Genomic DNA, 144179 nt, shown 5'->3' with positions numbered 1-144179 from the left:
AAAGCATCAGTATGTTCTATTATTTGTGTTCTTAGATCTCTTAGTGTTCATTTTTGTGTTCATATTTGTTTATGTAAGCTTTGTAGCACCATGCATCAGATATTGATAAAACACACCTGTCATATCTGGGAAAATGAATGTGAATCTCTTCTGTTATTGGTTGCCTAACCATTTGCTCACTTACGTGAATACATACATATTTTACTTAATTACAGATTTTAAATGGAAGAGAAAGGACTAATAATTTAATGTTACCATGAGAATTCAGTTTATTTTATTATTCTGAAATTTATGGTTAACTATAGTTTTGCTTATACATGTAGTGGTTAACACATTTTAGGGGTATACCTACAACGGAAAAAAGCCATCCACCACTGAGAACTTCTCGTTAAAACTAAATTGCATAAGCTCAGAGCAGTGTGTTACATAAGAAGACAATTTACAATCATCATGATAACATAGGCCGTTTTCTGGAAAGAAAAGATAGCAATATCTGTAAAACTGCACCTGCAAGGAGGCTATAATTTCTGTGTGGCTGTGACAGACAATGTGAATCATGGATTATTACCATTTTTTTTAAAGGGCTCCATGCATTTCCCATTATTTATTATAGCTCCTATAGGATTTGCCCCAGTATACTCACATGGATTGAGATAGATATATATTCAGACACACAGATGTGTATATAGTTATACACTTATACACATATATTATACATACACAGATTATGCTTGTAATTTATGGCAAAGAAAATAAATAAGCTCAATGGCTAAAGCCTTGCAAAACACCCAAACTCAGACAAAAGGAACCTTTACATCTGCCTGTTAAACTTGGGACTAAATCCCTGGAAGGATTCTCAAAGCTGCTGCCCAGATTTTCAAGGAGAAACCTCAATCTCGTTAATGAACCATAGCCAAGGGCCAGGTTTCCCTCCGGTGTACATGCACCCAGTGGCCTCATTTGTCATTTTGCTCTGGGCTCTGCTGAGCTGCATCCAGCCCCAAGTGCCCATGGATGTGACTGATTCCAGCAAAACCAAATGGAGCTCTTTCTTTGCACTTTCCTGTTGTCATCACAAGCTGTTTATAAGCCCGGTTCTCTTGGTGCCAAATGATTCCCTGCTGCAAATGAATCACTTCTGCAAAATATTTATAGTTCAATCTATTAGATATTTAGTAATTGTACATGGCAACAGTCAGGGCAGAAATTGAAAGTGTGTCAAGTTTGATCTCTGTCTCCTTTTTTCTTTCCTGATAACCTTGACTACTTTCAGACATCTCTAGTCTCAGCATTCTTTCTGCATCAGCTACCTATTGCTACAATAATGCTGAGTAACAAACAAGTGTACAACCTCAGGGACATATTTAGCATTTATTGTTCATTCTGGAGTCAGCTGGGGGTAAGCTGGCGGGTTCTGTTCATCTTGGCTGAGCTTGTTCACCTGTCTTGGGTGAGGTCAGCTAGCTCTTCAGTGATCTAAGATGGCCTCAGTGGGGGCAATTGGCTTTGCTAGGTGCCTCATCTTCAACAGGTGAATCCAGGCATGTTCTTACGATGTCAGCAGAGGCGCAAGAGGGAGGGTAAGCTCAATTGTGCAGCACCTTTCAAATCTTCTTACATCACATTCCTAACATCTCATTGGTACAGTAGATCACTTGGATGAGCCCAGAGTGGAGGGCATTGTCAAATTACATGGCAAAAAGTATGGATATAGAAAGGGGTGAAGAACTGGACTGTGCTTTTGGTGTATTATCCCATTCCTCCCATGGAACAGCCTCTCAGGAAAGGATTTAAGCTACATTTACATTAAGCTGAAATCATGGTTTTGTGCAAAGCTAACATGGCAACTGCCATGGCTATCTGCTTTATAGATATGACAAAAACACAGGAGTAAAGGAATGAGGCTTTGTGGTCGAGTCACAATGGCCACAAATTCTGCACCATTTTACCAACTGATTCTTCAGTTGGTTCTGTTCCTCCATCCCTTTGAATCTGGTTGGGGCCGGTAGCTGCATGATTCCTAGAACACAGTGGAAGTGACCTATTGTCCGTCCTGGGTCCAGCCTTTCAGAGGATTGGAAGCTCCTGTGTGCGCCTTCTTGGAAAGTTCATTCTAAGGAGGTTCTCTCTCAGAACATAGTTGCCATGAGATAAGAAGCCAAGACTGCATGGAGAAGCCACAAAAGGTAGCCTCAATTGCCATCCACATGCGCAGATGGTTGAGCCTAACTGGGCTCCAGAAGCTTGCAGCCTTGCCAGCGTCTTGTGGGTGTGACGATCTGTCTCTCTCGGCCCAGAGTTGTGAGAGACAATAAAATGGCTATAGTTTATTTAAGTCACTAATATATGGGATGGTTTGCTATGTAGCCATGGATAATGGAAATGCACTACACCACAAATGACATTCTAGGCATTCGACCAAGGGGAAAGAGGGAAGTATTTTTGATCTGTAGATTTTTCTAGAGCCTTTGTAAAAGGTAGTGACCCATTTTACCTAAACTCATAGCCAACTTTGCAAATAATTCTATGACAGGGTAAATGTAGTTTATCAAGTGTGCTGACTTCCAAGTAGAGAATCATGTGAATCTCAGAGGCATCTCAGCCATTGTAGGCTTTGCCACATCAGCGCCTAGAGTTCCATTCTCTATTTTTGACTCCAGAGAGCACAGCAGAGGGTTCCTCAGAGCAGAAAAGAGGGGCTGCCTTCTCTCTTGTCCCTTCCTATGACATGCAGGTGCGATTGTGGGGGTGAAAACACAGACACACACACATACTTTATTATTATTACTTTAAAAACTTAGATGTTTTTAACTTTTCCTGTTGCCAATTTTATCCTTCAGTAACACCCAGCATAGTTCAGAGCCCTGCGTCCCTCTCCCCTCCCTGCCCCCCAGCCCCCACATCTGCTGATGAAGACCAATCTCTGCCCATGACATTGAGTTTCGTTTTGAAAGAGAGTTGCTGTCATGGCTGACAAGTCATACTGTGCCTTACCAGAACAAATAGCATTTCTGTTTGAATTGCCACCTGCTGTGAGTTGTCCAGATTTTTTATCTCTTCCTTGTGGCTTCCCCGGTGGCTCAGACAGTAAAGAATCTGCCTGTAATGCAGGAGACCTGGGTTCGATCCGTGGGTTGGGAAGATCCCCGGGAGAAGGGAATGGCCACCCACTCCAGTATTCCTGCCTGGAGAATTCCATGGACAGATGGTCCTGGCAGGCTGTAGTTCTTGGGGTCACAAAGAGTCAGACATGACTGAGAGACTAACTCTTGCTGCAGATGATCAGAAGCTGACTGTATCACTGTTCAACTCAGATAGTTGTCCTATCTAGCTAAAAATTTCTATACTGTCATTCCCTCTCCCCCTCAGCTTTATCTAGGTATAGCTGACAAATAAAATCGCACATATTTTAAGTGTAAACATTATATTTGATATACATATACACAATTTTATATACATTGCCAGAATCAAGTTAACACATCCATCACTTCACAAAGATACATTTTGTGTGTATTGAGAACAATGAAGACCTATTCTTTTTTTTTTTTTTTTTGAGGCAAGGAATATGGCTTTATTTGGAAAGTCAGTTGACTGAGAAGATGGCAGATTAATGTCTAAAAATAACCACCCTGAAGATCTGTTCTTTCAGAAAACTTCAAGAATGCAATATAGTATTAAGCATGATCACAGTACTGTACATTAGATCCTCAGAATTTATTCATCTTATAAGTGAAAGTTTGTACCCTTTAGTTAACGTCTTCCCATTTGTCCTCCGCCCCAGCCCCTGGTAACTACCATGCTACTATTTCTGTGATTGAACATTTTTTTTAAGAGTCCACCTATAAGTGATACCACTCAATACTTTTCTTTCTCTGTCTGTCTTATTGTACTTAGCGTAATGCCCCCCAGCTTCATTCTTGTTTTAAAAAATGGTGGGATTTCTTTCTTTTTTTTTTTTTTCATGGCTGAATACTAATCCATTGTATGTGTGTATCTATCTGTCTATCATCTATCTTTCTATCATCAATTCCATTTTCTTTATCCATTCACTCATTGATGGACACTTAGGTTGTTTCCATGTCTTTAGCTATTGTAAATAATGCTGCAATGAACATGTGGGGTACAGATATGAAACTGATTTCATTTCCTTTGGGTGTACACCCAGAGAAGGGAATGGCAACCCACTCCAGTATTCTTGCGTGGAGAATCCCATGGACAGAGGAGCCTGGCGGGCTACAGTCCGTGGAATTGCAGAGTCAGACACGACTGAGCGACTGACACATACATCCAGAAGCGGGATCGCGGGGTTATATGGTATTGGGTTGGCCAAGAAGTTTGCTCGGGCTTTTCTGTAAGTTGTTACGGAAAAACCAGAATGAACTGTTTGGCGAACCCAACAGTTCTATTTTTAATTTTCTCCCCCTGTTTTTAGCCCCGCACACCCCTCTGCTTTCCTTTGTGTTTGGTGCCCCTGAGTCTGGAGCCTCTGTAACTTGCTTCCTGCGGAGAACAAGGCTGTGGTGTCTGGCAAGAGCCACGGCCAAGTCAACCCCTGTCTGGGCAGAATAGGAGAAAAGACCTACTTGGAGAGAGATGTCTTGTTTCCTTGTCTGCCCAGACAGGGGCTGTGGAGGCAGACTTTCACATCTACCTCCTGGGGGACTGTCCCTCCAAATGTGACCCTGTCAGAGGTTCTATGCAGCAAACTGGCATAACTCTCCTTGGTACTGTGACTTCTGTAGACTTTCAGGTTACACATTTTATAATTTCTCTGGCTTCACTAAGTTGCACATCATTCCTTCAACTCTGTCTTTTCAAAATTAATGTAAATGCATTGTGTGCTGAAATCTCCTCATTGTCTTTATGGGTTAAACTATTGAAAAAATACCCTTGCTGTATTTTATATGGATTTAAGTACGAACAGATGATAAGCTCATGTTGTCAATACTCCATGTTTAGCCAGAACTCTTTCTTGAATTTGAACTGATTTAGAATCTAGCAGTGTTATGATGCTAATTTAGTTCTCTCCCGAGAGAGACTTCTAATTTCTTGAGGAACCACCACACTGGTTCCCACAGTGGTTGTACTGTTTTACAGTCCCACCGACAGTATACAGGATCCCCTTTTCTCCACATCCTTGCTAAAATTTATCTCTTATCTTTTGGATACTAGCCATCCTAACAGGTGTGAGATGATATCCCACTGTGACTCTTAAACAGATCAGTCACCAAAGGATCAGGGGCTAGAGACACACTGCCAGCCTGGCACAGTGAAGGTGGTTCTGGGCCCAGGCTTATGAGAATATTAGGTGGTAATAATATCTGCGATGTCTGTGGGTCTCTTCAGCGTCAATGGGCCTCAGTTTCCTCATCTGTAGAGTGGGGGTAGATTAGAGATGACAGCCCTGTAAGGCCTCTCCTAGTTTTACAGTTCTCAGATTTTTGCAGAGCACCTGGAGATTACTGACATTGATATTTGGAGACTCCTTTGAGAGTTCTTTCCATGATGTAGGCAGTGTGGAGTGTCATAAGGAACATGTGCCTTAGGAAAATGAACACACCTATCATGCTTCAGAGCCTTACCCCGGCTTTTTTTTTGCTTACTTTCCATGTTTAGTTTGAAAGTGAGATCCATGGTCTTACAGTACTTCTTTGATTCACTGCCAATATTTGCTGAAGCAAACCAAAGGGACAATTCAGGCTTGTGTACAGTAAAGAGGGACAGATGACAAAAATAATCCTTTCACTTCAACTAGTGCATTGAGAACCCAGTTTTTTCTTCATGGTGGAGAGGGGTCTTCCAGGATATCTCCTCCGATGTCGAGGGCTAAGGGCCCTGTCTCTTTGCCCACCCCTTTTGCTCCATTTTCTGAGCTGTTGGGAATAGTCTGTATCTCCTAGGATGGCTCTGGGATTAGCACATCCTGGCCTGGACCCATTTCCTCAGGAGGGGCTGGGAGGCCTAGACTCCAAGGTGCAAGCTGGGTGGAACATACCAGATGGCCGGATAAAGTCATGCTGGCACTTGTTCCTGTGGCAAAGCTCTGGGGTGATGAATGGTGCACTAAACCGATGAGCATTACATTAGAAACTTGGAAAGGTGTGTTCACTTACTGGTGGCAAATTCAGCACTGATTGAACACACCCAGCCACTTTTCAAGTGCTATGGGGTTAGCAAAAGCATAAAGCCTGTTTTGCCCAGAAATTTTTCCTCATAATTTTTAAACTTGTGTGCATCTTAATGGAAATCTAATCATATGTTTCAGATTTATTTACACTTAACTCATCAAAATGTTGTTTTGTAAGAGGGAATTAAGGTCCAGGAAGCCTTTTGAGTTTTTTTTTTAAATAAGGACTTTTCTTTTTTCTTATAAACAGGAAACCATGTATCACTGAGAGAAAACAAGCTTGAACCCCAAAAGATTCAAGTTTGATTTGAAACTCAGGAGTCATGAACACCAGGAATACTCTGAGGTGAAATGGACTTCTCCTGTTTTATTCTTAGAAATTCACAGGGAGACAGCTGAAGATTTCAGCAGAACATGATTTTCCTAAAGTTAGTGAATGTCCTGCAAGGTAGCATACAAATTAAAAATGCTATAGCTTTTTTTTTTTTTCATATCACTTGCTTTTGACACATTTATCAATACTTTTCTCCTGCATAAAAATTGGGTGAAGTATAAAATCACATCATAAGCAGAGATTTCATTTCATATCAAGTTTCTTAGGTAGCATTATAATTATTATTGAACAAAAAAGAAAATTTTGTGCAAACAAAAAATAACCATTTGCAAGGAAAACCATGGCCTGATTTTCTAATTATTTTGTCTGTACTGGCTGTGTCTGTACAGATAAAATGGAAAGGTGATTGGTTCATTTGTAGATGTCTGTAACAGACTTTTTTCCCCTGCTCAAAGAGTTGAACAGTTACCACAAAGCATCTAAATATTAAGGAATTCATTGTCTTGATAGCCTGAATTAGTATTTGTATACTTTTATATACTTATATTTTTAGCCTTATATGCTTTGCTTTAATACTCTATTTAATTTATGCTTTTTTACTTTACTTATAAGTGTATGTACTTATATAATTTTAAGCTCTAAATATTTTACTTATATGCTCTTTATTCACTTTATACTTACTATTTTATTTATATTTGTGTACTTATATATTACAGAATCTGGATTAGTAGTTATATTAGAGTTCATTTTTACTCTGTGTACATTGTATCTATAGATACTTCATCATCCTTTTGGTATCAACCTGTTTATTTCCCCTTGGAAATACAGATCAATTGATTTAGTTGTTAGAAAAGTTGAAATGAGCAAAGTGGACTGACCATTCAATCAACACTTAGTCCTTGTATGTAGGGGCTGGAAAAACCCTAAGAGCATTCACTTCATGCTTGCCAGGGAGGTGCCTCTAACAGACTGAGGCTTTGTCAATAGAGCCAAATGCTGAACGGGAAGTTTCTCCAGGTCCAGTTTTCTGGAGTACATGATATGAATCCATCTTTCGTGAACCTGTCATTTTCTCAGTTAAATCTTGTTTGTGTGTGCGTGTGTGTTTTAGTAGGAGGAGTAGCTCCTCTAGTTCAACACCACCTGACTAAACTTTATGTTCCTGCTACTATGAATCTACCACTGTGACTTTAAATATGGCTCAAGGTAAGACTAGTTTTATAGCTACGTGTAACAAGTTGGATGGGTCTGAAAAGTATTTTCAACAATATCTTACACATTAAGAATTCTTGTTTTATTACTAATATTTTACTGCAGGTTAAAAAAAAATGTATAACTGGCAGAAACAACTTTTGGAAAAATGAGTAGATTTGAAAAAATGAACCACAGAATAAAGTTTATCAATGCCATGATCACAGCCAATGAAGTCACTGACTAGAAACTTCCCAGGTTCACATCCTTTCCAGCTGTGCAGAGGAACTCTATCAGATCTGCCCAGGAGAGCAATAAAGAGACGTGGTGGCAAAACACAAGATAAATAAGTGCTCATCCTGTGTGAGATGCCTTCCATCCGCTTTGGGAAAACCTCCTTGTGGCAGGAAGAAGCCAGGTAGCCTGGAATAAAAGAGTAAGTGGTGTCTGCCAAGCAGGTACCCAAGAGCCAGCTGGCAACCAGGGACTCAGATTTGAATGGCAAAATTTTTGTCAAAGGAAAAACAAGGATTGCACCAGCTTCGAACCCAACACTTAATGGCTTCATCAAAGAGACTGTGGGGGAATTCGGCACATAAATAAAGATAAACAAACTTAAAACCAGGCTTTATAGGCCTGGAGTAGCATGTTAGCTATTATGGGGCTGCTGCTGATGCCCAAGGATGCGTCACTGTGGGTGATTATGGCTCTTGGAAGAGTGCAGAGCTAGGCTGGGCTTAGCTGGGGTGGTGCAAGTTAAGTTACTGGACTTTTATGTGGAGGTTGAGCTCTTTTGACAATTCATTCGTCAGACTATCTCCAGTGTATGCTAGTCACATTCGCGTGCATTCTGAATTTGACCAAATCAGTCTGCATCAGCTGCTCAATGATTATATAATTCTATGCTCCTCTGTGAAAAAATTCAGAGAACATATATTGCATCGTTAAACTCTATGTCACAGTAGATATCCTCAAAAAGTGTGATTCACTTTCAATGCGTGTGTATGTGAAATTTACCTTTGAGTGCACATTGTTATCTTTCCTTCTTTTTCAGATTTAAAATTAAAATATGTATTTTTTAATTGTGAAAAATGACATGAGTTCCATGTGAGAAGAGGGCTTCTAGGCAGTGAGAGTCTCCCTGGAAAGTTTTCCTTTTTTATTTAGTTTAGGTTCATGATTGCAATAAAAAAAAATCATATTTTTTTTGAAAATTTGAAACATAGAAATACACAAGCTTCTCCTCTCCTCTCCCTGTAATCTAAACAAAATTAAAATACCCATCACAATTGGTTTCACCTTTAAAGGGCCTTTACTGGAAGGAGCCAAAGAACTTGGTTCCCTTTCTCCTTCCCTGGAATGTATTCGGCTTTGTTCTTTGCAGCTGAGGCAATTGCTGTTAAAGAGAGTTTCAATTTAATATGTAATTAATAGTTTGGCATTTCCCAAGGGCTTTCCTTGGGACTCTTTGTGTATCTGTTTTGTATTACAGGGCTCCCTTGCTAAGTATTTCCAGATCATATAGATTTAGATAAGACAAGTTCCAGAACTTAGAGTATTTTTTATTTTGACATTTACAGTATTTATTAGTGTAATGAAAGTAATACTTTGACAAGTCCCCAAGTAATAAATGGCAATATTCTCAACCCCTGAGTAGGTTAGAGTAACTTTCAGTGGCTAGTGACCACCTGTTATCCAACTGTTCTCCTTTCAGAGGTGTTAGCAAATTTGAAATACCTCAGGATCAGCCCTTTTAGACTGCTTTCTCCCGATGGTAATTGTATTTCCCCTCAGTCCCTCTGGGTGGTCGGTGAGTCTGTCATATCTTGTTCCTTCATCTGTAAGAATTAAAGAGTTAGGAAAGGATGAACTACAACCCCAGGCAAATCACATCCTCTGTGCCTGGGCTGAGCATGGGGCGTGCTGGGACCCTTGGTGTGTTAGGGGGAGCAGCTATCACCCCCAAACCATGTCTGTAATTGCAGCATGGGTCACCCCATATGTCAGGAGACAGGACTTTTCTGAAGCATAATTTCAACTGAATCTGGGAACTAATAATTGTTCACTTGGACGTTTTGCAGAACAGTCTTTAGTGAAGTGGGTTGGGTGGGCTTAATTCATTCTCCCTTTCTCCCTTCTCTGTAGATCTTTGCTGTTCTTATGGAATTTATCTCATTTTGCAACATATAGTAATATGTTCTACTAGGAACATGTGTCTCTATGCTCTACTGGGTCTGAGCCTGGGAAGGGACTCTTTTTCTCACTGTTCAATCTTCCCAGCTCTCAGCAAAGCACTTTTCATAAATATTTTTCAAATTGTATCAAAGGTCTAAATCTTAACAGAACTCTGTGTTTTTCGTGGTAGTTAGGAAAATGCTAGCTGCTCATAACAAATAAACCACCAAACTGAAGTGGCTTTACCCAAGAAAAGTTCAATTCTCGTTCATGGAACAGTCCAGCATGAGTATGCCCGCTTAGTGCAGCTTCCTTTAAGCGGTGACTCAAGGACCGAGGCTCCTTCTGTCTTGCGGCTCTGCCTCCCCTAAGCCCTCAGAATTTTCTGCGTCTGGCCAGAGACAGAGGAAGAGAGTGTGGAAGGGCGACAGCTGTGTCTTACTCACCTTGCCTGGAAGTGACATGCCTCACTTTCACTCATATTCTATTGGGAAGATCGAGTCACGTGGTCTTACCCATGGGGGTCGGGCAGATAGAGATGACCCTGGCAGGTTTCTGCTTCTCAGTGGGGAGAAGGGGGAGCTATGGGAAGAGGAGCACATGTTTTTTGGAGGCCAGTTATCTCTCCCATTGTTCCATAAGGTAAACACCTTGAAGAATGACAGAACCGTACAAAAGTATATATTGAGGGACTTTAGAGCCATGATAGTCCCACTCTCCATTTTACAACTGAGGATACGTGGGTTTAAAGAGGGAATGAGAATTTTCCAAGTCCTCACAGCAAGTTAATGGCCGAGCTGGGACTAGAACCTGGGTCTTCTGACTGCCAGTCACTGGTGCAGCCCTGTGTACAATCAAAGTGCTTGTGATTTCGGTGCTGCTCAGGTACAGCTATACATCAGGTCCTTGAGAACCGTGGATGGGGAGCTTTTTGTGGCAAGTTCAGTTGGTGTGTCAGGTTTCCTTTCGGTATATTCACTTCAGTTTTCATATTCCCCTTCTAGTCTTTCACTTCTGACTTAACAGAAGTCTGCTCTCCTTGTGTTAACCAACAACAGTGTAAGTTGACTGAATTTGGAGGTGAGTGAGAAATGGGACCATGATGTGGGTCAAGTGAGGTGAAGTGAAGTGAAGTCGCTCAGTCATGTCCAACTCTTTGCGACCCCATGGACTGTAGCCTACTGGGCTCCTCCATCTATGGGATTTTCCAGGCAAGAATACTGGAGTGGGTTGCCATTTCCTTCTCCAGAGGATCTTCCTGACCCAGGGATCGAACCTGGGTCTCCCGCATTGTAGGCAGACGCTTTACTGTCTGAGCCACAAGGGAAGCCCTGTATGGATCATAGGTGTAGCCAAAGTGACTGGTGCTAGTGGGAGAGGAGTCCTAGCGTTGTAAGCTGAGGCTTGATGTGATCTGAAGGAGTATATGTCTAAAACCTCCCAGTGGTCAACATGAATCTCTTCTTAAAATTTTTCATCTTTAAAGGGTTGCTAGAAAGTTCTTGTTAAAATACACTTATAGAAATTATTTGGGTAATGAACAAGCATTCAAAGCTGTCTCTTTACTGATTGATTTGTCATCATGTAGATTGGTAATGAACAGGAGCCTGAGGGAACAGGACTGAAAGCGGATAAGTTTTGAGAATGAAGAAGAAACTGAAAAGGTGTGGAGGATGGGATACTTTGGGGAGGGCATATGGAGTGGAGGGCTGTGTTAGTGATGGAGGGTCAATTTTTTTCTTTTTTACTTATTATTTTAAAGTGAAGTCCAGTTGACTTACAATGTCATGTTGGCAAATATTTGAATGAAGGCACCGGTTGACTGGGAGATGATGGGGAAAGAGAGTATGATCTAGGAAGGTTAGAGAGCACCAAAGACAAATTTATCAGTTCTTCTATTGATAATGATGGACTGATTATCAGGTGGCAAGGAGTTTTATTTGGACCTGGCTTTATACTCAATCCATGAGTACCTCTGGGGCAGTGACTTAAACTTTCTGGGCTTCAGTTTCCCAGAAGTTTTATAAGCTTTCCTACTTATAAAACAGGAGGGTGTACAGACCATTAGTCTTCTCACTGTATTATCTGGGGACTTGGGGTTCTTGTGGATATGCTTCTGGGGATCACTGCAGGGATGTCTGTGAAGGTCAGGTAAGTGGTTGCTGCCGTACCCTGTCACTCCCACTCCAATCAAATTCACTTTGCTCTGTTTTGTACTGAATTTCTGCAGAAACTTTTTGTTTGAAGGACAAGTTATGGGTCTAAAGGAAAATTTTGGAAAGCACTCAGCCTAGACAATTTATCAAGTTTTTTTTTTTTTTTTTTTTTTTTTAGTTCTGACATTTTTGGTATCTGTGATGAGTATTCAAAACCTTCAAATCTAGGAGGCTGTATACAGACTGGATCATAAATGGCCATGTTCCCTGTCCTCAAGAGACTGTAACTGAAGACTCACAACCGGTAGGAATTTGGACACTATTGAATGCATAATAACACTCATTTATTGAGGTTTACAGATAGTCTGGCTCCATTCTAGACATTTAACATAACTGAATACTTATATCCCCAATAATTTAATTAGATAGATACTATTACTCTTACCATTTTAAAAATGAGGAGACTAAGGCTCAGATAGATAAATCAACCCAGCTCAAAACAAACAAAAAACCAACCAAACGAACAAAGGGAAAACAAGGCTAGGATCAAATCTCAGCTCTGACTGCAAAGTCCACTCTTCTTGGTTCTCATTCTCTGACCTGTGGATTCCCTTTCAGGACTCTTGACTCTTTCGCAGGCTTCCTCCACCCTCTTGGTCCCCAGCTGGCTCTTCCATGGTAGGAAGACTTCCTTTCCAGGGTGGCTGTCAAGGTGACTTCAGTTCTCACCTGGGGCACAGATTCCTCACTAACGGTGCTCAGACCAGGGCAGTCTGCCTGGTGAGGGACCCATAACTTACAAGCTCACTGAGATTGTAGAACTCCCGAGGGACAGAGAACGCATTTCACATAGCACAGGGCAAGGAGTTGGATTGTCCTTAGAACACCACCCTCGTTCCTCCCGGGTAAAATGTGGTTAAGATTCCTGTTGTAGATAATGAGAAACCATTTAAAAAACCAAGCCAAACATTTAAGTTCTAAAATAAGCCATATATCGAGAAGCACCTGGATTTTTCTCAAAGATTTTTTGCTTCTAACTCAATGTGTTTTTAGCGCTGTTGTCAACCTTAGTTCTTTTAGTAAATGCCACTCGACCTGCAAACTAGTTGTCCAGGAGCAAAATTAAGTTGAAGCTGGATTTGTAATCTACCCTGCCTCAGCCCACTTCAGTGTTTGTAAAAGTTTTAAGGCTTATCCTATCTCCCCGATGCAGGCTCTTTGAATAGCAAATGGTGATGAATTCCAGATGTTAAACTACAGAGAGCTTCAGGGTCTTATTCTCTGTGGTTCTGAGTGAACAAATGTATTTTTTTTTTCTTTCTTTCTGACTAAAAGCCTAAATAGCAGGTCATGTGTACCTATGCATGCAAAAAGGTATTCATATTTTTGAACAGGTGGAATGCACCTGAGGACTGTAAATATCACTGATTAATATAGTGTGACTGGCTCTAAATGTCTGAGTGGCTCAAAAGACCAGCTCTGGGGTTGAGTGGCCCAGTTTGGTCAGCTTTCTCTCTGCGAATTGTTGGGTATACCTGTTACCTGTGGTGATGGTATCCTGGCTGCTTGTATATGTCCAAACTCATCAAATTGTACACATTAAGTATGTGCAATTCTTTGCTTTAAAAACAAACTGAGTAAAGGAGAAAACTGTTGGGAAAAAATCCTGCCAGGGGACACAGTCATCTTTGCCTATGTTTGTTCAAATTATCAACCCCATGCCTTATTCCTTTCCTTTTTGAATTAGTTTTTATTTTTTTAAATTGGAGTATAGTTATTTTACAATGTTGTATTAGTTTCTTGCTGTACAGCAGAGTGTATGTTATACATATACATATATCTACTCTTGTTTTTGGTTCCCAGAAGTTGCATTTTTTGATCATCCCATTTCATTCATGTATTCATTCTTTCACTTAGAAACCTTCAGTACTGTGCTGAATGAATACATTGGGAAACAGCACAAATGATACATGGACAGGTTCTCTTCTCATGTCTAGTAGAGAAGAAAGATGCATGAGTTAAGAATTGCCTTAGAGTGTGTTAAGCATTCTGGTAGGGGGATGCCATATGCAGCATGGCAGAGCAAAGGAGAAGACAGGACATGTGGATTGGAGGACTGTGCAAGTATGACTCAGCTGGATGATGGGGGAGGAGGAGGAAACACCACACACCTGTTAACAGCGTGAGTAAAGCGTTATGGGAAGAAATGGCATCCATAGCAGGCAAAGTGAGAGAACCATGATTAGTCAGGCAGGACTGGACTTGAGTAGAATAATGTGTTAGCAGGGGGAGGAACACTCTTGGCATTCTCTGCTTGCCCCTTATAGCCTCGAGACACACATCATAGATTCTTACTTACTTGTCCAGCTCCCCCACTAGACAGCATTCCTTTGGGGACAGACACTATGTCTCTTTCATCACAGTATGAACCCAGTCTCTAGCACGGTGACTGGCGCAGAGTGGGGATTCTTGGTAACGACTGATTGAGTGACGGGATGAAGGAGGAAGGTGAGACCAGCACGTGGCAGGTGTAGTTAGCAGGTAGTTTCCACAGCAGGCCAATCATCCCTTAACTGCTTTTACTCAGTCGTGGAGGTTAAGTGGCCCTTTCAGACTGAGACCTAGTCTGCCTTCCTGGTGGCCGCCCCGTTCCTTCCATCGGTCACTGCTGGGCCACCCTGCTGCCTTCTCCAGGGTCAGCTTCTTTAGTTGAGTTGGTTCCTGACAGGGTCACTCCAGCTCTTGAGGGTCTCTGACTGGTTATGGGCTCCTTTCCCCTGTAATCCTCCTCCCTGGTGTCCACCTGAATTAGGACAACACTGACTTGCTTATCTTTTAAGCCCCAGATTGTTTTTGCTCAAATATCATTGCTCTCATTCTGCTTCATTTCTTTACCAAATGTTCATTATGTAATTACATCATCAGAAGTTTCATGTCTGATAGAATATGAGCTTCATAAGATCAGGGATATACCTGACTTTTCCCCTCCTGGATTTGTAGCATCTGACATAGATCCTAATGCTCTGTAATGCTCAACAAACACTTGTAGCAGAAATGAATGTCACAACCTCCTAGAGAACTTGTTTATTGCCCTTGGCTATTGGTAGCTAATTGTACATCATACTGTGCTCTTTTTGTTTGTTTCTATGGCTAGATTTTGGGCTCCCTGAGGATGAGACTTTCCCATGCACCCCCAGAATGCAGAGTAATACTGGGTTCTCTTGGACTTGAGATTTGAAGGACTACTGGTTTTATTTTTATGACCTGTGTGGTGTCTCTGAGTCTCTCTCTAAGAAATCCTCATGTTCCCCAAGCACAAGATTGTTATGCTGTGATCTTGAAGCTCCCGAGGCTGACAGTCCTTTGGGCTACACCCCTTTATTGGAGGTGGCCGAAGTCAGTCACAACATGAGGCAATCTCTGTAATTCCAACCTCTGACCGCTGAGTTTTCCCTTGGCTATGCATGCCAGCTCGCCTGCCTGAGTGCCCTCTAATATATAATTAATGATGGCTCTCAGCAGTTTGCATTTTCAGAAGTCTTTCTAGGCATGATCTCACCACCAAGCTGTGATACCTCACTGTCGAGAGGCTCCATGTGGCCCCGGGGGATGTCTCTCAGTCCAACCAGACTGTCGATCCGGTGTTTAGTAATGTTATGAGCTTGGGGAGTGGGCCTGGATCCAGTCACTCATTTCCATCCTGCCCCTTTTTCCTGATGTTTGGACCCACAAGAATATTCATGTTGATTTCAAATGGAGCCTGGAATATACACTAGCTAGGCAAGCTTCCAAGACTGAACCCCTTCAAATGGTGAATCTTAATTAGTGGAGCCACTGTCTAGCTTATCCGGGACTTAAATTGTTAAACCCAGGATAGTCCTGGGAAAACTAGGATGGTTGGTTACCCCAATCTCAACAGAGATTTGGATGAGAGAATGCAGTGGGTCCTTGAATGGAAAAAAAGCTGCATAAAGAGGGCAGGTCTAGTCTGATTTATCCAGTCAGCTGAAGCTGAGGGTGATTTTGATAACCCCTTGAACCTGCAATTGCTCTTAGATGTGAGAGTGGTATTGTAGGTTGACTGTGATCATTCTAAAACTGTATAGTTGGCTAACTCTCACTATTGGCATAAATCGTTGGCGTCTCAGGTAGCACTGGAATCAGGAACTGAAGACATGTCAGAAACTCAGTATCTTAGTTTTGTGTTCACCCAAGGGCATATCCTGAGTTAAGGATTCAAGTGCAGGTAGTTTGGGAGGTCAAGGAAAACACTGTAATAGAGGAGGGAAGGAAGATGGGGCAGCTAGTCAGAGTACTTTAGCAAGCTAGGTACTGGTGCTGGGTGACTGGAGCTCTGTGTTAAGTCTTTTCCTCTTGACCGATTTCTCACTATTGACATTTTGGGCTGGATAATTGTTTGTTGTGGGGGCTATCCTGAACCTTATAGGATGTTTAGCACATCCCTGGTCTCTATCCATAGATGTCTGTAGCCCTTCCTTTCCCCAGATTGGGACAACAAAATTGTCTTCAGACATGCCAAATTGGGGGGAAAATTGGCCAACTTAAAAATTAGTGCTCTAGAACGCACAGAGTTGTCACACCTAAAGGTGAGGAAGTTGGGCTATTTATGTACATCTGAATCTAAAAAGAAATGACACAAATGAACTTACAAAACAGAAAGAGACTCAGAGAAGGAAGTGATGGTTCTTGGCAGAAGGATAGGTGAAGGGATAGTTAGGGAGTTGGGGATGGACATGGACACATTGCTATATTTAAAATGGATAACCAGTAAAGACCTAACGTACAGCTATTGGAACTCTGCTCAGTGTCATGTGGCAGCCTGGGTGGGAGAGGAGTTTGGGGGAGGATGGATACATGTGTGTGTATGGCTGAGTCCTTTACTGGTCACCTGAAACTGTCGGCTGTACCCCAATGCAAAATAAAAGGTTTAAAAAACAAAAAATAAAAAAAAAAGTCACTTGCCAACATGTGATGACACTTCTGCCCCATTGTAGCTCTTAACTTCTGGTCACTTTCCAGGCCTGGTTGCGGTAGGAGAGGGTGAATCATAGCTTGACTTAGCTTGGGTGCTTCTGACCACCTGGAAGACGGTTGCTTTGTTTGTAATGGTGTTTCAAAGCTTGGGACTTCATCTGGCTGAGGGGAGGGCAAGAAGCACGGCTGCAGCTTCTTAATGTGAAGATGATCAGGGTTCCTTTTCCCAAGTAGAGTGATGGGGCCGCCTTGTGAATGTGCCTGCTTCATAGATCACCAGTCACAGGAGGGTAATTGACCAAGGACTTTAGCTCTGAAGTCCATCTCTACATTTGTGTCAAGGTCATGATTTCATAGGCTGTTTCCAGCCTTAGGCTGAATGTGCTAAGAAGACCATGGCAGGCCCCTTCTGGAGAGGCCTGCGTATCCTCTGATGGCCAACTTTGGTTCCAGAGTTTCTGACTGTCTTGCCAAACCCTCCTTAGATTGCCGGCAACCTTGGAGGCTTCTACCCTTCCCTCCCTCTCGGGACTTGCCTGGCAATCTACAGCTCCCCCAGCTTTCCCTAACTCCCTCCCCATTTCATCTTTTAGAAACTATTTCCCCTAATTCAATCCTTGCTCATGTAATCTCATCTTGGTGTCTGCTTCCCAGTGGGCCAAACTGACACAGATGACCGTGTAATTTGTTAAACTGAGACACTTTGGAAATGAAAGAAAAAAAATGCGAGATGTTAAAAATAACAGTAGTAAACCAGGGCTGGCTTAGAGAAACCTAGACAATTTTTTGGAGAAAAAATTTTTTGGAGAAATCCCGAATGGTTTGATTGAGATTCCTAAAGGCATGAGAGAAGATGATAGCAAGGACTTTGCTTGGTGAATAGAAAAAATGAGAATGCAACCTATTTAGTTCCAGAAAATAACCAATGTGTTTCAAGTAATACTTACAGAGTGACTCTTATGTACCAAGAAAGAGGCTGAGCAGAGAAGATGAATAAGACACAGTCTCTGCCCTCATGTAGCTTGCAGTCTAGAGGGGGAGGCTCACATGATGTGATAATTTTACTGAACTGCTATTCTCATAAGGTTGAGAGTTGGCATTGGGACTGACTCAGCTGTAAAGACAGGAACCAGCTCCACCTAACAATTTCTAGGACCTTCCTAGGAGGCACTGTTGGCTCAGGAAAGGGGGCCTGGACAAGTTTCAGAGGCCTGGTTTGTGCCAGTGGAAGAATGAGCGCAACAGTGATGAAAGCAAGGCAAATGCACCTTTCATTCTAGTTCTAGGATGAAGTGCTGTGTATCCTCAGCACTTTTTTTCCTTTTTAATTCTTCTTAGTAAGAAAGCAGGATCCCTGCCACATCCGACATACATGGGTGGGAAAACAGCTCTGTAATGTACACAGTGATGAGACTCAAGATGTGTTTTCTGGGGAATTCCCGTCATATGTACCTGTGAGCCATGTGTGCCCTCCAAGGCAGCTTGCATTTAGCAAACACTGTCCGAATGAAGCCTACTCAGACATGCAGGCAGGTGACTGGCCTCTTCTGGGCTCTGTTTAAGATGCCTGTCCTCTGAAGCAGCTGGTGCTACCAGCTTTGCTGGCAGAGCGGCTCTTTCTACAAGGAGAGCTGGGAAAGAACACAGTGCAAAGAAGAAAAAAAAAAAAAAAAAAACCTGAACAAAAAACACTTGAATAAACAGATGCCTGATTTACTCCTCCAGCCTTTTCCTTAGCCTCATGATGCCTGACAAGAACTGAGTCAAAAGTGATGGCTGGGCTAAGAGGAGGCCAGCAATATGTCACCCGATCAAGCCGAGACCTCAGGAGATGGAAAAGGCATTTAGCTGTGAGCTCAGCCATGCTGCTGCCGCGAGACAGGAGCCCGCCTAGCTCCTCCCTCCTCCTCCTTTCCACATGATTCAATTTCATGCCATTTACAATCGTGAGACCAAAGAACGTTCCAAATTCCAGGCCCCCATCTTGAAGCACCCTTCCTCAGCCCAGGGAAGGAAGCCCAGCTGCCTCGTGCATTCTTCTGGCCATAGGCAGACAGTGGTGATTTTGAGGGATAGAACCAGGTTCTGGGTTTTTAACTTTTAGCTCCAATGGGTAGGAAATCTCTGGAACTTGGGAAAAAAAAAAAAACAAAAACATTTCATGCTTTTAGAAAGAATATAAAAAGAATGGCAAAACTTCTTGAAGCCCAGGGTTTATTTTTCTGTCCTGCAGAGGAGATCATAGCATTGGTATCCATGACTTCGGTCAGGTGAGAAAGTGCTGGAAATCATCTCCCCAGAACATACTTACCTTACCTGTGGAGTGAAAAGCAGCAAGTATCTCAGAAAACCTCAAAGTCATTTGTCTGTTTGCTCATCATTACCGCTGCTGGCCACCACAGTTTGTACTTTCCAATCATTTTGGTGTTGGTTTCCACCTACAAGAGTCCTGGGTGGATGTGACCCTAGTCAAGCCTGAGCCAGTATTGTCACCATTGGGCAGAGTGTCTTACAGGGATGCAGGGACTCTGGAGAGTGTGTGTGCCTTGGGGATAATGGGAGATTAAAAGTCTTTCAGTTTGTGGGCTTTTAATTTGAACTATGGCCCAAAGATTTCTTATGAAGCCAGCTTGTAATAGAAACTACATCAAAATGAAAGAGGACCACCCTGTCATGATGGCACTTTAATTTTATTTGGATGGGTCATCTGGGCATCAAAGTTTGTGGACTCTACCTAAGCAGCTCTAGTGCCATGATGGGAGGCTGAAACCATGGGTCAGACGCGGATGTGGATGAGAAGGAAGAAAAGGGAGATGAGGAGTATAGGTTGTTCTTTAAAATTTTTTTTTTTCAGTTAATGGAAGGAGATCCAAAAAGCAGAAAGTTGAAGAGGGAATAGAAGGAATTGTTTTTTTTTTTTTTTTCTGGGGATGGGGTGGAGAGGTGGAAGAGGGGGTTAATGGTAGAAAAGGAAGTAATGAGGGAAGGTAAAGGAAGCTTTACCTTTATTTCTTTCTGTTTCCTTCTCTTCACCCCTTTCTCTTCTTTTCTTTTCCCTTCTTCCTTCTCAGTTAGCCAGTCAAACTCTGGCAGTGGAAGAGAGTGTTTTGTAGATTACTTGTTATTTGCTATCCACAGACCGTGTCCACCAAAGAGGACAGAGCCTACTAAGTAGTGTCTTTTGCTTACCAAGTAGAGTTACAGGTGTAAGAACTCACGACTGGAAAATCCAGGAGTGAGCTAAATTGCCAGAGATGAAGAAAAAGTGTTGAGAATTGGGAATTTCCAATCTGAGGATAGAAAGACTGTGAAATCTGCATGGGATAAATGTCCAGAGGAACTAAGGCAACTGGGTGCAAAGTGGGACTTGGAAGGGAAACCAATTGATTGATTCTGGATTTACATTAAACTGCACTGGGTAGCATGTGAATGGAACCTCTTCTTCAGATTTCCTTACGATTTTCAGCAAAAATCTGCACTGATGCTTGGCAGAATAGGATTTGCTTTTAGGGGCTGCCTTGAAGTACCAAATCCTGCTTGGAGTGAGAACGCTGTATGCTCATTGTAGTCTGTTGGATGCTTTTGGCTGCAAATAACATGAAAGCCCACAAGTGGTGACCTAACCAAAAGAATGTTTCATTGTTTATTTACTAAGAGGTTTGTAGGCAACTGGTTCTAGGTCTGGCTAAACAATTCTAGGATTCTAATGCTGACACAGAATTCTTCTGATCTGCCCCTTATGGTTGCAAGATGACTGAACCCTCAACTTGAGAGCAAAATGAGCCCCCTTCTTACCATTAGGGCAAAACATTTTTCTCACATGCCTCCCAGCAGATGTTCCTATGCTTCGCACTAGTCAGAAGTGATCACATGACCACTCTAGCTGCAAGAGAGGCTTGAAAAGCAAGTGTCTGTTTTTCCTCAGCTTCTACAGTGGGAATGAGTGAGAGAGAAAGTTGATTGGGGATGACAGTTGGGCAACCACTGGCAATGTGCTGTGTGTTCATATATCTGCAGGCACCGTAAGTCCTCAGAGGAGAGGGTTACACCAAAGGAGCTCTGCAAGAAGACTTCCTCGACATTTTCATAAGAATAGAGTTTTGTTTCCTCCTCTTCCAATGTCTGCTTCCTTTACAGGATCACCTCTGAAGGTTTAGGAGACATCTATTGGTATCCTGATCCTTGCAAAATGATTGAACTTTAGAAAAATTCCTCAGTCGTTTTCACTTTTCCCTGTATGGGATATGCATCACCTAACCGTAAGAGACACAGGATACGTTCCAGGGCACAGATCACCTGCCGGACACGGAATGAGCAGGAGTCTGTGGGCAACATGGCCCAGTTATAAGGAACTTGGTTTTGTGATTGTATGTTGCTAAAGCACCAGTGTCCTGGCTTTCAAATAAGAATTTCCTTTAGTTGGCTTTGTTTGTTTTTAAATAAGTGGCTTCAGTACAACTTAAAAAAAAAAAAGTGACTTCAGTATAAAGGGGAAAAAATTCACTTTCCCTGAGTCTGTCTTGCCAGTGGAAGGCTACTAGTTGCCCAGATCTTTTAAGGAAGGCCAGTTGCTAATAATGAAAAGGTATTTAATGGGACACTCTGAAGAATAGCTTCCAGACCCAAGAAGATGAATGCTGTGTTTAATGGTCACCTTCATGGTTTTATGTTTTTGTGATGTATCAGTTAACCTTGAACTTCAGTGAGTCACATAACTCTTGCAGCCTTTCTGCCCCTGCTGGGTAAGTGTAAATCTTGATGACAATGACCTCTTTATCTGCTGGGCTGTTCCCAGCCTCTGTGTGGGCCAGCCACATGGAAGCACACATTCATTCTTGTCTTCAAGTATTTTCTTGAGTTTGGTAAGAGTATCTTTCTAGTTCAGAGAGCCAATAATTTACCTTGAATCACAGTGTTCACTATTACTTGTGGGGCCTTCTGGTAAATGGCTCTTAGAAGTGTTGGGGAGAACTGTGTTGAGAGGGGTTGGGAGGACAGAGGTGGGAAGAATCACCTCTGTGGATGGGTCCCCACAGCCCCCGCCAGGCTCTGCTTCATCTTGCTCTGGCCACTGCTCACGCTCTGTGTCTGCCTGGGGCTCCCACTAGCTGGTGCAAGAGAGAGGATAACCATTCTGTCTTCAAGCGAAACACTGTTCATCAGAGGAGCCACTAAGATGTACACCATGGGGTCGTGTTTATTAGGGCTGGTTCCAGGAAAAGCAGGTGTGGAGGTATGTATTTGGCACCAACTATTTAGATCCTGGTTATTTCATCTACTAATCAGTCCTTAGTGAGTTGTGTCTACTAAAGGGTGCTGTGCCTTAATAATTTCCACTGTGCCTGGGCCTGGAGCACTTCCAATTTTTGTTGACTGAGTTGACCTCATGAAAAGTCACTTAACCCCATTGGAACCAGTTTTCTCCTTTGAAAATGGAATTAATAATATGTATCTGGGAGGGAAGGGGCTAAATGAAATGTTTGCATGAAATTATTTACCATAGCACCTGGCACTCAGCAGGTGTTTGAAGGGACAGTAGATCTTATTTCTCCTTTGATGTCTCCTATTCACCTCCTTTCTTCTCCTGGGTGACCTCAAGGCTCTCTCAGGGACTCATAGCCCCTCTTCTTTATGCCTCATTTTGTTGGGGCTGTACTAGGGAAACTACATTCTTACACACTAAGGTGCAGATGCTGGAAAATGATGGAAACTGTTGAGGATGGGGTATATGAGGTTAGCTTAGGGTATGTGGCAGAAAGAGGAGATGAAATGGGATTGGGAGGGAGTAAAATTCACTTTGCAGAGATGTGTGGGTGGGGAGAGACAGGCTGCTGGCATTTTTTCTCAAAAACTTTGTCTTGATGTTCCAGGAAGAGCCAGCAACCTCTCTTCTTACCTGGAGAAGAACAGTGGAACCACCCAGGGCCGGCAGAAGCGTGACTGTGAAGACTAAGACTCTTTAGTGTGCAAGGTCAAGGTTGAAGGAGCAGAGGAGTAAACTTTTATAAAATCAAGTAAGACCAAGGGCTGTGCTGGGAGCTTCAGCGTGACACCTTAGCTAGACCTAAGAGACATGCTACAGTTCCAAGGTGGTTTAGACTGTGTGTCTTTGGGACCATAAAGAGATGATAGCCCAGAAATCCAGGCCTTCTTGAAAGCCTAATTAATTGTTCCTATTAATTAGGTCCAAGAAGCATGTAGTTGAACTCATGGAAAATGAGTTCTTAAGGGAAGGCACAGGTGGTAAGACTGACATCACAGAGGAAGGTCGTTTCCTCCTACCTGTTAGATTTGCTGCTCTGTCAGGGACAAAATGAAGATGTAGAGAACACTGGTCAGATTTAACACGTAGAAGGGGAAGGCTCAAATTGTGTTTGTGTACCTCTGAATGAGTTGCATTGTTTATGGTCTTCTACATTTGGGAAGACTTTCCTCTATTGAGAAAAATGTTTTATTTATATTTGTTTTCTTTAAAAAATTTGTTTGTTGGAGTATAGTTGATTTACAGAGTTGTATTAGTTTCAGGTGTACAACAAAGTAAACCAGTTATCCATATATGTACCTCCATTCTTTTTTTTTGTTGTTGTTGTTTTTTTAGATTCTTTTCCCATATGGGCTATTGCAGAGTACTGAGTAGAGTTCGCTGTGCTCTACACCGGATTCTCATTATCTATTTTTATATATAGTAGTGTGTATATGTCAATCCCAGTCTGTCAATTTATCCCTCCCTCTCATGTTTGTCTTCTTAATAAACACTCACTGAGTGCCGACTCAGGGCTAACCGTCAGAGCTTACTCATCTTATGGTTGGAAGTTTGTACACTTTGACCAGCATTTCCCCACGTCCCCAACCCTTCCAGCCCCTGGAAACCATCGTTCTACTCTCTGTTTCTATGAGTTCAGCTTTTTTAGGTTCCATATAGAAGTGAGGATATACAGTATTAGTCTTTGTCTGACTTGTTTCATTTTTCATAACACCCTCAAGGTCCATTCACATTGTTGCAAAAGGCAGGGTTTCTTTGTTTTTAATAGCTGAAAAATATTTTTAAAAGTATTTATGTTTAATGTTTATAAACCTATACATATATTTTCATGTGTACAGACATGATGCATAAGGGAGGCTAAGAAATGTGTTTTCCTCTGGGCAGCCTTGTGCCCAGGTACAATTCTCTAACACTAGTAGTGGAACAGATTTTGGGAGGCAGTGAGCTGTACCCTTACGGATCAGCCTGTCACCTTCCCTGCACCCCTCTTATGACAGTCTGAATGTCCCATAACAGATGTCCCAGAGAGAGAAAGGAATGGCCTTTAGGAAAGGCCTAAAACAGACAAGTGACTGTGTGTCTGTATTTGGGACCATAAAGAGATGATAGTCCAGAAATCCTGGCTTTCTTGAAAGACAAAAAGGAGTTCTGAATTCTATTACGACTAAAGCTTATTGGGTTAGGACCGAAGGCATACACAGAGAGAAAACAAGAAAGGATGTAAACAAAGTCCCTCCACCTGTGATGGGGAGGAGAGGGGATGGTGAACAGAGAGGGAACAGAGATGCTGGATAGGTTGAAGGAGAAGCCAAAACAGAGGAGATCTTGGGTTTCCAAAGCACCTCTGAAATTTCAAAGCATTCTGCCCTACAATGGGGGGGTGGGTGTCTGCAGTGGGAATGGTAGCCTAACAGACCATATCAACAGGTAAAGGGCCTGAGGTCTCTCCTCCAGCTGTGTGGATGGAAAGGATCTGGAAGATTTCCTTGCTCATCAAAAAATCATGGTTCGCTGGCATCACCGACTCAATGGACATGAGTTTGAGTAAACTCTGGGAATTGGTGATGGGCAGGGAGGCCTGGCGTGCTGCAGTCCATGGGATCACAAAGAGTCAGACATGACTGAGCGACTGAACTGAACTAAACTGAACTGAACTATGTGTCAGGCCTTATTCTAAGCACTTGAGATGCCCTGGTGAACAAAACAAGGATCCTTGTTCTGGAGGAATGAGGCGGGGTGAGGGAATGAGGAAGACAGATGCACAAACAGACAAATACGTAGGTAGTTTAAAGACTCTGCTAGGTAATAAGTGCTGTGGAAAAATGGAAATGCAGAACAGGATGTGGGGCCTCATGAGGCTGGAGGTGGCAGGAAGCAGACTGTAGCATCAAGTGGGCAGAGGAGACCACGTGGAGGGGGAGGGTGAACCCAGGCATGAAGGACACAGGCATTTGGACAGGTGGACGCGGGACAGAGTGCCTGGTGCAGAGTGGTCAGCTCCGTGCCGTCCTCTCTCCCCGTGTCTGCCAGCCATGGGGCCGCCTGCAGACACGCTTGCTTTCCCCCAGCTTCTGACCCTTCCGTCCATACCCTTTTCCTGTCTGATTCTCCTTTCTGCTCCTTCTCCATCCTCTCTCTCTCAGCCCTAAGTTGGACTCCACGAGGAGGCCAGCGTGATGAATGACCTGAGAGGGATGTGAGTGTGCCGGTGGGGAGGGGTGAAGTCGGAGGGAGTGGGTGTCCCTCACATTTTGGCTTTTACTCCGAGTGAAATGAAAGCAGCTGGAGGTTTTTGAGCACAGGATGGATGGGACCTGAATTCTGTTTTAAGAAGGTCACTCTGCCGTTGTGTTGAAAACAGCCTGTGGGTGGCCAGGGTGGAGGCCTGGAGACTGCTGAGTAGCCGCTGCAAGTATTCCAGGCAGCAGACCATGTGGCTTGGATCTGTGAGAGATGTGGCTGGATTCCGTGCCTTTGACGGGTGCTCAGAAAAGAACTGACGGTGGCACTCTGGGACACCCAAGAGCAAGGTGGGGCTGATTCAGCAAGTGGGGGTCCTGGGGCCTGCCCTATTAAGGAAAAAGAGCACATATATCACCAGTTGCTGGTGCTTCAGAAGAGTTTTCAGTAGACAGGCTGGTGCTTCAGAAGAGTTTTTAATAGACAGTCTGGTCCTTCAGAAGAGTTTTCAGTAGACTGGTGCTTCAGAAGAGTTTTCAGTAGACAGTCTGGTGCATCAGAAGAGTTTTCAGTAGACAGGCTGGTACTTCAGAAGAGTTTTCAGTAGACAAGCTGATGCCCAGGAACTGGGAGGCATCTCAGAGCTCAGCAGAGGGTCACAGGCACCGCTCCTCTTGGCACCTTGAGGATACAGCTACATCACCTCGCACTCACATGCCATGTTAGGATGGAGAAGGGGCAGGGGAGATCCTTGGAGGAAAGAAACAGTCCCGAAAGTGACCTTGCACTCTGAGAAAATATTTACCGCCAATGAAACTGCCTTAAATGGGTAGAGACTGGATAAACTTAACTAGCAGATGTATTAATAATATTTTTTCTACTCAGCCTGGGAATGGGAGCTTTTGAGCAGGCTCAGTTCAGACATAGGAAAATAGAAGAATCAACAATTTTCACACTGGAACAGTAGTGTGTGAACTTCAGACCCTCGACACAAGCTATAACAAATGATCAGTTAGAAAAAAAATAATCAAGACCCTTTTTGATAATGGTGACAAGTTCTGGCTCCTAAATTTGTTCTGGTTGGCTTCCCTGCCTAAAAGAGCGACTGAATGGTGAGGATTTCCTGCAGGAGGAAAGATTTGTGTCAGCTGGACCTTTCCAGGCCCTTCTTACGAATCCAGGTGGGTCCTGACTGCACTTGGCATGGACAGAGCTGACCATCCATAGCAGAAGATGCTTTGGGGTCTGTGGGACAGGTCTTTAGAAATAACATAACAGAAAGGAATATGGAAGTAACTTCAATATCCATCAGCAGAGGAATGGATAAAGAAGATGTGATACATATATATAATGGAATATTACTCAGCCATAAAAAGAATAAAAGCATGCCATTGGCAGCAACATGGATGAACCTAGAGACTGTAATACTGAGTAAAATGAGTCAGATGCAGAAAGACAGATACCATATGATATCAGTTATATGTGAAATCTAAAAAAAGGGCGGAAGTGAAGTTACTTACAAAACACAAGTAGAGTCACAGATGTAGAAAATAAACTTATGGTTACCAGGGGACAAGGGACGGAGAGATAAACTGGGGTATTGGGGTCGACATATATGCACTACTGTACATAGAATGGATTACTAATAAGAACCCGCTGCATGCCACAGGGAACTCCTCTCAGTGCTCTGTAATGGCCTATACAGGAAAAGAATGTGAAACGAAGAGTGGGTGTGTGTATATGTATAACTGATTCACTTTGCTATACACCTGAAACCAACACAACATTGCAAATCAACTATACGCCAATAAAAATTCTTTTAAAAAGGAGAAGGGAACAGCAGCAGTGTTACTTTACACAAATCAAGAAAACCCCCGTGGATAAGGTTGGGGTAACAAGTTCTGAAACAGGAAGTGTCCTCTTTTCTAAAAAAATCCACACACTCTCCCAGCCCCCATTCCCGGCAGCCACAGCATCGAGGGTGGAGCTGCCGTTGGGAGCAGCCATCTTACCCTGCCGGGTTCCCCAGTGGGAGATCTGGGAGGTGGCAGGAAATGGTGTGCTCAGCGTCACAAAACCTCTCTTAGAGGGTACGTAGACGCTTCAGGGGGTCCGGTGGGGAAGAAAGACATTTTCTTGGCTCATGGCCCAGTTACTACTTCATGCTTTGGGCATGCTGTGATGTCAGACTCTACCCCGAAGCCTTGCAAAAAGATGCAGCCACCCCAGGAAGCCTGGACATCTAGGGGAGATGCGGTCTGTTCTAGGAGCTTTGGGAGAGAGTCAGCCTTGAAGGCAGGGCTTCCTTTTCTGACCCCTAGTGAAAAAGGATCCAGCACCTCTGTTAATATCCTGGAGGAGGCCGGGAAGGTGGATAGTGGTGCACTGGTCCACATGTACCTTCAGCGGAACCAAGAAGAGAAGCGTGGCGCTGGCTGCTGGTTCAGGCTGCTAGAGCTGTGAGGAGGGCAGGGTGGGGGCTGCCGCTTTGCCAGCAAAGCGGGCTTGGACCTCTTCCTTGGCATGTGCCTGGATGTGATTTGCTTCCCCCAGTCCCAGGCTGTGGGCTGCGTGTGAACAGACAGAAAACAAGAAACTACCAGCAGAAGGCATCTTGTCTGGCTCTTTTCCAGATGTGGTCCTCGTGAACTAGTGGGGCTCCAACATCTTGTCGTTTAGTGGATTAGAAGAAGAAAAGTCAGGGCACACCCTGCCCTGTCCCAGAAAGAATTAAAGGGCATTTGGAGAGTCACACCAACCCAACAAAATGGCACGTGACTCACCGTAAATGTTTGGTGAAGGTGGCTACAAGGAGAAAGGAGGGAGAAAGCAGAAGACTGGTAGAAGTGAGAGATGAGGGGAGTCCAGGGGTCCCTGGCTTCCTTATTAGGTACTACTTATTAAAAGACGCTTACTCCTTGGAAGGAAAGTTATGACCAACCTAGACAGTGTATTAAAAAGCAGAGACATTGCTTTACCAACAAATGTCCGTCTAGTCAAGGCTATGGTTTTTCCCGTAGTCATGTATGGATGTGAGAATTGGAGTATAAAGAAAGCTGAGCACCGAAGAATTGACGCTTTTGAACTGTGGTGTTGGAGAAGGCTTTTGAGAGTCCCTTGGACTGCAAGAAGATCCAACCAGTCCATCCTAAAGGAGATCAGTCCTGGGTGTTCATTGGAAGGACTGATGTTGAAGCTGAAATTCTAATACTTTGGCCACCTGATGTGGAGAGCTGACTCATTTGAAAAGACCCTGATGCTGGGAAAGATTGAGGGCAGGAGGAGAAGGGGACGACAGGGGATGAGATGGTTGGATGGCATCACTGACTCAATGGACATGGGTTTGGGTAGACTCTGGGAGTTGGTGATGGACAGGGAGGCCTGGCGTGCTGTGGTTCATGGGGCTGCAAAGAGCTGGACACAACTGAGCAGCTGAACTGGAACTGGAATTTAGCACATGTCTATATCTGCCTCAAACTGTTGTTACAAGAATGAAGTGAGTTTAAATGAGAAGTGCATAGTGGTACCTCAGCATGTAAGGACTCTGTGTACATTAGCTATTGTCACTGTGTCAGTGAGGATGATGATTTCTATTGTGAGGCACTTCTAGAAGGCAGTCTAGCCTAGTGTTTAAGAATGTGGGCTTTGCTGTCTGTTGGTGACTTGAGCCTATGCTGGATTTACTGTCTCTGAGACACAGACAAATGAGGTGGCCTCTCTAAGCCTTGATTTTCATACATTTTACACGGAGATGACGACATCTCATAGGGTGTTTGCGAGGATGAAAAAATGAGCATGTCATATCGTATTGTTATCTTGGGCTGCCATGACAGAGTACCACAAACTGGTGGCCTGAATGGAAGAAAGTCATTTTTCATAGTTCTAGAGGCTAAAAGGTCAAGATCAAGGTGTTGGAAAAGGTAGGTTTCATCACAAGGCTTTTTCTTTTTCTTACAGGTGTCTGCATCTTATTGGGTGTTCATGTGGTGTGTGTGTGTGTGTGTGTGTGTGTGTGTGTGTGTGTGTGTGTGTGTGTGAAGCAGAGCAGAGACGGAGATCAAGCTCTTTTTGGTGTCTCTTCTTATAAGGACACTAATCTTGTCTGATCAGGGCCCCACCCTTATGACCTCATTTAAACTCATTTAAACTAAGTTAATTCCTTAGAAGTCTCATCTTCACATATTGCTACACTGAGGGTTAGGTCTTCAGCATATGAATTTTGTGAGCACATGAACATTCAATCCACAACACATGTCTATATGGCAGTGATGTCCTGATCACCTGGGTGGCTTCAGAAGCTCAGGATAGGTTTTACTTGTTGTTTCTTGGTGTCCCATTATGTGTAAAAGCACAGGATTGAGCCTCGTGGGCAGTGGATGAAACAGTGGGGTGGAGTTCTCAAAGGAGTTTACTATGTTGTATAACAGGCAGATAACATCCAAGAAAGACAAGGGAGAAATGTGATGAACTGCTGCTGAGGGAACTGAGTGCTGAATTGGAGTCTCTGAACCTGAGTACGAATCCTAGGGAAGAACTTTTCAATTGTAAGCTTGTGCCCCAGCTGGCCAAGATGTGTGGCTGTCCTGGTTGCTTAAATGTGGGGAAGCTTCAGTTCTGGTTGGTGAATGGCCTGGACACAGGAGGGGTCTCCAGGACCCCACTCAGTCCTTTGCTGAGTGCTATCTGGATGGATGGTTGGTTGGTAAGTGTTTCGATATCATGTCTATGCATGAGAGCACATTCTGGACAGAGATTCAGACTAAGGAGCCCCTTGGGCAGAAACAGGATATGGGAGAGGCCCATCAGGCTTTTTGTACCTTTATTTTTATTAAAAAAATTTTTATTTGGCTATGTCGAGTCTTAGTTGTGGTATGCAGGCTTCTCTCTAGTACTGGCACCTGGGCTCCAGAGTGTGCAGGCTCAGTAGTTGTAACACTAGGGCTTAGTTGCCCCAGAGCACATAGGATCTTAGTTCCTTGACCAGGGATCAAACCCTGCATTGCAAGGTGGATTCTTAACCACTGGACCACCAGGGACATTCCTTTTTGTACCTTTAGTTTTATATTTTTTTGTTTAACTTAGTATTTTGATATTTGTGTAAAAACAAACTATGTGTGATATTATGCTTATGTTTGCACACAATATTTTATAATCTATCAACATCTAAGACTATAAAATCAATGAAGGAATAAGGCTGAGGGCAGGGGCTCAGGACCCAGATTTGGGGTCCACCACTCTTGAGTCACTTAAAGATTTGGAAGCCAATGGAATTGCAGGTTGTAGGCTATCATCTTTGGGGAAGTAACAGAGGTGGGACTTGCTGATTTTTGTAGTGTGGAGAATTGCTCTGGACATTCTTTGGGGCCCTGTTGTAGACTGAATGCTTGGGTCTCCTCCAAATTAATGTTGAAGTTCTAACCCACTTCAGCATTGTTTGATGGGGTATTAGATATGGGGCCTTTGGTAGGTTTAGGTAAGGTTGTGAGGATGGGGCTCTTGTGGTTGGATCAGTGCCCTTATGAGAAGTGACACCAAAAAGCTTGGTTCTCCTTTTCTTCAATCCCAGCAGAGCGCTCTCACTCTCTCAGCTAGCCTGCCCCTTTGACCTTGTATTTCCAACTTCCAGAAGTATGGGAAAAGAAATTTCTGTTAAGTCACCCAGCCTGTGGTATTTTGTAATGGCAGCCTGAGACGGCCAAGACCAGCCTCTAGTTGTTGTTTTCATGCAGTGATGGGGCAGGGAAAGGTCTTGTTATGTTTTCTGTACCTCTTGTCCACGTCTCATGTGCTTCTGTGATCATCTGTGCCCCTGTCTATAAGAAAGACCTGATTCAATCAGCAGCATGAACTAGTGGGGATGGATTGATATCAAAGAACCTCTGTTAAGGGGAACTGCACTGGAGCAAGCACAAAGGTTTTGGCCAAAGTGTTTTCTAACTGTAGTATGCCAAACATCAGGCCCTTCCAGAAACCTAAAGCTTGGTTGTGCGTATGACCCTGTTGGACACACAGTGAGCACTCAGATGTCTGAGGGTAACTTAGGTGAGCCTGCTGGGGCCTACTCATCAGTGCTATAATCAGAGATCCTGGAGAGGAGAAAGAACTTTTCTTTGGGGCATTCTCATCTATTAGAGAAAACAATCTCTTAGTAGAAGCAGCAGCTACCCGGGATTCTAGAGAGGTGACTTTCTCTAGTCTCCTCTGTGCCTGCCAGTTGATGGATGCTGTGTAATCAGCCCACCTGCCCATGGCCCGTGGAGCTGGAGGAATCTGGAGGGACTGAGGTTTCCCAAGCCTACCTGACCTTCTGTTCTCCACTGTCTTGCATGTTTAAGTAATCCATGTTGTTTTTTCAGTGCTATTCTCTGAAGCATTTGAAAAAAAAAGAAGCACCTTTCAGCATGTATTAACTCAGAATTAGGCCATAGAGGAAAAGGAACACAATCCAATGAACTCTTAAGATACCTTCCTGCCCAAGTATTTCTCTCTGAGCCAGTTTCTGTCTAATGCTTTAGTCTTTCTCTGATTAAAACAAAAGCAAAACTAACTTCTAAGAAAAGGGGGGAATTCTTTCAAGGGGTTAAGTTACCAAGGTACCAAGCTAACTGATGTCCTAGAGGCCTAAATTGGTTTCTTAAAACTCTTCTCGGTTCACAGAGCTTTAGAATTTTCAGAGCATTTTGTGTTCTATTGTCTCATTTATCTTAATGACAACCCTATGTTGGAAGCACAGACATTTACAGAGGCCCAGGGATGTTAAATGATTTTTAGAAGATCCCTATTACTGGCTGACTTTTGGGGTCCTTTAATGGACTGGAACCTGGTGGTACAGAGTCGACGATAAGAAAGTAAAAGAGAGAAAGGGACTGATATTCCCTGGTTTATGCAGAGGACCAATAAAGCCCTTGACACAAGACCTGCATCGCTCATGAAGGCACCAGGCACGCTCTCGAGGGGGTGAAGGCACAAAATGCCTTCTCAAGAGGGTCTTAGAAGCCCGGGCAGGAAAGTGAGCATGACAGGTCTCCACGCCCCAGAGAATCAGCCAGAATGAGAGAGAGAGAGAGAGACAAAGAAAAAAAGACACGGGGACCTAAGCTCTGATGGAGCAAAGGTGCTTTAATGATTTTTCTATGAATATATATAGGCTGTGGTATAAGAAACTTCTTTTGGGAATGATAGAGATGAGAAAACCAAACATACAGTAACAATTACCAAGGGAACAAGGGGTAATGTTAGTCACAAGGTCAGGAGACAATCCATATCTCAAGAAAGGGGGTTCCGGTCCATTAAAGGACCCCAACAGTTGACAAGCAGAAGCAGGTCTAAAGAGATGGTTACTGGGGATATGAAAGTCCATGAGCCTCTGACAGTCTGGAGATTCCCAACCAGTCTGAGACAAATAACAAGTGTTTCCCTTTGTTCCTGCTTACTCAGGGCACAGGGTGGAACCAGTGGAAACTGCTGGTGGAAGAGACATTGTTTACTTACAGTGGAAGCAATGACATTAGCGTGTGGGCGGATTGGGCATGCCAGATGCTTCAGAATTACCAAAGCAGCATTTGTTTTTCATCGTTAACAGCACCAACAAACATTTATTAAGTGCTAACTCTGTGCAAGGTCCGAGGTAGGATGCAGCGATGAATAAGATGTGATGTTTGTGGTTCATCTGGGGAGGTAAGACACAGTCATTTGAAAAAACATAAATGTCAACACATAGTGGTATTTGGTGAATGCTGAATGAATGGTAGAGAAACAAGAGCTCAGAGAGTTTGAAAGTGGGAGATGGAAAGTTCTCCTGAGATGGTCAAGGGAGGTTTCTAGAGATAGGATCTTGGAAGGTATGGAGAAGCAGAGGGAGCAATTATGGTTGAGACAAATAATGTAGGGAAACACGGAGTCAAGAGAATATAAGGCTACTTGGTTGGGGGCACAAGTAGATCAGTTTGGCAGGAGTAGAGATTTGACTTAGGAAAAAAAAAAAAAAAGAATGGAAAACCAAACTGGAAAGGAAAATAGAATGAGGCTGGAGTATCAGGCCAAGAGGGACTTGGACCTTCAGAGTATGGGTCACGGAGAACTGGGGAACATTTTCAAATGACAGGTCAGAGCAGAGCACAGGGAAATCCCTTGTGAAAGCTGTCATCAGAGTCCTGGCTTCCCAGAGTGTGTCCAGTGGGGCTTTCTTGTTCTGAATTGGTACTTTGTGCTCAGCATGGCACTGGATCCCAGAGATGCTCAGGTGAATAGGAACAGTTCCCGTCTTCAAGGAGTTCTTGGTCCGTGTACTTGGACCACAGCAATTTCTTCTTAATAAGGAAGAGTTACTGCCCATTGTTCCTGTTTATTCTGTCTTATTTCTTATCAACCTCCCCTGTATGTTCTTCCTTTAGTTCTGTAAATATCTTCCATTAGATTCCAGGAGCATCTATTGGAACATTTGGGCCAGTTTATCTCTTCGAGGTTGCTTTGAATACTTCTGATCTCAACTCCAGCATTATATGTTGATTTTATTGGTTAACCCTCAGAGGGAAGCCTTGTTTGTTTTATCTGTAAATTATGGAGAAATGCTTCATCGTGGTGACCAAGTATGGGACTTGTACAGGTCCAACCATAAGCTTAAAAGTCTAGAATTTCTGGAATATATATTTATTTCAGTTTTGAAAATTAGGATCAGAAGTTGTTCACTTCCGTTCTTCAGATACCTCTCCATTTTCCACATCCACTGTTGGTTAACCCATAGCAACAGGTTCTTTTTGTATTGGATGCAGGCTTGATTCAAACCTGGATATCTGAAACTTATTAAAGCTGTTAGATGTATTCTTTCTAGCTCCTCAACTACTGGGGTCTCTGCCAAATCACTGCTGCCACCTTCACTTTTGTACACCTATGACTTGCTAGGAGATGCACTAAAATATGCTAGTTCTAGTGTAAAAATATCTAAAGTTTTGATGTAAAAATTAGAAATTCTAATGTGAAAATCCATATTACTTCTAATACCTCTGGAAGGTAGATATTAATATCCCCATTATACAGATAAATAAATTGGGATCAGATTATGTGGTCTGCCCAAGACCACATAGCTCCTTAGTGGAGAAGCACAGATCTGATGCAGATCTATCTCGTCTCAAACCTGAAGCCTGAGCCTCTATACACACTCCCCTCCCTCTTATTCTGTGCTTTACCTCTTTCTAGCCATAGGCTGCTGTTTGTGGCGTCCCTCAATTCCTCTTCCTTTGGGTTTCGTTTTTAGAGAAAGGGAATAGGAAAGCAGACGGGGTGGGGGATAAGAGTGGAGCTTGGGGGTCAGACAAGACATGAATTTGAATCCTAAAGCCAGCACTTACTAGCTTCTGTGGCAGTATTATTTCATCTTGCTGTGCCTTTGTTTCTATATCTGAAAAAGAGATGATGCCTACCTCGAGGATGTTGTAAGGTTTGAGAGAGACATGTATAGCCCCTAGGACAGAGACTGGAATAATAGTAATTGCTCTATAAATGGGGCTGTTACAAGGTATGGATCCACAGCCTGGGGGAGTGCCAATTCCTTGGCACTGTTTCAGGGGTGCAATTTCTCCTCTCGACTTCTCCCTTTCTTGTCAAGTTCTTCTCCTCACCACCCTTTTGACTCTGGTTCTGCTTCTTCTCTATTTCAGGAGCTTTTTTTGGAGGCAGCGGGGAGGGTGGTTTCCACATTAGGCTGTTTCCTACATTGTGTCCCATTAACTGGAATGACTACTTAATTCTTTCATCTTCTCCTTTGGTTCAAGAGCTACTCAGATGGACAGCATAGGTAATTGGTGATTGGCTCAAGGAACTTTTAAAAGGCAAACATAGTACATGCCCTGCAGGTCATTGATACTGTTTCCTTATGTCTGTATGTGTTGGGATCTGTGTTCTGGGCTTCCTCTAAACTAAGGGTTCCTGGACCAGTAGCCCCAGCATCACCGGGAAATGTGTTAGAAATGTTAACCCTCAGGGTCTACCCCAGAAACTTTGAGGGTGGCCAGCTACGTAGGCTTTTACAAGCCCTCCAGGGGCTTCTGGTCTACATTAATATTTGAAAAGCACTGTTAAGACCTGCTGGAGAGTCCCTCATGAGTTGGGACTTTGGCTGTGCACTTCTAGCCTGCCCAGCTGCTCCTGTCCTGGGGCTGGCCTCAGCCTGTGACCAGGTGTTAGTTCTTGGCCTTTGTTTGCATATTCTGGTTCATAAACTTTCACTGAAACCTTTGCTCTTCTAAGTCACGTGCTATCCAACTTTGGTATAGATCAAGTAGATTCTCAGAATGTAATTCTTTTGAGAGGTTCATTTTATCTGATTTGAATTAAATTTAGGTTAGTTTCCTCTGGCTTCTTTAAGAAAACTATGTAGTCTTTTAATTATTTAACCTGTGCTACATAGCTTTCTTTTGCTCTATAGCCCAATGGTGCATTATGTTTTGGGGCTATTATTTATGACAAATCTTGGATAAAATCCTGCTTGAGGGTTATTCTTGGATTATTAGAAATTTGGATTATATTGTGAAGAGGTAAATGCATGGGCTCAATGACATACAGGGGAGATGTGGGCTGAAAACTGAAATGGGTTCAAGAAGGATTAGCCTCATCAGACTGTGAAACTCTGAAGGAGAGCTATCATGCCTTATTTGCTTTTGGGTTCCCACCATCTGGACTTCTCTGATGGCTCAGTGGTAAAGAACCCACCTGCCAATGCAGGAGATGCAGGTTTGATCCCTGGATTAGAAAGATCTCCTGGAGGAGAAAATGGCAACCCACTCCAGTGTTCTTGCCTGGGAAATCCCGTCGACAGAGGAGCCTAGTAGGCTACAGTCCATGAAGTGCCAGAAGAGTCAGACATGACTTAGCAACTCAACAGTAACAGCGACAACCCCAACATCTGACGTCAGAACTATTAAGTATTTATTGAGCACCTACTATGCACAGAGTTTGAGGCTACAATGATGGAAAAGTAGAGGCGCGTCCTGCCTTGATAAAATTTAGTCTGTTGGTACTCAATGAATAGATCATGATTTAGTGGGAAACAATGTTATGCTTATTAAGGGAACCTGAGAGTGTATGGGGTTTCTTGGACCCAGGAGCTAACACTGGGGAGGATCATCTAATGAGGGACACTGAGCTAATATAACATGTTAAAGGCAAGTGTACTGGAGTAGGTTGCCATTGCCTTCTCCAAAATAGTAGATAGTAGATGTGAAACTACTACTATTGATAGTAGTTATGAAACTAATCCTACTTTGGGCTTCTCAAGTCATGACTGTTGGTCAAGAGATAAAAATAAGCTGTATAACTTAGCAGGTCAGGGTGGCAGAAATAATGATAGTGGTAACAGTGACAGTCACAGCCAACCTTTGTCAAATGTCCCCAATGTCAGGCAGGCTGCTGAGTGCCGTGCAGCCCTGATCCTGTTAGCCTTACGAACAGTGGGCAGAGAGAAACATGCTTTCTTAGCTCTGCTCCTGTCCTGCAGACTGTGACTCTGGAAAATCGCTTCACTCCTGTGGGTCTCAGGTTGCTTGTTTATGAAACAGAAGGATTAGACTAAAAGTTGTCTTTGACTTAGAGATATCACTTACTTTGTGTGTCTTGTTAATGGTTAACAGAAATAGTCTATCAGAGGTTTAGGTTTAAACTTCACCTGTTCCCCTCGTGTACAATACTCTCTAACATCATGTTTGAAGCATGGATAATACGTGAAGCTATAGCCAGTTTTGGCCACATAGTCAGGCACGGGTCAGCGTCTACAGAGGAGATTTCCTTTAACAGGTCCCTGAGTGAGGAAGGCATATGCCTGACTATCTCTAGAATTATCTTGTTCTTTCAGACTGAATTTACCCTACCAACTATACTTTTGCTTCTTATAAATAACAAAGTAATGCATATTTCAGTAAAAAAATGTATGTCTGTGATATCACCTTATTTTGCTTATTAACAGACTATAGAACTTCTGCTAAATTTATGAGACGTGCAACAGAATGTTACAGCGTTCTCGAGCCACCACTGTTTTACAAATTTGGCATCGGCAGGCCTCAAAAGGCTGAAATGTTTTAAATTTATTTACACCCCGCAGTTTCCTTAGGGAACTGTTTTCCATAAGCTAATGAGGCACTGGTGCAAGGCCTCTCTGTTATTCCTGGCAGGCGCACTGAGACACACCGGCCTGCTGCCCTGCTTTTTTCCTCAGTAGTCCAGTGCAAATAATAAATATGGGAAAATACATCATCCCTTTGAATGTGGGAGCCAAGCTGCAGGGCTGCCAAGGTTAAAACAAAGCAATCGCGAGCTTGGAGTCTGTTCGTATCCCGCACCACGTGTGCCCACGTTTTAGGGACACTCTGAACGTGGCCTTTATCATGTCAGATTGCTTACTCTGAGAACGTAGGCCGTCTTTTGAAATCCAATCTATAAAATAGGCCTTTTGGAAAAAGTTTCCTTTAGTGGATTAAATGTTATCCTGAAGTCAGGAACTTGCCTTCTAGTGTGTGTGTGTTTGTGTGTGTGTTTGCTCAGTCTCTCATCATGTCTGACTCTTTGCTGACCCCATAGACTGTAACCTGCCAGGCTCCTCTGTCCATGGGATTTCCCAGGCAAGAGTACTGAAGTGGATTGCCATTTCCTTCTCTGGAGGATCTTCCTGACTTCAGGGATCGAACCCGCGTCTCCTGCATTGCAGATGGATTCTTTGCCTCTGAGCTGCCTGGGAAGCCCAAGCCTCCTAGATTATGGGTCAGATAGAATTTATCGAGCACCTCCAGCTGCCCAGCCCGTGTTGCTGGCAGCAGTGAAAAGAGATGAAGCAGACTCTGAATCCTGAGGTTGCAAGCACTCACAGTCAGGCTGAAGGGAGTGTTTCAGACCACGGGGGTTGCTCTTAGAAAGGGCCATAATCCTCAGATGTCCTGCTGACTTACTGAGGAGTTCAACATGATGAAGGCCTGGCTATACCCTCAGCACACAGTAGGTGCCCAGTTTGTTTCTGGTCTCCCATGAGAGCAATCTAGCTGGTTTTTAACAAGGGAGTTAAACTGGTATTAATATTCGCAAAGCCCAAGGATTAAACAAATGGGTTAAATGGCCGCAGGGCATTCCCAGCCCCCAGACTCAGCCCCCAAGGCATCAGATATTCCCACCTCCAGCTGTCCTCTGATATCACCCTTGTCCCGCTTAACTCCACATGGGCAATTAAATCTTACTGGTTTAATTGGACACATTTCCTCCCCTTCTCCTTTCTGCTTTGTTTTCTCTGCTTGTCACTCAGAGCTGGTTGAGGTCAATCTGCATGTGTTGCCCGAGTTGGGGAAGCAGTAAAGAGAATTAAAAAATCCGTTTGGTGGCTCATAAGAGATGAAGGCCTTTTAAATAACTAGACATATTTCTTTCTTTAGTACTTAGGTAGTCTTGGGTCTGGGGGCAAAGGATACACCTGATGCCTTTGAAAGTCTTTTTGCAGTCCTGGGACTTGGCTAGGACAGCGCTGTCTTCCAAGTCTGCAAGGACCCTGGAGCAACAGTCAGAGCTGATCCCCAGGAGGGGTGTGGAGGCAGCAAAGCCTGTGTTGTTCCCCCGCATCCCAGCTGTGTGTATGATACATCCTTGGATTTTGCCTTTAGCTGGTTGTCCCTCAACATGTTAACTGGAGAAACAGGTTGGTAGCTGATAAAGGCTCTAGGAATTGGTGACAGAAAAGTGTTGGAAGACTAGCAAGAGGATGGATATAGGTGCTGAAGTCCAGGTTGAGGATCATAATAAATTAGTAAAAAAAAAAAAAAAAGTGCCTGGGTCCTTTGAATAGATTTAGGGCATACATGTCTGTCCTCTCAAAAATGACATCCCCTTGTGTCCACTTTTCCACGGTTTCTCTGAGTTCTCAGACCTGAATGCTGTGACTGGGAGCAGTCGTTTCTACTTAGATTCTCCAGATAGATAAGACTGGAGAGGAGATCAAGAAAGAAGGGGGCTGCTGTGAGACTGTTTCTTTGGGTGCCAAGTGCTTGACGTTTCCTACCACTGTAATTGCATATTTAAGGCAACTTTATGAGACACCTACTTTCTCACCACTTTACAGATAAGGAAACTGAGGTCCTGAGAATTTAAATAAACTGTATCAAATAACAGAGCTAACAGTGGAAGAGCCAATGCGCAAACTCAGGCCAGTTTTTTGCTCCTGACTGTAGTATAGTACCTCATTCAATTTGTCAGTTGTCTTACATTTGGCTTAATTCTTCACTGACCTCTACAGGGCAGATCATCTGGCCATGTTCCTAGGGCCACATTTCCAAGTGTAGGAAAATCAGGAGCACATCTGCAGATAAGGGCTGGGTACCCTCCACTTAGAACGCCTGGCCCTGACCTCTCACCCTCCAAGCATCTGCACGTATTTTGCCCTCTGCACCCATCACTGGGAGGATATTAGTCTTCTGTAAATCTGCTCCCAGAGGTCCCTTGTGTGTGACTCTTGTAAGAAGAGCATCTCCTTTTTCTAGAATTTAAATTCATTTTTAATTGGAGGATAATTGCTTTATATTATTCTATTGGTTTCTATCATACATCAACATGAATCAGCCATAGGTATATGTATGTACCTTCCCTCTTGAACCTCCTTCCCACCTCCCACTCCATCCCACCCTGCTAGGTTGTCACAGAGCACTGGATTTGAGCTCGTGCATCATGTAGTGGATTCCCACTGGCTGTCTACTTTTACATCTGGTAATGTATATGTTTCTGTGCTACTAGGAGGGCATCTTTCATGCTGCACTGTCCTTATTTATATCTTTTAATCTAGAATACAAAGTAACGCATTTCATGGAGGCCCCCTTGGCTTGACATGAGAAATGTTCAGTGAAGGTTGAATAAACGAATGTTGTAGTAACAAAATTCTCATCACTCCTGTTTCCAGGATGACACACAGTTAAGTCTTGCGTAAGCATGGGAGAAAATTGACCTCTGTGGATGTCACTGTCAATGTTGAGGCAAAGGCCAGGGGTGGACCATATTGCTGGTGTCGGTGTGGACTGACAGTGACTCCAGTTTCTCCTGGAGTTTTGACACAGTAAAGGAGTGGATGATGGACACCCTGCTCAATTATATCTCCCCAGGTAGCAATTCCTTTAGCTGATGAGGTCTTCCTTAAAATAGAAGCACCTTCTAGATGGGTTATATCTACTGACATTTCAATGACATTTGTTTTATTAGTTACTGCGATTTTAATCATTTTCAAACATTAGAGGCAAATTGATTTCAGCCTTCTCGAGGTGACCTCCTCGAGGAAAATAGAACAGGGAATGAGATGCGAACTAACTTGGAGGGCCTAGAAGTCTTACAGAGAAGGCAGCACTTTATGGAGATCTCTTCGCCCCACGGTGAACACCCTGATAAAGAGGTTATGGGCAACTGGAAGCAGTATGAGGTCCTGGGAATATGAGGAGGAAAGGCTGACAAGGTGGGGGAAGACAGAGGAAGCCAGAGAACCATGTCACCGCTCTGCTGGTGTAGACAACCTTGCAATGGAGGATTCCCTCGCAGAGCCCACACCCAGCTCGGAATGAGGCTTATCAGAGAAATGACGGTGTTGGTCTGTGACTGTGAGCAGTTGCTTTAAAGAGGATATTATCCATAGGACACAGTGGTATCCAGCACCTCAGAGGTCTCACTGAACAGAAAATGACCTCAGTCACTTGGCAGATAACTCACCAGAAATCCCAGTTAGCTGATATGTTTGCTATAATCTCCAGCAAATAAAGGCAGCACGAGAGAGCAACATAGCATCTAGGATGGTATAGGGACCAGATTTTAGGCGTAGCCAGCTGCCTATTAATACCTACGTCTCACTAATGAAAACTGATTTTCAGAATGAGAGCTCTGGAGTTTTGTAAGATCTTCCTTTATCAAAGCTGAATTTTCTGGTGAAGGTACAGCTGGCAGATGATGAGACTGTTCTTTGAATAAATGCATTGGAATTTGCTCAGCCAGATGATGGGTTTGCCCACTAAGTCCAAGTAGCCCATGTAGGAATCTGCACTAAAGTTTTATCCTTGTGATCCCCATGGTCTTATCATGACCCATCAGGGCCCGTAGTACTTTCTTCTGAATATCTCTAATGGATTCAAGTCCTCTTCTATTGACAGTGGAAAGGACTTGTGAAAACATTCCAGTGTTTCTGGGTATCAAATTTGGGGAATAAGTCAGCTGACCAAGCTGTATAAAATCGATTTTGATACCAAAGGATATATGGCTTTGAAAAACAGAGGCATGGAGATACTCCTGGGTGGATCATGACCACAGTGTACTCCAGGGCTCCCCCTGGTTCAGGACGGGCACATGCTGAACGGAGCCTCCCCAGATCCTGCCCCGGCTCTGCTCCAGCATCCTTGCTGTAGTGCCTTACACAGCAGCCCAAATAGCAGCTGGCACCAAACCCTTTCTTGCAAGTCTCTAAGGAGATGAACTGTGCATAGCGGGAGATCTTGGACGAGTACTGGTTCATATTCCTGGGTTCCTCTAGGGCTGCGGGAAGGTGTTCTGCTTGCAGAGCAGTGAAAAATTAATGAAACATGGGCTTGGGGTTTGCAGAGCTAGATTTGAATTCTAAGATTAGCTGTCCCTTATTAATCATGATATCCCTTGGAGCCTGAGTTCCCCATATATCAGATAGAGATAACAACTTTAGAATAATTAATACCAGAACATGCTCAGCACGTAGTAGGCTCTTCCTTTGGCTGACTGCCCCACCCTTAATAGTTTTATTTAAACATCCCTTCCTTCTTTTAGGAAACCTCTGACCTCCTAAATCTATGTTAGGCATCCCGTCTATAGACACCATTCTTCCCTACCATACCCCTTAACACACATCAAAACATTTGTTATCTAAACTCCACCCTCTGTGTAACTCTGCCTTATTTTCCGATATCTGTCACAGTGCCTGATACATAGTTGATTTTTCCCAACTCAATATTTGTTGAATGAATGAAGTAAATGAATAAACAGTAGGTAGTGTTTAACAGTAGCCTTTAATGACTGAGGGTAGAGGCTCTATGGTGTGGCAGGACAAGTCTGGGCATAAGAGTTTTGTGGGTCTAATTTGGTGCTGTCAAACACTGGGGTGCTGGGAATGGTCCCCCAGGTGAGGTGTCTTTGGAGTGGCAACCTGACCCTATACCTACTGCTTCCATTAGTTCTTGCTGCAGCTAGTTGTGAAGGTAAGTCAGGCAAGTCACGAGGGGAAAGGATGCTTAAAAGAATTACAAAGTGTTAAAATACCTGGTGCCTGTTGTCAGTGATTAATAAAAGGAAATCTAGATATTTTCATTTGTATCTTCTTTAGAGATATATATGTGGAGTTGTTTATTTCAGGCTTAATTCTACTCATTGGGTGGGAAAAGGTCCAGCTATCAGACTAACATGGGGTTTGAGGAGTTTTGGTTTATCCCTGGGCATAATATCAGGGATTTCAGACATTTTGATCTGTGCTAATCACATAGCAACGTGTGGGGAATGGACCTAGAGTCAAATGAGCCAAGTTTATGTGACATCTTACCTCTCTAATAAGCCTTCCGACCACCTGATCTTTCAGAGTCTCAGTTTCCTTATCTGTAAAGTGGGCACAGTGGTACTGATTTCACAGACTTGTTGCCAAGATGAACTTAGTGCTGTAACAAGGTAAGAACTCATGTGAAATAGCCATCTCCAGTAGTTGCTTAGGCTGAACCCTATGAACATGGATGAGAACAGCTTCGACTGTACAGGTGCTGGGAAACTGTCTCTCCTCTACTGCTCATTCCCATGATGATATCGGCTATCAAACTCTGGTTGCTTGTATGTAAATAGAAAAATGATATGACCAAAGTAAATAAAAGTGGGAAATTGCATTTGTGTAATTTAAAAATGGTTTATTTAAAAAAAAATTCAAGTCATTTGTTTTCATTCAAGCCATTTCCTCTTGGTTTGAGGGGATTATTGCTTTGTCGTTAATTGCACTTTGCTTAGAGTTTTCCCCCTTCTATTTCAAGACCAGATACTGTTCTCTTGTTGATGTAACCACTGACCTTAGTAAAAGTTTTTCCAGATAAACCATGATTTTTAAGATAAGAAGGACACTAACACAAACATAGAAAGCTAGTTACCCCATGGAGGCTTGGATAAGTACATGCACTACAAATTGGTTAATGGGGCACGTTTTAGCTTATGTTCTGATTTGCCTTTTGCATCCATTTGCAGCCTCATGGGGAAATGGGGGAGGGGCTGAGAGTTTACTTGCAGATTTGCACGGAGTGTTACATTTTTAAGGAATTTTCAATGCATTTTGATTCAGACAAGCTTTTGTTGGCTGAGAAATTATATGATGCGCCCAAAATACTTCTACAGAGTGTGGTGTTGAGTGCCATTTTATTCCCATGGTCTTTTAAGTTCAGTACAAAAGGCCAGGAGTGAGAAATGCAGTTTGACATTTTATATATATACATATATCTCACTTAAGACTGAACCACTCCTGAAAATTAAAGTTTAAAATTTCTAAGTGTATTTGTTGCAGGGTGGGGGACCCTCAAAGCCTATGAGATGTGGAGCCATCTCATCTGAGGGACTGATCAGACTTTCCATTCATTTATTATGTGTGTGTAATGGAAAGCTCTTTAATGTTAAAAGTAAATAATGGCCTTTAAGGTAAAAGCACTCAAATTAGTGAGTTTAAATATTTTTATGTATTTGTAACTGCAGCCAGATTATCTGATAGTGCCTGTCTTTGCTTATTATCAGAGAATACTTGGAATGTCTTTTTTTCCCCTATTTTATCAAGTTTTGCTTCATAAAAGGAGGTAAATGTTTTAAAATATGATAAATTTATGTTAAAAATTTAGGGTCAGATGTAAAGAATGGTTGTCTGTTGATGAGAACAGAGCATGTGCAAAGCAGAAAGGCTTTTGTTACTACCATTTAGGTTGACTTTCTTTAAGCAGTAACAGATGAGTTGTTTTTTTTTTTCCAAGTATTTCTTTTTTAAAAAAATTATTTTATTCTTCATATTGTTATTTTATTTGTTTTTATTTTTTGGCCATGCCATGTGGCGTGTGGGATCTTAGTTCCCTGATCCAGGGATCAAACCCATGCCCCCTGCATTGGAAGTGAGGAGTCTTAACCACTGGATCACCAGGGAAGTCCCAGATGATTTTTTTTTTTTTGATACTAGATAGGGAGAGTGAGTGTCTTATGTTGAAATGTAATTGTTTTATTTATCTACCCTTGTCTTAATTTATCTGCGTATTTGCTTATTGAAGATGTAATTGTCTTATTTGTTTGCATTTGTCAGGGATTTGAGCACCCTTCCTACAATCCTCTTCTCCTTTCAAGCCCCTGCTCTCTCATTGGTATTTGACCACATCATAGGCGTCTAGTACACAGCCATCAGCTGCTAGTTATCAGAATAAAACTGACCCATTTCCAACTAGTCAATAGGTTGAGTTACCAGGTCCTGCAGATTTTTACTTTGCAGCGTCTCTTAATTCTGACCCCTCATTTATTTCTATTTCCAACATCACTCTGCCAGTCTAGGCTCTAGTCTGCAACATGACTGAACTCCTTCTCTCCTATGTACTGCTGTTCCCTGACCACAGTGCTGTCAGATTAATTTCCTAATGTGGCACTTTACTCTCACCGTTTCCCTGCTTAAAGCACAGCTATGGTTTCTTATTACCTACTGAGTAGGTGCCAGCTTCTCAATCTGGCATTTAAGCTGCTCATAATATAGCTCTAAACCATCAGCTATTCATTGAAAAAACACTTCTGAGCCTTCCTCCCGCACTCAGATGGGTTCTGGGGACATAGTGACAAACAGGACAGCAAGTGCCTTTGCATGATGGATCTTATGTTCTAATGAGAGAGGACAAGGACAACAGATGTTAAAGAGCTTATGACAAAATAAGCTATTTATTGACAATTGTGCAACGAGGTACAAAGCAGAAACACCGAGTGCTTGGGAAGGCGTGTTACAGGCGTGTGAAAAGTCAGAGAAGGCGGGCTGATCTCTGAAAGATGTTCCCAAGCATGAGCAAGAGTTTCTCAGATCAAGCGAGGTTAGGGAGCGTGGGGATGGGTAAGTGAACGGTGAGACTCAGGCAGAAGGAACAGCCTTGGGGAGGAATAGGGTCCACATGAGAGGGGTTAAGAGCATGCCTTGTATGAATGAGGAGGTGAGGGGCAGGAGACAGCTGGAGGGGAAGACAGGGTGCTCCTGCAAGGAGCGGGCCTGGGAAAGAGTTTGGACCCTGGGAAACTTTGAGTAAGGTGAAACACGACCAGATCTGAGTTTTAGTAAGTCACTTCCTGCAGTGGGAGAAAGGTCTGGAGTCAGTCCTGGGTACACGCAGGTAGATCAATTAGGAAACTCTTGCAAAAGCCCAGGCTTTACATGACTGTTGCTTGGTCTCAATAGTACAGAAGAGGAGAAGTCAGATTTGAGAAATAGCTTTGAGGTAAACTGGGTGGAATTTGGAGGTTGGACATTCCACCCAACACTGGACATTCCATTCAGACCCATTCAGTTGGGTCTGAATTTGGACATTCAGATAAGGGAGCAGCAGAATGGCTGCTGGGGTGGTGGTGACATTCTCCAAAACAGGGAATACTCGAGAAAGACCAGATTTGCAATGAAATATATATGAGTTTAGTTTTTATAAGGCATTCGAATAGTGACTTTTTAGTAAGCAAATAAATTGAAAGGCGGTATTGTGTAGCGATTAAAAGCATGGTCTCTGAACCCTGACTACCTCTTAGCAGACACGTGACCTCGAGAAAAACTTTTTTTTAACATTTTGTGCCCTTGGTTTCTTCATCTGGAGATCGTAACAATGGTACTTAACCTTATAAGTTTTCTGTGAGGCCCAAATGAGTTTAGCATAGGTAAAGCACTTGGATTGGTACCTTTTGCAGAGGTGAATTACCGTATTAGAGTTAGTCACCACTATAAATACAAGTCCAAGGCTCAGAGAAGTTGGGGCTGCTTCTATAATTTGGGGACTTCCTCATGATGTGGTCAGTGAAGATGCAGGTGGTGCTGAAGCTGTTTGGGAGTGGTACCGAAGAAAGAGGGAAAAGAGCCTACCTCCAGGTCTCCAGGAGACCAAGCGCGAACTGAACAATGGGAGAGCCGAAGTGCCTGAGGCTGAGTGGAAAAGAGACAGACGAAAGTGCAGATGCAGAGAGAAGAGCGTGCTTTGTGGAGGAGGAGGGAGTCTTTGGCGAGTTGGGTGCTGCTCAGAGTACTTGACTGCTAAGACTGAAACGTTCCTGGCTGATGGAGCAAGCCACTGAAAGCTTTTGAAGTATTAGGTGGTGTGGTGGCTTAGTCACTAAGTCGTGTCTGACTCCTGCGACCCCATGGACTATAGCCCACCAGGCTCCCCTGTCCATGGGATTTCTCAGGCAAGAATACTGGAGTCGGTTGCCATTTTCTTCTCCAAGGTGGTGTAGTTGAGGTTGAAACCAGCTTGAAGAGTGAGGAAAGAGGGAGACAGTAAGTGGGAACAAATCGTTTGAGAAGTTTGGCTCTTCAGAGAAGGAAACTTCAACCAATAACACACGGCTTCCCACTGGCTAAGTGTGGCCCAGTTGCTAGGGGCCCTAAAGAGTCAAAATTCTGCTTTGGGTCAATGGAGAGCACTGTCAGACCCTTGGTCATGGCTTTCATGGATGGAGGAGTTAACCTCAGAGTTCTCCTGCACTGGCTGAGTCCAGCATTGGTGGACACTGCCTGTGTTGGCTGGGTTGCTGTAGGGTTCGGTGGTCCTAACTTTAGCCGTGGCTAATGAGATCTCACCACATGAAGAAGACGATGATACACCCTGGGTTGGGGAACATGTGGACAGGCTCTTTGTAGCCAGTAAGCTGGACCACTGACTCAGAAGGAAACTGGCCTCCCAGGCTGTGAAGACTTTGGGCTCAAATGCTTGGGTTTAGCAATAGCATCCCGCTTGTCTGTCATGGGTATGGTGGAGACCCCAGATCAAAGTGACACCTTAACAGGGGTGTTTTTATCACCTTAGGTAAGGAAACATGGAAGAACAATCAAGTCCAGTTTGTAAATAATATTTTGTGAGAACATTCTGTGATTGGGAAAGCTTTCCTGTAGTAGCCTTGTTGACTGCAAAGTGTGAGCCTTTCCCTGTAGCATGCTGTATTTGCTGGTGATTGTTGGAATGTGGAGTGAACTATCTCAGGTCATCTGGTCACAGTGACTGGCCACTGTGGATCTTCAGGCAACCTGGATTCATAACCGAGACGTCGTTGGATCTTGTGAGGGAGGGATTCACTGAGAGTGTACACACTTCCTATAGTTTCACTCCCTGAAGCCACAAATAGGAAATAAACATATAGTCACAGTAGTTGTGTTCTATAAAGTTTGTATACATACTGAACGGGCAAATACTGAACCATTGCTTCTAGGGAAATATAGGCTTAGGTCTCTATGAACCTCTGCTCATGATATTTTTTTCAGTGATCAATACATAATCTCATTTTATGTATGTTTCTGTTTAAAGACACCTTATTTAATCTATATTGTTGATTCATTAACATTGAATTTCCTGGCCAACAGTACTAGAATTCATCCCTGAGTGAAGCTTATCTAACACAAGTACCTTCCTTGTGAGGCTCATCACAGCTTTCCTGAACTTAGGAACACTAGCCAGCACTTCAGCACTATACCTCGGGCATTTTAACAGTGAAATCACCAGCAAAAAGCACAGTGTGACACTAAATACACTATGAAAAGGACACTTGTTTACAGGATGAGAGCTGAGATGAGAAGGCAGGTATTATCTGTTCAACCTCAGCTGGGAATGTGCATGTCAAGCTGCTCAAAATCCCTCACCACCCCCACCCCCCCCACTCTGTGCATGTGCATAGATGACTGTGAAAGCTGGGTGAATATTGATACTGGGGTTGCAAGTAATTTTCAGTGAGTAGATGAATTCACAAATATGGAATCCGTGAATAATGAGAATCTACTGTGTATTAACATTTTGAACTTTCATGGATGTCTATAATTTGGATTGGTTGAAGTTGATTATTCTAACTATTTAACACACCTTCTCACACTGAGATTCCATCTTTGTCCTGGTTATTGTTGTTTAGTTTCTATGTTGTGTCTGACTCTTTTGCGACCCCATGGATAGTAGTCTGCCAGGCTCCTCTGTGAGTGGGATTTCCCAGGCAAGAATACTGGAGTACATTGCCATTTCCTTCTCCAGGGATTGAACCCATATCTCCTGCACTGGCAGGCAGATTCTTTATCACTAAGCCACCATGAAAGCCACAGTCATCTCACTAGTTGCTTTTAATATATAACACAGATTGTCCTGGGACCAAAACCAAATCAGTGCAAATGCCTATACCTTTTTCATATATGGAATATGGTGGGGAGATAGTCAGAAAGATGGAAAGACACTGGAAGTTCCATCCACAGCCTTGTTCTTCTGATGGCTGCAAGTTGGTTGTGGCGGTTCTTGTGTCCTATTCAGACACAAAAGAGAGACTGTTTCTTCCTGTGTCTCGTAAAAGATTCTTTGAAACAATTTGAGAGATTTCCTTTTGCATCTCATAGGCTAGGAGTATGTCACATGTCTAGCTGTTTACTGGCAAGGGCAATGAGCAGATGATACAAGACTTAAACTGCTGCTAATTCACCCCTGTTTTGGGGATGCACACACTTTTCTGAAGCACATGGCTTTGCAGGAAAGTTGATTTTGAACAATGCTGGGGCTCTCTCAGAAGAGGAAAGGGAAATGAATTTCTAATAATCAGACAATAATTTCCACCATACTCAATAATGAAAGAGTATGCACTAATGTGGATTTCCCCGGTAGCTTGGATGATGAAGAATCTGCCTGCAGTGCAGGAGACCAGGGTTTGATCCCTGGGTTGGGAAGATACCCTGGAGAAGGGAATGGTGACCCACTCCAGTATTCTTGCCTGGAGAATCCCATGGACAGGAACCTGGCAGGCTACAGTTCATGGGGTCAAAAAGAGTCAGACACGACTAAGTGACTAACACTACCACTACTCCTCTGCACTAATATGGGCTTCCCAGGTGGCGCTAGTGGTAAAGAACTCGCCTGCCAATGCTGGAGACCTAAGAGACCTGCGTTCAATCCCTGGGTCTGGAAGATCCCGTGGAGGAGGGCATGGCAACCCACTCCAGTATTCTTGTTTGGAGAATCCCCATGGACAGAGGAGCCTGCTGGGCTACAGTCCATAGGGTTGTAAAGAGTCAGACACAAATGAAACAACTTAAAACACACACACACATGCACTAATATATGGGAAGTATTTTAATCTCAAATTGAGTCTATGCTTTACTTTTTGTTAGAGTTTCTACCACCCTCAGCAGACTGTTGGGCCAGTTCCATAGTGCCCTCCTGGATACTTTATTTATTCTCAGAGGATGTCTTCAGAGGTTCATTCTTTCTTCAGACACACATAAAAGAAGCTCTTTTTCAAACCATGGGGAAAAAAAACTGAGCAAGAATTTGTTGGACAAATTTTGCTATAGTAGAATAAAGAGGAGTCCAGATTCTTTGCTACTGCTCCCTTTGAGAGAAGGAGTCTAATTGTCCACCCCTTGAATTGAACTGGTCTTTTGTGGATTTACCTGATTAATAGAAGTGAAGTTCTGGAACTTCTGAGATTAGATCATAAGAAATCTTGCAGCTTTCTCCTAGACCTGTTGGAATAGTCACTCTTGAAATAGGGCCGCTTTGTTTTGAAGAAGTCCCAGTATCCCACGGAGACGTCTAAGAAGAGAAAACTCAGACTCCTAGACCACAGTCCTGGCTAAGCTCCCAATTGATAACCAGCATCAGCTTGCCAGTGGAGTGCACTGTCTCAACGTAGATCGGCCAGCCCTAGCTGAAGACATTTGGAGCAGAGATGAACCATCTCCACTGAGTTCTACCCTAATTATAGATTCCTGAACAAAATAAATGATTATTTTTGTTTTAAGCCACTGTAGTTTTGGATGGTCTGTTATTAAGCAATATATAACCAAGACACTTATAAGAAAAAGTAAGATAGACTCAAGAATGCCGTAATACTAGATGGAGGCTTTAAGAGCCAATAGACCTTCAGTTAAACTCATATGAATCACTCTATCCCCATTATGGTGCTCAAAAATGCTTAACAAATGAATGAATGAATGACCAGTTCATTTCTTCTCCCTTTAGAATACTCAGGGAATAAGAAGAAATGTTTAAGCTGTTCTTTTCTAGGAATATGATTTCAAGCTTTGGGCCTGTTTCTTTGGAACATCCAGAAAAATCCTAGAATCAAAGGGTTGAAAGGTAACATGTGTAATTTGTCACCCTGCCCTGGGGTTACATGGCACTTCATTCCAACACTTTCCAAGTTGGTTTTATTGCCTCTTTGACTTTTCTCTTGAAAATCTCCAGAGAAGGAAAGCATCAGCTTCAGTTTTGTGACAAGTGAGTCATTGATGTTAGTCAAGAAAATGGAGAAAAGAAACTTTTTCCCCTTGAGAACAAAAAAGAATTTTAATCAATATTTTTCTTGAATGTACTTATTTATGCAGATGGTGACTGCAGCCATGAAATTAAAAGACGCTTACTCCTTGGAAGGAAAGTTATGACCAACCTAGACAGCATATTAAGGAGCAGAGACATTACTTTGCCAACAAAGGTCTGTCTAGTCAAGGCTATGGTTTTTCCAGTAGTCATGTATGGATGTGAGAGTTGGACTATAAAGAAAGCTGAACACTGAAGAATTGATGCTTTTGAACTGTGGTGTTGGAGAAGACTCTTAAGAGTCCCTTGGACTGCAAGGAGATCCAACCAGTCCATCCTAAAGGAGATCAGTCCTGGGTGTTCATTGGAAGGACTGATGCTGAAGCTGAAACTCCAATACTTTGGCCACCTGATGTGAAGAGCTGACTCATTTGAAAAGACCCTGATGCCAGGAAAGATTGAAGGCAGGAGGAGAAGGGGATGACAGAGGATGAGATGGTTGGATGGCATCACCAACTCAATGGACATGGGTTTGGGTGGACTCCCGGAGTTGGTGGTGGGCAGGGAGGCCTGGCATGCTGTGGTCCATGGGGTCACAAAGAGTCGGACACGACTGAGCGGCTGAACCGAACTGATACATTTTATGTAATGAAGCCCACTGAATTTTTGAATGACTTCCCAACAGATGATAGAATTCCCATTTCTTCCACGGGGTTATTTATGACAGTCTGCAGAACAGAGCCGCACCTTGTGGAGCCTGGTGGCCCATTTCTGTGGCCTGCAGAGGCCAGGTTGCTGTGACGGGGACATTGCTTCAGTGGCTGGGTTCAGGAAGAACCACAGAAGCAAAAGTTAGGGTTAAGTTTGCTACCTTGCTGGGCATCACCATTAAGTGCTTAAGCATATAGTGATCACTACGGAGATGCCTAGGCCCTTCACATGGATTTTTTATCTGGAGGGCATTTTTCTTTGAGGGGGAAGTTATGACCCATTGCAATCTTGGCTTCAGAGATGACTTCAGTCTATTGAATTATGTCTTTAGTTTCCATATCTACTTCAAGGAGGCAGATAGAAACTATTGTGAATGACTGAGAACTAGAGTTGAGGAAGAACTGACAGTTCATAGAGATTGGCTTCATAAATCTTTCTGGTTGTGCATCCCATGTTCTCTAGTTAATGTGAAAAATCACATTAGGGTATGTGTTTTGCTCAAATGTATTTCTATGTCTCTTATTGTGTTTCTCTCCCTCTCTTTGTCTCTGTTTTTGTCTCTTAATTTTCTGTCTTTCTAGACATTTGCTCTGTGTATCTTATTTAGCCTTAAAATCAAACTACAGTACATATTTTACTAATGATATTTATTACAAACCACTTGTACTTTTTTGTTCTTAATCTAAAAATCAAATAAATCCATTATATATCTTTCTTAAAACAAGCCAAATTATGAGGAAGTTTTTCTTATATAACTTATGTCAATTGATTATTTTTCTGTAGCTATTGGCCCTCAATATTAAGGAGACCCTGGATGTGATGCTTTTAAGGGCCTGTTTCGTTTTTCTGGTCCTCTTTTACTTAAGTATTTCAGAAAAAGAACTGAAATTATCTGCTCATAAGTCCTTATAGGACTTTCTTCCCTCCGTTCAGGCCAGGATGCCAGCTAGGATGGAAGGCCCTGTGTTATTCAGTCTTGTCCTCAGTGGTCTTTCCTGCAAACAAGGATGCTTCCCAACCTCCTCTCAAGTCAGTGCATGTATGGAGCAACATCTGACTACCCCTGCCTGGCCCCACCTCCACCTGGGAAATATAAAGTGTGAGATACTGTGGTCCCTCTCACCCATGATGGAACTGCCTGATGTTCTAACCTTTCTCCTTTGAGAACAACCCTGAATCCCTGGTTCTGTTGTAGAGCCGTAACCCTAAGGTCATATCTAAACCCTACATGCCACCCAGATATAACAGAGACTGATGCAGTCCCCTAAGAGTCATTCTTTCTTTCAGTTCCCAGACTCACTCACAGTTAAGTATGTCCAGGCAGCTGAATTCCAGTCAATAGAGAGTGAGGGAATCAGATGCAGGCCACTTCTGGCTGGATCTGTGTTTGCTCCTTTATTCTTCCCCCTTCTGCCCAGACAGAACAGCAGTGCCCAGGATGACCTGGGAGCATCACGTGGGAGATGACAGAGCAGCCATCAGCTTGGGTCCCTGAATAAGTGCATGGAGCAGACCTTCCTCTTCTAAATCTAGAATGACCCAGTGTTCAGGGAACAGTTTCAACCTAACACATTAACTCTTTGTTAAGCGACTTAGTGGTGAGAACTTTCGGTGAGCATTCCAAAGCACAGCTTGTATTTGTGTGCACACTGCCCTGGGAAAACCAACCCTTTCCTGACATACTGGAGTCTGTTCATTAGCTTATGCTGTTCAACAGACCACTGCCATATGTAATGACTTAAGATGATAACATTTGAATTAATGAATAATGAATAATACTATTAGTTTATGGTGCCATGGGGTGGCAGTCAGCTGGGCAGTCTGCTCTTGCTTGGGCAACTCAGCAGGCAGCTTGCCTGGGGCTGAAAGGTCTAGGATGTTCTCATGGCCAGGATTGTTCAGTTTGATCATCTCTAATCCCACTCAATACTCTAATTTTGTCTTTCTTTCCCAGCAGAGGAGTCAGGTCCGAAGTGCACGTTATGGGAACTAAAAGCATAGCTTGTGCGTTGTTGCCTGTGGTGCAGGGTCACCCCCTGCCCAGCCCAACGCTGAGCAAGACTCAGAGGAAACTCAGAGGTAGGTGCCAGAGCCAAGGGCAGAGTCAGGGCAGCACTGTGCCAGCCCAGCTGTGGCTACTTGCATCTCCTTTCAAGTTCAGCTCGGGCGAGTGGGAGGCGGGAACCCATTTTTATTTCTGGTCTGCTTCCTGCCGATTGTGATTCTTCCGTTCATGCCCTGTGCAAGTTGAATCTCACCTCCACTGTCCTCCTCAGGGCCAGCTTCTCCTTTTTTTTTTTTATAGTTGTTTTCTTTTGTGGGGGTGATGGATCAATGCAGCAACATTTTCCAAACACAAATAAACCAGAGTGGAAGGTGCCCTTGAAAGTGCCAGTGCTTGGAGCGAAGTCCTGGACCTCTGCAGAGCTGTCAGCCTCCTGGGGGTCTGGTTTGTTGCTTCGGGAGGGACAGGTGGCATTGGATTTCTTAAATCCTCTACTTTAAGACGGCAGCAATCAAAAACCTTGAAACCTGCTTGAAATCACCCTCTCTTAACGCCTGGAAAAAAAGCCCCTGTGTCCTCGGGTGGTGGAGTCAGAATTGTGAGTTTTGTCTTCCACCCAAACACACAGTGGTAATGCCGAGAGATCTTGGGGCTTCGATGTTCCCCACACCTTCCCTCCTCCAGGGACCTGTTCCAGGGGGTTCAGCAGGAAGAGTGCCCCTTGTGCAGCCTCTTTCCCTCTAGCTCTTACATGTTTTCTTCCAAATAGAAAATTGGGTTAAAAAAGGCAGAGAAAATCCGTGAAGGGAAAAGGAGCCACAGGAGAGCACCCCCCCGCCTAAGGAGGGGAGAGGCGTCACTGTGGACGGCGTGGAGGAGCGGGTGGACAGTGGGCGTCAGCGCCTCTGGGCTCTTTGGGTCTCACGGCAGTGACTCCCCTCATTCTTCCACCGCTCCTCCTCAGTTCAGTTCAGTCACTCAGTCGTGTCTGACTCTTTGTGACCCTATGGACTGCAGCACGCCAGGCTTTCCTGTCCATTACCTCCTCCCGGAGCTTGCTTAAACTCATGTCCATTGAGTCGGTGATGCCAACCAACAGTCTCATCCTCTGTTGTCCCCTTCTCCTCCTGCCTTCCATCTTTCCCAGCATCAGGGTCTTTTCCAAGGAGTTAGTTCTTTGCATCAGATGGCCAAAGTATTGGAGTTTCTGCTTCAGCATCAGTCCTTCCAAAGAATATTCACGACTGATTTCTGCTCCTCCTGCCATCCCATAAATTGCCACCCTGAGGGCCTGCTGGGCTGGTGCCAGCAGAGAAGCTCAGGAGGGTCCAGCTCAGGGCTCAAAGAACACTTGACTGAGGCAGAAGAGCTCAGAGGTGCACAACCTGGGGCTCCAGAGTGGGACTTAATTCTCTGAAAATAACAATGAAGATGCAAATGGTGATGGTGGCCCTGGGGGAAAAGGAGGATGAAAAGGAAGCAAAGGGGAAAGAAAGGAGGATTAAAATGGATCGTCCCAATCTTGTCCTGCAAATGGGGAACTTTTTATTCCTCTATTGCTTCTTCTGGAGATTACAATTGAGAATCAGGAAGAAAGCACCATCCCGAAGCAATGGGCAGCCCTTTCCTATGCTATGAAACTGTTAGCATCATTTCTGCCCTGGAGGAGATTTTCAACAAGGGCAAGTTTCTTTGAGAATAAAAAATTAAACAGAGTTATCAGATTTCCAGTTAAGCTTAGTATTTTCAACTCTGGTCAACTGTTTAATGACTGTGCTGAGTCATTAAAAAGGAGAGCCTATTCAAAGATAGGTTCTAATTATGAGCAACAATGACCATTATTGATAGCAATCGGAGATAGGTGAGTGTGTGTTAAGAGATCAACAAAGAGCTTGGATGCAGAGTAAAAAGGAGAGGAAGTTGGTGAATGTTGGTAAATATGAATTATTGAGAAAAGGAAAGGGAGATGATACACAACGCAATCGAGTTTGCCAGGGATTTTTTGTGACGCTCTCAGCAAAGAAAGGAAAGAAGTGACATGATCCCTTTTTGGCATAAAATTAATACCATGGAAGGGCTGGGAGAGAAAAAAATGACTGAGAGGCTGATCAGAGAAGGCAGGGAACCTTGTGCAAGAGTTTAATAAGAGCCATTAAACAAAACTTCTTAGAGGCATTTCATCCAACTACTGCTTACGATGTTTGCTGGTCCATTTTGGCCATGATGAAAGTTTAGAAGTAACTAGTGTAACTAATAAATCCTCAGTCTTATTAGTTTGTGTCCTGCATGTAAGAGTGCACTTTCTTTTAACATCCCAATTAATTTACTCCAGTACCCATTGGCCTAATTGCAGGAAATTAGTTTCTCTCAAAAGTTCCCCAGCTAATTCTAAGATAACTTCCTTACTGCATAATTAAAAGGGCTCAACTGAGTTACTGCTCTGAGAACAAAGGGATAGACTGCTTCAAAGGCAAGTTCTGGGCTGCATCCAGAAAGCAGAGACTCTTTTGTTACTTTCAAAAGGAAGTTATTTTTTTCAGCTTTCAAGCAAGCACCCTTGATCTCTGCTGGTACCTGAAATGCCTGCTGGGTACCAGACACTTTGTTGGGCATGACCTTAGATGAAATACAGGTTTAGTTGTACAGCCAAGTCCCCAGGTAACAGGGGCATAAAGAGCATACCAGTTTGTGTCTCTTTCTGCAAGTCTGGCTGGCTTGTTGGCCCTGCTCTGCAGAGTCATTTGAGGGGTCAAGTGTCTTTGACCTTGCTGCTCTGCTGTCCTCAGGGTGTTGTCCTTGCCCATGTATCCCAGGGTGGCTCCCCATCCCATCCCATGCCAGCCCCAGAAAAGGAGAAAGGGGAGAAGAGGGCAAGTGCAGAACTCACACACAATTCTTTTCAAATTCGAGAACTTAGGCATATGATCATATCTAGCTGCAAGGGAAGTTGAAAATACAGATTTTTACTCTGAATCAGTTCAGTACCACATCAGTTCAATTGCTCAGTTGTGTCTGATTCTTTGCGACCCCATGGACTGCAGCATGACAGGCCTCCCTGTCCATCACCAACTCCTGGAGTTTACTCAAACTCATGTCCATTGACTCAGTGATGCCATCCAATCATCTCATCCTCTGTTGTCCCCTTTTCCTCCTCCTTCAATCTTTCCCAGCATCAGGGTCTTCTCCAATGAGTCAGCTCTTCACATCAGGTGTCCAAAGTATTGAAGTTTCAGCTTCATCATCAGTTCTTCCAATGAATATTCAGGACTGATGTTCTGTAGGATTGACTAGTTGGATCTCCTTGCTGTTCAAGGGACTCTCAAGAGTCTTCTCCAACACCACAGTTCAAAAGCATCAATTCTTCGGTGCTCAGCTTTCCTTATGGTCCAACTCTCACATCCATACATGACTACTGGAAAAACCATAGCTTTGACTAGATGGACCTTTGTCGGCAAAGTAATGTCTCTGCTTTTTATTTTATTTTATTTATTTATTTATTTTTTTTATGTCTTTGCTTTTTAATATGCTGTCTAGGTTGATCATAGCTTTTCTTCCAAAGAGCAAGCGTCTTTTAATTTCATGGCTGTACTCACCATCTGCAGTGATTTTGGAGTCTAAAAAAGTAAAGTCTGAGACTGTTTCCCCATCTATTTGCCATGAAGTGATGGGACCAGATGCCATGATCTTAGTTTTCTGAATGTTGAGTTTTAAGCCTACTTTTTCACTCTTCTCTATCACTTTCATCAAGAGGCTCTTTAGTTCTTCTTCACTTTCTGCCATAGGGGTGGTGTCATCTGTGTATTTGAGGTTATTGATATTTCTCTCAGCAACCTTGATTCCAGCTTGTGCTTTATCAGCCTGGCATTTCACATGATGTACTTTGCATATAAGTTAAATAAGCAGGGTGACAATATACAGCCTCGACGTACTCCTTTCCCGATTTGGAACCAGTTTGCTGTTCTATGTCCAGTTCTAGCTGTTGCTTCTTGACCTGCATGCAGATTTCTCAGGAGGCAGGTCAGGTGGTCTGATATTCCTATCTGTTTCAGAATTTCCCACAGTTTGTTGTGATCCACACAGTCAAAGGCTTTGGCGTAGTCAATAAAGCAGAAGTAGATGTTTTTCTGAAACTTTATTGCTTTTTTGATGATCCAACACATGTTGGCAATTTAATGTCTGGTTCCTCTGCCTTTTCTAAACCCAGCTTGAACATCTGGAAGTTCATGGTTCATGTACTGTTGAAGCCTGGTTTGGAGAATTTTGAGCATTACTTTGTTAGTGTGTGAGATGAGTGCAGTTGTGTGTTAGTTTGAATAATCTTTGGCATTGCCTTTCTTTGGGATCAGATTGAAAACTGACCTTTTCTGGTCCTGTGGCCACCGCTGAGTTTTCCAGATTTGCTGGCATGTTGAGTGCAACACTTTCACAGCATCATCTTTTAGGATTTGAAATAGCTCAACTGGAATTCCATCACCTCCACTAGCTTTGTTTGTAGCGATGCTTCCTAAAGCCCACTTGACTTTGCATTCCAGGGTGTCTGGCTCTAGGTGAGTGATCACAACATCATGAATGACCACATGCACAACTGTAAATGTGATTTCAGTGGAAGAAAGACAATGTATATAATGAGTGAAAAGCAATAGTTGCTGCCAGAGGAACCCAACATACGTTTTCATCATTTAGTATTTACAGAAACTCTGAAAGGTATAATACCCCGGGAAAATTTAAGCTTAAGGAGGCATCTTCCATTGGTCAAACTTACCAGGAAGTGAGAGGGCAAGGAAGCCCAAGGATTATGGAGAGAAGGAGAGGGAAAGGGTAGAGCTGAATTTAAGAGCAAGCAGGTCAATGACATGCATGTCATTTAGAAGTGCCCATGGTCTTGGCATGGGAAGTAATCTTACAGCCCAACAAAATGAAAGCACCTTTATAACTGGTAATTGCCCGAGAGATGTGTGCTTAAGTACAACAGCTTAAGGAGAAAGAATTAGGGTAGTTCTGAGTTTGGGATTATAGCACAAGGTCGAAAGGAAAATAGTTTGTCAATTGTGCTTTCCGAAAACTCCTGTCCCACTCACCCAATGAAGAGATGGAGAGCGTTTTGTGAATATTTGATAGGACGTCAGATTGAGAGTAAATACAAAATAACACCAAATCCAACTTCCCTATTGTTCCCACACAAATGTGAAATGATACTGGCCCATCACAGAAATAAAGCTGCTCCTATGAGGGGCTTCCCCGGTGGCTCAGACGGTAAAGCGTCTGCCTGCAATGCGGGAGACCCAGGTTCGATCCCTGGGTCAGGAAGATCCCCTGGAGAAGGAAATGGCAACCCATTCCAGTACTCTTGCCTGGAAAATTCCACAGATGGAGGAGCCTGGTGGGCTACAGTCCATGGAATCCCAAAGAGTCTGACACGACTGAGCGACTTCACTTTCACTTTCACATGCCCTCCAACATTGGCTAGAATCGCTTTCAACTTCCCAAATGTCACCTGTTCCCCCTTACCCCCGGCCTCCGGATATGCTATTCTTTCTAATTCCACCGCCCTGTCTCTCTTCCAGTCCATCCCAGTCCTCTCACCCTCTCCTTTGTTCAGCTAATGCCTTCTCATCCATTGTCTCAGCTCAAGGCCACTTTCTCAAGAGACCTCCCGCTAAACCCAGTTAGACCTGCCTTCTCTGTATGGTGCTACAACTGCTGGTAATGAAGTCAAATGACTAGTTAACCCTTATTGAACATGTACCACCTGCTAGGTCCTGGGCTAAGTGCTCTCTGTACATGATCTCACTTAAACAGCCCAGTGAGGTGTGTACTATTATTCTCCATACTTTAGGGATGAGAAAACTGAAGATCATAGAGGTGAAGAGTGCTGGTTTCCTATGGCTGCCGTAACGGATTACCAAGGACTTGGTGACTTGAAACAACAGAAATTTATTCTCTTTTAGTTCTGGAGGCCAGGAATCAAAAATCAAAGCATGGGCAGGCTGTGCTCCCCTCCGAAGGCTCCAGTGGGAGAATACCTTCTTAGCTCGTCAAGCTTCTGGAGGTTGCATGTGTACGATGGGAGGTATGGCCATAATTCGAGGAGGAAGTGATGAGCTCTAGCTGGGTTGGTCTTAGAGGTGGCTGATGACTTGGGCCTGGAGGGTAAGTGGAGGAAGGAAGGAAGGAGGGGAGAGGCCATCCAGAGGAGAAGGAAATGGCATGGGCCAGCCTTGGGGGCTGGGCTCACGTCATCATGTTTCTTCTTCCAAATGCTTCTTGCATGGACTCCATAAGAGTCCTTGAAGAATTGAGGTAAAATTCACATAACCCAAAATGTTCATAAAACATAAAATTGTTTATTTCAAAGTGGCATTTAGTGCATTCTCAATGTGCTGCAGTCGTCATCTCTATCTAGTTCCGAAATGTTTTCACCACCCCAGAGAAAAACCCTATGCCCATCTGGCAGGCACTCCCCATCTACCTTCTTCTCCCAGCCCATGGCCACCATGGCTCTGCCTTCTGTCTCCATGGATTCTCCTATTCTAGATATTTTACATACATTGGAATCATGTGACCCCTGACCTTTTGTATCTGCGCACCCGTAAGTCTTTTCAACATGGTTTCCATCTTGCCTCTTTGTCTTTTCCAATCTGTCTTTCCTAAGTAGTCGTGATGCTCTTTCTAACCAATGGAGCTGAGCCCGCCATTCCCTTTCTTTAAACTCTTCAAATGCTTCCAAACACCCTTGAGATGAACTGTGTGATTGTGCCTGCCTGCTTCTCCAGCCTCAGCCTTCAGACTCCTTGGTCCCCACGCACCACTCCCACTGCCCATGGAGTCCAGACCCAGCTCTTTTCCATTCTTCGCTCAGCTCTGGGCCTTGCTATAGTCGTGACCCCTCCCTGGGCACTGTCTCCGACCTTGTATTAGATGTGACTCCCCCCCTAGAAAGCTCTGGACTGGGTTAGTGCCCGCATTCTGAACCCTTCCTTTCTGCTTTCCTGCCAGCCCTGTAGCAGCTGTCACTCTTCATTGAAACTTCTGGTTTAAATACCCGGTCTCCCCAGGGAATATTGGCCTCCTGGAGGCAGACACTGTGTGGGTCTTGCTCATGCCTTAGCACATGGCAGCAGCTGGTAATGTTTCTTTAATGAAGGGAGGTGGGAAAGAGATATTTTAAAGGGATATCAGAGAAGTTTTTAAAATGAGAGCTCAAAAAAAAAAAAAATTAAATGAGAGCTCAGATAATTGAGATGTAGTGTTATGACCACACTGAGGAGATCCTCGAATGCTAGGACTTTAGAGTTCATCTTGTAGGTCAAGGGTTAACAAATTCTAAACCTCCTGGAGGCCAGCAGGAACCTTAGTAGGTGGAGGGCCGGGAAAGGTGCAAAGGCGCTGGTGGGGGTGTGGTGAGCAGCGGAGAGCAGATGCCAGGGCCGGGGCAGCTGTTCTCAGCACCAGCTGATTATTGCCAGGTGGGAACGTGGGCCTGGAGTTGCCAAACATTCTGAGTTTTTAAGAGAAGCCAGAAATCTGAATGTGTGTATGTGTGTGTGTGTGTGTGTGTGTGCACGGAGACACACACAAGAAATCTCTATTTTAAAGTGTATCTGAATCAAGTTTTTGAAAAACACACTGTGAGCCAAACAAAAGCCATCTGGGGCTGGATTCAGCTCAGAGGCTTCTAGTTTTCAGCCTCTGCTAGAGGCCTGAAAGATTCTTGAGCTGGGAAGGAACAGATTCAAAGTGGCATTGTGGGGTGATAACCACAAGGGTGATATACTATATCGCCATAGAAGGATTGCCTGGAGGCAAGAAGACCAGCTAGAAAGCTGGCACACCAGTTTACAGTTCATTCAGTGTACTCTGGGCACCAGGTATGTGCCATCCTCTGTGATAAAGGTGTTCTGGAAAAGAACTAAGATGGTAGCTGCAGGAATAAAACCAAGACCTCCTTTTCTATTGCTCTGGAGTCTCATTTTTCACTTCAAGGCTGACGCCTTGCTTTCCTAGCTCAGAGACCTTGTCTTGGTGACTCATCCAGTAGCTCCTCCCCTCTGAGACTGGTTCCCTGGCTTAGATATTTTTTAGGGATTTATTGAGATATTATTGAGATACAAAGTTGTATAAGTTTAAGGAGTATAAAGTGATAATTTGATATATTTGCAAAATCATTACCCCCGTATCATTAGCTATTGCTTCTATCATTTCACATAATTATCATTTATTTTCTGTGGTGAGAACAGTTAAGATTTACTGTCTTAGCTACTTCCAAGTGTATAATACAGAATTATTAACTCTAATCACGATACTTGTCTTATAATTGCAAATTTTCGACCGACATCTCCCTGTTTCCCTTACACCTCATTCCCTGGTAAACACCAGTCTACTTTATAGTTCTATGAGTTTGGTTTTTTTAGATTCTACATATAAGTGATGTCATAAAGTGTTCATCTTTCTCTGTCTGACTTATTTCACCCATAAGCATAGTGGCGGGATTTCCTTCTTTCTCGTGACTGGTATGATATTCCATTGAGCATATCTCCATCCTGGGAGCTTCCATCTACAGCCAGGAGAAATGTCTATACTCAGGTGCCTTCCTAAAATTAGGAGGGAAAGAAAGACCTCTTGAGAGGGAATAAACTGCCCTAACATGGAGTTCAAGCTTTGAATATTCTTAATGGGCTACTTTATGTATTTTTGTTTCTCTGCCATCAAATCAACAGTGCTTGAGGAACAAAGCAATTATTATAACAAAATAAAATCTTTAAAAAACACCTGAATCATAGTGTATTTATTTCCATTCCCATCCCTCCAACACACACTCTATAGCAAGCTTTTGTGCAGAAAATGGAGCGATGAGATCTTGAGAATGAAGACTATACCCATCCCATACAGTACTTCATGTTTGCATGTTGGGAACAAGGGAGAAGAAAGAATCCAAGATGGGCAGAGTCTAAATGATCAGACTGGAAGAATGTAAACCATTAACAACAAAAAAAGGAAAATAGGGTGTTGTGGGATAAGGCTGGTTGGTCACAGTTTGACTGCAGTTAACTGTATCCTGGAGGTGATCATTGCCCCAACCTTGCCCTGGCCTGCCGAGCATCTTGGGGGTCTGTCCTGTTACACTTTTAGCAGAGGCTGGTTGAGGGGAAGGAGAAGAGACAGTATAATCTGGCTGCACCTCCAAAGCCTAACCTCCTCCTTTAATGGACAAAAATTAAGTCAAATAAATTTGCCTTTTTTCTAGTGGTGACTTCTAACACCAGCTGCAAAGGATCTTGGGAACTTTTCATATTAATTTTGAATGCCACTAGTATAATTGAGCATTGATGATATATGTGTGAGATAATTTGAGAAAATAAATTCTGTATTTTTAGTATTAGTGTTAATTTAATCTTAAACTTTATTGTAGAATTAAATAAGCTCAGAATCATAGAGTTTGAAGAAATCTTAGAGCTAATTTAACTTAACTTCACCCAACACAAAAATCCACAGTAATAATACTTTGATGTTTTATCTATAAGGCAAGCTTTTTGTGGAAAGGGCCTGTGTCATTTATTTTTGAATTCCAAGAGCCTTGTATAATAAGTGCTGGTTTCTGTAGCTATTCAATATATTGATTAGTTGGTAAGAAGCAAGCCAACATATTTAAAAATAAGAAGTCTAAGTAAGTACCCAAATCTAGAGTTTTGTTCAGTTTTGCAGGGCTAAACCACAGATTTTAGATTAAGAGAAACATCTGAATCAATGACTGTAATGGAAATGTTAAGACTATACAAAGATTTACATCCTGATTTTCCAGACTGACCTACCAGAGTTGGAAATTAAAACACTTTGTTCAGGAAAATTTCAAATGGTGTTAGACCTAAACCTTGACTAGTTAAAAAGTAGATCAAAAACTCTTCAAGACTTTGAAGAGATCTACCCCTTTAAAAAAAACAACCAGATGAACTACAGAATTCTGACTTTAAAATATGCTTTTAATAATAATATTTTGAAGATTGAAAATAAAGATTTCACATCTGGGAATAAGAAAAAAAACATAATGGATTTTCTCTCCCATCTAAAAAGACAAATCAAGAATGCTAGTTGGTCAGCATAATTACGGCAGCAGGGACTGGAGACTTTCTGATAGGAATATTCACAGCAGGGAGTGAGCCCAAATAATAAAATTAAAAAACTTTCCAAAAATGACGAGGGCCCAAATTGTTGCGTCTCCATAGTAACAGGAAATGCAGTATTTATACCTTTATTTACCCTTCTTTTCAACCGAAAAAAATGCTTGGCATTTGCCATGGTAACACCCACATCATATATGCATGTATCTCTTCAGATATGGGGCCTGCTGGTCTAAAAACAACAAACACATACCAAGACATGAGCGTCATGTGAAACCTCTACTCACTTTACAGTGTTTTGATGGAAAAATATGTCCCACTGGACCCTGACATCTTTTTCTCAAGGACTGTTTTCCAGTCTCAGTGGCAGAAAAGCCAGGTGTCTCTCTGCTGCTTTCTCTGCTTCCGAAGTCACAGTGAGAATCACACAGTCCTGCAGACATGTCTTTCCAGGTGCAGGTGGAAGTGGGAGAAGGTTCAGGGTGGGAGTGTCGGTGACAGGATGGGCTGGAGGGGGTCTGCGGCTCTGGCAGGAAGGGGGCAGACGGTGCTGTGACCACAGTGCCTGATCTGAGGTTTAGGCGAGTAAAGGAAATAGTCACCTGTGTCCCTTGAGTGACTTGAGAAGCCTGGGAAGACCTCTTTTCTCCAGAAGACGTCTTCCTTACATTTACCTTGAGGGCTGAAATTCAGGCAACCATATTGTCCAGTCGCAGCAGCAACGTGGAGCCTTGCAGTGTGATCATCTAGGTGCATTCAGCAGTAATCCCAAAGTAGTCTGTACCACCTTGGCCGTATAAGTTGATGCATTCATCGGCTTGTCTGAGTCCAAGGAGAATTGGACTTAGGACTGACACTCATACAGGGTAGAGGAGAAGGAAGGTGTTGGAGGTGGGGTGCTCCTGAGTGGCTTCAGAATTTGGGGGCTTCAGCAGAACTAGACACAGGGTGGGGCTCAGTGTACTGAACTGGGAAAGGAGAATGAATAAATAATTGGAGAAATATTGATCGTGTCAGCTGTGTGGCAGATACCAGGCTCCGAAAATAAACTCTGCAATTTTGTCTGTGGCTGCCCAGGTTTTCAGCTTTCTAATTTACCCTGCTGTTGGCCTGACATAAAAGCCTGGGGTCTGGCTGAGAATCAAAGGTTCCGTGCTGTATTGTATGGCCTCCATCCCCATCCTCTCCGGAGCCCTTCTCGATAACATCTTTCCCAGCTTCGCATCTTTGGGATGACCAGTGTATCCACAGGAGAGAGCAAACTTCCGTTGCTCACTGACATTTCCTGTCCTTATTTTATTTGGCGCTTCCCTTCTCTACTCTTCTTTTATTTCCAGTTCTATGGCCACTATTTTTGGTAGCTCCTGACCCAGATAATGTTGAGGAAAAGTAAGAGTGCTCTGAGCTGGGAGTAGGGCTGTGATGTTCTGTTCTCAGCTTTGAGTCCCATTGAGCAGGAGGTACTTCTGGCTGCCTAGTCACATTAGTCAGGCTAGGCTCTGTTGCAGTGATGAACACTCCAAAATCTCAGTGGCTTAGTATGTAAAGGCTTATTTCTTATACAAGAAAAGCCTGGCAGTTCCCAAGGGCATTTTCCTTCCTCGCCTTGACTCAGAGGTACAGGCCGCTCAACATCCTGTTAATGCTTTTAGAAGCAGGAGACAGACTCAGAGGGTCATGCACGGGCTCTTCAGTATTTCTGTCCAGAAAGTGAGGTGTATCACACTCACTTATGGCCCATTGACCAGATCTAGCCATATGGTCTGCCCCCAACCACTGGGCGTGTGGGAAGCATGGTGATGTCTAAGAAGATATTCAACCTTCTCAGACTTGTGATTCCAACAATCAAGGTAGTGAGGGTGAAGTCAAGATAAAGTGATCAGTTGTTCAGTGATCCAAATGAAATCTGAAGATATCACATGACATCACATGAAGTAGGAAAAAAAATATATGTGCCCCTTTTGCTAGGAATGGCCCTTCTGGTAACTGTCCTCACACAGGTCAGACAAGTTGCAGAGCCCCCTCCCTGGTACTACACGTTGCGTATTACACTCTCAGTATAAGCTGGGAACAGCTCCTGGTGTGAAAACATTCATGGCTGGAGCTTCTTGACTGTTCCAAGTACCAATGCCCCACTGCTGGGGATTTATCACTTAACATTTTTTTAAAATTTATTTTTGATTGTGTTGGGTCTTTGTTACTGTGTGGGCTTTTCTCTAGTTCTGGTGCTTGGGCTTCTCATTGCAGTGGCTTCTCTAGCTGAGGACCACGGGCTCTAGGGCAGGTAGGCTTCAGTAGTTGTGGTGCCTAGGTTCAGTAGTAGCAGCTCCCAGACTCTAGCACACAGGCTCAATAATTGTGGTGCACGGGCTTAGCTGTTTGGCCGCATGTGGGATCTTCCCAGATCATGGATCAAACCCGTGTCTCCTGAATTGGCAGGTGGTTTCTTTACCACAGAGACACCAGGGAAGCCCAGTTTGTTGCCTTTATATCTCCGTAGTTCCACTTGGGTTTCTGGCACCACAAACCCCTGTCTGTAAACAATTTGTTCTTTTACCAAAGACAAGCTGGTATATCAGAGCAACTGTGTCTCTGCTTTAGAGACATGATTGTTCCAGAAAATTATCGACTTTATCCGAATTACAAAAACAAGCCTCTCAAATTCCAACAACTGCCGACCAGGGATACTGTGAAGATTAATCAAAAGAGGTGGAATGATACCAGTAGCATGGTGAGTGTCTCAATTCCGAGGGGCTCCATGAAGTGTCAGTTAGGAAGCTGACAAGATCTCGATGACTAAGTTTACCCTCCGCAGTGACAGAGACGAGGCCAAACTGGACCCTGGGTCTTGCTGAGGGGAGAAGTGGCGTGTGATCCACTGAGTCTCACATCCAGTGGGAAGCTGCCTGGTTCTGCTGGAGGCACTGACGTCTCAGTTCAGTTCAGTTCAGTTGCTCAGTCGTGTCCGACTCTTCACGACCCCATGAATCGCAGCACGCCAGGTCTCCCTGTCCATCACCAACTCCCGGAGTTTACTCAAACTCGTGCCCATTGAGTCGGTGATGCCATCCAGCCATCTCATCCTCTGTCATCCCCTTCTCCTCCTGCCCCCAATCCCTCCCAGCATCAAGGTCTTTTGCAATGAATCAACTCTTTGCATGAGGTGGCCAGAGTCTAGCAGAGCATTAAAGCAAGGCTGGCTCTTCTAAGTGTGAGGCCTGTGCACTTGCCCAGGTTGCACACCCAGGAAGCTGGCCCTGGTAAGCACAGGAGGTCAAGGTCATTGCTGAACTCCGTCCGCCATGGATCCTGGAGTTTGAGTCTAGTTTTTCCTGAGTGGGGCTCGATCGGTCACCTCGAGCAGGAGGACATGGTGACAGACCCTTCAGAGAGCTGAGTTGCAGTGAGTAGCCCCTGATCAGCACAGCGGAGCCCCCATACAGGACTTTTCCTCCCCTGCCCTGAAACCTCATCACTGGGGACAGAGGGGTAGCGGGAGTAAGATGGGGATGTGCAGGTGTGTGCCCTTTCCTCCTCCAGGCCCAGGTCTTGACTATCCACTTTGTTTTCACTTTGCATCCCAAATAATCCACTTGCACAAAAACATCAGTGAGCGCTGAGACTCTTTGTAGCTTTCATTAGAGGAAATCTAGGGGTGCACACCCTCATCATCTGGATAGAACTTAAAATCTCAAGTATCTGTTTTGTCCCTGGTCCCCTGTGTCACCTCCCTCCTCTTTACTCTGCTGCTTTCCTTTCCTACCCTCAGCTCCCTTGGTTGGCCTCCTCCCCTTTATTTCAGGAGTTCCAGACTCCTGACTTTTTAACCCTTCATGCAGTTCAGCTCTACCACAGCATCTAACTCCCAGTGGAGCAGAGAGACAAAGAGCCCTTCAGCCAACTTACCTTCTCCACAGAAGGTGATTTAGTGACTATCTTGGTGACTCAGCATGCCCCGTGGTGTCTCTCTCTTCACCTCAAGTTATAAATCAATGCTAATTAATGCATTCTCAGTGAATGAATCCTACATTCTCTATATTTGTTACTTTCTCATGACACTTCTATCCCAGATTTCACGTGGAAGGTCCCCACTACTGTCCAGCCATGGGGGGTGGGGGAGGGGGAGGGCTGTGGCAGTGTGTTCTTCCTAAGCGAGATGGGTCTTCCCCCTGAATTCTGGCTGGAGGGGGTTTGTCTTCCTGGGGTTCTGGGGGCAGATAGCAGTACTGAGTCCCAGTTCTGCATTGCTGCTACTCTCTGTTCAGAGACTACTTCATTTTCTGCCATGAGCCTGCTTTTATTTTGTCTTATTTATCATCTTGGTCTAGACAAGTATCACCACCAGAAAGAAACAGTAAAGAATTTAAGTATAGAGTTCTGCGGCCTTTGGTATTGTCACGAGAGAATGCTTCACAACTGGCCGGCTTTTGTCTCAATTAAGAGAAATGCTTTTCAACCAGCCCAAGAGGTGAACTTGAAGGGAAAAGAACACAGGAAAGAAATATCAGCCATCTGAAGAAAGAGACAGATGCTGTCTGCTCTTCCCTCACGGGAAACATAACACCAGGATTAGTGTTGCTAGGTGTGGTCTAATGAAGTCAGTCCGCTCAAAGTTGGATGGAACCCTGCTCCTCTGGAGAGCAGTATTCATGTGCTAATCTAGCATGGCAGTCAGTTTCTTTTTAGTGGAAGAAAAACTCCAATAAAAACACAAAAACTTAGCATCTTTCCTGACCAAACTCAGGAATATAGAGCAACCTGGACTGGATTTGCATTCTCTCTTCAGGAAGGGCGCCAGCATCACCCTCCCCTGTGTAGATGGGCATGTGATACTTACGGAGGCTCTGTCTCTCCTTATTTCAATTCCAACCCTGACCCTTCTCTCTCCTCTTGGTTGAATCAACCTAGGAGCAACCCTGGGCCAATGCACAGATCTATAGAGAGGAGTTTTGTATGATGTTATTAGAATTCTTAGCCTCTTGGGGACTGGTCTCATTTATGGTAGTGTCACAGAATTTAGCTTAACACCTGGTATGAGGTGCCTGGCAATAAATACTTCTGGAATAAATGAAGAAACAGAAGAAAAATTGAATAGCTTTTTTTCAAAGCAATTTTCATGGAAAGTGTGGGGCATCCATTCTGGAGCAATTTAGAGGACTAAGGATAGTAAGAAAAAAAGTCACAGCAAAGACAAGACCTGGAGTTGACTATGGCTCAGATCATGAGCTCCTTATTGCAAAATTCAGACTTAAATTGATGAAAGTAGGGAAAACCACTAAGCCATTCAGGTATAACCTAAATCAAATCCCTAATGATTATACAGTAGAAGTGACAAATAGACTCAAGGGATTAGATCTGATAGAGTGCCTGAAGAACTATGGACAGAGGTTTATAACATCATACAGGAGATAGTAACAAAAACCACCCAAAGAAAAAGAAATGCAAGAAGACAAAATGGTTGTCTGAGGAGACCTTACAAATAGCTGAGAAAAGAAGAGAAATAGAAGGCAAAGGAGAAAGAGAAAGATACACCCAACTGAATGCAGAGTTCCAGAGAAGAGCAAGGAGAGATAAGAAAGCCTTTGTAAATGAACAATGCAAAGAAATAGAGGAAAATATTAGAATGGGAAAGACTAGAGATTTTTTGAAGAAAACTGGAGATACCAAAGGAACATTTCATGCAAAGATGGGCACAATAAGGGACACAGAAACAGCAAGGACCTAACAGAAGCAGAAGAGATTAAGAAGAGGTGGCAAGAATACACAGAAGAACTATATCCAGATAACCATGATTGTGTGGTCACTAACCTAGAGCCAGACATCCTGGAGTGTGAAGTCAAGTGGGCCTTAGGAAGCATCACTGTGAACAAAGCTACTAGAGGTGATGGAATTCCAGCTGAGTTATTTCCTTTAGGATTGACTGGTTTGATGGGGGAGTAGTACAAAAGCTATAACTGCAAAAGGAGATGAAAGAAGAAAAGTCACAAAAGGACTAGTGAGATTGAAACCCAGGGGAAAATCTTTCTGAGTATAAGAACTGTGAGAATGTGATGTTGTTACCTATGGTAGAGACAGCAGGCTTGCTTTTTAAAGTTTTGCAAATTTGCCTGGGTGCAGTCAGAGCTCACAGACTTTGGGGAACAATGTCTGACTGGTAGGGGACAAGTACAAGATGATTCAATAAATCTTTTCCATTTCTAATATCCATGAGTCTGTGAAATGAAAACACTAGTCATGGACCCCCTAAAAAGCAAGACATTTCAGTGCTGGCCCAATCACAAAGACCAGAATTAATGTTCATATCTAGAGTTTTAATTTTCACAATCTGTCATTCACAGGAAGACAGTAGGAGGGATGTTCTGCAGTCTACTGGTTTCATATTGTTGCTTTCCAGCACTGGGCATTTCAGAAGGTGTCAGAAAACAATGGAACCAGTTAGGTTAAAAACTTGAGGGCCATCTGACATTCCTGTTCTACCACATGGGGCTGGAACCACGCGTGGCATCCAAGAGAATTTGTTGCTGCTTCTGCCTCATCACATTCTGGTAAATATCACCAGGATGAGTGGGGGCCCATCCAAGCTGATTTCTGTGTTCTTTTGACAAGTCTGTATCATTCTTTGAGCATTTTCTTGTTTCCACGCATGACAAAATGTTATAGGCTCATCTTCTACTTTCCTTACCCTAGTCTTGGAATCAATTTTTCTATGGAAGTCTGTTTTTGCAGTGAAGAAGAGTACTTAAAGCCAAGATTTGGGCACTTAGTGTGATTTTTTGTTCTTGTGGTGTCCCTGACCCAAGGCCTTCTCAGTGGATAGAAAGAAATATATGAGTGTATAGATATATACATAAATAATAGATATAAATGAATGTGTATACACGTGTATGCATACCCACAGGCTTGCCCCATGCAGGCTGCTTGATTTCTGACTCCTCAGGCCAGCTTTCCCCCCATCATGAACATTCTTCTTATCCTGCTTGATCTGCCCTATTTTTCTTTGTACTAATTATTTATTTGTTTCTATAGTTTGTTACATCTTTTGACTCTTTAAATGCTTTCAATGACTGTATTTTCATTTCCAAGGTTTCAAATAAGCTTTTAAAATCTTATAGATTATTTTTTATGTTTAGTTATAAATTTTTGTTCATTTTAAATGTCACCTTTTCCTCGTTTATCTCCCTGAGCATCCAAAGCATATTTTCTTTATTTTTCCGTGAAATTCTTCTAGAGTTAATTTCATTTGGAGTAAACTTATGTTTAGGTTTGTTGGCTAACTTTTGTGATATTAGATTGCTTGTGTTTTAGAATTTTGGTTTAAAGATTTATTTTTTATTTATTTTCCTTAAAAAATTTTTATTTTGTATTGGAATATAATTGATTGACAATGTTGTGATAGTTTCAGGAGAACAGTGGGGGGACTCAGACACTCACATATATGTATCCATTCTCCCCCAAACTCCCCTCCCATCCAGGATGCCACATAACATTGAGCAGAGTTCCATGTACTATACAGCAGGTCCGTGGTTATTCATTTTAAATGTAACAGAGTGTGTATGTCCATCCCAAATTCCCTAACTATCCCTTCCCCCTAATCCCTCCTACCAACAACCATAAGTTCATTCTCTAAGTCTGTGAGTTTCTTACTGTTTTGTAAGTAAGTTCACCTATATCATTACTTTTTGGATTCTACATATAAGGGACATCATATGACATTTCTCCTTCTCTGACTGACTTATTTCACTTAGTATGACAGTCCCTAGATACATCCATATTGCTACAAATGGCATTATTTCATTATATTTAACGACAGAGTAATATTCCATTGTATATATGCACCACGTCTTCTTTATCCATTCCTCTGTCGATGGATATTTAGGTTGCTTCCTTGTCTTGGCTATTGTAAACAGTGCTGCAGTGAACATTGGGGTGCATATATCCTTCCAGATCATGCTTTTCTCTGGATATATACCCAGGAGTGGGATTGCAGGGTCATATGGTAGCTCCGTTTTAGTTTTTTAAGGAACCTCCATACTGTTCTCTATAGTGGCTGTATCAATTTATATTCCCACTAACAGAGTAGGAGGGCTCCTTCTCTCTACACACTCTCTAGCATTTATTGCTTGTGCATTTTTTGATGATATGCTGGTTGGTGATATTGTAGATTAGATTTGCATTTCTCTAGTAATTAGTGATGTTGAACCTCTTTTCATGTGCCTCTTGGCCATCTGTATATCTTCTTTAGAGAAATGTATATTTAGGTCTTCTGTCCATTTGTTGACAGGGTTGTTTGTTTTGATGCTATTAATGCATCAAACGTTAATGCATTAGTGTTTGTTTTAATGCTATTTGATGCTATTATTAGTGTCATGAGCTATTTATAGATTTTGAAGATTAACCCCTTTTCTGCCACATCTTTTGCAAATATTTTCTCTCAATTTGTGGGTTATCTTTTCAGTTTGCTAATTGTTTTCTTTGCTGTGCAAAAGCTTTTGAGTTTAAGTAGGTCCCATTTGTTTATTTTTATTTTCATTATTCTGGGAGACAGATCAAAATAGATATTGCTGTGGTTTATGTCAGAGAGTGCTCTGCCCTATGTTTTCCTCTAGGAGTTTCATAGTGTCCAGTCTCACATTTAGGACTTTAATCCATTTTGACCTTATTTTTGTGTATGATATTAAAGAATGGTCTAATTTCATTTTTTGACATGTAGCTGCCCAATTTCCCCAGTACCATTTGTTGAAGAGATTGTCATTCCAACATTATGCAATCTAGTCTCCTCTGTCATAGATTAATTGACCATAGGTGCATGGATTTATTTCTGGATTTTCTACCCTGTTCCATTGATCTATATTTCTATTTTTGTGCCAGTACCATACTGTTTTGATGATTGTAGCTTTGTAGTACAGTCTGAAGTCAGGGAGCCTGATTCCTCACCTCTTTTTTTCTTTCTCTGGATTGCTTTGCTATTTGGGGTCTTCTGTGTCTCCATAGAAGTTTTAGGGTTTTCTGTTCTGTGAAAAATGCCATTGGTAATTTGATAGGAGTTGTGTTGAATCTGTAGATTGCCTTGGGTAGTATAGACATTTTGACAATATCGATTTTTTTCAATCCATGAATATGGTGTGTCTTTCCAAATGTTTGTGTCTTCTTTGATTTCTTTCATCAACATCTTATAGTTTTCTGAGTACAGATCTTTTGTCACTTTATTCATAGGTATTTTATTCTTTCTGTGCAATGGTAAGTGGAATTATTTCTTGAATCCCTCTTTCTGATCTTTCACTGTTAGTGTATAGAGATGCAACAGATTTCTGCGTATTAATTTTGTAACCTGCAACTTTACCAAATTTATTGATGAATTCTAGTAGTTTTCTGGTAGCATCTTTAGGATTTTCTATGTACAGCATCATGTCATCTGCAAACAGTGACAGTTAAAATTCTTTATTTCAAATTTGTATTCCCTTTACTTTTTAACTCTCTGATTGACTGTGTTGAATAAAAATGGTGTCTTGTTCCTGATCTTAGAGGAAATGCTTTCAGCTGTTCACCATTGAGTATGATGTGAGCTGTAGGCCTGTCATATATGGCCTTTATTATTTTGAGGTATTTTTCCTCTATGCCCACTTTTTGGAGAGTTTTTTTTTTTTATCATAAATGGATGCTGAATTTTGTCAAAAGTTCTTTGTGCATCTATTGAGTTGATCATGTGGTTTTTATTCTTCAGTTTGTTGATGTGGTGTATCACATTGATACATCAGATATTAAAAAATCCTTGCATCCTTGGGGTGAATCCCACTTGATCATGGTGTATGAACTTTTTAATGTAGTTAGATATGGATCGCTAGTATTTTTTTTTGAGGATATTTGCATCTATGTTCATCAGTGATAATGGCCTGTAATTTTCTTTTTTTGTGTGTGGTATCTTTGTCTGGTTTTGGTTTCAGAGTGATGGGGGTCTCATAGAATGGGTTTGGAAATTTCCTTCCTCTGTGAGTTTTTGGAACAGTTTCAGAAATATAGGTGTTAACTCTTCTCTGAATATTTGATAGATTTTACCTGTGATGTCATCAGGTCCTGGACTTTTATTTGTTGGGATTTTTAAAATCAGTTTCAATTTCAGTGCTTGTGATTGGTCTGTTCATATTTTCTATTTCTTCCTGGTTCAGTCTTAGGAGACTGTATCTTTCTAAAGACTTGTCTGTTTCTTCCAGGTTGTCCATTTTATTGGCATATAGTTACTCATCGCAGTCTCTTATGATTCTTTGTATTTCTGTGGTGTCAGTTGTATCTTCTTTTTCATTTCTAATTTTATTGATTTGAGTCCTGTTTCTTTTTTTCTTGATGAGTCTGACAAAAGTTTTATCAATTTTGTTTATCTTTTCAAATAACCAGATTTTAGTTTCATTTACCTTTGTGATTTCTTTCCTTGTCTCTATTTCATTTATTTCTGCTCAGGCCTTTATGACTTCTTTCCTTCTACTAACTGTAGGCTTTATTTGTTTTTCTTTCTCTAGTTGTTTTAAGTTAGGTTGTTTATTTGAGATTTTTCTTGTTTCTTGAGGTAAGATTGTATTGCTGTAAACTTCCCTCTTAGAAATGCTTTTGCTATATCCTGTAGGTTTTGGACTGTTGTGCTTTCATTTTCATTTGTCTGTAGGTATTTTTTAAAATTTTCTCTTTGATTTCTTCACTGATGCATTGGTTGTTTTGTACATTATTATTTATCTGCCACATGTTTGTGTTTTTCAAATAGTTTTTTCTTGTAGTTTATTTCTGATCTCATAGTATTGTGATCAGAAAAGATGCTTGAAATGATTTTGATTTTCTTAAATTTACTTAAGGCTCACCTTGTGACCCAGCATGTGGTCAATCCTGGAGAATGTTCTGTGTGTCCTTGAGAAGAATGTGTAGTCTGCTGTTTTGGTATGGAATATTCTATAATTATCAATTAAGTCCATTTGATTTAAAGTATCATTTAAAGCCTGTGTTTCCTTATTAATTTTTTGTCTGAATGATCTGTCCATTGATGAAAGTGAGGTGTCAAAGTTCTCCACTATTATTGTGTTACTGTTGATTTCTCCCTTGATAGTTGTTTGTATTTGCCTTAAATAGTGAGGTGCTTCTATGTTGGGTGCACATCTATTTATAATGGTTACATCTTCTTGAATTGAACACTGCATCATTATGCAGTACTCTTCTCTCTTATAAGAGTCTTTGGTTTAAAGTCTATTTTGTCTTATATGGGTATTGCTACTCCAGCTTTCTTCTGATTTTCATTTGCATGGAATACCTTCTTGTATCCCCTTACTTTCAGTCTGTCAGTATCCTTGGGTCTGAGGTGGGTCTCTTGTAGACAGCATTATAAGGGTTTTGTTTTTGTATTCACCCAGTCAGTCTAATGTCTTTTGGTTGGTGCATTTAATCTGTTTACATTTAAGATAATTATCAAAATGTATGATCCTATTTGGGTTCCCTGGTGGCTTAGATGGTAAAGAATCTGCTTGCAATGTGGGAGATTCAATCTCAGAATCAGGAAGATTTCCTGGAGAAGGGAATGGCTACCCACTCCAATATTCTTGCCTGAAGAATTCCATGGACACAAGATCCTGGCAGGCTATAGTTCATGGGGTTGCAAAGAGTTGTACATGGCTGAGAGACTAATGTTTTATGATCCTATAACCTTTTTCTTAATTATTTTGGCTTTATTTTTGTAGGTCTTTTCCTTTTCTTGTGTTTCCTGCCTAGAAAAGTTCCTTTAGCATTTGTTGTAAGGCTGGTTTGCTGATGGTGAATGCTCTTAACTTTTGCTTATCTGTAAAGCTTTTGATTTCCCCATCAAATCTGAACACTAGTCTTGTTGGATAGAGTATTCTTGGTTGTAGCTCTTCACTTTCATCACTTGAAATATATTGTGCCATTTCCATCTAGCTTTTAGAGCTTCTGTTGAGAAATCAGCTATAAATTTATGGGACTTCCCTGTATTTTATGTTTCGCTGTTTCCTTGTTGTTTTTAATATTTTATCTTTGTCTTTAATTTTTGTCAGTTTGATTACCATATGTGTCAGTGTGTTTCCTTCTTGGGTTTATCCTTCCTGGGACTCTCTGTGCTTCCTGGGCTTGGCTGATAATTTGCTTTCCTATATTAGGGAAGTTTTCAGCTGTTATCTCTTCAAATATTTTCTCAGGTCCTTCCTCTCGTCTTCTTCTGGGACTCCTATAATGTGAATGTTGGTGTGTTTAATGTTGTCCCAGAGGTCTCTTAGGCTGTCTTCATTTCTTTTCATTCTGTTTTTTGGCAGTGATTTCCAACATTCTGTCTTCCAGTTTGCTTATCTGCTCTTCTGCCTCAGTTATTCTGCTATTGTTTTCTTCTAGTGTGTTGTTCATCTCTGTTCTTTAGTTCTTCTAGGTCTTTGGTAAACATTTCTTTCATCTCCTTCATTCTTTCTCTGAGTTTCTGGATCATTTTTACTATCATTCTGAAATCATTTTTCTGGAAAGTTGCCTATTCTCACTTCATTTAGTTGTTTTTCTGTTCCTTTACCTGGGAGATAATCCTCTGCCTTTTCTCTTTGATTAACTTTCTGTGATTATAGTTTTTAGTTTGAAGGCTGTGGGACTGTAGTTCTTGTTGCTTCTTCTGTCTGCCCTCTGGTGGGTGAGGCTGAGAGGCTTATGCTTTGGAAGAAACTGGATCTTGCTCTGGTGGCAGGGCCATGTTCAGTAAAACTTCAATCCAATTGTCTGCTGATGGATGGGGCTGAACTCCCTCCCTGTTATTTGTTTGACCTGAGGCTACCCAGCCCTTGTCTACTAGCAGTATGGTAGGACAAATGGCGACTTCCAAGAGGGCTTATCCAAAGGGCGCCTCCCAGGACCCTGCTGCCTGTGCCCCCATCCCTGTGGTAAGCCACAGCCAACCCACGCCTCCACAGAAGACCCTCCAACACTAGCAGGTAGGCCTGGTTCAGTCTCCTGTGGAGTCACTGCTCCTCTTCCCTGGGTTCTGATGCACACAAGACTTTGTTTGTGCTCTTCAAGAGTGGAGTCTCTGTTTTCTCCCCTGTGGAAGTCCTGCGATCTATCCCACTGGCCTTCAAAATCAGATTCCCTGGGCATTCCTAGTTCTTTTGCCAGATCCCCAGGCTGGGAAGCCTGATGTGGGTCTCAGAACCTTCACAACAGTGGAAGAACTTCTTTGGTATTATTATTCTTCAGTTTGTGAGTTGCCCATCTGGTGGGTATGGGATTTGATCTTATTGTGGTTGTGCCCCTCCTACCATCTCATTGTGGCTTCTCTCTTGTCTTTGGGGTATTTTTTTTTTTTTTTTTTTTGGTGAGTTCCAGTGTCCTCCTATTGATGGTTGTTCAACAGTTAGTTGCAATTTCAGTGCTGTCACAGGAGGAGATGGTCACATGTCCTCTACACCATTAGCATATGTCCTTCTACTCAAGATTGGCCATCCTGAGCCAATCTTGGAAGATTTATTTTAAGTGGGAGCTTTTGTCATTGTTTTGCTTTTTCTCTTCCTCAATGTCCAGTTCTTTTTCATTGTTGTTGTTGATTTTTGCCTTTATCTCTGGACCGCCAGGCCTTAAAATTGAGCTTTGACAATAACCTCAATTCCTTATCAGGACAGTTTGTCTCTTTGCTCCCATTTTCCTTGATTCACAGCTTCTTATGAATCTAAGGTCCTCTGTGTTAGGTCAGTACCTTTTTATTTTCTCGCTTTTCCATATCAAGAAAACCCGAAGTTCTATGACTACCTACAGAGAACCTGGCTCCGTACCTAGTTTCAAATGGAGCATCTTTAGTTCCTATTATTCCGCCTTACTTCTGGCAGCTCCTGGCTGCTATGCTTCTGACTCTAGAACCCAGAAGACCCACAGCCTCAATCCTGACTTTTGATATTTAAAGATATTTTGAGTAATATCTATATATCAGATATATCTTATGATTTCATTTTTTTCTGCTTTCTTCTATTATTTAGAAGAGATGGGAAGTCACATTATGAAGTTGTGGAACTATATTGCCTGAGAGTCTTATTTTTTTTTTAATGTATAATTCCTCGAACCATGGACCTTACTTATTGTAATGGCACTTCTCTATAACTTTTAGCCACGTGGACCCTCCTACTCATGTCCTTGACTCTGGAAGGCAGGAATGTGCAGCCCTTCACTTACTATTCTGAGTATGGGAGGGCCTTACTATTGGAGGATCAAAGTGTGATTCCTGGCAAATCAAAGATTTACTGTTGGGAGAGCAGCCACATTTGGAGTTAAGAACGTGGTGAAAATCAATTCTCTTCTCTTCCAGATTATTCCAGTCCATACTGAGTGTCCTCAGACGGTCTAAGAAGTCTTTCTTCCCTGGCCATTCCTTCCCTTCTTCTCTCTCTCATGATCCTCTCTGCATATCCTAAGATTCCCTCTCCCTCTTCCAGTTTTCTGTTTGTTCCTCTCAGTGGAGCTGGGTGCTGGTGGAGGTGGTGATGCTCTGTGTACTTCAGGTCTTGCAGAAGAAGGGAAAGTCAAGAAGAAAATTGATCTTAAATATTCTGAGAGCATAACTCTGGTATGTTATTTTGTCATGTGTCTTACCTCTTTTCTTTGCATTTTAAAGATGCTCATCTATTAGGTTTTGTGGCCAGGTTCCCTGAAAGATCATTTTTCTCCCAGTACCAGAAAGACTGTGAGAAGAGAAAGTAAATAACGCCTCCCCTGCTTTTGTAGAATTAAGTTGTACCCCATGAAATGTGACAGGATATAAATCTTTTGGAGCACTTCTCTTGTGTATCTTGTTTTTAGACTCAACAAACTAAATCTAGGGTTTAACTGGAAACTTCTAACCCACTCTATGAAACTGGATCCAAACAAGCAACACTTTTGAGGAATCAACTAACAGAGACAAGTAGGTAGAATCCAATTAAAAGCGTATCTTAAACATAAAAGGATTATGATGGCAGTAGAGTCATCTTTTCATTTTAAGGCAGAAGACCTCTAGTTTATGGGAGTCAATTTCATTTCTCCAATTATTTCAAAACCTAATAATATGATAAATACCTGAGGTTACTTTACTGTATTTGAAAAATATTTCCACGTCAGATTTTTCAGTTCTTTCAAATAAAATCTGCTTGGTGCCTCCAGAGGCTAGAAACTCTTCTTTTCAATTTTTTACCCAGTTCAGATTTTCTGTCTCTCAGAAGGGTCAGTTTCTTCAAAGTTGTACAGTCTCTGGAATCAGGCAGCCTTAGGTCAAAATCCTCTCCCGACATTCTGATTTTATTTACTTTGTTCTGAAGAAGAGGCTCTTTTTAGACAAGGTATAGAAGGGCAATGGCATAGAAGCAAAGGGCTATCTGTCCACCCTCACTCCCACTCTCCAGAGGGAGAAATTTTGTTAGAGGAATTATTTTGCTGCTCCAAAATGTTTGGAGTGTTATTCTATCTGGTACCAAGTTCTGGGGGATATGCAGCAGATAAATGGCCTCTTTGACCCATGATGTTGGTAATTGATCATCTGCGAGAATGAACCTGGAAGGCAGGGCATCTGAGTGTGGGAGAGACCTGCCTCTGACCAAGAATTCACAAATCCAAAGGCCTCAGTGACCTGCCAGACCCTGTCTTAGTTTGAATGGCTCCTAAAATAGACCATCTTGTAATGACAGCTGCATGTTTTATAGTCCCATTTATCTAGGTATGAAAATATTAATTGAACTGTCAAATTGCTGGAGACTGAGCTGCTCGGTCCAAATACTTGGAATTACAGAGAAAGAAATTCCCAGGGGGTCAAGGCAGTTGGGCTTGATGTGGAATGCAAAACTCACAGGGCTAGTGCCTCCTGCCCACCTTTATCTGGTCAGAGAATCCAGGGAGCTGCCTGGCTTATTCATGGCATGCTTGAATGATTACTTTAAGAAGCCTGGATCTAGCAGAGGTGTCTCAGGCAAACAAGTTGTGTGCACAGCTGGTTCTGTTACCTTAAAATGCCAGTTAGCCTTGAATTAAGGCTTTGATGAAGTATTTCAGTGTTGATCTTGGGAAACTCTCTGCACACTAATTCAAGAGGTGTGTTAGAGTTCAGGGCACAGGTTGGGAGATGTGCTAAGAGGGGAAAGGGAAACGAGGCATTATTTTCCATGTTATCTGCCTCTGGATGTGGAAAGGTGTCAGCCCTTACTGCCTTCTGAAATTTGGGGTGGGAATTAAAACACAGGTTACCATTGATTCCAAAATGCTTAGTTCATTTCATCACGATACAGCATTTAGCCTTTTCTCTGGGGCATATGGCAGTGGCAACTCCATGAGATACAAGAGGGGAATTAACTTTTGGGCTTGTAAATAGCAACCTGGAATTCTAACTGCCCAGGATTCTCTGAAGAATAAATTCATTGAATCAGTCCAGTTTTTGAAATAGTCCTGAAACCACTTAAAATTTTTATGTTTGAAAATCTTGCTGGTATTTGCTATTTAAAAAAGTGCTGTGGTGTGGAATCCATGTGCCTTAAGGAGACAGTTCTGGAAACTTGTCATCCAAGGCAGGTGAATTCCAGCTTCTGCCTGGTTGTTCTGAGAGAAGCACCATCGTATGGAAATTGTATTAATGTCTAGTTGTCTACTTCCAGCCAGAAAGCTGCTGGGAGAGTGAGTATATTACTTCCCTATTTTCCATGCATTGCCTTTACCAGTTAACTCCCAACTGGATCTTAATATTTTCCACAGTATTGACTGTGCTCACTATTGTCTCCCTTCTGACTGAGAGATGATACATGTAAAATTATCGTGTAAACTGTATGCATCTCTTCAATTAAGTTGTCCTTTTCTTACCTTCCTATCTTTGTTTACTCCATTTTCTCCATTTGGAGCCCCCTCCACTTCTCACTGTTTGTCCAGAATCTTCCCAGTTTTCTGAGGTTGGCACATAGTTTCCTGGAGCTAGCTAGATGTTCAGTAAATATCTAGATAATAAAATAAAAGGATCACCTCAAGATCCAGGCTTTTTGTGAAGCATGTCCAGGTCACCTCCCAGTGATGTACCTGTTAGGTGGCTTCTCTGGGTAGATATGGATGTGGTCACCATCAGTATGGGCCACTATTATTTGAGGGCAGCTGTTACGTTATTACACGCCCCTTGGAGCCCTCCATGTGCCAGAGTTATGCTGCATTCAGGGCAGAAATGGAAAACATGTTTGTGGACTCTTCTCTGCTCCTCTGTGTTGTGAGGGTACTACAGTAGCTCTGCTTTGTTCCAGTTTTTCATTATCTTAGATTAAGCACAACTGTACTTATTATTTATTTGGCCTTGCCACGTGGCATGTGGGATCTTAGTTCCTGGACCAGAGATCGAACCCGTGTCCCCTGCAGGGGAAGGTCAGAGTCTTAACCACTGGGCCACCAGAGAAGTCCCCTACAATTGTACATTCTTGACTAACATCTTCCAACCTCTCCATAATTCAGATAATTCTGTGTTAGAGACTTACGCTATTCCCTCCAGCTGTTTATTCATCCCCCAAACCGTTTACTGAACCTTCTAAGTGTCAACCATTGGGCCAGATGCTTAGGGTACAAGAGTGATAAGTAGGTAGAGCCCTTGCTCTCAGGAATTTAGAATTGTGAGACTGAGTGAACTTTGTGTGTCTGCTTCTTTCATCTTTAGATATTTTCCCTATAGACTCCGCAGACTCTCAACAAGTGGTCTCTCAGCAAGTCTCTTCCAGTCTTTAGCCAGGTGAGGCCAGGTAGATGTAACAGGGCTGCATTTCACAGATGTCCCGGATAGAGGAGGTGATGGGGAATCTGAGGGAAGAGGGAGTCTCTGGGACTTTTGTTCACGCCCTCCAAAGATCACGTGCATGGGGCCTATATTTCCACACTAACCTCTGCCTCACTCAGTGTCAGGATTCCCACCCTTGGTTTTGGGAGATTTATAAAACTGATAGGCTATTAAATAGTCCTTGTCACCAGGGGACAGTTTGGATGGGCAAGTAGGATTCTTGGGTGGTGTGCAGCTGTTGTAGGAGGTGGAAACAAGAACATCTGAGATGATGCTTCGCATATGTAATAAAGGAGGTCATGGGAGAGGTGCTTGAGAGTCTGTGGTTCTGGGCTGGGCAACCATGTGGATTCTTGGTGCTGGTGACTGGCTTTATTCGGGCAAGAGCCTGGGCCATCTCTCAGAGCTGACCCAGCTGTCTTCTTGTGGTCCTTCCGGATTAGGCCTCCTCTATGTAATTTATGGAGCTCTGTCTAGCTCAAGCTTCCCCCTTCCTGGGCTGGGCAGTTCTCTGGTCTCTGTTTATACTCTCTGCCTCTTCATGAATTTTTTCCTCCAATCCATTAATTTGAGTAGTTTCTCAATGAGAGTACTATTGGCATTGTGATAATGAAATAATACCCCCACCAATATATTCAGCTCACCTCTACTTCCCACCTCCATCAGGCTTTAGAGGTAGGTATCTCATCTCCCATAGATCAAAATTACCAGTTTATGGGCCAAAGTCAAAGTTTGCTTTCTTCATATTTTAGCTTTGGATTTTCAAAAATCCTTTTCTTCCCCCCTCTCAGAAGTTGATTCCTACCACACAAACTTGTTTGGCTTTCCACATTCTTGTTTCTGTTATGGGTTTTAACCATCTGTGTAGATGTTTAACCATCTATGTAGACGTTCAGGAAACTAACATTAAAATGTTCTCTTTGCATCTCTGCTGTAATTCTGCCTGGGGCAATGAATATGTCCTGACAACTCCAAGGAAAATCTTTCTTTAAAAATTTTCAAATTTCATCCCAGTGCCCATGTCTGAGGCTCAGCAGAAAAAGTAGAGCTTAGGCCCTAAGAGAGCTCCTCCCCAAATCACCTCTGACATTCTAATTTGCTGCCCTCTCTCTACACCCTTTTAATCAATTTAGAGAGAAATAGGGTGTCCAAAGCTAAAATAGAAAAGCCATTTGCTAGGAGAGAGGGTCGGCAGATTTAGGAAAGAGATAACAAAAGGCATCTCTGGTTAAAAACTAGCAGATGGCAGCAGAAGGCAAGGACGAATTTGGAGCAAATTCACAGTAGTCGAGGTCCCAGGCCCTCTGATCAAGTTAAGAAAATTATTCAGAAAAAGAAGAGCATACATCAGAAAGAATGTGTGAAGTAGATAGGTAAATCATGAAGGAAGATATGTAAATGGCCAAGAATGTTTGTCTTGTGTCCGGAGCCAGCGAGAGAAACCAGCCCGTGACAAGGTCTGGGTTCAAGGAGCTGGCACGCAAAGGCGTCCGGACCTCCGGGGGTTTCTTGGGACCGCTCCACCATCCACTCCCAGGCCTTCGTCCTTTCATCTTCTGATGCTTGGTGTTCTTCTATGTTCCCTAAAAACTAGTATGACTCTTACCTAAAATCCCTCCTTGAAACCTTTGCATGGCAGCAACACAGTCCCTGGGGGCACATGGGTCCCAATAAACAGGCCTATCTATCCCATAAGCAAAAGTAGATACAGTCCATTATGAGATTGAGAAGATTCCTTAGGGTGTGATCAGGAGGGAATTCATGAGACCTCTAACCCTTAGGATTACATACCAGAGCTAAGTCTGCCTGGGGCTGAGCTTCCCAAGATAAGGTTTGTAGATGGCTTTTCACAGTTGACTAGCTGCTGCCATTGAATTGTTTAAAAGTTTTGTGTAGATATTGACTGTTGTGGAAAGTTATTTATGATGTAACCCATGATTATGCACCTGGTACAATCTTATCATTCCCCCCTCCTTAAACCTCTTTAAAGGATTATTGGTTTTAGGGTATATAAGCACTGATGTAAAAGAATAAAGTAGTCTTGATTCTGCACTCAACCAAGACTCCACTCGCTTTCTTTTCTTCGTTGATCCGCTCATCCGAAGGGAACCCCTGGACTCCACCGGGGCTGGACCCCGGCAGTCTTGCTTTAACTAGACACTGAATAGCAATCAGAACCGCAAAGAGTAAAAAGTCTGTTAATACTAAGAGTTGTCAAAGGTGGGGTGGGAGGGGTGAGCACTTGTCTGCTTTGCCATTAGACTAGTAAATTCTGGTATCTAGAGCATTCTGGAGTATAATTTGGCAGTAAGTTCTGAAATCTTTAGAAAAAGTATACTCTTTGATAAAGCAATTTTAAAGAATGTTTATCACACTGTTATTTATAATGGAGAAAAATTGGAAAATATTGGGTTGTAAGGTAAAGCAATCAAGGATTAAGTAAATTATGGTATATATTCACTATGATAATGTTAATCTTTACTGATCAGGAAATGTGACCACCATATATTCTTTAAGTAGGAAAAAATAAGCTAGACCATAAAGCAGTATGGATAGAGTCACACCATTTTAGTAAAAAATTTTAAATTGCATATGTATATCGATGTATAGAAAAACTCTAAAAGGATATATATTACAGTGCTATCTCTGTGGGATTATCTGTGATTTTTAGTCTCTTTCTTCTATATATCTCTATTTTCTGAGTGCTTAATAAAGAGAATAATCAGAATAAAGCAAAGCTTTTCTTCTTCTGAGTACAATTTAGTTTGTTTTTTCCCTCTGATCAATAAGCTGGAAAATGACTAGAGGAGATGAGGCAGAGAAACATGCAAAGGTCCTGAGACAGATCTGGAAGCCTGAGATGACGACCTTCTTTCTGGTATGAAGAAGGAAAAAAAAAGGAAGAGTCGATAAACAGTTAAATGTAGTTTGAGTTTCTTTTAGTTTTTGTTCTGCTTGTTGTACAGCCCTGTTTTAAGAAAGTATTTGTCATACCACACTGATGTTTTCTTCCTTTTTGATAATATTTGAATTTTCATTAAAATGTCAAATTAAATCTGTGAAATTTCTGATATGCTCAGTATTTCACAACTTTTTCTAATCGGTTTCCAGTGTAATTTGCATTCACAAAGTTTCTGCTTAGCTAGAAGTTTGAAACTGATTAGGTTCAGTAAGCCAAGATTCATCTTCCAGCTCCACAAGGGCAAATTTTTTCCAGTGCACCAAAACATTTCTTTGAGACATGACAAGAACTTGTAAAGATTGCTTAAACCTACACTTTGCTACTCTTTTTTTTTTCTTCCAATTCGCATGGAAGAAAAATAGACATCTGGGAGAAAAACTGAATCTCTAGTGAATTTGAAGGTCTGCAGTTTTACTCTCTTCTTTCATTTGGCCATGGTCCTTATTTATCTTGTAAGAAGGGAAAATAGCAAACAAATAACGATCATGCTAGGTTTAATGTTAAAAAAATTATGTGAGGATGGTTAGAGTGTTCAAAAAAAGGAATAATTTTTTTCCTAGTCGTGATGACCAGAAACGGCCATCTTGCTGTTTTTTTTTTTTTTTTTTTAATGTGATAATAGTGCTAACTGTAGTATGATTTAAAACTCTGCAAAGGTGGAACCACAAAATCTGTATTATAACTTTTCACTTCCAAGGGATCTTATTCTATTTAGGCTCTTACAGTGTTTATATATGTATGCTTAGTCACTCGGTCATGTCTGACTGTTTGTGACCCCCATGGACTGCAGCCCTCCAGGCTCCTCTGTCCTTGTGGATTCTCCAGGCAAGAATACTGGAATGAGTTGCCATGCCCTTCTCCAGGGGATCTTCCCAACCCAGGGATCGAACCCAGGTCTCCCGCATTGCAGGGGGATTCTTTACCATCTGAGCCACCAAGGAAGTGTTTGAGCATATACAAATTAGTTGCAAATTCTGCGAGCTGAGGTACTCATTTACCAATAACCAGTTAATTAACCTTCTCTAATTTTGGTGACTCACAATTGCTTGGCAGTTAATCGATCCACATTAAATATGTGTTGACTCAGACTTTCCTATTCAGCTCTTTTTTAAATTTATTTTTCAAATGGTAGTTGATATTATAGAAATTACAGGTATACGATGTAGTGATTCACAATTTTTAAAGGTTATGCTCCATTAGAGTTATTATAAAATATTTGCTGATGTTTTATTTTCCTGAGGAGAGAAGGATGTATTTGATGTCCTCAAAGAGCTAGTGGAGCATGCTTATTTGTCTCTGTAAGGCTGTTTACACTTTTTATGTTTTCTAACAGCATCAAAATGGAAGCTGACTGCGAAGGTAACAAAACTGCCTTATGTTCGTTATTTCAGAGGAGGCTGGACAAGACTGAGAGGAGCAGACACAGGATAAAATGGAGGAGACTGAGCCCCAGGATGGTTAACCTAGAGTGGTTTAGAAATCTAGTTTGATATTATCCATGGTTTAAACAGGGGCTTCCCTGGTAGCTCAGATGGTAAAGAATCTGCCTGCAATGCAGGAGACCTGGGTTCGATCCCTAGGTTGGGAAGATCCCCTGGAGGCGGGCACAGCAACCCACTCCTGTATTCTTGCCTGGAGAATTCCATGGACAGAGAAGCCTGGCGGGCTACAGTCCATGCAGTCGCAAAGAGTTGGACATGACTAGGCAACTAACACACCACACACACACACACACACATTGTTTAAACAACAGAACCAAGCACAGACAGCATGGCCATAGCTTGGTAGGTTCATGGGCAAGTTTGAGCTTGAATCTACCTTTTCCCCATCTGCAGAAGAACCAGACCTCACAGACCCAACATGTTGCTTGTGTGTGGGAATGATTAGGGATTATAGGGGGATTATTAGAGTTATTGGAAGTCTTAGATTTGAACTGTATATACTATAGACTGGTATTTTATTATTTGTATGCCAGGAAGACCCTAAGGCTTGCATTGTTTACACCCTTCAGTAAATAGATAACTATGCAATCCATGTGAAAGTCACTGGGTTGTGTCTGACTCTTTGCGACCCCATGGACTGTAGACTGGTTGCCAGGAGCCTCTGTCCATGGGATTCTCCCGGCAAGAATACTGGGGTGGGTTGCCATTCCCTTCTCTAGGGGATCTTCCTGACCCAGGGAGAGAACCCAGGTCTCCTCCATTGCAGGCAGATTCTTTACCATCTGAGCCATCAGTGAAGCCCATAGATAGGTCACTATACCACTAGCTTTTGTGAATGTATTTCTCAAAAGTGCAAGAAAATATTTTATTTGCCTTAATCAGCAAGCAGTTTAAACATTCTTCCTGCAATTTCATTTAAGTGTCTAAATTTATTTCTGCTTAAACCTCCATGGATACCAAAAGGTAAACTCAATCCTAGCACCCAATCAGTGATTTTATGTATATGACACTCATTACATATATGTATATGACGCTCATTACATATATGTATGATAGCCTCTGAGCTCCACAGCCCAATTTTTCCCTTCCCTTGACCCTGCCAGCCCTTATTTCACTCTAACTTTGTGCACTGACCTCCACCCCTGCCAGCCTTTTTGTCTGGGCTGAAATATCTGAATATTTCATGAAATGTCATGAAATATCACTGAAATATCATGAATTCTGGATGAGTAGGATCCAAATTTGTGAGGTTGTTCTATATACTTATTAATTCCACTGCCCCACACAGGTGGGAATGTGGTTTTGAGAGATGTTAGACACTATGAATTTTCCCTATGCATTGCAAGGATGGAAAAAAACGCGTGCTAAATAACTCAGCTGACCAATTGTAAAAGCTCATAGTACACAATAACTCTTAAATTTTTATAATGGCCTGGCTTACCTTTGGTGGTCTTGTGACTAGGCTCCAGTAATTGTACTTTGGGACTCTGTCTAATGGTTGGTTGGAGCATGAGGTAACATTGCTTTATGATTTCTTGAATGGTTTAATACATGGGAGGTGCCCTTGCCCTTTTCATCAATTATACAGCATTTTCTTGTCTCTTAGCTTATATTAAGTGCATTTAAGAGGACAAAAGAGTTTCCAGAGGGAATAAAAGTGTACTGGACTGAGATTAAAAAGGTCCCTGGTAAATGCCAAATCCTGCATCCAAGCTTATAGGTGGTGGTCTGCATCATCATGTTTGAAAGAACACCAGCTGCTGAAGATGAGAGTTGTGTGAGTACATGGAAAGGAAAACAGAAAAGCTGGGTCAGCGTGATGACAGATAGTAGGCCAAAGATGGCTTTCTTTTGAAAGAAAAAAAAAAGATAATTGAAGTTAATGCTTTTAAAGTTTCACTTATTTAATTAAAAGTTCCAATTATTCATTTGTTTGAAGCTGCCTTTCCTTTTTAGGTTCATGGTTAAGATTATTGGTTCAGACTTTCTGTCTTTAGCTCAGGTTGAATATGGGGTGAGTTGTTGACTTTCCTAAGCCCTGGTTTCCTTATCTGGCTAATGGGAGAGCAATAGCATCTGTTTCATGATGTTGTTTTGTATATTAAATGAAACTATCCTCATAAAGCATTTAAATAGCAGAATGCCTGGACTCAATGAACGCTGTTAAATTTATGGGTGCTTTCCCATCTACAGATGGTGTTACCACTGCTCTAGACTTGAGGAACATGATGTATTTTGAAAGTTCTTTTTCACACATCACAAGTCATAGCTCATTTGATTCTTCCCACTTTTCTTTGAGGTAGACAGGGCAGGAGTTATTATCACCTGTGTTAGGATAGTGTGACTGTAGAAACAAGTAGGCTTACCAAAACCTTAGTGGCTTAACCTGACCAGTATTTTTATTCCTTGTTTGTGAAAGAGTCCAAGGAAGACATTTTGGTCAAAGGGCAGCTTTTTTAATTTTAATTTTTTTAAATTGAATTACAGCTGCTTTACAATGTTTCAGGAGTACAGCAAAGTGATTCAGTTTTATATATACATATATATATATATATTTGAAATCCTATCCATTATAGGTTATTACAAGATATTGAGTATATTAATAGTTCATGTGCTATACAGTAGGTCCTTGTTAATCTGTTATGTGTCTGTGTGTGTATGCACACATGTACATGTGTGAGTCGTGTCCAACTCTTTGCAACCCCATCGACTGTAGCCTGCCAGGCTCCTCGGTCCATGGAATTTTCCAGGCAAGAATACTGGGATGGGTGGTCATTTCCTTCCAATCTATGTTCTTGAATCTCCTGCATTGGCTGGCGGGTTCTTTACCAGCTGAGCCACCAGGGAAAGCTGCATTTTATATAGCCATGTATAGATGTTAATCTCAAACTCCAAATTTATCCCTCCCCACCTCTACACTTTGGTAGCCATAAGTTTGTTTTCTATGTCTCTGAGTCTGTTTCTGTTTTGTAAGTAAGTTCATTTGTATCATTTTTTAAGATTCCACATATAAGTGATATCATATGATGTCTTTCTCTGTCTGACTTACTTCACTTAGTATGATAATCTCTATTTGTATCCCTGTTGCTGCAAATGGCATTATCTCATTCTTTATTAAGACTGAGTAATACTTCATTGTATATATATATACCACGTCTTTATCCATTCATCTGTCAATGTACACTTAGGTTGCTTCCATGTCTTGGCTATTGTAAATAATGCTGCTATGAACATTGGGGTGTATGCTTCTTTTCAATTAGGGTTTTCTCCTGATATAGGGCAGCTTTCTTTCATGAGTGATTCTAGGATCTATTTTGTGGCTTTACTGTCTTCAATGTGTGGCTATCTGGGTCTCCATCACTAGCCAGATGCAACAAATGGGAAGAGAAAAGGGGGACACATCAGCTTCTTGGCACACACCACTTCTGCTCATAGTCTGTTAACTAGAAATGACAGTCACACAGTCATGCCTAATCACAAGGAAAATGGGGGTGTATATACTCTTCTTGTGCCCCAGAAGAAGATGAAACAGATTCATGGGGGATATCTGGCTGTTGTTGTTTAGTCATATTTGGCTCTTTTGCAACTCTGTGGACTGTCGCCTGCCAGACACCTCTGTTCATGGGATTTCCCGGGCAAGAACACTGGAGTGGGTTGCCATTTCCTTCTCCAGGGGATCTTCCTGACCCAGGGATCGAAACTGCTTCTCCTGCATTGGCGGGGGAATTGTTTACTGCTGAGCCACCAGGGAAGCCCTGAATATCTGCTAGTCTCTGCCATATACACATTTAGCAGGATGAAACTGAGGTCCAGGGAAGCTGAAGTGATTTGCCCAATGTGATGTAAATATTCGTAGCCATCATCCAGCATGTTGGGAGATGTGAATCCTAGCTCAGATTTGAGCAGTGAAGAAGGAGTAGGAGGAAAAGAAGTGAGAGCTGAGGGGACAAAGGGCTGGCCTTGGCACTGCCATAGAGATGCCCCACCAGGCAAATTCCCCGGGGTTTCTCACAACAGCTTTTGAATGCCCGGTGGTGGTGGTTTAGTTGCTAAGTCGTGTCTAACTCTTTGCAATCCCATGAACTGTGTAGCCCACCAGGCTCCTCTGCCCATGAATCCAGGCAAGAATATTGGAGTGGGCTGCCATTTTATTCTCAGGGGATCTTCCTGACCCAGGGATTGAACACGCATCTCCCACATTGCAGGCAGATTCTTTATCACGGAGCCACCAAGGAAGCCCTTTGAATGCTGGAGGCGAACTGAACTTCCACTTTGCTCGCCTTTCTTGCTGTTTCTTGTTTCCATTTGTGGATGCCTCTTGGGCTGCTGGTCCTGGGTGGGGGAGTTTCAGATCTCCACTGACACAAAACAACAGCACCTCTCCAGCAGCTATTGTTGCAGGCATATTGGCTGTGGGCTCAAGGAGAAAACCTTGAATCAATTTGTCTCGTGGAGGCCAAGGGCCCTTGGCTGCCTGCCCTTCACAACTTGTTAAAATGAACACTTAGACTCTGGGGGGTGCGGGGGTTGCAGCTAAACCTGAGGGGTGATTCTCACCCCGTGATCCTTTCTGCTGATTTTTTCAGGTTCAGGGATGTCAGTGTCTCAGCGCTGGGAAGGGGGAACGCTGAGCCTTCCATCTCTTTGCTTCTCCACCTGAAGTGCTTTTGAATGTAACAGTGCAGATTTGCTGGAATTTTGCCCAGATGCCTTTTCCCTCCCAGCTGGGCGCAGCCACTCTCCCAAAGTTGTTCCTTTGGGACAAGACTCTCAGAAGAAGTCCGTGGTTCCTCCTTCTCTGCGGGATGATTAGTACCCAGGTCACACATGCATCAGACACACTCTGAGGGGCTCCCCCTCCATCCTGGCCAATGGCCGACTGGACCAGCCAACGTTTTGTTTTACTTGACATGAAAGCTGGTTGAAGTTAAGCAGGAGACATGTTTTTGTTTCTTTAATAAATAAAAGTAAGGACCGAGTACATGAATAAAAGTAAAAGTCACTCCCTTGAGGTTTTCAGGCTTCCCAAAATAGTCCCAAACGTAGCCAAGGCTAATGCAGGCAGAATTTCCATGGAAAGCTTCGCTGGAGAGGAAGAGGCAGTCCCAGGGGCTGTACAAACAGGCCGCCGTCCCCCCCCCACCCCTTCCCGTCTCAGTCACTGGGCGTTTAGGAAACAGGTTTTTGAGCTCGCATTCATTTTCTGGTTTGAGATAAAGGCAGCAGAGGCAGCAGCAATATTTATTTATTGTGGAATCCAATTTGGGGGCCACAGGCAGATGGGTGAAGTGGATTTATGATGGAATTAGTGGGGGGAAATTTGTCCCTGTCAGTGAGTGCAGATTTCCTTAAAGAAAAGAAAGATGGGGTGAGAAAATTATACAAGGTAAACTGATGTTAAAAAAGAAATCTGCTTAACCCAAATTTATCCGTGAACAGAAGCAAACCAGTGATTGCCTATGTACAGAGCAGGATCTGGGGAGGAAGTTTGGGTTACGAAGGGTCACATATGCAGTTTTGGGGGTGATGGATATTGTTGATTATGTTTATTGTTATGATGGTTCAGTGACTCTATATATGTAGCTTTAAATATGTACACTTTATGATATGTTGGTTATACCTCAATAACAAGAGTGTTGTTGTTACTGTAGTTTAGTTGCTCAATTGTGTCCATCTCTTTTTGACTCCATGAACTGTAGCCCTCCAGGCTCCTCCGTCCAAGGGATTTTGCAGCCAAGAATACTGGAGTAGGTTACCATTTCCTTCTTCAGGGTCTTCCTGACCCAGGGATTGAACCTGTGTCTCCTGCTTGGCAGATGGATTCTTTTCCATTGCACCACCTGGGTAGTCCCCAATAATGGAACAGGAAATGGCAACCTACTCTAGTAGTCTTGCCTGGAAAACTCCATGGATAGAGGAGCCTGGAGAGCTACAGTCCATGGGATTACAAAGAGTCTGACATGACCAATCAAGTACGCATGCATACCTCAATAAAACTTTTAATAAAAACAAAAATAAATCAAATCTTAAAAAAAATCTGTTTTAAAAGTAGCCTTTTCCTCTTCTGAATAATTGATTACTTATGAAAAAGGTGTGCTGATTAACAGAAAGAAACTGTCTTCCAGCAATTTTAGTGTCTCCCCAGTGAGGGGGCTATCCCAGCAGACAGCATGCCTGTGGATAGCTCACCTTGTCCACCTGTGTGTGTGTGTGTGTGTGTGTGTGTGTGTGCGCGTGTGTGTGTGTTAGTTGCTTAGTTGTGTCCGACTCTTTGCGACCCCTTGGACTAGTCCGCCAGGCTCCTCTGTCCCTGGAATTCTTTAGGCAAGCATACTGGAGTGGATTGCCATTCCCTTTTCCAGGTCCACCAGTAGCCGTGGCCAACTTTGTCTTCTTGAGCAAAATGGTCCAAGGAATTAGTAATTGTCTGCTTAGCAAACTTTACTGAAGTTCAGGGTTTTAGGGAGACTACTAGCAATGTGAGAGAAAAAGAACACCACCAATTAGGGTGGTTGCACCCCTCCTGCTGTTGGGCACCCTAGAAGTTGTCATGGCTTGCAGTTTCAGGAATACTGGTTTGAAAATAAGCACTAATGTTTTTTTCATTGGGGCGGGCAGGAAGGTGATGGTAGTGTTTTTTAGTTATTAAAAATCCAGCTCTGCTTAGGCAAGAGTGCATAGTTGCTTTAAAACATTAAAAAAAATGAATCTGTTCTTCACTAAGTCAAGGTGATTTTCAAAAAAGTTCAAAAAGCAAGATGAGAAAATCCTCTGAGGGGTACCTAAGCTGAATAAAAATTAAATGTTGTTCCCTGCCATTTCAAGACATGACTTGATTTTTCTCCTGTGCCCTAACTTGGATGGATGTGCATGCAGGCAGTGGCAGCGCTACATATGTGTGTGTTCACAGTTGGGAGGGATTGTATTATGTACACATGTGCATGTGTGCTAAGTCACTTCATCTGTGTCTGACTCTATGTGACGCTATGGACTGTAGCCCACCAGCCTCCTCTGTTCATGGGATTCTTCAGGCAAGAATACTAGGGTGGGTTGCCCTGCCCTCCTCCAGGGGATCTTCCCAACCCAGGGATCAAACCCAGGTCTCCTGCATTGCAGGTGGATTCTTTACCACTAGCACCGCCTGAGAAGTCCCATGACCTATCAGAAACTTGTCCAAATCCTCTGTTTAAAAGACAGAAAAGAACAAATCAGAACGGACCGTGATTTAAAGTATTATTTTAATGTGTACTTTTCTGTGGCTCAGAAAATAAAGAAACCGCCTGCAATGCAGGAGACCTGAATTTGATCCCTGGGTTGGGAAGATCTCCTGAAGGGGGGCATGGTAACCCGCTCCAGTATTCTTGCCTGGAGGATCCCATGGACAGAGGAGACTGGCGGGTTACAGTCCACGGGGTCGCAAAGAGTGGGACACGACCGAGCGACAGCACAGCATGCTTTTCTGTGGGCCAAAAATCATGGCATGAAGGGACTTTTAGGAGCAAATCCCCCCAAAGTCATCTCTGCTTGTAGTTGGGGGAGGGGAGGAGAGGTCAGCAGGGGCTGGGATGAGGGGATCATCCTTTCCCACTCATTGGCTAAGTTAGGCTTTACATGGAGAGGTGCTTGTTCACAGAAACTGAAATTGGACCCCTGGTCTTTCTTCAGAAGTTTGGTAGTCCTGCTTAGTGAGGTGGTCAAGCATCTGATGGTATAAGAGACACAGTATTGTCATTGTCATTTATTTCCTTTGAAATAATGGGGTAAATGTAGAAGAGCTCATAACTGAAAAATAATACAAGGTGTATTTTTGTTCTCTAGTCTTCAAAGTAGTTTTACAAGGAATTTTTCATTACTTAAATTTTTCAAACAAAATATAATCATGATTACTCAATTTTTTTTTTTTTTTTTTGTAGCCAAGAAAAAAAACTTCTGCATTGCAAAGGAAAGTTCTACTTGGGCCAGAAGTGTGTGTTTACCCATGACGTGCTGAAACTCTGAGATTCTGTGAAAATGTCCATTTTTCATGCTTCTAGTGTGGTTGCCTTTTGGGTTCAATTTTAACTACATACACACTTAAAAGGGGGATGCGATCCTGTTTTAATGCCCAAACCGTTGTATTTGTTTTGCTGGAAGAATACAGTGTCTCTCAAGGAATGTTTTAGTCTCATGAGAGGAACATTTCACTGTAAATGTTCAACAACTCATATGCACTAGTGAATTCATGTCTATGTAATGGGAATACCTCTGGGTAAATGGTATAAAAAATCATTTTATAAAGGAGATTATTTAACAGTACATCAGACTTTCAAATGTTAGTGTACCCTGGCAGTGCACCTGTTGTATAAAGCAATGTGTCCTTTTATGTAATCCCTCCTTTTATTACATCCCTCCTTTCAAGGTTTCTGCCATAGAATCATAAGTTGCAGCAAACGAGCGCATCTTTACTATATGCTGTGCCTTTTAAACTTCACGGACCTTGATTTTATCCCCACCCAGTCTTCATCTTTCTGACCTGTGCCCATAAAGAAGTTTCTTTCCATCCCAGTAACAGTTTCTGCTGTCTTCAGACCAGTGTACCTGCATCACGGGTAATTAGAATCATGGGCTGTTGCCTGTTTTGGAAGACACTTAGATGTCACTCCTAATTTATAGTCAAAGGGATTGAGCCCAGATTGGTGAAGGGACTTCTCCTACCTCAGTGTGAAAATACATATTACCTCCTTTGTTGTCTAAATACTTCCCAAGGCTCTTGCCACCTCTCTCTCCCTGCAGCCAGTGCCCCCTTCAACCTCCATCACTTTCTCTTTGGACACTAGTATAACAGCCTCTTGTTTGGCCTTTCCCGATCTTCCCTTGCCCACTTTACCCTGGCTTGTCCTACTTGAGGTAGACTCATCAGTCTAAAATATGACTATGGCTGCTGCCACTTCTGTGCTAGGGTACCCGTTACCTTCAAAGTGGATGCCAAGTTTCTTAGCCCAGTGCACCAGCCGCTCTGTGACTTCACCCCTGTCCATCTCTCTAGCCTGACTTCCCAACCTTTCCTCTTCACTCTTCATGCTCCCTTAATATTAAACCACGTGCAGTGCCCCCACCCCGCATCCACACCACCACACTATCACTCACCTGTGTGTGAGGTATTCCTGTATCTGTCTGATGTTTTGAGTGGCAAGTCAATGAAACCAACCCTGGTTCATTTAGGCAGAAAAGAGGCTTATGGAGAGGCCGTTGCATGGCTCACAGAATTACCATAGGGGCTGAAGAACTAGGTCAGAGGCTACTCAGATGAAGCTGAAGTTCAAATCATGCTCCCGAGCAGGTCCACAGAGCTTGCACTGCGATGGCCCCCACGTTGCAGCCGGCTCTGCTGCACCCTGATTCTGAGGGGGAGGCGGCTGCCCATTGTCACAATGCTCATGGAAGCTGGACCTTGACACGGTGGCTTTTAATGCCAGAGAGAGTTTTTTGGTGATCTTTATTTCTTTGTGTCACTAGCTCTCAATTTAGCATTTTTTGGCACCTGTGTCTGCTTCTCCAAGCCTAAGTCACATGCTTGTCCCTGTATGCACGGGGGAGAGAAAGTATCAGCAGGGTTCACTATGCTGGGAATCCTGCAAAGCTTCAAAAGGAGGGAAATTCCCCAAACAAAGGGAGTTCAGATGCTTCAGAGGCAGAAGAGTGACAATTGTCCAGTAGGATTCCTTAGCCTTTATGAGCTGCCCAACGTCTGTTCATGGCTTACTTTCATGTGCCATCAAACTTTATTCATCTTTATTCATTATTGCTCATGTTTTAACATAAGCACATGTGTCTTTGCCTCAAGGAAATCTTCCCTTGCACACAGGTTTTGGTTTGTTTCTCCTTTGGCCTTTGGGGTCTATTTATGCCTTATCACTTCTGAAAATTTATTATGTTCCTATATAGGTAATTGTGTCCACCTCTTGTTTTTTAAGGCTTCCCACGTGGCTCAGTGGTAAAGAACCCGCCTGCCAATGCAGGAGATACAGGAGATGTGGGTCTGATCCCTGGGCTGGGAAGATTCCCTGGAGAAGGAAATGGCAACCCACACCAGTGTTCTTGCCTGGAAAATCCCATGGACACAGGAGCTTGGTGGGCCGCAGTTCATGGGATCACAAAGAGTCGACTGAGCATGCACGTATACACTTGTTTTTAACCCCCTCCTCCTTCTGAGGGTAGGGACTGTGCATTAGGTATCTTTGGTACCCAGTGTGTACTATAGGGTTTGATGAATTCATTCATTCATTTGTTCACTGTTTGTTGAACGGAATGGAACTGAATTGCTGAAGATTACATAAGGAACTGGTGCCAGAGGTGGGAGTAAAACTCAAGTCTCTTGAGTTCAGTGTTTGTAAGATAACAGAAAGAGGCACATCCCTCCTTTCCTTTCTTCCATTGAATTCTTATTGATTCCCTCCACTGTTTAGATTCTGCCAGTCTTCATCATTCCCAGAGGATTCCTTTCCCAATCATTGCCAGGGCAAATGGTTTAAGGAACCCAGATCTGTTGATTGGTAGATTGTGGCCCTATCCTGGATGTGGAAGAGACAAATGCAGAGAACTTTTAGGAAAATAGATGCAGCTACAGTTTGGCTCGGAATGATCATGCCTCAAATTGAATTAGGCTTCCTTGGAGCAGAAGGTCTAAAAGATCAATGCTTTGGCCCGTGGACTTGCTGGCCAAGAAGTGCATGCATTTTTAAGAGAAACATAAACACGGCTCATGTTGGTCATACGGCAGCTTGGGTAGATGGATTCATACTTCATCAGACAGTTGGTCCCTGGGTAGAAATGTGGGCCAAGGGCCAGGAGATCCCTATTCAGTTTCCAGTTAAGTCATCTCTGTTTATTTCTCACAAGATACATATTTAGAAAAAATTGAAATTAAAACGTCATGCTTAAAACACTCTATAGTAAACAGAGGTTTTAAAAGAAGAGCTGCTGCCAGCAGCACTTTTTGTTAAAGCTGTATCCAGTTTAAAGTTTATTTTATACCCAGGATACAGAATGGGGTGCAGAGTGCTGCAGAAGTCACCATCCGTCTGATCAGACATTTCGGCAGGACCTTTCCCTGAACAGGATACTCACAGGCTTGGGGGCTGGCTTTGGGCATTGATGGATGTGAGAGGGTGCACACGTGGGGTCCTGGACGCTACATGGATGCCTCTACAGCCCTTTCCTTTCTGCTGGGCTCTGCAAGTCCTGCTGATTTTATCTGTTAAGTATCTCCTTTCTATTCATCTCCTCCCCTCCCCTGGTCCTGGTCCCATACCTGTCACCTCCTGGTTTGTCTCTCTGTGTTCCTTATTGCCTCTATCCAAGCAATCCTGACCATTTTTTTTGCACCACCTTCTCGGCTTCATATACATCTGTGGTCTCCTGTTGCTCTTAGAATAAGGCAAAAATGTGTAACATGGCCCAAGCCCTTAGATCTGGTCCCTCCTGGCTCTCTGGCTTAGCCTGCCATCTGCCGCTATAGTCCACGCTTTCTCTAGGGCAGCCATACTGTGTTCGTCTTAGGGGTCACTTCCTTAGGAAACTCTTCCCTACCTTCTTACCCACAGTGAGACCCGCCTTGTTTATCCTCCTACTCCAGGGCAAGAACATGCTTTTCCTTTTCAGCATTTATCATCATTTGAACTTGCATATTTATTTCTGTGATTATTTGAATAATCTTTTTGTCTTTCCTACCACTAAACCATACATGCATCGAGCACTTACTGCATATTAGGCAATTTCTAAGTCCTTTCAAAACAATAGCATTTTTAATACTCATAAAACCTGAGGAAGTGTGTCCTTCTTGAGGGCTTAAGTAACTTGCTCACAGCCACACAGCTAGCTAGCATAGAGACAGGATTTGAACCCAGGCAGTCTTGCCCCAAGATACAAAGACTTAATCAGGACACTGCATTGCTTACTTAGTAGATAAAGATTTCTCATTTCTGTTTCTTTATTGCCCATTTAAGAGCCCTTTTCAGACATGCTGTACTGAAATGAAAATTTGATGCTGTAGATATGCTGTTGTGGTGGGCAGAATGATGTCCTTTCCACCTCCCCCTCCTTCTCACAAGACACTCACATTCTACACCCTGCAACCCATGAATAAATCATATTGCATGGTAATGGGAAATTAGGGCTGTAGATGAAATTAAGGTTATTAATCTGATGACCTTGAGTGAAGTAGATTATTCTGTATTTGCCTAGTGGTCCTGATGCAATCACAAAGGCTCTTCAAGTGAAAGAGGAAGGCAGGATAGCCAGTGTGAAGGAGATGCAGTGTAAGAAAGACTCGAGTGCCATTGCTGGCTTTGAAGTTGGAAGAGGGCCATGAGCCAAGGAATATGGGCAGCCTCTTGGAGCTGGAAAAGGCACGGAAACAGATCCTTCCCCAGAACGTGAGAAGGAACGCAGCCCTGCCAACACTTTGCTTTCAGTCCATTGAAGCCCATTTCAGACTTCTCACTCCCAGGACAAGAAGATTATAAATTTGTGTTATCTTAAGCTACTAAGTTTATGGTAATTTGTTACAGCAACAATAGAAAACTAATACAGTGAATACAGCCATGCACACGTGTGTGTGTGTGTGTGTGTGTACGTCTATATATACATGCGTACACACCCATCTTAAAGGAGATCAGTCCTGGGTGTTCATTGGAAGGACTGGTGCTGAAGCTGAAACTCCAGTACTTTGGCCACCTCATGCGAAGAGTTGACTCATTGGAAAAGACCCTGATGCTGGGAGGGATTGGGGGGCAGGAGGAGAAGGGGACGACAGAGGATGAGATGGCTGGATGGCATCACTGACTCAATGGGCATGAGTTTGAGTAAACTCCGGGAGTTGGTGATTGACAGGGAGGCCTGGCGTGCTGCGATTTATGGGGTCGCAAATAGTCGGACACGACTGAGCCACTGGACTGAACTGAACTGAACACACAATTGAATATCTTGAATGTACTATATAGATATCTGTGATTTATACATAAAATAAATCATCATCCAGGAACCTTTTCCCCTTGATGGTGGTATTTTTCTCTGTTAAGAATGCATATACTGGGCTATAAGAATCATCTCTCGTTTTGATCACTACTCAAGCTCCTGTTCCTGACATAGCGCCTGGCACATAGTAGGCACTCAATAAATATTTGTTGACTGAATGAGAGAATGAATAAGTGGATGAATGACTTTGAATGACTTGAATTAAGTAGCCAGCTAATGGACAATGAAAAGGGTTAACAGGTCCATGTTGGAAGTGAGTGAATCAATGTTTTTTAATAACTGCGAGACTGGCATTGTGAATGTTGTTCTATCCACAAATTTATCAATGTCCAAGGGCACCTATACTCTTGCCTGGGAAATCTCCTGGACAGAGGAGGCTGGCAGGCTACAGTCCATGGGGTCACAAAAGAGTCAGATATGACATAGTGACTAAACAACAACAATAAGAACAAGAGCACCTGTTCAGTTCGGTTGCTCAGTAGTGTTTAACTCTTTGTGACCCCATGGACTGCAGCACGCCAGGCTTCCCTGTTCATCACTAACTCCTGGAGCTTGCTCAAACTCATGTCCATTGAGTTGGTGATGCCATCCAACCATTTCATCCTCTGTTGTCCCCTTCTCTTCCTGCCTTCAATCTTTCCCAGCATCAGGATCTTCTCCAAAGAGCTGGCTCTTCATATCAAGTGGCCAAAGTACTGGAACTTCAGCTTCAGGACCAGTCCTTCCAATGAATATTCATGGTTGATTTCCTTTAGGATTGAACTGGTTTGAACTCCTTGCAGTCCAAGTGACTCGCAAGGGTCTTCTCCAGCACCACAGTTTGAAAGCATCAATTCTTTGGTGCTCAGCCTTCTTTATGATCCAACTCTCGAATCCATACATGACTACTGGAAAAACCATAGCTTTGACTCTACAAACCTTTGTTGGCAAGGTAATGTCTCTGCTTTTAAATACGCTGTCTAGGTTTGTTATAGCTTTTCTTCCATGGAACAAGTGTCTTTTAATTTCATACTGCAGTCACCATCTGTAGTGATTTTGGAACCCAAGAAAATAAAGTCTCTCACTGTTTCCATTGATTCCCCATCTATTTGCCATTAACTGATGGGACCAGATACCATGATCTTTGTTTTTTGAATGTTGAGTTCAGCTTTTTCACTCTCCTCTTTCACTTTCACCAAGAGGCTTTTTTTAAGCTCCCCTTTGCTTTTTACTGTAAGAGTGGTGTCATCTGCATATTTGAGGTTATTGATATTTCTCCTGGCAATCTTGATTCCAGTTTGTGCTTCATCCAGCCCAGCATTTCACATGATGTACTCTGCAATAAGTTAAATAAGCAAAGTGACAACATACAACCTTGACGTACTCCTTTCCCAAATGGATTCAGTCCATTGTTCCATGTCCAGTTCTAACTGTTGCTTCTTGACCTGCATACAAATTTCTTAGTGGCAAGTAAGGTGATCTGGTATTCTCATCTTTTGAAGAATTTTTCACAGTTTATTGTGATCCACATAGTCAAAGGCTTTAGCATAGTCAGTGAAGTAGAAGTAGATGATTTTCTGCAATTCTCTTGCTTTTTCTATTATCCAGAGGATGTTGGCAATTTGATCTCTGGTTCCTCTCCCTTTTCTAAATCCAGTTGAACATTTGGAAGTTCTCAGTTCACCTACTGTTGAAGCCTAGCTTGGAGAATTTTGAGCATTACTTTGCTAGCATGTGAGATGAGTGAAATTGTGTGGTAGTTTGAACATCCTTTGGCATTGCCTTTCCTTGGGATTGGAATGAAAACTGACCTTTTCCAGTCCTGTGGCCAGTGCTGAGCTTTCCAAATTTGCTGGCACATTGACTGTAGCACTTTCACAGCATCATCTCTTAGTATTTGAAACAGCTCAACTGGACTTCCATCACCTCCACTAGTTTTGTTTGTAGTGATGCTTCCTAAGCCCCACTTGACTTCACACTCCAGGATGTCTGACTTTAGGTGAGTGATCACACCATCATGTTTATCTGGGTCATGAAGATATTTTATGTATAGTTCTTCTGTTTATTCTATTTATCTCTTCTTAATATCTTCTGCTTCTGTCAGGGCCATAATATTTCTGTCCTTTATCGAGCCTATTTTTGCATAACATGTTCCCTTGGTATCTCTAATTTTCTTGAGGAGATCTCTAGTCGTTCCCATTCTATTGTTTTCCTCTATTTCTTTGTATTGTTCACTGAGGAAAGCTTTCTAATCTCTCCTTGCTATTCTTTGGAACTCTGCATCCAGATGAATATATCTTTTCTTTTCTCCTTTGTCTTTTGCTTCTTTTATTTTCTTAGGTATTTGTAAGCCTTCTTCAGAGAACCATTTTGCCTTCTTGCTTTTCTTTTCCTTAGGGATGGTTTTGATCACTGCCTCCCATACAATGTTATGAACCTCTACCTACAGTTCCTCAGACACTGTCTATCAGATCTAATCCCATGAATCTGTCTGTCACTTCCACTGTATAATTGTAAGGGATTTGATTTAGGTCTGAATGGTCTAATGGCTTTACCTACTTTCTTCATTTTAAGTTTGAATTTGGCAATAAGGATTTCATGATCTGAGCCACAGTCAGCTCCAGATCTTGTTTTTGCTGACTGTATAGAGTTTCTCCATCTTCAACTGCAAAGACTATAATCAGTCTGATTTTGATATTGACCATCTGCTGATGTCCATGTGTAGAGTCATCTTTTGTGTTGTTGGAAGAGGGTGTTTGCTATGACCAGTGCATTCTCTTGGCAAAACTCTGTTAACCTTTGCCCTGCTTCAGGTTGTACTCCAAAGCCAAACTTCCCTGTTACTCCAGGTATCTCTTGACTTCCTACTTTTGCATTCCAGTCCCCTATCATGAAAAGGACATCTTTTTTTTGGTGTTATTTCTAGAAGGTCTTGTAGGTCTTCATAGAACCGTTCAGCTTCTTCGGCATTAGTGGTTGGGGCATAAACTTGGATTACTGTGATACTGAATGGTTTACTCGGAAAAGAACAGAGATCATTCTGTTGTTTTTGTGATTGTCCCCAAGTACTGCATTTCAGACTCTTATGTTCAGTTTGAGGGCTACTGCCTTTCTTCTAAGGGATTCTTGCCCACAGTGGTAGATATAATGGTCATCAGAATTAAATTTGCCCATTCTGGTCCATTTTAGTTCACTGATTCCTAAAATGCCGATGTTTACTCTTACCATCTCCTGTTTGACTTCCAATTTACCTTGATTCATGAACCTAACATTCCAGGTTCCTATGCTATATTGTTCTTTACAGCATCGGACTTTAGTTTCACCACTAGACACATCCACAGCTGGGCACTGTTTCCACTTTGACTCAGCCTCTTCACTTCTGGAAATATTTCTCTGCTCTTTTTCAGTAGCATATTGAGCACCTACCAGCCTGGGGAGTTCATCTTTTGTGTCATATCCTTTTGCCTTTACATACTGTCCATTGGGTTCACAAGGCAAGAATGCTGAAATGGTTTACCATTCCCTTCTCCACTGAACCATGTTTTGTCATAACTCTCCACCGTGGCCTATCTGTCTTGGGTGGCCCTTCATGGCCTGGCTCGTAGTTTCATTGAGTTACACAAAGCTGCGATCCATGTGATCAGTTTGGTTCATTTTCTGTGATTGTGGTTTTCATGCTGTCTGCCCTCTGATGGATAAGGCTTGTGGAAGCTTCCTGATAGGAAGGACTGGTCAAGGGCTTCCCAGGTGGCGCTAGTGGTAAAGAACTTGCCTGCCAAAGCAGGAAACTAAAGAGACTCTCTGGGTTGGTAAGATCCCCTGGAGAAGGGAATGGCAAACCACTCCAGTATTCTTGCCTGGAGAATCCTATGGACAGAGGAGCCTGGTAGGTCCATGGGGTAAAGACAAGACTGAAGCGATTTAGCATGGCCTTGGTGGAATTGATGGGCGGGGCCATGCTCAGTAAATCTTTAATCCAATTTTCTGCTAATGGGTGGGGCTGTGTTCCCTCCCTGTAGTTTGACCTGAGGCCAAGTTTGATAGGGGTAATGGCAGGACTCCCCTGGTGGTTCAGACAGTAAAGTGTCTGCCTGCAATGTGGGAAACCTGGTTTCGACCCCTGGGTCGGGAAGATCCCCTAGAGAAGGAAATGGCAACTCACTCCAGTATTCTTGCCTAGAAAATCCCATGGACGGAGGAACCTGGTAGGCTATAGTCCACGAGGTTGCTAAGAGTCAGACACGACTGAGCTTTTTCTTTTTTTTAATGACAGTAATGGCAACCTCCTTCAAAAGGACTTATGCCAGCATGCATGCCACCCAGGACTGTTGTATTCTGTGCCCCTGACTCCAAGGCAGGCTACTGTTGACCCACGCCTCTGCCAGACACTCCGGGACACTTGCAGGCAAGTCTAGCTCAGATTCTTGTGGCATCACTGCTCCTTTCTCTTGGGTCCTGATGTGCACAAGGTTTTGCTTGTATGTGTTTTGTAGTGCTGGGTTAAAGTGATCAAGGCACCAGCAAAAGGGGCTTGCCAGTGTTGGCTCTGGGGTGTGCTGTGAGCAATGGTAGGCAAACAGCCTCAGTCTGCCTGAAGTCTGGGGGATAAGTGGATGAAGTAGCCTCACATTCAGGAAAAGGAATCATGATGTATTGTGAATCACATAAAACTCCATTTATCCATAATCAGGCTTTCTACATATCAGGCTCTTTCTCTGCACTATGCAGAAATCCCAGGTGGAGCCAAGAGCTTCAGTGAGAGTGTTAGTTGCCCAGTTGTGTCTTACTGTTTGCGACCCCTTGGATTGTAGCCCACCATCCTCCTCTGTCCATGGGATTCTCCAAGAAAGAATACTGGCGTGGGTGGCCATTTTCTTTTCCCGGGGATTTTCCTGACCCAGGGATAGAACCTGAGTCTCCTGTATTGTAGGCAGATTCTTTACCGTCATAGCCACCAGGGGCTTCAAGGGGCAGATGCTAACTCTCTTCCCATCCACCTGTCAAGTGTTCATTTGGGAGGAGTTTCCAGGGCTCAGATTTTGGTGACCTTGCTTTGACAAGAGAACCCACACCCCGCTGTGGTTTCCTGCCCACCTCCCTGCTCTCGGGAAGGTGATAGGCTCTTCCTGGAGCCTGCTCTGTGTCTGTCTTTCGGTGATGACGGGAGCACTACAGTCCTTTGGATGACAGGCCACGCTGGCTTTGGCTCTGCCCCTGGCGCTGATGAGTTGAGTGCATTCCTTTCTGGCTCTCCTAGAGATGCTATGTGGGACGGTCAGGCAGAACCAACCCATCGGGGTGAATCTATGGGGATGAAGTGCGGAATGTGCTGAGCTCTGCACTCGCATGCCAGCGGGGACTGGGCAGAGTCTGCAGGACTGTGGGGAGGGGGCTGGGGGTCTTTGGGGGAGGCGGCCAGGATGGGAGTGGGGCACAGTGCAGCAGAGGAGGACTCTGGGGGAGGAATTTCTCAGGCGCCTCTGAGTGATGGTCTTAGAGCCTTGCTTGGCAGAATCTGTCACTTTGCTTGATCTTACCACATGGCAGTGCTGGTCTCCAGGGCCTACGCATAGCTAACAAGGAACACTTGTCTGGCATTCATGCTTACAAATAACTTTCTGTGTAAGATCGCAGGACGGTGAGTCTTGAAAGGGGTCTGGCCTCATCTCTCTGTGGTTGTTCTGTTTCCATATCATAGCCATGGTTGATTCCAATGCCTACTATGTACGATGATAACACCAAACACAAACATTTGGATTGCATTTTCCATTCAATGTATTTTTTTACTTCCATTAGCTAATTCATATCCAATCCTGGATCTTATTCTTTCATTTTTCAGATGAGAAATCTAAAGTTTAGCAAAGCACACAAACATACATTATTTATTCATTAGGCTATGAAAATAATAGTCTGATCCACCAAAGAATAATATGTATGCAATATAAGCACTTATATTCCTTTAATTCCCAGAGCACTGGGGGTAGGCATGATTATTGCTCTCAGTTGACAGTTGTGAAAATTGGGGTGCAAGGTGGCTAGCAATATGCCCAAACTCAGACAGCTACTAAGATAAAGCAGGATTTGAACTCAGGGAACCTGGCTTCATAAACTATAGCTTCAATCCTGTGCATTCAGCATCCCTACACAGTGGGTATTCCCAGTGCTTGAATTCCACACCCTTCTTTCATCTCTACTATGGTACCTTTCTATGCCAAGCAATTTGAGAAGGAAGATGACACTGTTTCTGCTTCTAGTTTGGGTGGAGGAGTAAGGTGTGAACCAAGAGACTTTTCAGGGCAGAGTTCAGTTTGGATCAGTCGTGTCCGACTTTTTGTGACCCCATGGACTGCAGCACGCCAGGCCTCCCTGTCCATCACCAACTCCCAGAGCCTACCCAAACTCATGTCAGTTGAGTCGGTGATGCCATCCAACTATCTCATCCTCTGTCATCCCCTTCTCCTCCCGCCTTCAATCTTTCCCAGCATTAAGGTCTTTTCAAATGAGTCGGCTCTTCGTATCAGTGGCCAAAGTATTGGAGTTTCAACTTCAACATCAGTCCTTCCAATGAACATTCAGGACTGATTTCCTTTAAGATGAACTGGTTGGATCTCCTTGCTGTCCAAGGGAATCTCAAGAGTCTTCTCCAATACCACAGTTCAAAAGCATCAATTCTTCAGCACTCCTCTTTATAGTCCAACTCTCACATCCATACGTGACTACTAGAAAAACCATAGCCTTGACTAGACAGACCTTTGTTGACAAAGTAATGTCTATGCTTTTTAATATGCTGTCTAGGTTGGTCATAACTTTCCTTCCAAGGAGTAAGTGTCTTTTTATTTCATGGCTGCAGTCACCATCCACAGTGATTTTGGAGCCCCCCAAAAGAAACTTTGCCACTGTTTCCACTGTTTCCCCATCTATTTGTCATGAAGTGATGGGACTGGATGCCATAATCTTAGTTTTCTGAATGTTGAGCTTTAAGCCAACTTTTTCACTCTCCTCTTTCACTTTCATCAAGAAGCTCTTTAGTTCTTCTTCACTTTCTGCCATAAGGGTGGTGTCATCTGCATATCTGAGGTTATTGATATTTCTCCCAGGAATCTTGATTCCAGCTTGTACTTCCTCCAGCCCAGCATTTCTCATGATGTACTCTGCATATAAGTTAAATAAGTAGGGTGACAATATACAGCCTTGAGGTACTCCTTTTCCTATTTGGAACCAGTCTGTTGTTCCATGTCCAGTTCTAACTGTTGCTTCCTGACCTGCATACAGATTTCTCAAGAAGCAGGTCTGGTATTCCCATCTGTTTAAGAATTTTCCACAGTTTATTGTGATCCACACAGTCAAAGGCTTTGGCATAGTCAATAAAGCAGAAATAGATGTTTTTCTGGAACTCTCTTGCTTTTTCGATGACATAGTGGATGTTGGCAATTTGATCTCTGGTTCCTCTGCCTTTTCTAAAACCAGCTTGAACATCTGGAAGTTCACGGTTCACGTATTGTTGAAGCCTGGCTTGGAGAATTTTGAGCATTGCTTTGCTAGTGTGTGAGATGAGTGCAATTGTGTGGTAGTTTGAGTATTTTTTGCCACTGCCTTTCTTATGGATTGGAATGAAAACTGACTTTTTCCAGTCCTGTGGCCACTGCCGAGTTTTCCAAATTTGCTGGCATATTGACTGCAGCACTTTCACAGCATCATCTTTTAGGATGCAGAGGTCAAGCGGAGCTCTGAGTGATCATGAAGAATGGTCCAGGAGACTTATTCCCTGTTGTATTCATAGCCCCTTCCCTGTGGATCTTACTCATGTTGGCCTCCCAGACCCAAAGTCTCTCATAAATGGAGTAGCTCTTGCAGTTGTCCTGGATTAGTCATTTTGACCTTGGATTTGAGGGTTTGGGGACCATGCCTCTGCAATATTTTCTCTTAGAAAACACAGAGGTTGTTGGCAAGCAAACTGCTCAAAAGAAATATCCTGAACTGTCTTGTACCAGGTGCCTGAAGACAGAGACCCTATGGATTTTAGCTTTCCTTTTGCTGGTGTCTTGGGATTTGGAAGGATCATATCTTGCTGTCAGTTCTAGGAGCTGCTTTTTCTTTTCTCTCTTTTCTTTTACAGGAAAGTAAGATTTATTGGTGGGTGTGAGTAAGGAAGGAACAAGACAATTAGGGATATATTTGACCCCTGCAGGCATCCAGGATGAGTTGCTTTCCTGTCACCATAATTTCAAATTCATCTGCATTAAATTTAGTAAGTCTCCACTTCTTGGAGATATGAATCTTCTGGCGGCCAGGGAACTTGAACTTGGCCCTGTGTGGGGCCTCAGTCACACGCTCCTTGTCTTCCAGCTTGGTGCAGGTGGACATTATGATTTGGACGGTGAGGACCCTGGCCACTGTGTCCTGGGACTTTCCAAGGGCACCCTGCATACCTGTCTGGACCCTAGATTGGGGACAGTGTGCCAGACATAAATGTCCACTGGAAATGACTGTCTCCAAGGTCTCTTAGAGCTCTCCCTACATATCACAGTCTGCATACACCACCAAGGAGGCTGCTCTTTGCAGCCATTGCACATGGGCCACCATGGGGAAAAGAGGTCAGTTGGCTTAACTGGTTGCAAATAGGTGCTCCCTTCTCTAATCCTGGATTGAACACAGCACTCAATGGTTGCTTTCTCTCAGCCACTAGCCCAAATTTAGCCTTGACTACTACCTCCCTTTGGGCTTCATTTTATAAATTGAAATGCCATCTTTGCCTATATTTTGAAAACTCCAAATTGGAATATGTAGGTCTGGCATGTAATGATCTAAAATATTTGAAATTAGAGATGTCTTCAATTTCTTAAACATTTAGTGACTACCACACCACCACCATAATTTTTCTGGAATCCCTACACTCTGGTTACTATAATCATCTTTTTTCTTTCACTAGCCATTCAAGAAACTCTGTTTCCTTCACTGGTGTTCTGTCCTCTTTCTTTCTTTGCCCGCCCTGAGTCTATGCCCTTGTCATTACAGCTTGAGACTACTGGACACTTGGCCAGTAAATACTTTATATGGGTATTTAGAGGACATTTGTTTATTTAGTGCAAATTTTAAAATTATTAAGTCCTCCTGCAACCCAATTGGCATATAATTTGTTTGGATGTTTGCTATTTGGGAAATAAATTGCAAGAACTTCTGTTTCTCACTCACTGGTGATGATCTTGATAATCTTGCTTTGTGTTCTTATGGCAAAAAAGTTGTCACTTTTGCTTACATATTTGTATCACCAAGTAATATAAAACCATTTTATGTCATGTTTCCATAGCATTTAATTCTTAACCTCTATGTAGGTTTTATTGACTGTGTTAGAGTGATTTGGGGATTCCCTGGTAGCTACAATGGTAAAGAATCTACCTGCAGTGCAGGAGACCTGAGTTCAGTTCCTGGCTTGGGAAGATCCCCTAGAAAAGGGAATGGCTACACACTCCAGTATTCTTGCCTGGAGAATTCCATGAACAGAGGATACTGGCGAGCTACAGTCCATGGGGTCTCAAGGAGTTGGACACGACTTAGTGACTAACACTACAGTTCACTTGTTTTCATGGCTGTTTCTCCTACAAATGTAAGTTTTCCATTATCAGGAATCCCTCCTCATCTATCTTTGCATATTCAGTCCAAGTATGGTTCTGGGGACAAAAAATGTCCAAATAAGTGATGTAGAAAAAAAAATCAGATTGATACTTTTGATTTGTTTCATAAATGATCCACTGCTATCACTCACTGAATCATAACTGTATATTTATGTCTCCTCTACCAAACTTTATGTTTTTGGCTTGGGTCATTTGTTACAAACAATAGATTAAAATGAACAATTATGTGCTAACAAGTTGGATATTTCTAGAAACATACAACCTACCAAGACTGAATCATAATGAAACAGAAAATCTGAACAGACCAATTACTTTGTAAGGAGATTGAATCAATATGAACCTCCCCAAAAACAAGTCTAGTAACAGATGGCCTCACTGATGAATTCTACTAAACATTCAAAGAAGAATTAAAACCAACACTTCTCAAACTATTTCAAAAAATTGAAGAAGAAGCAATGTTTACAAACTTATGAGACCAGGATTATCCTGATACCAAAACCAGAATGGGATACTAAAAGAAAAGATACAGCCCAGTATTCCTGATGAATATAGATGCAAAAATCCTCAACAAAATGTTTACAAACCAAATTCAACAATACACTGAAAAGATCAAGTGGGATTTATCCACAAATCAATCAATGTGATACATCACAGCAAAATGAAGAATAAAAATCATACAATCATCTCCATAGATGAAGAAAAAGCATTCGACAAATCAACATTCATTTATAATAAAAACTCTCAACAAATATGGGTATAGAGAATACAATATGTGTGGATATATATATTTGTGGATATATATATGTGCCTCAACATAATAAGGACTTCCCTGGTGGTGGAGGCAGTAAAGCGTCTACCTACAATGCGGGAAACCCGGGTTCAATCCCTGGGTTGGGAGGATCCCCTGGAGAAGGAAATGGCAACCCACTCCAGTACTCTTGCCTGGGAAATCCCATGGGAGGAGGAGCCTGGTAGGCTACAGTCCATGGGGTTGCAAAGAGTCGGACACAACTGAGCGACTTCACTTTCCTTCACTTTCAACACAATAAATAAAATAAAATAAATAAAGTTCATAAATAACTTTATATTTGTTGATGGAAAGCTGAAAACTTTCCACTAAGATCAGGGAAAAGACAAGGATGCTCACCCTTGCCTCATCTATTCAACATAGTATCGGAAACAATATACAGAGAAATTAGGCAAGAAAAAGAAATAAAAAGCATCCAAATTGGAAAGGAAAACATAACTGTCACTATCCTCACATGATATTATGTATAGAAAAGTCTAAAGACTGCATCAGGAAACTGTTAGAACTAATAGGAAAATTCAGTAAAGTTGTAGGATAAAAATCAATGCACAAAAATTTGTTCTATTTCTATACAATACTAATGAACTATTAGAAAGAGAAATTAAGAAAGCAATCCCACTTACAATTGAATCAAGAAAAATAAAATACCTAAGAATAAATGTAACCAAAGAGATGAAAGGCTTGTATATTGAAACTACAATAATGAAAGAAATTGAAGTTGTTGTTCAGTCTCTCAGTCATGTCTGACTCTTTGCAACCCCATGGACTGCAGCACGCCAGGCTTCCCTGTCCTTCACCACCTCACGGAGTTTGCTCAACTCATGTCCATTGAGTTGGTGATGCCATCCAACCATCTCATTCTCTCCTGTCCTCTTCTCCTCCTGCCTTCAATATTTCCCACAATCAGGGTCTTTTCCATGAGTCAGCTCTTCACATCAGGTGGACAAAGTATTGGAGTTTCAGCTTCAACATCAGTCCTTGTAATGAACATTCAGGATTGATTTCCGTTAGGATAGACTGGTTTGATATCCCTGCAGTCCAAGGGAATCTCAAGAGTCTTCTCCAACACCACAGTTCAAAAGCATCAATTCTTTGGTGCTCAGCTTTCTTTATGGTCCAACTCTCACATCAGTACATGACTACTGGAAAAACCACAGCTTTGACTATACAGACCTTTGTCAGCAAAGTAATATCTCTGCTTTTTAATATGCTGTCTAGGTTGGTCATAGCTTTTCTTCCAAAGAGCAAGTGTCTTTTAATTTCATGGCTGCAGTCACTATTCACAGTGATTCTGGAGCCCAAGAAAGTAAAGTCTGTCACTGTTTCCATTGTTTCCCTATCTATTTGCCATGAAGTGATGGGACCAGATGCCATGATCTTAGTTTTTTGAATGTTGAGTTCTAAGCCAATTTTTTCACTCTTCTCTTTCACCTTCATCAAGAAGCTCTTTAGTTCCTCTTTGCTTTCTGCCATAAGGGTGGTGTCATCTGCATATCTGATGTTACTGATATTTCTCCTGGCAATCTTGATTTCAGCTTGTGCTTCATCTAGCTCAGCATTTCACAAGTAAGTTAAATAAGCAGGGTGACAATATACAGGCTTGACACATAGTCAATGAAGCAGAAGTAGAAGTTTTTCTGGAATTCCCTTGCTTTTTCTATGATTCAAGGGATGGTGGCAATTTGATCTTTGATTCCTCTGTCTTTTCTAAATCCAGCTGCATATCTGGAATTTCTCCATTCATGTACTGTTGAAGCCTAGCTTGGAGGACTTTGAGCATGACCTTGCTAGCATGTAAAAATAGCAATTGTGCAGCAGTTTGCATGTTCTTTGGCACTGCCTTTCCTTGGGATTGGAGTGAAAACTGACTTTTTCCAGTCCTGTGGCCACTGCTGAGTTTTCCAAATTTGCTGGCATATTGAGTGTAGCATTTTAACAGCATCACCTTTTAGGCTTTGAAATAGCTCAGCTGGAATTCCATCAGCTAAGGGAACACAGCCCCACCATCAGTAGAAAATTGGGTTAAAGATTTACTGAGCATGGCCTTGCCCACCAGAGTTAAGACCCAGTTTTCCCCACAGCCAGTCCCTCCCATCAGGAAACCTCCACAAGCCTCCTATCCTCATCAGAAGGCAGACAGAATCCACAGGCAGACAGAAAACCACAATCACAGAGAACTAAATCAATCACATGGATCACAGCCTTGTCTAACTCAGTGAAACTATGAGCCATGCCATGTAGGGCCACCCAAGATGGACGGGTCGTTCTGATAAAATGTGGTCCACTGGAGAAGGGAATGGCAAGCCACTTCAGCATTCTTGCCTTGAGAATCCAATGAACAGTATGAAAAGGCAAAAAGAAATTGAATATAATACAGATAAACAGAAAGATATTCTGTACTCATGGATCAGAAGAATCATTGTTACAATATCTATACTACCCAAAGGAATCTACAGATTCAATAGTATCCCTATCCAAATTTCAATGTTATTTTTCACAGAAATAAAACAAACAATCCTAAAGGTTACATGGAAACACAAAAGACCCCTCATAGCCAAAGGAAACTTTAGAGAGGACAAAATTGAACGCATCATACGTCCAGATTTCAAACTATGTTATAAAGCTATAGCAATTAAAACAGTATGTTACTGGCATAAAAAAAGACACGTTAGATGATGGAACAGAATAGAAAGCTCAGAAATAAACCTGTGCATATATGATCAAATAATTTACAACAAAGTATCCAGGGATATACAGAGGGGAAAGGGTAGTCTCCTCAATAAATGATATGGAAAAGCTGGACAGTCACATGGAAAAGATTGAAATTGAACTCCTGTCTTATACCATACACAAAACTTAATTCCAAATGGAACATTAGACTGGAAACCAAAAATCTCCTAGAAGAAAGCATAAGCAGTAATCTTGTCTGCATAGGTTTTGGTAATGATACTTTGGATTTGACACCCAACAAAGAAGCAACAAAAGCAAAAATAAAGCAAGCAGGACTACATCAAATGAAAAAGCTTCTGCACAACAAAGGAAACAATCAACAAAGTGAAAGGGAACTCTACTGAGTGGGAGAAAATATTTGCAAGTCATATCTGATAAAAGATAATGTCCCAAAATATATATGTATGGAAGCAACTGAAGTTTCCATTAGAGACACATGGACAAGGAAGATACACATATACACACAATGGAATATTACTCAGTGAAAGAAAAGAGTGAAATCCTGTTATTTGTAACAGCAAGAATGGACCTAGAGAGTATTATGCTAATTGAAATGTCAGACGGAGAAAATAAAATACTGTAGATTTCACTTATATGTGGAATCTAAAATATTTAAGAACAAACATAACAAAAGTGAAACAGATTTATCGATATAGTAGATAAACCAGAGTGGAGGGGTTATGGAGGTAAGTGAAGTAGGTGAAGGGGATTAAGAGGTACATGATTCTACTTATAAAGTAAATGTCACAACATAGAGACTATAATTAATAATACTGTAACACTTTTTATGTTGTCAGATTATAATTAGTCACATAATGATAATTTTGTAATGCATAAAAATACTTAAATCACTGTTGTAAATCTTAAACTAATATAATATTGTAAGTCAAATATACTTCAATTAAAATATATAAAGAGCTCATGCAACTCAACAGGAAAAAACAAAAACAAAACAACCCCAAACCAAACAAATAACAATCTGATTAAAAAATGAGCTGAGGATCTGAATAGACATTTTTCCAAAGAAGACATACAGATAACCAACATGAAGAGATGCTCAACATCATTTATTTTCAGAGAAATGCAAATCAAAACCACATTGAGCTATCATCTCACACCTGTCAGAACAGCTGTTTTCAAAAAGAAAAGAAATAAAAAGTGTTGGTGAAGATGTGGAGAAAACATGACCTTTGTACACTGTTGGTGGGACTGTAAATTGGTGCACTCAATATGGAAAACACTATAGAAGTTCCTCAAAAAATTAAAAATGAAACTACCATATGATCCAGCAAATCTACTTCTGTGTTTTTGAAATGAAAACACCAATTCAAAAATATATACCCACCCCCATGCTCATTGCAGTATTATTTACAACAGTCAAGATATAGAAATCACCTATGTCCACTCATGGATGAATGGATAAAGAGATTGTGGTGTATATATATATATACAATGGGCTGTTCATCAGCCATAGAATAATAAAATATTGCCATTTTTGTCAACACGGATGAAATTTGAGGGCAATATGCTAAGTGAAATAAGTCAGACAGAGAAAGAAAAATGCCATATGATCTCTGTAAGGCATGGAATCTAAACAAACAAACAAATCAAAAAATAAAAACCAAGCTTATAGATCCAGAGAACAGATTGCTGATTGCCAGAGGGGGACAGGAGTATGCTGGAGTAAGTGTGGAACAAATTGGTGAAGAGGGTCAAAGGGTAAAAAGAAAAAAAAAAGTATTTTCCCTAAAATGCAAAACTCTAGTCAGTTTAACTGTATGTCCTTGTTGCTCAGCTACACAAAGACTGAATTTTCTTGTGTGTAAAATAATATCTACTTCATAGGTTGTCAAGAGCATCAAATGAGAATCTGTATCGTATGTGAAAGACTTTTGTGAACTGCATAAAACATTAAGATTAGCTGGGTGTTTATTTATGTGTGCCTTTGTCTACACAGACATTGTGAGAGTAATGGGATTTCTGATGATCTTAGTAGGATGGTTAGGAGTTAAATTGGCAGAGAAGAGATGAGTCAGTATGTGGCAAAAATGATATGATGTGATAAAGAGCAGTTAACTGAAACCAAATAAAATTAAAAGAAAAACATGAATGGTACTTCTTTAAAAATAGTAATGCCCACAATTAATTTAAAAAAATATTTTTTTCTGTAGCAATCTTGTGTTCTTCCCCTCCTTCCAAACCTGTGGTAATAAAACTATGTCACATGCTCAAAAAAACTACTTTTACTCAAATTAATAACATCTAATAAGAAACATTCATAGAGTACCATATGCCAGGGACTGTCTTGAGATCTTGCAAGGGTTATCACAACAGCCCCATTATTGTCTTCACTTTTTCAAGAACTAAAAGTACTTTTCTCAAGCTGATGCCACTAAGTGGTGGAGCTGGGATCTGAGTGTATAGAATGAGCCAGAGGCCAAGCACTTAGCCACAGTGTTGTATTTCTTTTTGAGTAACTTACGTAACCAATCTTAACCAATATCAATAACCTCAGATAAGCAAAGACACCATCCTTATGGCAGAAAGTGAAGAGGAACTAAAGAGCCTCTTGATGAAAACAGTGACTGACTTTATTTTCTTGGGCTCCAAAACCACTGCAGATGGTGACTGCAGCCATGAAATTAAAAGATGCTTGCTCCTTGGAAGAACAGCTATAACCAACCTAGACAGCATACTAAAAAGCAGAGACATTTCTTTGCCGACAAAGGTCTGTCTAATCAAAGCTATGGTTTCTCCAATAGTCATATACGGATGTGAGAGTTGGACTATAAAGAAAGCTGAGTGCCCAAGAATTGATGCTTTTGAACTGTGGTGTTGGAGAAGACTCTTGAGAGTCCCTTGGACTGCAAGGATATCAAACCAGTCAATTATCCTAAAGGAAATCAATCCTGAGTATTCATTGGAAGGGCTGATACTGAAGCTGAAACTCCAATACTTTGGCCACCTGATGCGAAGAACTGACTCATTGGAAAAGACCCTGATGCTGGGAAAGATCGAGGGCGGGAGGAGAAGGGGACGACAGAGCGTGAGATGATTGGATGGCATCACCGACTTGATGGCTATGAGTTTGAGCAAGCTCTGGAAGTTGGTGATGGACAGGGAGGCCTGGCGTGCTGCAGTCCATGGGGTCATAAAGAGTTGGACACGACTGAGAGACTGAACTGACCAACTTAACCAATCAGCGTCTACTGAGATCCTATATGATAGATGCTTCCACATTTATTTTTCATGTAAACTTGACAACAAGACTACGAGATTAGTGTAATTATTAGCTTCATTTTTCAATTGAGGGAAATGAAACTCAGGTCAAATGACTAGTTCAAAGTCATACCACTGTAAATGGAAGAGTATGAATTTAGAAAGGGCTTCCCCAGTGGCTCAGCAGTAAAGAATTGGCCTGAAATGCAGGAGATGCTGGTTCGATCCCTGGGTTGGGAAGATCCCCTGTAGAAGGAAATTGCAAACCTCACCAGTATTCTTGCCAGAGAAATCCCATGGACAGAGGAGTCTGGTAGACTACAGTCCATGGGGTCACGAAGTAGGATGTGACTTAGTGACTAAACAACAACAATGTGAATTTAGAAGCAGATGACTTGCTTTTTCCATCAAGTCACAACAGGGTGCAAATCAATGAATTAATGCTGAGTTTCTGAGGCCTAGTTTGTCATAGTTCTCACTTTGCAAAACTAAGTTTTAAAAGAAGGGGCTTTGGGAATTTCCTGGCATCCAGTGATGAGAAATTGATGCTCTCACTGCCAAGGGCCCAGGTTCAATCCCTGGTCAGGGAACTAAAATCTTGTAAGCCACAGCATAGCAAAAATAAATAAATACATACACAAATAAAGAGGTTTCAGAACTTGACAGACCTTGGTTTGAGTCCTGGTTCTGCCACCTTCTGGTTCTGAGACTTTGGTCAAGTCAAATAAACCTCTTTGCATATCAGTTTCCTTATCAAAAAAATGAGGTTTATGTATGAAAATTTTACATGAGATTTGCATGAAAGCATTTGGTATGTGACAAAGCTCTATATAGATTAACTTCTATTCACAAAGCTGGCAGATGACGACAGAGAGAGTCCAGTGGCAGAAGGAAGATTTGAACTTGCAACTCTGCTTGACTCCATGGACCCCTCTGTTTATCTGTTTCCTCAGGTGTCCTTTGACCTCCCATCACCACCTTACTTGATGGTTTAATTGGAGGATGAATGCCTCTTGCTGAAATAGCAAGTTTTGTTGATGGCTCCTTAATTGATTCTGAAGACAAAATATTTATTCTGGAACGAAATAACTTTGGGTACAACGTCACCAGGTCAAAGGAAAGGGAATGTAGAATTGGGTCTGTTAGGACCTAATTAGGAACGTGTAGTCTGAGGGCCTTATCATCAGGTAAACCTTCTCCAGTGTTTTTGAAAATAGCTGTTCAGAGAAACCCACAACTTTCGGAAGTTTGCAAAAGTCCAGAAAGGTCAGATATCTCTTAGGACAAGACAAATAAACAAAATAAAATTAAATAAAGGAAAAAAAAAAAAAAAAACAGAAAGAACAAATATCTCCCTACTCCAACAAAATGCATTCATTCCCATTTAAAGGCTGCCAAACAATGCCTGATCTTTACACAATTCTTTTTGTTCCATGAATTTCAAATACCTTGAATTCACTGGATTTCGACCTTCTATAGAAGCAAGGTGAAGGCAAGAATCAGCCTGCAAGGTGACTTTGGATTTCTGGGGGTAGGGCAAGCTAGTGATCTAGAAGCTCCCTGGGGGTCAAGGTCAATTGCAGCTGCGTGGGCTTGGCCATGGACACCCTGGAGCTCTACTCTCTACCCCCTCCCCACTTCCCTTTGGCAAAATCATGACGTTCTTTCCCAAGTTAGGCAAGAAGAATTTTCTTTTCCAGAACCAACTATGAAGCTAGGATACAATTACTCATATGGTTTAATTTAGAATGCAAAAATCTTTGAAAAATAGGTATTTTCAAAATAAGCGTTTTGGTCTGGAGCTCTGGTTCTCATTAACTTGGCTGAAGCCCTTGATGATAAGTTGGAATTGTTAAACACCAGCTCACACGCCTGCTCTCAGGTGTTCATAAACCCACTGCCTTCCCCCGGGGCCCTGGCCAGCAGCATCCTGACAGGACTGCATGGAGACCTGGTATTTCCCTCACTCCATCCGTGACTTTTGGGAAAGGGAGCTGAATGGTTTAATATGATGTTTGGTCATCTCTGCCCACCCTGCTGAAGCACACAGTGTAGGAATGATAGGCTGTGGGGTCTGGTTCTGCCTTCAAACCCTGGCATGAAACCCCCGCCAGGGTGTGCGTGGTCTCCCCTCTCCCATCCTGACCATGCCTCCGTGGCAGGGGCTTACCTTCACTGGGTTCACTGCACGTGAGTCTTGAAGGAAAAACTTTGGCTGAAGCTGAAGAGTCTTTCCTGCCCGATGGGAATGTATTAAATTTTATTAGAACAAGCCAAATGTAATCTCTATACCTCCTGTTAAACATAGAATGCATGGTACAAAAAGGCATTCCATAGGCATGTAAAATTACATGTTTGCTTTAAGACATGCCTTTTATTTACGATGTTCCAAGAACAGGAAAAGCATTAACCACTGGTTCTCAGGAATGACCTTCATTAGGGAGGAAGGCAAGAAACCTGGTAATTTTTTCCCTGCAGTTTCCCAGGAAAGGGATACTAGAGCCCTACGCCTGCGAAGAGGCAGATTTCAGAGTCCAAAGCCCTGGATGCTGTGTGTGAGATTCACAGGGCTTCTCTTCCCCGGCACATGAGGAGAGTCTGTACTGGAAACCCAAAGCCTTAGGCACGCTGGCCAACTCCGGAAACTGACTCCACAGAGCCTCTTTGATAAGACTTCTCTTCCAAAGACTCCAGAAGAGCCTCTCTGAAGTTTTCCATTTGGAAAATAACAAAAGATGTGGTGCTTTAATCTCCTTGTCTTGCTATTTCTTGGGACTCAACCTACTCAAGCCTACCATCAACTCAGCTGAGCCCCGTTTCCTTGGCCATTGCCCCCAGGGCCAAAGCTCCACTCAGAGTCCCACTCTCTCCTATTATGCCCTCCTGAACGCTTGATCCTCTATCCTTATCTTCTCAATAAACGTTCCTTTCACCATCTGCTCAGCAGAAACCTGTTGTAGACCTGCTCTTAGCATTTCTCTGCTCTAAGCTCACAGTTCCTTACCTGCAATGACCAACTACAGAGAAGCGAAAGCATTCTATATTTTATTTGGTGACAGAAACAGATGTGAACTGATGTGAATCTGTTCATCCTACTTACTGTTAGTATTTATGCATTTGTCTGAAGAAATGTTAGCGTGTTTGATTATGAAGTGCTTCCCAGGTATTACGTATTAACTGTATGTGTTCCATTATTCATTTCCTAAAATCTTAAGAATTCTGAATCCAGAAACACATCTGGCCCAAGGGGTCTGCATGAGGGATTATAGACTCACGCCTCTAAGATGTGAAGTGCAAGTTGCTCAGCTGTGTCCTACTTTTTGTGACCACATGGACTGTAGCCTGCCAGGCTCCTCAGCCCATGGGATTCTCCAGGCAAGAATACTGGCATGGGTAGCCATTCCCTTCTCCAGGGGATCTTCCTGACCCAGAGACTGAACCCAGGTCTCTGACATTGTGGGCAGATTATTTACCCTCTGAGCCCCTGGGGAAGCTCATGCTCCGGCTCTGCAATGCCAGAGACCTGGGTTTGATCCCTGGGTCGGGAAGATCCTTTAGAGGAGGGAATGGCAACCCACTCCAGTATTCTTGCCTGGAGAATCCCATGGACAGAGGAGCCTGGCAGGCTACAGTCCATGGGGTCGCAAAAAGTCTGACACAACTGAATGACTTTCACTTCATTCACTTTTTTTCCTCTGGTTATTGCCCACACTCCTCTGTCGTGTTGATATTGTTTGCTCAACTTCTGGTTATTTCTCTCAATGACGGAGGTTACATATTTCCATATTTTTCTTCTTCCCTCACTAAATTCTGCACTAAATTCACTCTGCCTGACCACTATTTGCCAACTCCAGGGGACCCTTTTTATCCTTTGCTTTATTGCTCTGTCTGTGTCCCTAGAAACTGTTCACCTCTCTGGTCTTGATAACTTCTCCTCCCTCTCCTTCTTTAGGATCATTCTCCCTGGTCCTCCATTCCGCCTTCATCATTCTGAGTGATTAATTTAAGTGATTGAGAGTGATTCAAGTCTATTAACAAGTGAAACTATTAGGCGTTTCTCTTGGCCTCAAGATACCATGAAAGATTATTGAAACTCCAAGGGGATTATGGATAGAAATGTCTGAGAGCTATGTAGCACACATATATACAGTCTGTAAAGAGAATCCTTATTTGTTTCTACTGCTGCCTAGAACTGCTTAGGCTGGATATACTGTAGTTAATTCCACTGTCCCCCACTGGTGGACTTTTGGTTTGTTTCCAGATTTTAGCTATTTCAAATAATGCTGAAATGAATAGCCTTGTGCATGTGTCTTTTTGTATCTTTGCCAGTGTTTCTGTGGGAGAGAGTCCTAGAAGTGGGATGGTTGGGTCAAAGGGTAAATGCATATGACATTTTGCTGGATACTGCCAAGTTCCCCTGCATAGGGGTTATACCATTTTGCATTCCCATCATCAAATTATGAGAGTATCTGTTCCCCAAAGTCTTGCCAATAAAGTATGATGTCAAAGTTTTGGGGTTTTGCCAATATGATAGGTGAGAAATTGCATCTAACTGCAGTTTTAATTTGCATTTCTCTTAAGATGAAAAAGGTGGAACATTTTTTTCATATGAGTAAGAGTAATTTGCATTTATTTTTCAATGAGTTGTCTGATTATACCTCTAGTGAAAATTTCTATAGGGTTTTGGTCTTTTTCTTCTCCATTTTTAGAGGCTGTTTAATGTGTAATTGTAAATATTTTCCCTGGTTTGTCATTTGACTTTTTAGAAAATATAAATATATATTTCCAAATAGCCCTGTTTTGTCTTTTTAGTTGCATATTATGGTGTTAATATGTAGTAGTCATGTATAGAAGTGAGAGCTGGACTATAAAGAAAGCTGAGCACCGAAGAATTGATGCTTTTGAACTGTGGTGCTAGAGAAGACTCTTGAGAGTCCTTTGGACTGCAAGGAGATCCAACCAGTCCATACTAAAGGAGATCAGTCCTGGGTGTTCATTGGAAGGACTGATGTTGAAGCTGAAACTCCAATACTTTGGCCACCTGATGTGAAGAGCTGACTCATTTGAAAAGACCCTGATGCTGGGAAAGATTGAGGGCAGGAGGAGAAAGGGACGACAGAAGATGAGATGGTTGGATGGCATCACTGACTCAATGGACATGAGTTTGGGTAGGCTCCAGGAGTTGGTGATGGACAGGGAGGCCTGGTGTGCTGCAGTCCAAGGGCTTGCAAAGAGTCGGACACGACTGAGTGACTGAACTGAACTGAATTATGGTGTTTTTTTTTTTTTTTTTTTTTTTTTTTTTAATTCAAATTCTTACACTTTTACTTTGGTGAAGCTTTTGGATGCTGAGCTACACAGTTAGGTAAATTTCCCTACTCTATTAACTTGTGTTTTCTATTAATGCACTTTTGACTTTACCATGCCTCTCTATGTCCAGAAACTAAAGACAATAAGAAAAAAATCATGTGAAATTTGGAAGGGCCAAGATACAACTTCTTACCTTGAAGTGTTGGGACCTAGAATGACTTTGTGGATTTTCCTATGGACATATAGTCAGCCATCTTTTATATTTGGCTTCTAGTTTTGACTCTGAAAAGTACCCATTTGTACCTGGAAAGTTGGCTTTAAAATATATTGACTACAGGCAATTGCCTTTGTTTTACTCAATAAAAGGAAGTGAATCGACTGGCAGAACAGATGGCACACAAATAAAGGAGTAGCGAAATTCTAGAGGCTGACTTGAGTAGATTTATTGGTGCTTGTTTTCATCTTTGGTGAATTTGTGTGTGTGCATGTGTGCATATGTGATAATCCACAGAAGTGCCATGTTGTACCTTTTTTCAAAGTGATATTGACTTATGACTGCTCATACACTGTCCTGCAGAAAATCAAGGAAAAACTTTGGAGAAGAACAAGGTCATGTTTCTACTATAGTATTAGAAAACACTAACTTTGGTCCCGATTACCTAAATGTTATCCCAACCAAAGAAAATTTTCATTTTCCTCGTTAGTAGACTTGTATTACAAAAAATTGTGTTCCATTGTGTTTTGAATTTTGTTAAAATTTTATTTAAAAATTTGTGAAAAATTGTTTTCTATCTTATTCTCTAAGTGCCTACATAATATCCTTGACTTTGTCTCTTTGTGTGTAAAGCCTCAAATATATTCTACCTGGTGTTAATCTCTGCCTTAAATAAACAGTAACACTTGTGATGGAACTTAAAGGAGAAAGTTCAAGGTGTTACAGAGGTTTAACTAGCCCACGGCATAGATTTGCACACTTCGGAATGCAGGAAATTCTCATCACCTAATCCTGCCACAGTAGCCTGTTTCAGCAGCTCTGAGTAATAACAAAGTATATGCCTTTTCAATAAGGATCTGGATGATTTCATTGAAGAGTGGACTACCATGAGAAAGTCAGTGTAGGGTGGGGCAAGGCCTCTCACGGGTCAAAACTGGAGAAGAGTGTTCTGAAGAGAAAGGACAGTGGATAGGGGCAGGAGTTTCAGAGGAAGTGAAGGAAGTTCGGGGTTTCTGGTGCAGAGAAAGTGAAGTAAACACAGGGAAAACTGAGGAGGGAGACAGATTCACTCCTAGAAGGACTATAACCTGTTAACATAGTTTGGCCTTTACTCAAGGACAGTGACAGATCATTGAATAAATATTTTTGAAATAATTATTTTATAGCTGCATCTTTACATACTTATTTACACATATGCATGATTTCATTTTAACTTTTTTGTCTTAAAAATTTTTTTTGGTGTATAATTGATTACAATGTTGTTTTAGTTTGAGGTGTATGGCAAAGTAATCAGTTATACATATACATATAGCCACTCTTTTTTAAAAGATTCTTCTCCTATATATAGGCCATTGCAGAGAAACTATATAGCAGTTTCTTATTGATGTTAGTCGTTCAATTGCGTCTGACTCTTTGCAACCCCATGGACTGTAGCTGCTAGGCTCCTCTGTCCATGGGATTCTCCAGGCAAGAATACTGGAGTGGGCTGCCATTCCCTTCTCCAGAGGTTCTTACTAGGTGTGTGTTTTATATACAATAGTGTGTATACAGCAATCCCAACCCCAGATTTTCCCCTCACTCCTGTGCTCTGGTAACCATAAGTTTGTTTTCTACATCTGAGATTTTATTTCACTGAAGATTTTACTTAAATTTTTTAAATGGAAGTAGTTTATAATGAGATTCTACATGTAAGTGATGGAAAATTTCTTTCTCTGCTTGATTTACTTCACTTAATATGATAATCTGTAGGTCCATCCCTGTTGCTCCAAATGACATTATTCATTATTTCATTCTTTATGGCTGAGCAGGGAGAAGGAAATGGCAACCCACTCCAGTACTCTTGCCTAGAGAATTCCGTGGACAGAGGAGTCTGGTGGGCTGCTGTCCATGGGGTCGCACAGAGTCGAACAAGACTGAAGTGACTTTAGCAGCAGCAACATGGCTGAGCAATGTTCCATTGTGTGTGCACACATATATATTTATATAAATATACATATTTATCTCACATCTTTATCCATTCATATGTCAACAGACATTTAGGTTGCTTCCATGTCTTAGTTATTGTAATAGTGTTGCTGCAAATACTGGGGTACATATACATGATTCTATGTAAGTGCCTATATATGCATGACTTTTTAAAAAAAAGTGTGATCCTTTTTCTTTTCTTTTCCTTTATTATATGGTCTCTCTTCTTCTCTTTCCCCAAGTCTCCTCAAGCAACCTATTGTTGTGGACTGAATTGTGTTCCCTCCCCCTCAAGTTTATAGTTGAACACTTAAACCCCAGTACCTCAGAATGTGACTGTGTTTGGAGCTAGAGCTTTTAAAGAGAGAATAAGATTGAATAAGATCATAGTGGTTGGGGCCTAATCCAATATGACTGGTGTCTTTGTCAGAGCGGGGAGAGACACCAGGCGTGCACACACAGAGCAGAGGCCACGTGAGGACACAGCGGGAAGGTGGCTATCCACAAGCCTCAGGAGAAACCAAACCTGCTGACACCTCGATTACCGGCTCCCAGACAAAATAAGTTTCTGTTATTTAAGCCACTCAGTTTGTGGAATTTTGTCATGGCAGCCCTAGCAGACTAATGCATTCATATAACTATCCTGCCTTGTATTCTTGCATATTTTCTCCATATTCATATAGTTCTGTATGGCTATTAATATACACATATGTATACTGCACATTTCACTTAATTTAAGATGCTGCAGTATAAGATACACAATTGGGTTCTATGTTGAAAGATGAAAATGCTGCCAATTAAACCATGACACAATGCTTTCTTAACCCTTGTAATTTTTAAACTTATTGAACTAGCTCTTTTATGCCTTTTTAGATATCACTCATTTGTACACATGAAAGAAAAACTGTGTAAGTGAAATAAAGTGGGTTAGATATCCCTGAAACTTCTTCATATTCAGTTTGACTCTTTGAAATCCCTTTTCAATTCACAGACATCGGGTGTATGCTTTTCCGGACTCTGCTGTCATCTGCACCATCAAGAGCGTTAGTGATGTTGCCTTTGGGCTGTTCCTTGAAGCTCCAGCAACACCCATTATGTGCGGGTGCATTTCAGAATCAAGGAAATGCAAACATATATGCACATATAGACATTTTTTGGGAGGTGTGGTTGCTTTTTTTCTTTTTACCAATGGCATTATATTATACACATTTTCCTGCATTTTGCTTTTCTCACTGAGTAGAACTCCCTCCAAGTCACTTGGCATAGCTCTTTTTAATTCTTTTAGATAGACATATAGAATTTTATGATGTAGATGTATCACAATATATTTAGCCAGTTTCCCATTTATGAACATTCATTTTGTTTATAAAGTTTTCTGCAATTGCAAACTATGCTGCAATAAATATCCTATACATATGCCCTTAAGCATTAGTGCTTTATATTCCAGGGCTGGAATTACTAAGCCAAAGGATACTGTTTATTTTAACATACGTTGTAAGATTGCTTTCCACAAATGATAGGAAACCTCTTCTTTCCACTAGTAATATATGTGAGTGTTCTGCTCCCCATAACCTGCATATTCATTTCAGGAGAATTGACATTTACTAAGTCTTCCCATCCAAGAGAGTGGTTATATTGTTTGTCTTTAACAATATCTCTCGGGGGAGGAGCCAAGATGGCAGAGGAATAGCACGGGGAGACCACTTTCTCTCCTACAAATTCATCAAAAGAATAACTGAACGCAGAGCAAACTTCACAAAACAACTTCTGATCGCTACCTGAGGTCATCAGGCGCCCAGAAAAGCAACCCATTGTCTTCGAAAGGAGGTAGGACAAAATATAAAAGATAAAAAGAGAGACAAAAGAGCTAAGGACGGAGATCCGTCCCGGGAAGGGAGAATAGAGCAAGTTTCCAAACACCAGGAAACCCTTGCACTGGCGGGTCTGGGGGAAGTTTTTGAATCTCGGAGGGCAACCTGACTGGGAGGGGAACAACAAATAAAACCCACAGATTACGTGCCTAAAAGCAACTCCCAGCAGAAAAGTACCCCAGATGCCCACATCCGCCACCAGCAAGTGGAGGCAGAACGGAGAGGAGCAGGCGGCATTGCTTAGGGTAAGGACCAGGCCTGAGTGCCCTGAGGACAATCAGAGGGAGCTTTTGTGAGTTACCAACTTAAACTGTGGGACAGCAAATGAGAGAGAGATAATTAACTGGCCCGAACACACTGCCGGCCGTTTGCAGAACAAAGGGTCTGAGCAAGTCCAGAGAAGAGCTCGCAGGCTGCGGACCGGCCCAGCCCTGCCGGAGGCAGGGGGCAGGGGGCAGAGAAAAGGGGCAGGCTCGGCCCCAAAGACCGCATCCCCTACCGCACTGCAAACAGGCCGCCACTTTCTAATCAAAGACCTCCTGAGATTCTGGATGGTCGACGTCTGCCGGGAGGGTCGCGGCGAGACACAGGGTGCAGGCACCCGACCGGCACCAGCGGGCACTGGGGCTGGGGACACGGAGGGCAGAGGGAGCACGCACCCGACTGGCGCGGGTGGAAACTGAGACTGGGATCATGCAGGGGAGAAGGCGAGCTGCACCCGTGGAGAGTGCGCCCGTCAAGCTCCTGGCTGCCTGAGCTGCTCTGACGGGGAAGGCACAAAAAAGCAGGCACAGCTTTTTGTTCCGCGCTTTTGTGGAACACCCGAGGGCTGGAACCCCGCGCAGCGCGGGGCGCGCTCCATATAGAGCAGCTGGGAGCCTGAGCAGTGCAGACGGGGAAAGCAGCGCCAGCCCCTCCCTGCAGCGCGCGACGGAACTAGCTACCTGAATAAGAGACCACCTCCGTCTGCCTGCGTCAGGGCGGAAATTAGGCACTGAAGAGACCAGCAGACAGAAGCCAAATCAACAAAGGGAACCGCTTCAGAAGGGACTGGTGCAACAGATTAAAATCCCTGTAGAAAACACCGACTACACCGGAAGGGGCCTGTAGAGATCGAAAAGTGTAAGCTGGAACGAGGAGCTATCTGAAACTGAACCGAACCCACACTGACCACAACAGCTCCAGAGAAATTCCTAGATATATTTTTACTTTTTTTTTTAAGTAAAACAATTTTTTTCCCTTTTTTCTTTTTTATTTTTTCTCTTTTATTTTCTTTTAAAATTCCCTATTACTCCCCCATTACTCCTCAACTTTCATTTTCATAGATTTTTACGATTTTTTTAATTAGGAAAAAAATTTTTTTTCTTGTGTTTTTTTTCTTTTTCTTTTTTTTTTTCTCTTCTATTTTCTATTTTTCTTTTTCTCTTATTTCCTTTTAAAGTCCTCTATTACTCCTCTACTACTCCTTAATTTTCATTTTCTTTACACTATAACCTTACCAAAAAATAAAAAAAAAGAGAGAAGTCCTATTTTTAAGCCGAACTTCATATACATTTAAAAAATTTTTTTTGTGTGTGTGTTTTGGTTTTTGTTTCTAATATAGTATTTTTAAGAGTCTAACCTCTACTCTAGATTTTTAATCTTTGTTTTTCAGTATATGATATAAATTGTGGACATTTAAGAATCCAATATTCAGTTCCCATTTTTATTCAGGAGTGTGTTGATTATTCTCTCCCAATCTTGACTCTCTGTTTTCTACCTCAGAACACCTCTATTTCCTCCTTTCCCCTTCTCTTCCCAATCCAATTCTGTGAATCTTTGTGGATGTCTGGGCTACGGAGAACACTCTGGGAACAGACAACTGTGTAGATCTGTTTCTCTCCTCTTGAGTCCCCCCGTTTCTCCTCCTGCTCATCTCTATCTCCCTCCTCCCTCTCCTCTTCTTCATGTAACTCTGTGAACCTCTCTGGGTGTCCCTCACGGGGGAGAATCTTTTGCCATTAACCTAGAAGTTTTATTATCAGTGCTGTATTGTAGGAGAAGTCTTGAGACTACTGGAAGAATAAAACTGAAATCCAGAGGCAGGAGACTTAAGCCCCAAACCTGAGAACACCAGAAAACTCCAGACTACATGGAACTTTAAGTAATAAGAGACCATCCAAAAGCCTCCATACCGACACTGAAACCATCCACCACCCAAGAGCCAATAAGTTTTACAGCAAGACATACCATGCAAATTCTCCAGCAACGCAGGAACATAGCCCTGATCGCCAACATACAGGCTGCCCAAGGTCACACTTAACACATAGACACATCTCAAAACTCATTACTGGTCACTCCATTGCACTCCAGAGAGAAGAAATCAAGTTCCACACACCAGAACACCGACGCAAGCTTCCCTAACCAGGAAACCTTGACAAGCCAATCGTCCAACCCCACCCACTGGGTAAAACCTCCACAATAAAAAGGAATCACAGACCTCCAGAATGCAGAAAGCCCACTCCAGACACAGCAATCTAAACAAGATGAAAAGGCAGAGAAATACCCAACAGGTAAAGGAACATGAAAAATGCCCACCAAGTCAAACAAAAGAGGAGGAGATAGGGAATCTACCTGAAAAAGAATTTAGAATAATGATAATAAAAATGATCCAAAATCTTGAAAACAAAATGGAGTTACAGATGAATAGCCTGGAGACAAAGATTGAAAAGATGCAAGAAATGTTTAATAAAGACCTAGAAGAAATAAAAAAGAGTCAATTAAAAATGAATAATGCAATAAATGAGATCAAAAACACTCTGGAGGGAACCAAGAGTAGAATAACAGAGACAGAAGATAGGATAAGTGAGGTAGAAGATAAAATGGTGGAAATAAATGAAGCAGAGAGGAAAAAAGAAAAAAGAATCAAAAGAAATGAGGACAAGCTCAGGGACCTCTGGGACAATGTGAAACACCCCAACATTCGAATCATAGGAGTCCCAGAAGAAGAAGACAGAAAGAAAGGCCATGAGAAAATACTCGAGGAGATAATAGCTGAAAACTTCCCTAAAATGGGGAAGGAAATAGCCACCCAAGTCCAAGAAACCCAGAGGGTCCCAAACAGGATAAACCCAAGGTGAAACACCCCAAGACACATATTAATCAAATTAACAAAGATCAAACACAAAGAACAAATACTAAAAGCTGCAAGGGAGAAACAACAAATAACACACAAAGGGATTCCCATAAGGATAACAGCTGATCTATCAATAGAAACCCTCCAGGCCAGAAGGGAATGGCAGGACATACTGAAAGTAATGAAAGAGAATAACCTACAACCTAGATTACTGTACCCAGCAAGGATCTCATTCAGATATGAAGGAGAATTCAAAAGCTTTACGGACAAGCAAAAGCTGAGAGAATTCAGCACCACCAAACCAGCTCTTCAACAAATGCTAAAGGATCTTCTCTAGACAGGAAATGCAGAAAGGTTGTATAAACGTGAACCCAAAACTACAAAGTAAATGGCAACGGGACCACACCTATCAATAATTACCTTAAATGTAAATGGGTTGAATGCCCCAACCAAAAGACAAAGATTGGCTGAATGGATAAAAAAACAAGACCCTTATATATGCTGTCTACAAGAGACCCACCTCAAAACAAGAGACACATACAGACTAAAAGTGAAGGGCTGGAAAAAAATATTTCACGCAAATGGAGACCAAAAGAAAGCAGGAGTCGCAATACTCATATCAGATAAAATAGACTTTCAAATAAAGGATATGAAAAGAGACAAAGAAGGACACTACATAATGATCAAAGGATCAATCCAAGAAGAGGATATAACAATTATAAATATATATGCACCCAACATAGGAGCACCACAATATGTATGGCAAATGCTAACGAGCATGAAAGAGGAAATTAATAGTAACACAATAATAGTGGGAGACTTTAATACCCCACTCACACTATGGATAGATCAACTAAACAGAAAATTAACAAGGAAACACAAACCTTAAATGACACAATGGACCAGCTAGACCTAATTGATATCTATAGGACATTTCACCCCAAAACAATCAACTTCACCTTTTTCTCAAGTGCACACGGAACCTTCTCCAGAATAGATCACATCCTGGGCCATAAATCTGGTCTTGGAAAATTCAAAAAAATTAAAATCATTCCATTCATCTTTTCTGACCACAGTGCAGTAAGATTAGATCTCAATTACAGGAAAAAAAATGTTAAAAATTCAAACATATGGAGGCTAAATAACATGCTTCTGAATAACCAACAAATCATAGAAGAAATCAAAAAAGAAATCAAAATATGCATAGAAATGAATGAAAATGAAAACACAACAACCCAAAACCTATGGGACACTGTAAAAGCAGTGCTAAGGGGAAGGTTCATAGCATTACAGGCTTACATCAAGAAACAAGAAAAAAGCCAAATAAATAACCTAACTCCACACCTAAAGCAATTAGAGAAGGAAGAAATGAAGAACCCCAGGGTTAGCAGAAGGAAAGAAATCTTAAAAATTAGGGCAGAAATAAATGCAAAAGAAACTAAAGAGACCATAGCAAAAATCAACAAAGCTAAAAGCTGATTTTTTGAAAAAATAAACAAAATTGACAAACCATTAGCAAGACTCATTAAGAAACAAAGAGAGAAGAACCAAATTAACAAAATTAGAAATGAAAATGGAGAGATCACAACAGACAACACTGAAATACAAAGGATCATAAGAGACTACTACCAGCAGCTCTATGCCAATAAAATGGACAACTTGGATGAAATGGACAAATTCTTAGAAAAGTATAACTTTCCAAAACTGAACCAGGAAGAAATAGAAGATCTTAACAGACCCATCACAAGCAAGGAAATTGAAATTGTAATCAGAAATCTTCCAGCAAACAAAAACCCAGGACCTGATGGCTTCACAGCTGAATTCTACCAAAAATTTAGAGAAGAGCTAACACCTATCTTACTCAAACTCTTCCAGAAAATTGCAGATGAAGGCAAACTTCCAAACTCATTCTATGAGGCCACCATCACCCTAATTCCAAAACCAGAAAAAGATGCCACAAAAAAAGAAAACTACAGGCCAATATCACTGATGAACATAGATGCAAAAGTCCTTAACAAAATTCTAGCAAACAGAATCCAACAACATATTAAAAAAATCATACACCATTACCAAGTGGGCTTTATCCCAGGAATGCAAGGATTCTTTAATATCCACAAATCAATCAATGTAATACACCACATTAACAAATTGAGAGATAAAAACCATATGATTATCTCAATAGATGCAGAGAAAGCCTTTGACAAAATTCAACATCCATTTATGATTAAAACTCTCCAGAAAGCAGGAATAGAAGGAACATACCTCAACATAATAAAAGCTATATATGACAAACCCACAGCAAGCATCACCCTCAATGGTGAAAAATTGAAAGCATTTCCCCTGAAATCAGGAACAAGACAAGGATGCCCACTCTCACCACTACTATTCAACATAGTGTTGGAAGTTTTGGTCAAAGCAATCAGAGCAGAAAAAGAAGTAAAAGGAATCCAGATAGGAAAAGAAGAAGTGAAACTCTCGCTGTTTGCAGATGACATGATCCTCTACATAGGAAACCCTAACGACTCTTCCAGAAAATTACTAGAGCTAATCAATGAATATTGTAAAGTTGCAGGATATAAAATTAACACAGAGAAATCCCTTGCATTCCTATACACTAACAATGAAAAAACAGAAAGAGAAATTAAGGAAACAATACCATTCACCATTGCAACAAAAAGAATAAAATACTTAGGAGTACATCTACCTAAAGAAACAAAAGACCTATACATAGAAAACTATAAAACACTGATGAAAGAAATCAAAGAGGACACAAACAGATGGAGAAACATACTGTGTTCATGGATTGGAAGAATCAATATTGTCAAAATGGCTATTCTACCCAAAGCAATCTATAGATTCAATGCAATCCCTATCAAGCTACCAACAGTATTTTTCACAGAACTAGAACAAATAATTTCACAATTTGTATGGAAATACAAAAAACCTCGAATAGCCAAAGTAATCTTGAGAAAGAAGAATGGAACTGGAGGAATCAACCTGCCTGACTTCAGACTGTACTACAAAGCCACAGTCATCAAGACAGTACAGTACTGGCACAAATACAGAAATATAGATCAATGGAACAGAAAAGAAAGCCCAGAGATAAATCCACGAACCTATGGACACCTTATCTTTGACAAAGGAGGCAAGGATATACAATGGAAAAAAGACAACCTCTTTAACAAGTGGTGCTGGGAAAACTGGTCAACCACTTGTAAAAGAATGAAACTAGAACACTTTCTAACACCATACACAAAAATAAACTCAAAATGGATTAAAGGTCTAAAGGTAAGACCAGAAACTATAAAACTCCTAGAGGAGAACATAGGCAAAACACTCTCTGATATGAATCACAGCAGGATCCTCTATGACCCACCTCCCAGAATATTGGAAATAAAAGCAAAAATAAACAAATGGGACCTAATGAAACTTAAAAGTTTTTGCACAACAAAAGAAACTATAAGTAAGGTGAAAAGACAGCCTTCAGACTGGGAGAAAATAATAGCAAATGAAGAAACAGACAAAGGATTAATCTCAAAAATATACAAGCAACTCTTGAAGCTCAATTCCAGAAAAATAAATGATGCAATCAAAAAATGGGCCAAAGAACTAAACAGACATTTCTCCAAAGAAGACATACAGATGGTTGACAAACACATGAAAAGATGCTCAACCTCACTCATTATTAGAGAAATGCAAATCAAAACCACAATGAGGTACCATTCATGCCAGTCAGGATGGCTGCTATCCAAAAGTCTACAAGCAATAAATGCTGGAGAGGGTGTGGAGAAAAGGGAACCCTCTTACACTGTTGGTGGGAATGCAAACTAGTACAGCCACTATGGAAAACAGTGTGGAGATTTCTTAAAAAACTGGAAATAGAACTGCCATATGACCCAGCAATCCCACTTCTGGGCATACACACAGAGGAAACCAGATCTGAAAGAGACACACGCACCCCAGTGTTCATCGAAGCACTGTTTATAATAGCCAGGACATGGAAGCAACCTAGATGCCCATCAGCAGACGAATGGATAAGGAAGCTGTGGTACATATACACCATGGAATATTACTCAGCTGTTAAAAAGAATTCATTTGAATCACTTCTAATGAGATGGATGAAGCTGGAGCCCATTATACAGAGTGAAGTAAGCCAGAAAGATAAAGAACATTACAGCATACTAACACATAGATATGGAATTTAGAAAGATGGTGATGATAACCCTATATGCAAAACAGAAAAAGAGACACAGATGTACAGAACAGACTTTTAGACTCTGTGGGAGAAGGCAAGGGTGGGATGTTTCAAGAGAACAGCATATATATTATCTATAGTGAAACAGATCACCAGCCCAGGTGGGATGCATGAGATGGGTGCTTGGGCCTGGTGTACTGGGAAGTCCCAGAGGAATCGGGTGGAGAGGGAGGTGGGAGGGGGGATCGGGATGGGGAATACATGTAACTCCATGGCTGATTCATGTCAATGTATGACAAAACCCACTGCAATGTTGTGAAGTAATTAGCCCCCAACTAATAAAAATAAATGAAAAAAAAACAACAACAACAACAACAATATCTCTCATTTTCTTCATATAGTTCTTGTGCATTTCTTGTTAAATTTATTCTTAAGTAGTCATAATTTTTGTTCCTCCTAAAATGAAATATTTCCCCCCGTTTTCAATCCTAAGAGTTTATTCTAGAATAAAGCCACTGGTTTTCAGAAATATTTAGCTTATATACATCTCCTTTCCAAACTGTCTTTTAATTCTGTTTTGATTATTTAGTCATATCATTAGCTTTAAGAGATTTTCCAATTGCTTCCCCCCCACCAGCCTTTGAAGACTGTTAGCAAAATGCATTCCTCATGACAGTTTTCTCTTGAAGGAAGACAGGGCACTTCTGTGGCTGCCACAGCTACTATTTATTCATCTTTTCTTCTGTGGAATGTTTTTGATTTCTCCTTACCTTTTCTCCTTTCTCTACCCTCTTGAGAGCACTTTTGCCTTCTTTTCTCCACTCTCTGCCTCCAACTCCTACATTTTGAGATAGTGCTTCTTCAAATGTATCCCTCTGCTTTAACTGTACTTACTTGTTGCAAATTATACACTGTATACTATACAAATACATGTACATTTTCATTAAGATTTTAGTTTACATACATATACATGATGCTGAGTAATATTAACAACTGTTCCTTTTTATCATCTCCCATCTTGGAATCTCTATTTTGATTCATTTGTGAAAGTGTTCATTTTTTTTTTCTCAAGAATTTCCTTATTAAGGGAACTTGAGTAATATACATTTTTTTCATCTTTGCCTGTTTTCTGGTATTTTTCACTCACTTGAAAAGAGAATAGTATCTTGGCTGGGTACAGAACTCTTGGTTCATAGTCCTTCCTGTCAGTGTTTGTAGATGGTTTTCCCGGACTCCTAGACTTCTGGTTTCTGAGTGAGAAGTTGGATTTTCTTTTCCCCCTCCAATAGCAGGTAGGGCTTCCCTGGTGCCTCAGTGGTGAAGAATCTGTCTGCCAGTTCAGGAGACATGGGTTCAATCCCTGGATTAGTAGGGGAGAAGGAAAGGGCAACCCACTCCAGTATTCTTGTCTGGGAAATCCCATAGACAGAGGGGCCTGGCGGACTATGGTCCATGGGATTGCAAAGTGTTGGACATGACTTAGCAACTAAGCAAAAACAACAATAGCAGGTAGGTTGATTAAAAAATACACACACACACACACACACACACACACACATATATGTATATTTATTTTCAGCTGTGCTGGGTCTCTGTTGCTATGCATGGACTTTTTCTAGTTGTGGTGAGCAGTGGCTCCTTTTCATTGCTGTTCACAAGCTTCTCATTGCAGTGGCTTCTCTTGTTGCAGAGCATGGGCTCTAGACATGCGGGACTCAGCAGTTGCAGTGGGAGACCCAGTAGTTGCAGGCACGGGCTCTAGAATACGTGGATTCAAGAGTGGTGGTGCAGGGGCTTTGTTTCCCTGCAGCATGTGAGATCTTCCTGGAACAGGAATCTAACCTGCAACCCCTGTATTGGCAGGTGGACTCCCAACCACTGGACCTCCAGGAAAGCCTTGGATAGGTTGATTTTTAAATGTTTGCATGCTTATGAGATTTCCTCTTTCTCCTTAAAGCTCAAGAATTCCAGTCTGCTTGTCTGTGATTTTTCTTTTCTTGTCAATCCAGCCTGAAACTCCATATATACGCTTCCAATCTGAGGATTGGTATCTTTCTTCAGTTCAGGAGCGTTTTCTCTTACTCTTTGTTGAGTTGTTTCTTACTCTTACTCCTTCCTTCATCTGTTCCTTTTTCTCTTTTAGAAAGAGTTATTATTTTTATATTATTAATAATTCTCTGGATCCCTCAAGTTTCTACCTTTTTCTTGGATACTTTAATTTCTTTCAAACTTTTGCTCAGTGCTTTGAAGTATATCTTGAATTTGCTTTTCTAGAGCACTTATTAGGGTCTTAATGATCACGTGCTATGGTGTGCTGTGCTTAGTCACTCAGTCATGTCTGACTATTGGTGACTCCATGGACTCCAGGCTCCTCTGTCCATGGGGATTCTCCAGGCAAGAATATTGGAGTGGGTTGCCATGCCCTCCAGGGGATCTTCCCAACCCAGAGATTGAACCCAGGTCTCCTGCATTGCAGGCAGATTCTTTACCATCTGAGCCACAAGGCAACTCCTCAAATACTGGAGTGGATAGCCTATCCCTTCTCCAGGGGATCTTCCTGATCCAGGAATTGAACCGAGGTCTCCTGAATTGCAGGGAGATTCTTTACCAACTGAGCTACCAGGGAAGCCCGCTTAATGATCATATTCTCCTTTAATTTAACTAATAAATTTTCTGCTGAGAGATGTCATTTTTATGCAAGTAAAGTCTTTTAAAACTGCTTGTAGAACTCCTTATTAACATTATTTTCTGCTCAGATTTCCATCTATTTTCTCCAGCAGTTCTGTTTCACTGGGAACTTGTTTTGGTTATTCTACATGATCTTCCTCTGTCTGGTGGCTGGGATTTTTAAGATGGGTTGTTAGTTTCCCCTGTTTACTCTTTAGGAATCAGACATGGTTGTTGAAGTGTCCTTAAAGATGGGAATCCTATTGGAGGTGAAAAGAAAATGGATTTGTGTTCATGTATGCCTATAGTGTGGGGCTTCCCAGCTGGTGCTAGTGGTGAAGAATCTGCCTGCCAATGCCCCATAAGAGATGTGGGTTCGATCCCTGGGTCAGGAAGATCCCCTGGAGAAGGAAATGGCAACCCACTCCAGCATTCTTGCATGGAGAATCCCATGGTGAGAGAAGCCTGGAGGGCTACAGTCCATAAGGTTGCACAGAGTTGGACATGACTGAAACAACTTAGCACGTATGTACATATGTACGTAGGGCTATAGTGTAAAGACAGATGTCAGCCTTCTTCTGAGACATCTAGAAGTAGCTTCTATTTCTCCCTTTGCTCAGCTCGAGAGAAGGGAGGGTTTATTCACTTATTCTTCCCTCTCTTGGCTTTGGAAAGTTCTGAAAGACCCGCACATATCTACTAGGTTGAGGTCAACTTGAAGAAGTGGAGGGCATAGTTGAGATCCCACAAATTGACATTTGGGATTCCTAATTGACAAGGTCTTCCTCTAGTTCATCTGTACTCAGAAATCCTCAGATTTGGCTACCAAATCTACTCTGCTTTGACTGCCTAGCCCAGGGGAGGCGCTAATCCCACATTAGCTCTATGTGAAGGGACTGTATGGAGCTAGAACTTTCATTCAAAGGTGTCAGTACCTGACTGCTGGGATTCTGGGAGTGCTGAGAACATTTTCCCAGAACCCCCGACATGTGTCTCTTACTCAGGATTTTAAGCATAGAGTTGACAGGGCCAGGTTTGCATTTGGACAGGATTGTAACACTGGAGGCAGGTAGCCTAGCTAGGAGGTGTTGTAGGGATCTGGGAGAGAAATGAAGGTGGTTTGGACTATGATGGTGGCATAGCAAATGGAAAAGAGTGACACATTTTAGACTTATTGAGAAGTCCTATTTAAGACTATAGGACAGATTGATTAATTGTAGATGATGGTTAAGGAAGAGTCAGGAATTAGTAATTAACATGCTAAATTAATGAAATGGAATTCAGAAGACTATTACTATAAACTTAGATATGCAGACCATCTGCATGAACTTTGGTGAAAGGAATATGACAGTTTAGGCAAAACTGTTTATCTGCCATGTCAAACAGGATCTGAGTAAAAAATGTCAAAGAAAAAATAACATCTTATCAATTCATTGGCAAAATATTTACACAGCACGTGATATGTGCTAGCCACTGTGCTGGGAGCTGGAGTATAGCTATGTGTCTGCACGTGTCTGCAAGAGGCTACAGGATGACCTGAGATGCACAGAGCTGGTCTGGTGTCGGGCACTCAGTCGTGTCCGACTCTTTGTGACCCCATGGACTGTGGCCCACTAGACTCCTCTGTCCATGGAATTCTCCAGGCAAGAATACTGGCATGGGTATCTGTTTCTTCTCCAGGGAGTCTTCCCAACCCAGGGACTGAACCTGGGTCTCCTGTATTGCAGGCAGATTCCTTACTGTCTGAGCCACCAGAGAAGCCCCCAGGGCTGGTCTACTCTATCAAAATTATGTGGACACACAATTACAATGGGGAAGAGTTCAAAGCCTTTTATAATAGGATATTACATTAGAATGGGGAGAGGAAGCCTTCAGATATCTATTTTATTTTTCCCTTTCTTCAATGAGGGCAACTCTAGCTGCTTCCCAGTATAGGAGAAGACATCACTGTGGAAGCTCTGGGTACATTCTGACAAGAAAGGCAAATGACCTTGAAATCATCTAAAAATGCTGGACTAAGACACCTTCACATCACTTGTGGGGAGGCCACTGGGTCTGATCCAGTAGATGGTACATGCCAGAATTAGTTCTGCTTAGTTTCCTTGGAGCCTGCTTTATACCTGTGTTTGTGAACTGAAAGTTGCAGAATATAACCCAAGCTTAGGAGGGTGTGAGAACCTGGTGACCAAGTGTGACAAGGGTGGTTGTCTTTCCTCAGTGTCTGAGTGAGGGAGGGCTTTGTCCCAGCTCCTGCGGTGGTCACAGCGCCAGAAGGTTGGCCTCTTCCACACCTGGCATTCAGGGAGAGTTGCACAAGCCTGCAGGACTCCTCCCAGCTGTGAGTGTCTGAGCCTCTGCTCCAGAGACTTTGCTGCCTGGTACTTCTGAGCTACATTTTACCCGGTGAAGGGTACCCAACACAGCTAAATCCCTCTAAGTTGTGTTGAAAGACTAATGATACTTGAGATTCCCAGGTGTGTTTTGATGAAAATCCCCTTCACTAAGAATGTGGGAAATTAAAAGGCTTTAGCCGAAAGGGCAAGAGCCAGCATGGCTGGGAGCTTATACCCAGATGACCTATTTGGACACCCACAGCCATTTCTTTACTTGAGAACTGTATCCAGTTTATAACATCCAGACACAGCTTGCCAAGATCAGCTTTACTTGGTCACAAGTAACCCTGAGTATAGTCAGTGCCTCAAGATGGATCTGAGCTGCCCTGGGGATGCACACGGTGGAGGTCTGAGGGCCACAGGCTCAATTATAGACCATTGGCCCTTAGTGGCACATCAGAGACTTGAGCATATACACTCTGAGGACAGTAAATGTGGACAGGGACCCCATGGTGATGCCTGGAAATGAAGGCATGAATTTCCCACATTTCCAGATTCTTGTAGGCAACTGTAAATTTGAATAAGAAAAGAACAATCAAAGGCAAAAGTCAAAAGTCATTGCATCTAAAATTGCACCCTGTCACTTTATTGAGGAGGATTCTTAGTCATTAGAGGGAATATTTCTAAGAATCCCCACACTGTTTCTGGAAAGATGTAACAAATTTCCATTTGTGAATTGCAATTTTTACTGCACAGATAAGTGGATGTGAAACAGTTTTAAAACCAGCTGTGGGTGGGGAGGAAGAAGAGGGATGGTGGTGAATTTACCAGAGGCATGGGGAATGACTCCCCTGCCTACATGCCATACAGATTTACACTTCTGTTCCTGAATCCTAACTTCTTCCCCCTCCCCTACCATGTCCCTCCTGTGAGCTGTAGGGACCAACTCTGGAGACAGTGTCTCAAAGGATGTAAGAAGGCAGTAACCAGGCAAATGGTCCAGGGGAGAAGAGACGCATCTCTCTGAGGGGGAAGGGAGTGAGTGAGCTGTGGTTTTGGTGGAGACAGAGCCCAGCAGCAGCTCTGGTGGAGGACCTAGAGCCCCTCATCATATGAGAACACCTCACCTCCTCTTTTTCTCACCTCCCATGCACTGCCCAGGCACTGAGGAATATTGGCACAGTTATGTCGATACTGGGGATTTGAGTACGTTTCCAGTTTTGAAAGGTAATTACATTTTTTGTTCTTGAAATATTGGTAAATTGCTAAATATCTTTATGTTATTTGTATGGATTATTTAGGGAGATTATATTAATAGATTAAACATTTACAATTTCTCCTTAGAGTACATATTCCACAGTACCAGTCCTAAACTAGGGTCCAGGGGACAGGGACAACTGGTCTACCCTGTCTTGGATCCATGTGGCATTTCTTTCATATTTGTGAGGTATTTTCCTTATCTCCTCTACAGGTAAGTCCTGATTTCAGACTGGCCCTCTGCACAGGTCTGGCTGAGTCCTTTTTCCTCTCCTGCTGGTAGGACAGGTTCAACTGCTTTGTAGACTGAGTCATTTTAAGGCTGTGAGAAAGGGAAGAGGAAGCCCTCCTTAAGTGCTGAAGCCTGGATTCTAGCCTAGTTTGCCAGAGAACTGTGCTTGCTCTGCTGTTAATAAAGTACTGGTCCATTTTCTTTTGTCAGATGTTGGCCCTTAAGCAGATAGTCCCTACAAGTCCAGAACCGTAAAAAGGATCTGTTATTCTTACTATCTTTTCTTCTTTCTCTGTTCCTCTTTCCCCCTTCTTTCCTCCCTCTCCCTTCCATCCATTATGGGCCAACAGCAATTCGAAAGTTCTGTATTATTTAGCTCATCTCATTCTCACAAGAGCCTGATAAGGCCTATCCTTGTGTCGTCACCTCACTGGATCAATGAGAAAACTGAAGCACACGGATGGTGAGTAACGTGTGGCAGAGCCAGGCTATTTAGCAGCAGAGCCTACACATGTAAACCCTCTTTAGTGCTCTATAGCAACTCCCGGTGTGGGCCATCTGGGTTGAGAAGGGACTTACTATAGACCACTTATTATTGTGAAGCTTGTGCTCGCATGTAGCCCAGATATGTTACCATCAAACTTGCTTCAGGAGCGCTAACAGGACAAATGCCCCACTTTAGAAAAAGTCCTCCTTGCAAAACATTACAGGAACTGGATGAACAAAATCATGCACACTTCCCTATGATTTTAAACTTGTGGACCAAATTTGGAAGATTTAGTTTTGTCTGTTGAATAGCAACACCAGAACATGGTAACATGGTGATTCTAGAACAGTATTTCTCCAAAGGTGCTCCAAGGAATCCTAGTTCTGTGAACTACTGGTGAATGTATAGAGACTTTCATAGTTAAGTAAATTTGGGAAATTGCACTTTATTTTTTAACTTTTTATTTTGTATTGGAGTATAGCTGATGAACAGAGCTTCCCTGGTGGCTCAGATGGTAAAGAAAATGCTTGCAAGGCAGGAAACCTAGGTTCGACCCCTGGGTTAGGAAGCTCCCCTGGAGAAGGGAATGGCACTCCAGTATTCTTGCCTGGAGAGTCCCCATGGACAGAGGAGGCTGGTGGGCTACAGTCCATGGGGTCACTAAGAGTCAAACACAACTGAATAAATATTACTTTCACTTTCTTTCATAGCTGATTAATAGTGTTGTGATAGTTTCAGGCTCACAGCAGAGTGACTCAGCAACACATTTACATGCATCCATTCTCCTTTGGCTGAGTGCCAAAGAATCGATGCTTTCAAACTGTGGTGCTGGAAAAAAGTCTTGAGAGGCCCTTGGACAGCAAGGAGATCAAACCAGTCAATCCTAGGGGAAATCAACCCTGAACATTCATTGGAAGGACTGATGCTGAAGCTGAAGTTCCAATACTTTGGCCACCTGATGCAAAAAGCCAATTCATCAGAAAAGACCCTGATGCTGGGAAAGATTGAAGACAGGAGGAGAAGGGGATTACAGAGGATGAGTTGGTTGGATGGTATCATCATGGACTTGAGTTTGAGCAAACTCTGGGAAATAATGAAGGAAAGGGAAGCCTGGTGCTGCAGTCCATGGGGTCACAAAAAGTTGGACACGACTTAACAACTGAATAATGACAACAAGAAGAGGGCAGAACAGGCATCTTTTAACAAACTGATTGGACCACAGAATCGGTCTCCTCCCTGCCTCCCTGCATTTTATTTGCCGAGAATATCTCACAGGAGGAAAGGCAACTCTAGATTTGGAGTAGAATGCTAAAGAGGATGGCAAATTCCTCAAGAATAGGAACACTTTTCTGTTTTGGAAGCCTACATTCCCTGTCAGCAGTAAGGAATAATAGTATTACTGTCTGTAATTAGTGTTTCAGGGGTAACTTGGACAACATCCTGAAGCTGAGATAAGTACCTGCTTTCTTCTCCCTTTGTGAGATGCCTTTAACTATTCATGGTGACTTTCTTGCATTTTTGGAGTTCTTTTCCAAGCAGTTCTTTCAACATTACCTCATGTTAACCTATTGGATAATTTATTTTTAGCCTCAAATCCAATTAATCCAAAGGTGTTAGGGGAACTTGATCCAAACATTTGCCTATTTAACCCTTTCTGAAAGGAAATTCTGAACATAATTGCTGCTCTGTAACCATGGCTAATTAAGGAGGAAGGGACATAAAATTCATGTGACAGGGTTGTGGTACCACAGAGGTCACAAGATATTTTAGGGAAGACTAAAAGTTGGAGAAGTAAAGATAACAATAAAAAATGTGTTTCTAATTTAACATGTTCACAATGGTTTACGCATGAGGCTGCAACTAGAACATGTTGGAAACAGAGTAAGTAAAATAAAAGATTGGAAAACAATCTCGTTTTGTGGATTGAAACATTTTAGGGGGAATATTTGCTTTAAATGAATTCCAAGGCCCCACATCGAAGTATGGATCTTTTCTCCATTTTTCTGTGGTGGGGGTGGGGGTTGTATGGACCAGAGGAAAACAGATATCAAAAAAAGCTTTGAAGTGTTTAGATTGAAACCAACTCTCTGTGGAAAGGCTGAGGGAGAGGGGTGTGAAAAAATTCACTATTTGGCAAATTCTCAAAATAGTTTTTCTTTCATCTTTCTCCCTGCTTCTCTCCCAGGTTCTTAATTCAGAGACAAGAATGATAAAGAGGCCCTGCAGTGCCTTGCTCTTGGACCCAAATGCTAAATGTGAGTGTTCAGAAACTGTTAAAAACATTTGATCACTAAGATCAATTCTAGCGGTCCAGGCAGTAAGGAGGAGGCTGGGGAGCCATTGGATGGCTGTCACCTGGACCAGAACAGGTGCCTCTCCTGCAGAAGGGCAAAGATAGAAAAAGTCTGAGAGGATTGGTTAGGAAGGGTTGGTACCAGGAAAACATCCTTTTCTCCCTCTGCCCCTCCCTCTCTCCCTTCTTTCCCTTCTTCCTATTTTCCCTTCTTTCCTTCTTTTTCTTTCTTTCATTCTTCCTCTTTTTCCTGGGACAATCCACAATTCTTTATCCAAAATCTTAAGGCCTGTTTTAGAATTCAGAATATTTCAGGTTTTCAAAAGCTAATTCAATGTATATATTGTGTAGTATGCATAGCCCCCCACAAAGTCTGAGGAAGCACTCTGTAATTATTTTCAGTTTAATGCATGAATGTTATCACTCAATAGGATAAATAGAGACTGAATTGTTTCATGTGTGGCTGGGTCACATTTTTCATTTATCAAATCTTTTGATTTTCACAGTTTTTGGATTTTGACATCTTGGATCAAGATTTGTGTACAAATCAATAAAAATTTATTTGAATAAATATCTAAGAGTAGATTTGCTTAATCAGATTACAAGTGTGTGCTGTACTTTTCTTGATACAGCAGTTCAAGAGAGGTTAAAATAAGTTGCTCAAGGTTATACCTACTGAGCTGCTCAATAGAAAAGGCAGGATTTTTAAAGTGGGTTTCCTTAATGATATTAATAATGATAAAAATAGCTTCCATTTATTGAATGATTAACTCATATCTTGGCTATTGTAAATAATGCTGCAATGAACATTGGGGTACATTATCTTTTTGAATTAGTGTTTCCATTTTTTCAAATATATATACCCAGAAGTGCAATTGCCAGATTATATGGTAGTTCTATTTTTAGTTTTTTGAGGAACTTCCATACTATCTTTCATAGTGGTTGCATCAATTTACATTCCCGCAAACAGTGTACTAAGGTTCCCTTTTCCCCACATCCTCACCAACATTTGTTATTTCTTGTGCTTTTGATGACGGTCATCCTGACAGGTATGAAGTGACATCTCATTGTAATTTTGATTTGCTTTTCCCTGATGACTAGCGATGTTGAGCATCTTTTCATATTCCTGAAACTACTTATCTGTCTGTCTTATTTGGAAAAAACTCTATTCAGACCTTCTGCTTATTTTTTAATTGATCTGTTGATATTGAATTGTATAAGCTTTTTGTATACTCTGGATGTTAACCCCCTAGCTGTCATATCATTTGTGAATATTGACTCCCATTTAGTAGGTTGTTTTTTCATTTGGTCAATGGTCTCCTTTGCTGTGCAAAAGCCTGTTTTAGGTCCCATTTGTTCATCTCTGCTTTTTCTTTTCCTTAAGAGACAGATCCAAAAAATAGTGCTATGATTTATATTACAGAGTATTCTGATTTGCATTTCTCTAATAATTAGTGATATTGAGCATCTTTTCAGGCATTTATTAGCCATCTGTATGTCTTTGGAGAAGTGTCTGTTTAGGTCTTCTGCCCATTTTTTGATTGGGCTGTTTATTTTTCTTATATTGAAGTATATGAGCTGCATATATATTTTGGAATTTAGTCCTTTGTCAGTTGTTTCATTTGCAATTATTTTCTCCCATTCTGAGGGTTGTCTTTTTAATCTTGCTTATTGTTTCCTTTGCTGTGCAAAAGGTTTTAAGTTTAATTAGGTCCCATTTGTTTATTTTTGTTTTTATTCCCATTACTCTAGGAGGTGGGTCTAAGAGAATCTTGCTGTGTCAAGGAGAGTACTGCTTATGTTTTCCTCTAAGTGCTTTATAGTTTCTGACCTTATCACCTCACACCAGTCAGAATGGCCATCATCAAAAAATCTGCAAATAATAAATTCTGGAGAGGATGTGGAGAAAAGGGAACCCTCCTACACTGTTGGTGAGAATGTAAACTGATACAGCCATTATGGAGAACAGTATGGAGATTACTTAAAAAACTGAGAATAAATCTACCATTTGACCCAGCAATCCCACTACTGGGTCTATACCCTGAGAAAGCCACATTTCTAAAAGACACATGTACCCCGGTGTTCACTGTAGCACTATTTACAGTAGACAGGACATGGAAGCAACCTAGATGTCCATCTAAAAAAGAATGGATAAAGAAGATGTGGTACATATTCACAATGGAATATTACTCTGCCATTAAAATAAATGAATTTGAGTCAGTTCTAGTGAGGTGCATGAAACTAGAGCCTGTTATACTGAGTGAAGTAAGTCAGAAAGAGAAAAAAATATTGTATATTAGCACATATATGTGGAATCTAGAAAAATGGTATTGATGAACATATGTTCAAGGAAGGAATGGAGACGTGTATGTAGAGAATGGATTTGTAGACACAGTGGGATGGATGGAAAAAATATAGACATATATACATTATCATGTGTAAAGTAGATAGCTGGTGAGAAGTTGCTATGTAACACAGGGAGCCCAACTTGGTACTCTGTCATCACCTAGAAGAGTGTGATGGGAAGGGGAGGAAGACTCGAGAGGGAGGGGATATCTGTATAGTTATGGTTGATTTGTGTTGTTGTGCCACAGAAACCAACACGACATTGTAATTTTCCTCAAATTAATAAATAAATTAAAAAAAAGTATTCTGCTTGTGTTTTTTTCTAGAAGCTTTCTGGTTTCCAGCCTTACATTTAGATCTTTAATCCATTTTGAGTTTATTTTTGTATAAGAAGTCAATTTCTAATCCTTGCTTTCCTTCCGTTTATATTTTTTTCTTTTTTTTTTTTTTTAACACTCCCTGAGAACTCACCTGCACTCTTATTTATCCCTCAGTATGCACTTACTGTGGTGGATTGTCCTGGAATATAAAACTTTCTGTGGCCAAAGTAATGATTAGAA

General features: G+C 42.1%; 1 non-coding gene across 1 annotated transcript; it reads right to left on the bottom strand.

Moving 5' to 3' along the window:
* Positions 1-107429: 107429 nt before the first annotated feature.
* Positions 107430-107563, bottom strand: LOC133042906 (small nucleolar RNA SNORA70). Its single transcript, XR_009689611.1, has one exon. It is a non-coding gene; the product is annotated as a small nucleolar RNA SNORA70 (small nucleolar RNA).
* Positions 107564-144179: the final 36616 nt, after the last annotated feature.

Source organism: Dama dama, chromosome 21, assembly GCF_033118175.1.
Source record: "Dama dama isolate Ldn47 chromosome 21, ASM3311817v1, whole genome shotgun sequence".
Classification (NCBI taxonomy): Eukaryota; Metazoa; Chordata; class Mammalia; order Artiodactyla; family Cervidae; genus Dama; species Dama dama.
This window is presented reverse-complemented; position numbering and strand designations above follow the sequence as displayed.